General features: G+C 42.5%; 2 protein-coding genes and 2 pseudogenes across 2 annotated transcripts in view; 1 reads left to right on the top strand and 3 right to left on the bottom strand.

Annotated features, from left to right (window-relative positions):
- Positions 1–46,200: 46,200 nt before the first annotated feature.
- On the bottom strand, positions 46,201–104,536 carry LOC121193007 (protein NLRC3-like). Its single transcript, XM_041055098.1, has 18 exons — positions 104,507–104,536; positions 104,113–104,265; positions 101,031–101,183; positions 89,628–89,750; positions 86,815–88,608; positions 85,589–85,765; positions 79,603–79,776; positions 79,160–79,333; positions 78,714–78,890; positions 78,205–78,366; positions 76,650–76,758; positions 67,536–67,667; positions 66,567–67,348; positions 66,090–66,274; positions 65,503–65,834; positions 48,975–49,131; positions 46,545–46,730; positions 46,201–46,211 (listed from the first exon to the last, which is right to left on the bottom strand). The coding sequence occupies exons 2-18, from the start codon at positions 104,244–104,246 to the stop codon at positions 46,201–46,203; spliced, it is 4,962 nt and encodes a 1,653-aa protein (XP_040911032.1). The 5' UTR covers positions 104,247–104,265; positions 104,507–104,536.
- LOC121193849 lies at positions 61,331–61,454 on the bottom strand (annotated as a pseudogene).
- On the bottom strand, positions 62,146–62,281 carry LOC121193836 (annotated as a pseudogene).
- Positions 104,537–131,127: 26,591 nt separating the features above from the next.
- LOC121193309 (protein NLRC3-like) overlaps positions 131,128–144,179 on the top strand; it is a 15,730-nt gene continuing 2,678 nt past the window's right edge. The window contains exons 1-7 of the mRNA XM_041055549.1: positions 131,128–131,184; positions 131,294–131,418; positions 134,028–134,165; positions 134,251–134,329; positions 134,492–134,720; positions 134,886–136,689; positions 137,463–137,636. Of these exons, the coding sequence (XP_040911483.1) occupies positions 134,077–134,165; positions 134,251–134,329; positions 134,492–134,720; positions 134,886–136,689; positions 137,463–137,636 (2,375 nt within the window). The 5' untranslated portion in view covers positions 131,128–131,184; positions 131,294–131,418; positions 134,028–134,076. The remainder of the gene's footprint in view (positions 131,185–131,293; positions 131,419–134,027; positions 134,166–134,250; positions 134,330–134,491; positions 134,721–134,885; positions 136,690–137,462; positions 137,637–144,179) is intronic.

Raw genomic sequence — 144,179 nt, 5'->3', positions numbered from 1 at the left:
ATCTAGCAGGACAAGTATAGAGACGAGTCCATTATCTGATGCTATAAGAAGGTCGTTGGTAACTTTCACCAGTGCTGTCTCTGTGCTATGATGAACTCTAAATCCTGACTGAAAAACTTCAAACAAACCGTTCCTATGTAGATGGTCACACAACTGAGTTGCAACAGCCTTTTCAAGAATTTTAGAATTAAAGGGGAGATTGGATATAGGTCTATAGTTTGCCAAAATGTCAGAGTCCAGAGAAGGCTTTTTAAGTAAAGGTTTGATAACTGCAACCTTAAAAGCCTGTGGGACATATCCTGTAACCAACGAGAGATTTATCTGATCTAATATGTGAGTGCCAATCAAAGGCAACACATCTTTAAGAAGTCTGGTCGGGATAGGATCCAAAAGACATGTTGATGATTTAGATTTAGAAACTATTGAAGTCAATTCAGCTAGATCTATGGGAGAGAAACAGTCTAACGACAAATCAGGACTGGCAGACATTTCTAAAGATGCTGTTCTAGACATACCTACATCATTAACAGTTGTAGGCAGGATGAGATGGATTCTGTCTCTAATGTCTACTATTTTGTTGCTAAAGAAGCTCATAAAGTCATTACTAGTGAGAGCTAGAGGGATGGATGGTACAACAGAGCTATGGCTCTTTGTCAGCCTGGCTACAGTGCTGAAAAGAAACCTAGGGTTGTTCTTGTTTTCCTCTATTAATGATGAGTAATAGGCAGTTCTTGCCTTACGAAGGGCTTTTTTATATGTTATAAAGCTGTCTTTCCAGGCTAGGCGGAATTCCTCTAAATTAGTGGATAACCATTTCCTTTCCAGCTTTCGTGATATCTGCTTTAAAGTACGTATTTGTGAATTGTACCATGGAGCTAGCTTCCTCTGATGACTGACCTTCTTTTTCAAAGGGGCAACAGAGTCAAGGGTTGAACGCAATGAAGCAGCAGTATTATCAACTAGATAGTCTATATCTGCTGGAGTAACGTTTAGGCCATTGCCCTCTGTAAAACTGGCACATGGCAGCGGAGATAATAAAGATGGAATAGCTTCCTTATATTTGATAACAGCATTATCAGACAGAAATCTACAGTAGTTAATTTTTTTCTCAGATGCTGTGCAGTTCATTATTGTAAATTCAAATGTTACTAAAGAATGATCAGATAAAACAGGATTCTGAGGGAATACTGTCAAATATTCAGCTTCTATGCCATAGGTTAGTACAAGATCAAGGGTGTGATTAAAACAGTGAGTTGGTTTGTTAACATTTTGTAAAAAGCCAATTGAGTCTAATACTGAATAGAAAGCAGTCTTAAGGCTGTCATTGTGGGTATCGACATGAATATTAAAGTCACCCACTATAATTGCTCTATCCGTACTAAGCACTAAATCAGATAAAAATTCAGTGAATTCAGACAAAAACTCTGAGTAAGCAGCAGGTGGACGATACACCACAGCAAATAGTACTGGTTTTTCTGTCTTCCAATTTGGATGTGAGAGGCTGAGGATAAGGCTTTCAAATGTACTATATTTCAGCTTAGGTCTAGGATTAATTAATAAACTTGAGTGGTAGATTGCTGCCACTCCTCCTCCTCGGCCTGTGCCTCGAGGAATGTGATAATTAATATGACTAGCAGGGGTTGACTCATTTAGACTGACATACTCTTCCTCCTGCAGCCAGGTCTCAGTCAGACAGAATAAATCAATCTGCTGATCCATTATCAAATCATTCACTAACAGAGATTTAGACAAGAGAGATCTAATGCTTAATAGCCCACATCTGATTGTGGTGTTTTTAGGTTCAGATGCTTTTGTAGTATAAATTTTTTTGAGGTTTTTATGAGTAACACCTCTTGCATTTTTTAATTTATGCACTTTTTGTTGACGGGGAGCAGACACAGTCTCTATAGGGTAAAGGGAATCGTTAGAATGGTAGGAATAATAAGAATCATGAGAATCATGGGTGGGTGACAGCTCTAGATGTACAATGATGCCTCTTGTACATCGTCTTATTATCTTCTGGGAGACGCCTGTGTCATTTCCAATCAAGAAAACACTTGCTGGTTGAATAAAAGTAACTTTAAGTCAAAATTTTCCAGGGGTATGAATAATTTTGGGCTTGACTTTATATGGACACTTGGTATATATTTTCTCTGTCTACAACCAAGCATATGACTTTTATTGATACATACTCTGTAATACAGGTTGCCATTCTCATCCGCTTAACATTAATGGGAAACAACATATTTCTTTCATAAACCACATATGGTGAAACTCACTCATACTCTCACATACCAAAGACTGCCTGACTTAACTTTAACCTACCTTAACAATGCAGCCCTGAGAAAAAAAAAAAGTCACATTGTACATTGATGCTTTGTGCATAAAAATATGTGATTAAAAGAGTGTCTGCTCTGTCTACAAACATGTGGACGCACTCCTAACACAACTCAGCCAACCTATTGTCTATGCAGTTTGAATACTTGCCAGACAAAATACACATCTCTACATGTAAATTCACTCACACAAACACTTCATCTTTACACAAGATAACCACCTACCTGTAACTTTCACTTATTCAAATACATTCTCAACAGACCCTGACCTGACCCATTTCCTCTCACATTCTCTACTCTGACCAAACTCTGCATTTTCACACACTAAAAACAAACACCATGAAGGGGAGGAGCCACTCCATGTTTAAAATCAAATCATTCCATTATTTGATGATCTCTACCTGTTAAACCTCAAAAGCAGCTCTGCAGTGTTTCCATCTGGGTTCATGTTGCTGTTTGAGGGTTAAGACTTCGTTTCAGGGTTAGGGTAAGGGCTAGGGAATGCATTATGTCAGCAAGTATCCTCACAAAGACATAAGTACCAGTATGTGTGTGTGTGTGTGTGTGTGTGTGTGTGTGTGTGTGTGTGTGTGCACTTACCAACCCAGCTAAGTCCGGACTTCGGTGTCGTCACACATTCACCAACAGTGGACCTCAAAACTAACAGGGGACATTTTTTAGGTCCCCACTTGAACATGCCTTAAATCAGCCTAAAATCATGTCTAACATGCTCTGGTAAGGTTTATTAATTTTTTTCCAAGAGGTCCACTGTTGGTGTGTGAGTGTTTAAGTACCTACTCACGAGTGCCCCTACTGGTTTGAACAATGAATTTCACCCACCCATTACACACACGTCGCTTTTCACACTCCTCAAGCTCAGCTTCTTTTCACACTTCTCAAGCTCAGATTCAATGGTCTTAGATTTCACTGTAAAGGGTTACACTAAAGGGTTACCTAGAATGCAGAATATAAATTAATGTTTTAGAATCTAAAAAGGAGGGGGAAATAAAAATTTCAGCAGTAAGACACTGTTTTAGTTTAAATGAATCACAAAAAAGCAAACAACAAAAAAACAAAAACAGACTATGTTTAATTTTTTGTTCCCAAAATACTGGTTTGACTACATTTCACATTTCATCGCAGGTTTTTTTTTTTTTTTTTTTAACTTTGTGTGCTCAGTCTAGACTGAGATGGAATTCAAGGAGTTTAAAGACATTTTAAAATAGTCAAATTAACCAGGATACAAAGACATAAAATGAAAAATACAGTGTTAGTATTAGTTATTTTAAGTTCTTCCAATTTTTACTAGACCTAAAAAAATACTGTTTCAATCAATTTATTTATGTAATTCTATCCCCAATATTCTCAAAAAGGTCCACACTTGCACTGTACCGAATGACATTGGTCCCCTGTTATATGGCTCATGATGACACAAGTGCATCATGGAGCAACATTCAAACTCATGCATGAAAAAGGGGAAATTAACATTTCTTTTATATTCATATTCTTTTGAAAAACTAAACTGATAACAGACTATGCTTAATTTTTTGTTCCCAAAATACTGGTCTGACCACATTTCACAAATGCAGGATTTTTTTTTATCTTTGTGTGCTCAGTCTAAACTGAGATGGAATTCAAGGAGTTTAAAGACATTTTAAAATAGTCAAATTAACCAGGATACGACATAAAATGAAAAGACAGTGTTAAGATTAGTTATTTTAAGTTCATCCAATTTTTACTAGACCTAAAAAAAATAGTTTCAATCAATTTATTTATGTAATTGTATCCCCAAGGTTCTCAAAAAGGTCCACACTTGCACTGTACCGAATGACATTGGTCCCCTGTTATATGGCTCATGATGACACAAGTGCATCATGGAGCAACATTCAAACTCATGCATGAAAAAGAGGAAATGAATATTTCTTATATATTCATATTCTTTTCAAAACCTAAATGAAACAATTTTATATATTAGCTTTAATTTTATATATATTAGCTTTAATTTTATATAATAAATATATCACAGTGGGATTTATCCTATAAATCCCAAACTTTAGGAACACAAATCTGTACTTCTTACTCTACTGTTCTTTACTAATCATCTCCATTTTTGTCATGGATGAAAACATTTTTATAAATACTTGACCTATTAATACGACTACTACTTTATTGCTGGTTCTAATAATTTACAGCCGACCTGTCCTAGAGGATGCTGCTGGCTCTGGAAAGGTTACTACAAGCTAATATGACTTTGGCACTGTCTAAAAGTTAGAATTAGAATTAGTCACGGTCATGTTTTAATCCACCTCTATGTCCGTTTCTGCTGAGTTTCAGCAGAAATGTACATATTTGTGTCTTCTCAAATATGATGTCATACTACAGTGATACTTTTCATGACCATGCATGCTTAGGGGGCATCTGCGTCATGTCTTAGGACCATTCATTTTCATTTGGATAAGTTTGGCTACAGCAGTTGCAGAAAGGTTCAGGAGCACAAACCTGGGCTTATCCTATTCAATGCCTTTTTTCCTGAATACTTGACATATTACTACTACTTTATTGCTGGTTCAATTAAATTATTTTCTGAAAGATTTTTTAAAGAAAAGTTACAAAAGAAAAAGTCCTCTACACTGAAGTAGTGACATGACCAGACCCCATGTGCTTCACAGATCCCAACTCTGAGGTAACTCAAAGTGTTGTCTTTGAGAAGTGAGAGACTTGGAGTGGGTGAGGGGTGTAAATCAGATCCAGGCAATCTATGACAACCTGTGTCTGTCCCTGTCTGTCTGCAGAGTGGCGGATGGCTTCTAGTAAGCTGATGATGGTTGTTAGGCCACAATGGGCTTCAAGCTTGCTAAACAAGTTGCAAAGATGTTCAAGTGAAGGAAACTGTAATTTACCCTGGCTGAATGTTCATAGGAAAGTGCCTATTCCACACCAATAGCTTTAAGGACCATGTCTGACATGTTGACATAAATGTGGGGATATTGCTGCACATTGTAGCTTCAATGTCTCACTTTACACTACCTGTCTTTAGTCTCATGAAGTGAGTTGTATATTTGTGTCTCAAAAACCAGGACAATGGCTTGTGTTTAAATCTTTCATTTTGATTGCAGTCCTTTGGATTACAGCCACAGCCTGTCTCTGTGACATTCTTGCTGCTTCCAACCTTACAGGTGATTGGTATTGGCTCTGAATGCCTGCCATTTGTTGAAAAATATCAATCCATTTTGATAATGCTGCACCAACACAGAGAGAGAATTTTTGTATCAACATTAATAATGATCAGATGTCATTGGTATGGGTGTTTGCATGAAGAATAACACCATCCCTATATAAAAATCCATGCAGACGAAAGTAAAGAATTTACATCTGACCTGTCCTAGAGGATGCTGCTAGCTCTGGAAAGGGTACTACAAGCTATTATGACTTTGGCACTGTCTAAACGTTAGAATTAGTCACAGTCATGTTTTAATCCACCTCTATGTCCATTTCTGCTGAGTTTCAGCAGAAATGTACATATTTGTGTCTTCTCAAATATGATGTCATACTACAGTGATACTTTTCATGACCATGCATGCTTAGGGGGCATCTGTGTCATGTCTTAGGACCATTCATTTTCATTTGGATAAGTTTGGCTACAGCAGTTGCAGAAAGGTTCAGTTGCACAAACCTGGGCTTATCCTATTCAATGCCTTTTTTCCTGAATACTTGACATATTACTACTACTTTATTGCTGGTTCTATTAAATTATTTTCTGAAAGATTTTTTTAAAGAAAAGTTACAAAAGAAAAAGTCCTCTACACTGAAGTAGTGACATGACCACACCCCATGTGCTTCACAGATCCCAACTCTGAGGTAACTCAAAGTGTTGTCTTTGAGAAGTGAGAGACTTGGAGTGGGTGAGGGGTGTAAATCAGATCCAGGCAATCTATGACAACCTGTGTCTGTCCCTGTCTGTCTGCAGAGTGGGGGATGGTTTCCAGTAAGCTGACGATGGTCGTTAGGCCACAATGGGCTTCAAGCTTGCTAAACAAGTTGCAAAGATGTTCAAGTGAAGGAAACTGTAATTTACCCTGGCTGAATGTTCATAGGAAAGTGCCTATTCCACACCAATAGCTTTAAGGACCATGTCTGACATGTTGACATAAATGTGGGGATATTGCTGCACATTGTAGCTTCTATGTCTCACTTTGTACTACCTGTCTTTAGTCTCATGAAGTGAGTTGTATATTTGCGTCTCAAAAACCAGGACAATGGCTTGTGGTAAATCTTTCATTTTGATTGCAGTCCTTTGGATTACAGCCACAGCCTGTCTCTGTGACATTCTTGCTGCTTCCAACCTTACAGGTGATTGGTATTGGCTCTGAATGCCTGCCATTTGTTGAAAAATATCAATCCATTTTGATAATGCTGCACCAACAAAGAGAGAGAATTTTTGTATCAACATTAATAATGATCAGATGTCATTGGTGTGGGTGTTTGCATGAAGAATAACACCATCCCTATATAAAAATCCATGCAGACAAAAGTAAAGAATTTACATCTGACCTGTCCTAGAGGATGCTGCTAGCTCTGGAAAGGTTACTACAAGCTAATATGACTTTGGCACTGTCTAAAAGTTAGAATTAGAATTAGTCATGGTCATGTTTTAATCCACCTCTATGTACATTTCTGCTGAGTTTCAGCAGAAATGTACATATTTGTGTCTTCTCAAATATGATGTCATACTACAGTGATACTTTTCATGACCATGCATGCTTAGGGGGCATCTGTGTCATGTCTTAGGACCATTCATTTTCATTTGGATAAGTTTGGCTACAGCAGTTGCAGGAAGGTTCAGTTGCACAAACCTGGGCTTATCCTATTCAATGCCTTTTTTCTGAATACTTGACATACTACTACTACTTTATTGCTGGTTCAATTAAATTATTTTCTGAAAGATTTTTTTTTAAAGAAAAGTTACAAAAGAAAAAGTCCTCTACACTGAAGTAGTGACATGACCAGACCCCATGTGCTTCACAGATCCCGACTCTGAGGTAACTCAAAGTGTTGTCTTTGAGAAGTGAGAGACTTGGAGTGGGTGAGGGGTGTAAATCAGATCCAGGCAACCTATGACAACCTAAGTCTGTCCCTGTCTGTCTGCAGAGCGGGGGATGGTTTCCAGTAAGCTGACGATGGTCGTTAGGCCACAATGGGCTTCAAGCTTGCTAAACAAGTTGCAAAGATGTTCAAGTGAAGGAATCTGTAACACACTTGAAGACTGATAATGAACATGTCAATTTTGATAGATTCAGTGGTATGGGTGTTTGCATGAAGAATAACACAATTCCTATAAACTATAAGCCTATAATTTGGGCTTATCCTATTCAAAGCCAAGTGTACTTGTAATTCTACTTGCAAACAGTGGAATACTCTCTAAAGCCACTATAGTCTCTGCATAGACATAACAGGAGTCACTATCACTGCAAAAGCAAAACCAACCAAAAATTCACAATTCATACATTTCTGTGACAGTGACCACATCTTTTCCTGTCCAAATGTATACATACGTGCAGGAATGTGAGTGTCGTTTCACACCATTTAACTGGGGACCTGTATCATTTTGTTCTTTACAATACAAGTGGGGACTAACTTTTTTGTTCAGTTCCATAAAAATGTTTGACACACCTGAAGACTGATAACGAACATGTCCATTTTGACAGATTCGGTGGTATGGGTGTTTGCATGAAGAATAACACAATTCCTATATAAAAAAACATTCACTTTTCATTTGGATAATTTGGGCTTATCCTATTCAAAGCCAAGTGTACTTGTAATCCTACTTGCAAACAGTGGAGTACTCTCTAAAGCCACTATAGTCTCTGTATAGACATAACAGGAATCACTATCACTGCAAAACCAACCAAATATTCACAATTCACACATTTCTGTGACACCACGTCTTTTACTGTCCTAATGTATACATACATGCAGGAATGTGAGTGTCGTTTCACACCATTTATCTGGGGACCTGTATCATTTTGCTCTTTACAATGCAAGTGGGGACTAACTTTTTTGCTCAGTTCCATAAAAATGTTTGACACACCTGATGACTGATAATGAACATGTCCATTTTGATAGATTCCATTTTGATAGATATGGGTGTTTGCATGAAGAATAACACAATTCCTATAAACATTAATTTTTCATTTGGATAATTTGGGCTTATCCTATTCAAAGCCAGTTGTACTTGTATTTCTAGTTACAAACAATGGAATACTCTGTAAAGGTACTGTAGTCTCTGCAGAGACATAACAGGAACCACTATCACTGCAAAAGCAAAACCAACCAAACATTAACAATTGTTGCATTAGACACCACGTACAGTGAGCTCTCGCTCACTGTTATTGTTACTGTATGTCTCACGAAGCAAAGCGCTCTCTCTCTCTCTCTCTATAATCATTAAACTTAAAAATGTTTGACACACCTGAAGACTGATAATGGACATGTCCATTTTGACAGATTCGGTGGTATGGGTGTTTGCATGAAGAATAACACAATTCCTATATAAAAAAACATTCACTTTTCATTTGGATAATTTGGGCTTATCCTATTCAAAGCCAAGTGTACTTGTAATTCTACTTGCAAACAGTGGAATACTCTCTAAAGCCACTGTAGTCTCTGCATAGACATAACAGGAGTCACTATCACTGCAAAAGCAAAACCAACCAAAAATTCACAATTCACACATTTCTGTGACAGTGACCACGTCTTTTACTGTCCAAATGTATACATACATGCAGGAATGTGTCGTTTCACACCATTTAACTGGGGACCTGTATCATTTTGTTCTTTACAATACAAGTGGGGACTAACTTTTTTGTTCAGTTCCATAAAAATGTTTGACACACCTGAAGACTGATAATGAACATGTCCATTTTGACAGATTCGGTGGTATGGGTGTTTGCATGAAGAATAACACAATTCCTATATAAAAAAAACATTCACTTTTCATTTGGATAATTTGGGCTTATCCTATTCAAAGCCAAGTGTACTTGTAATTCTACTTGCAAACAGTGGAATACTCTCTAAAGCCACTGTAGTCTCTGCATAGACATAACAGGAATCACTATCACTGCAAAACCAACCAAAAATTCACAATTCACACATTTCTGTGACACCACGTCTTTTACTGTCCTAATGTATACATACATGCAGGAATGTGAGTGTCGTTTCACACCATTTATCTGGGGACCTGTATCATTTTGCTCTTTACAATGCAAGTGGGGACTAACTTTTTTGCTCAGTTCCATAAAAATGTTTGACACACCTGATGACTGATAATGAACATGTCCATTTTGATAGATTCCATTTTGATAGATATGGGTGTTTGCATGAAGAATAACACAATTCCTATAAACATTAATTTTTCATTTGGATAATTTGGGCTTATCCTATTCAAAGCCAGTTGTACTTGTATTTCTAGTTACAAACAATGGAATACTCTGTAAAGGTACTGTAGTCTCTGCAGAGACATAACAGGAACCACTATCACTGCAAAAGCAAAACCAACCAAACATTAACAATTGTTGCATTAGACACCACGTACAGTGAGCTCTCGCTCACTGTTATTGTTACTGTATGTCTCTCGAAGCAAAGCGCTCTCTCTCTCTCTCTCTATAATCATTAAACTTCTTTGTGTCACTATTTTGAAGCGTAAATTGCGAGTCAGACTCAGATTTAGAAGCTGTTACATTAAATAAACAAAGTGAGAACACACACAGGTAGATTATCAGAGTTTAGTCTGTGAATCCACCTGGATAGTCTCAGTTTCAGAGACATTTCAGGCTGTCTGTGGAGGTTTGACTGATCTTAGTGTCTGATTTGCATGACGTGGGGCTTTTTTCCCAGAACGCCTGATTCTGTGTGAATCCGTGCTTACTTTATATACTGACACTGAATAGGCCTTCATATCCGCAATGACATGGCTGTTGAAATGGCAGGTAGCAGTTCACATCTAACCCTCATTGCCGACATCATTCCTATGACCAAGTTGGACTCTACTATATTCACGAATAACTCACTGAACTCTGGGTAGCCCTTATTATACATACTGTGTTAAGCTTGAAAATGGTTAAAGCCTTTATATTTTGTTACTGTAATTTGTAGAGATGATTTATTTCAATGGAATATTATGAAATATATTGGATATATTGGAATAAATTTAGCTTATTTCTTGTTTTTATACATAGTGGAGTTTGAATGTCGCTCCATCCTATTCAAGAGGGAACTTGTGTGTCATTACATGAAGGGACTAGAAAATTCATTTATGTTGTTTTGAACTTTGTTCCGTAAAAACACAATTGCTGGTATATTTGCAAATCAAACTTGATCTTTAGAAAGTCAGTGTCTATTTTAAAATGTACATTTTGAAAGAAACAAAGAAAGTCTTTGCAGTAAGCCAACACTCATTAAGTGAATGAATAGATCAGTCACACTGTAGTCTATGGAGGTCCACTCTTTGATAGGTAGACATCGCCAAGTCCCCTCTTAGCTTTTTCTTTAAAAAAAATAAAAATTCACATTTGAAGTAATATTATGGTAAAAGACCTTAAAACTAAGTGTAGCATTTTAGTTTTGTATTTTTAAAATGACCAGAAACACCAATCACCATTTAGTAAGTGTTAAACGACAGATCCCTGTTCACCAGGTACGCATGTATGTGTGTGTGTGTGTGTGTGTGTGTGTTTGTCCTTTGATGCCTTTGATGTATCAACATTCTACAGTCTGATGTCACAGGCTGCAGTAAGTGGACACACAGCCAGAGACAAGTTCAGAAGTCAAACAGGAGCAGAAACAGTTGGACTGGACAGGACTTGCTCATGATTTAGGAAGAAAGAACCACTCAGATATTTCTGCACTATTATTGACAAGGAAGGGAGGAGCTACTGCTGTTACAAGGACAAGAGGAAACTACAGGAAAGTCCAGATCACCTCCAAGGTTTTCAGTAAGTCAAAACCTTTTTTAGTTGGTGTCAGTGTTTCAGTTCAGTGGGATGTGTTTGTTAAATTGACATGATGTCTAATCACACAAGAACTTCAGCCCAAAGCTTTCAGTACATGTTCAGTTTATTTAAGCTATGCTAACATGAGGCTTCAGCAGAAACAGGCATCCTCCAAGTCTTTTTTATCATTTATGTTGAAGATCAACCAGCAGTGCTTTGCATGTGTAACTGTGAGTTTCTGAAACACAACATCCAGAGACAGTTAAAATTTAGGCAGCACTGAAAGACAATACAGTAAATTGGATGAAATCAGTCTCAGGTGTTAAGATGCTCTTCATCTTAAAGATGGACATCTGTGCTCACTCATCTTTTATCTCTGCTCCTGCAGACGAGCCACAATAAAGCTGTCAGCTTCATAGCTGCTCCCTAATAGAGTGACTGAGGTTGGAGAGAGGCATTGTGGGACACAGAGGTCGTCCATATTAACTATAGAGGGATGAGAAATGGGAGGATATGAAACTGCTCAAATACAAACAAACACTGACAGACAGTGAAACACTATTGTTCATGATTCAGTTCCAGTTCCCAGAGGCCTGAGGGCTTTAATATGTTACTGTTTCAGCAACAAGCAGTGACTGATTTTCTATCAGTCACTTTACAGGAAACTTTGGATCCATAAACTTCAGTTATTGAAGCTGTATTCACATTGTGTAGCTGAGCTTTTATTGTTTGAAATGTCACATGTTCAAATCCTGTTGCTCCTTAAAGTGAAACGTGTGTGTGTGTGTGTGTGTGTGTGTGTGTGTGTGTGTGTGTGTCCTCTTACTGTCAGTGTCAGGAGAGGCTGCAGGACTGGATGTGGCCCACAGAGAGACACAGCAGGCAGGAGGCCATGAGAGATCAACACAACCCACTGCCAAGGTTACACACCAGCACAGCTACACACACTTACACAGGCAGAGACAGAGAGAGGGCCAAGGAGAAGCAGGGACAGATGTGCAGGTGATGTGTTTTCTTCAGCTCTTTGCAGTGATCTTACAGATAACCCTCGACTGTGTTGTGATCTCTGTCATCCATGTTGCTGTACTGGTCTGGCTTCCTGACTCGGTTTGTGTAGTTGCCCCAGTGACTTGCTGTGACTCAGCCTCCTCTCTGACTGACACACAGTGATGAAGCACATTTTTCTTTGACTCAATGCATCAAACATCACATCTTGTCATACATACATAAGTATCTCCTCTCAGTAAGTACAGACGTTTCCTCTTCAAAGCTTTCAGGAGCTTCACTCTGATTCAGTGGCTCCACTCTGACTAATTTCATGTTTCATCTCTATTTGGGACCAAACACAGAGAGAAAATGTGTGAACAGCTGATAATCAGCAGACAGTCTGTGAGTGTTTGGGTGGTACAAAGTGGGAGTAGGAGGAAAGCAGCGACACATCCTCTCCACTCATTAACATAGTGACAGCACTGACTGAAGCTCTGCACTGTGTTTTCAGCCTAATATGATTAATAGAATTATTCAGTCCATTCAGACTGAACATAAACAAACCAATTATCAAATAACCACAGTCCATTTGATTCTAATGTTAAATTCAGGTCTCATAACCCACAGCCTCTCTCTCTCTCAGGAACATCAATCAGAGATTTTTAAGATACACATAGTGTGAATGTAGATAATAATGATGTTGCTCAGTCTGTCTGTGCTGTGATCCAACACTTGGATGGATTTTACTGTCACTCCTTCCTGTGCAGGCTGAACAAACACAATAGTTCATCATGGAGAAAAAGCTGTTTGTAATTTATCAGTGAAGTTCTCTCATTGCTTCAGGATTATAAACCATTTTCAACCAACAAGATGGACAAAGGGGCTCAAAAGGTTTTTGCCTGTAGATGTGTGATGGTTTTATTATTGAAATATATTATGTCTTTAACTTTGTGACAGTGGGATTAGTCAGGATCAGGCTCTGTTCATGGTCCAAGAAGAAGAAATGCAGTCCTTTAGCTGTGATAATGTTTCCACACGTTCGTGATTTGCTTGACTCTGTCATTTCTCTTCCTCCATTGTGTCTCATCCTAAAGGTGTAACTGTTTTTCTGGCCCAGCAGGAAGTCATTTTTAAGTAACCAGTACTAACGACTGACCCTCCTCCTCCACTGTTGATTGAATGAAACACAGTGAGAGTGGGTGGTGTTGTACAGGAGTTTAACTCAGTGAACCATGAAGTGAGGAATTGGACAAAAACTTTAAATCCTGTTTATCTTTCTGCTTCGTATCACTGGAGACATTTTGGTTTGGATTGGTGTTATGGCTGAGGTGTTCTTGATGAGGGCAGTTGAACAGTTTTGTCACTGAGCCACTGTCAGGCCGTTTACTTAGAGATATAATGAAATGTAATGTAATGTTAAAGGCATAGAGTGATGTAGAAAGTGTGCTTCAGCTTTTGTTATGTACAGACTGCAGCACTCAGGCCACGTTAATGACCTTGTTACCAAAGATTCTTCTGCTTTACTTTCATCCTCCACTGGGCTCTCACCTTGGAAAACTGCCAACTTTTCAGTGTGATGAGAAATTCTCTAAACATGTTCAGGAAACATGCAGCTTTTTCTCTGCATGCTTTTCTCTTATTTTATAGTCTAATATAATCTGCATCATATGAAACCTGCTGTAAAACAAAAGTCTGTGTGCTTTTCTCTTTTTCAGTAGATTAGATCCATAATTAACTTCAACATAAACAGATCACATGAAATCATTTTCTCTGTGTCTGTGCATTGTACAGTGAACTTCTCCTCCATCAGTACGAGCCAGGGACACATATGTCCACAGTCACCTCTCACCCATCAATAGATCATGCTAATGTTTGTGTAGCTTTTTTAGCTGGAGTGACAGAAGACACTGCTGTGGAGAAAGAGTTTGAAGAAAGTATTTGTTCAGGGTTTTGGTTTAATGGACACTGTGAATTTGAATTAATTTCTCAGTTTGGTGCTCATGCTGATTCCCTGAAGGTTTGGCAGCCATTTGTTCTGCAGGCCTGGTACAGTTTATATTCATACATATGCAAGTTCTGTGCTATAGAAAACATTTTGAATTGTCTTATTATGGCAAAACAGAAGTTTCATTATTTAAATCAGATTTGTTGCCATAATTTATTGCTGTTGTTTAAAAGCTGCTGCATATTATATATTATTTTCTTGAAGCACGTGTGAGGTGAAGTTGATTCATCCATGTTGAGTCTGAGTCTATGTCTGACCACATGTTATAAAAGTGACTCTCTCTCTCTCTGCCTGTGTCCCTCAGTGACTCAGTCTTCAGTACTCAGTTCAGGAGAATCCACTCTCCAATGAAAACACACTGTTGTATTACTGTTCTGAAATGTAATGTAATGCAATGTTCCTCTATTGATCAGTTGATGAGTCAGTTCTTTGGCATGATTGAGTTCAGCCTCAGAAAGGTTTAAAAAATTCAGTTTAAAGTCTTCAGTGTGTTTCAGGTGTGGGTGACTGATACACAGCTGTAACAACCTGCAGACACAGTACACAAAGGCTCTGTATGGCTCTAATACTTTGTGATGAAATGCCTCCATCAGTCTAATGGCTCTGTCTGTGTCTGATGTCTGTGGAGTCTGAACTGTGAAATGAATACACGGCCTGTCAGTTTCTCTGTGCACTGGGCTAAAAATTGTCTGTAATAACTCGACTACCAGCCTGAGTTCAGAGATTCAACAATTTTCTTACTTGGCTGTCGTTTTATAAACATTATTGGAAATAAATTGTGTTCTCGTCCATTACTAAAGTCTTCCAGACTCAAAGATGAAGAAATAAGACAGTGGATTTTGTGGCCTATCATTTCCACAGAAATTGTTTAAAGAAGGGATCTCCTGGCAGCCAGTATGGACAGCAGGAAGAATTAGATCAAACACCAGTGCTTTGAATGTGGAAATGGGAATGTGAGTATATCTTTAAGTGATTTGAGTTTTTTATGCCTTTATTATGGACAGTAGAGAGATGACAGGAAATCAGGTGGAGGCAGAGGCATCAATGTTTCCAGTGGAAACTGAATTAGGGATGTTGTGGTAGATGTTCAGAAGCTTAAGGTTGTTACAGAGGTGCCCTGAAAAGTAGCATATTATGGGCTTTTTCCATTAGCGCATAAGCTGTGATGGCATGCATTTCCATTACAGCCTCACAGGAGTTAGCAGGGTAGCTGTGCCAAATTGCACTGTGTTGGTCCTGCTTGGTAGCAGAGCTGACCATTGCCAACCTATGACATTCTCCTCCCTTTAGCTGTGTCTTCAGTCACTACCCTCCTGTGTGTCTTTGCTGTAGACTAGAGAGAAAGCTCTGTTCTTAATTCTCTCTGCTTTCAGCTCTCAAGACTTTTGCAGCTTCTACCTGAACCTCTGTGATCTGGGGTTTACTTTCACTCCTCTGTTCCAGTTTGGACTTTCAGATATCAGCCTTATTTCACTGTTTACTGATCATTTTCAGCAACATCACAGCTGTTATGTTACTACTAATGCAAAGCAAACTTTTTGCTGTTTCTTTTAAACCAGTAAAAGGTTGTAAGAAAATGAAATGTGTTTCTCAGTGAGTTAGCATCACTTTATTAGTGGTTCAGATGAACAAATCAGTTTGCTGTGCAGTAAAGTGGAAGAAACACTTGCAGTGTTCCAGCACAGCTTTAGTGATAGTGGCTGTTCACAGCATGGCTTAATGTGAGTACACCTCCACAATGGAAAACACTATTTGTTAGAACGAGGAGTATATTGATTTGAGATGTCACATTTTCAGGCCACTCACCTTCCCAGTTTAGTATAAGGAAGCTGGCATATTTGTTTGGAAAGCTTGCACTGTGGTTTTGGAAGCCACGCCTCCTTGTCTCTTGTGGCCCCAGTCAAGTTCACTACATCCCAAACAATATGTTCCCTTTTGAAACCAGAATGAAAGTTTTGCGTTCATGGTGATATATACCTCTGATTCTTGGGAATTTGGATAAAACTGGTTTTAATTCTGAAAATACTGAAAATTCTTGAATATTCACTTTATACAAATTTTTAAACTGTTGTACATATACTCTTCTAAAAGACCTAACATCATACATCATCTACTTTAAGCAAATTAGGAAAAGTATTTTTTTTGTATTTTTGTATTAAAAGAGACGAGAACTTTAATAACTCAACAGCAATGAAGAAAAATTGTAAGCATATTCATTTAAAACAAATTAAAACTGCCTCTGACGGTGGTGACAGTGGCCTCATTACAACATACAATTCCAAAATTTATACCACTCAAGTCAATGACTTCTTGTTTAAGAACTTTTTTACTTATTTACTATTTACTCAAAAAAAAAAGGTGTAAGTGTCGCATGGGTAAAGTAAGATTTTATTGTGTGTGTTTTAACTCCCAGTGTGTTTTTTTTTATTTATATTCTTTGATTTTAGTGTGTGGTGTGTTTTATTGCATGTATTGCACACTGGGAGTATATTGTGCTTTTATTCTGAAAAGCCCATGCGGATGTCACTCCCCGACGGTGTAATCACCGGCACCTGTGGAGCTTAAGATTGGCGAGGGCAGATAAGTTTGGCAGGAAACCGGAAGACGGGACGCGGAGAGCACAGACGAGGCGGAGGAGACACAGGGAACAGGCCGCAGGACCACGCCGGAGCTGCCATTGACGAATTGTTTGCAGGCTCCATGAAGAAGCGGGCAGAGTGTTACTCTGCCCATCGGTGTGAGTAGCGATCTGTGGCGAAGCGTAACCTGTAGCGATACCCGTATGTGTTTAAAAGTGCAGTGACTGCTGTCCCCCTCTCCGGTTGGTTCGAGGTCGGCGTTCGAGGAAGACAAGGGCGCGGTGCAGCGGCGTGGTGGGATCGTGGTGCCGAACGGGTCGACGCTTCTGCGGCGACCGAGCCTTTTCGCCAGCTCCTGAGTGTGTGCGACAATCCCGGCCTCCACAGATAAGACTCTGGATTGCTCCATTGGACTCTCCCCCCATTCAGTTTTAGCCTCTCTCCTTTTAAAATACCTTTTTACCAACCCCGGTCTTATAGTCTTTTTAGTTTTTATTTGTGTTCTTATATTTTATCTTGTTTTATAAATAAACACCCGTGTTCCTGTTAAGATCTGTGGTTTTCTTGGTTTTAGCAACTGCTCTCTCGCCTGATTTTTTAAACTACATGCATTTTTATTATACTTTTATTAAATACAGCAGGACACTTACCATAACCCATCCACATAAGGTACATTTAGGCAATATCATTTTAACCCCACTCCCATAACATCAAATATCAAATCATCATAATAAAAAATAAAGTCATTAACACTATAAACTGTATATTGGACATGAAGAACAGATAAAACTACGTCTTACAGTCTCTTTTCCATAAACTGAAATATCTCAAAATACAGAAATCATTCTGTATAAATACCACAAAACACATCTGGCACAATAATAACAATAATTGAAATGTGAACTCCTGTGAGTATTCCCTGACTGTATTACATCACTCATTTAACTTTGTCAAGAAGTATAGTGTATATGTTTCTCCTCTATGAAGTCCATGACTTCAGCAGACAGACTGCATATCTCCCTTGTCCTGTTTGCATGACCTGGTGATGACAGTCCCACAGGTTTGACCAGAATATGGTCAAATGGTATGAAGCACATACTGTATCCTTTGCACCTCCTTTTGGATGGAATCGTGTGTTGGGCCCATGAGGGTGGAAAAATTCCACTTCCACATCTTGATGATGAGCGTCCACAGTGAGAGCCTTTGCTAACCACCAGTGCAGGTCATAAATGACCACAAGCCAAACTCCACACTGAACTACATCAGCAGATAGATCTGTCACAGTCCCGTCAGGACCACTCTTGGTCAGTGGCTTTTGCACCATTGGCTCTTGCTCACTTTCCTCCCATTCCATTTTCTCTTTGCTCACTTCCCTCCTGTTCCATTTCCTCCATCAACATTGCCAAAAGACCTTTCCTCTTTTGCATTGGTATAGGACCATCATCCGCAACCTGTGCTCTGGGTGTGTTGGCAGTCAACTGGAATATGGTTGGGCTGAAACACTCACACGTCTGTGGCTCACTGCAGAAACAGGACAGTGACCTGCAATGGATCTCAGAGTCGTTTCCTTGTTGCAGGTACAGATTTTAGTGGTAGAGAAAGGAGCGCATCATATGGCAGCATGTCAGCTTCAGCAATGATATAGAGCTTAGTGCTGGAGAGGCTTCTGCCAACCATATCATGGAAAATATTCCCATTCACAATGTCATTCCCCCGCAGAATAAGGCTGTCTGCAGTCCTTTTCACAGTACCTCCTATACCATCTGGTGCTCCCTTCCCATGTGACGTGGGGAAGAAGTTCCAGGTTGTTCTCTTGAAACCTAGAGTTGGAGGGACACTGCAGAGGAGAGAAAAGTTATTCTTGTTTTTGTATTGCTTGCTGGGACCATCTGACCAAAAGTGAATTGTAACAACTTTTGGAATCTTTCAACAAATATCTTTCATGACTGGTTCCATGTGAGTCCAAATGGCAGATGCATCTTGTAACTTGGATTCTGATACTGTGCAAAAGCCTGTCTTCTGTTCTTTTGTATAGTACATGCCAGTGTGCAGGTTGAGCTGTGGGAGGTTCTGACCAAAGTGGCATGACTGCACCTCAGAACTATACTTGCATCTTCACCCCTCAGAAAAGTCCACATGCACAATTACTGTGCTATCATTGCACTCCTCGATCATGCTCCTATACTCTCTGGTCTGGTTCTGAACTAAGCACACGTGTGTTGTTTCTGTCTTTAGTTTGTCTTCATATTGTTTTAGAAGCTCTCCCAGCATGCCACTGTGTATCACAAGTCTTGTGTTGAAGTGCATGGTTCACCTCTGTGATAGAACATGGATCGGGAGGAAACCTCAGACCACACAAGGACTGAACGACAGTGAGCTTCTCATTCAGTGGAGTCAAGTTAATTCATTATTTCTAATCAGCAGAAATGCACCTGCCCTTTGATTTATAACAGGTTAAATAGATTTGTATCAGGGAAACTAATGGACGGCATCATTATCTCTGAGAGGACACAATGTGGTGGGATAGAACAGGACTAAGTAAACTGATCAAATATTTGTTTACATCATTTGTTTACAACATTACATCAAATTAAACTGTGAAACAAATGTTAAAGTGTATTTGAAAGTTGCTACTGAAGTTAAAGGAAAAAGCAAAGGACGACAGGATGAGAGAATCCAGTTCATATGTCCTCCTGACAGAAATGGAGGTTTACAGTGATCAGCAGTGGGACACACACTGTTTATTGTCTTCACTAGTAGAATTTATGTGAAGTGTCAGACTCTGTGTCACAGACACAGGTGGAGGGAGAATTCAGCTTCTCCATTTAATCAACACTGAGCTTTATCCACCTGCACACATCAAACATTATCATTAACAGGAGTATTAACACTACTGTGAACTGACAACATGGTGTGGAGAGAAGAAGTGGTGTTAATACACTGCAGGCTGAGGGTGTGGCTGATGAGGTGATTGCAGACAGGTGAGCAGGAGCTCTGGAGGGAAACCCAAAGTAAGTCAACCACACCCAGGCCTACACACACACAGACAAGAACACAGACAAACAAGAAACACTAGGAAGGTTCTCCCAGAAACACGAGGAAGGAGGGAGAGACTGTCGGCTCCTAACATGACTTTGTACCACGCTCTCCACTAAAAGATGGTGAAGAGAGAAGTTTCTGTGCTGTATTTTTTCATCCTATTGTTAAGTGACGAAGGCAGATAAATTTCAAATAGATAATTAACCAAATGTGAATCAGGCCCATTTTCACTCTATACTGACTGATTAACAAAATGGTGATTTTATCTATTTAAAATTAAATCTACAACAGTGAAGTCTGTAAAAACTGAAGGGGTCTGAATACTTCCTGTAGCCACTGTATGTCACTCGCCTTAAGAGCAGTGTTTCATCTGCTGTTTCCTCTTCACATCCCACTGACTGAAGCTCAAAGCTGATTAATGTCAGTGTAACTGAATCACTTCATTTAACAAGTGGAGAGTTTGTCAGGCAGCTACACTGAACCAGACATAAAGTCTAGTTTACTGAGTCCTGTTCATGGCCAGAAATCTGATTTCCAGCTTCATGACCTAAGTATGTGTGATGTGTTTCTTTGGTGAATTACCATAGAAATAACTGTCACTGCTTATCAAGCTTTATTTAAGAGGCCAGAACAGAGAGAGGAGTGTGTGAGAGAGAACAACTAACTTTGGAAAGTGTCACTAAAATCTACAGTTTCTTATCTAAATGGATGAATACTTTTCTTCTTCTTTTTTCTGTTAAATGTTTGTCATTGTGTAGCTGTTGATTTAAAGTGCAGGTGTTTCACCTGCTTGGAAATTAAATTAAATTCCCTTTGATTCAATGTTGTACAACAACATAACATTGAATCAAAGGGAATTTGATTTAATTTATTGTCTTTTGACACTCGCAAACAGAAAAAAGTCCCTTTAATGAAAAAGTTAAACAGATCTCAATAATGTGATCTGAATTCATTATTAATATAAAACACAAAACATTCAGGACACATCTAAATCATCAGTGGTGAAGCCAGTTGGTTTGAAAAGTCACATAATTAGATAAATGGAGATCACCTGTGTGCAGCCAAGGGCTTTCAGGTGATTGTAGTATAAATACACCTGCATCTGGAGGATCCAGCTTTTGGTGAGTGAGCAGAGAAACTTTCCACCATGAAGACAGAACAACACTGAGTGTCTCTGAGAAAATGGGACTGAAAAGCAGAAATCAGTGGCTGGATACAAGAGAATTTCCAAGTCACTGAACTTCCCTTGAAGAACAGTTAAACCAATCACTATGAAATGGAAGGAGTTTGACATGGTGAATGATGTATGTCTGTCTGGAGCAGGCTGTTCTAAAAAACTGACATGTCAGAGAAGAAAACACGAGCAGCTCCAAACAGTTTGACACCATGTTTGTACTTTCACACTCTGATATTAGCTTTGGTTTTTCTCTCTCTGTCTCGTCCTTTTAACAACCTCCTGCAGCAGGAGTCACATTGAACCTGTCACATCTGATGACTCTTCACTTGTTCAGTTCTGAGCCTGATAAACTAAAAGGGTTGCATTTGATAATAAAGCCGTTCAATATCATTTGGAGGTTAAAGCATCGGAGGTTGAATGAGGTTTGGCACAAAAAAAAATATCAGAATCTCTCCTGACTGACAGCAGCAGGTCTGACATATGGAGGAGAGATGATCTCAGTCAGAGATTTTATTGATAAGGGAAATAAAAATGTGCACAGGTGCATTAACCAGAGGATCTCACAGTCTTCTCTGTGTATCAGATCATCTATGGTGTCATGTACTTCAGGAAATGATTTAGTGTTTCAGAGAGTTGTTCCTTTGGAAACATGGAGTCTAGAAAATCAGTTCTGAATCTGACCCTCTGAAGTACAGAGATGAATCTCTGTCAAGTGGAGTTAACCAAGCCTTCAACCCTTTGTCCTCAGGATGCTGACCACTGTCCTTATCTCCATTCTGTTCTGACTTTCTTACTTTATTCTTTCCTAAAATAAGATCCCGACCATCCAAAAACTATGAAAGTATAGTAAAGCTGATTCCAACAAAGCTCTTTAGATTCAAAAAGATCATCATTCCTGAAAAGATTTACAATATACTTCACACAACTATCAATGTTTGAACCATATATTGATTTCTTATGAGATTTATATTGTCAATAAAGACTTGTTTAATATACATTCATGACCCACAGCCAGCAAAGGCAGACACCTCATGTGTCTTATTCATCTAATAATGTGCTGTAATTGGTCGTTGTGGTCTTGATTTTGTTGAATGTCGCCTTACAACTGATATTTTTGTACCTTATGTGTTAATATTGAAAAAAAAAAAGCTGAATCAGCCCTTTGTTTTCCAGAGGAAGAGGACATTGTCTCCCTGAACACATTTGTTTGAGGCTGAGAGATTTCTTGACCTGCAGCTGAGTATCCTGCCCCTTGTGTTTATATTATATTGAGTGTCACGAGTACAGTATGTCACGACTGAGCAAAGACGGAACCCAAAAGCATGACTCCAGGGAGCAGAATCAAAAATAAAGTCTTTATTAAACAAAGTAGCAAATAATAATCACCCAAACAGGGAAAATGCAAGGAAATAAAATACCAAAACTAGGACATAAAATCACTCAAACGAGGAAACACAAAATCACTCTTACGATGAAAAACAACAAACTCAAACAAAGACAGGGCAGCAAGGCAAAGATCAAATAAACAAAGTACAAAAGAACACAAAACCTGACAAGAAGAGCACTGACGAGAATAACACACTGGTTCACTTGACGAGAGACAAGACGAACTGGCACAGAACAAAGGGAGACAGACAATATATAGACACAGGGTAATGGGAAACAGGTGGAAACTCGTGATGGGTAGATGAGGCATCATGAAGCGTTTCAACACATTGCAACACTGTATTGATCCTGTGTCAATACTATGTCACTGAATACTGACACCTGCTGGACCTTAAAAATCCCTACAGGCAACTTAGTTGACAGACTCAACTGACACTGATTTGATGAGCTAGTATATACAATAATGTGAACTTGTATCATAATGTGAAAATCTAAGTGAACGTGTTGTGAATGAGGACGTTTGTGGACTGGGACTTTAATTTCAAATTTTTGTAAAAAAAAAAAAGTTTTTCCAATGTTTTGAAATTGAGTCTGTTATGCTTTTTTGATACCACTTCTCCAGCTGTAGAAAACACCAGCTCACACGGCACAGATGAGGCTGGAGTGCAGAGAAATTGTAAGGAAAGCTGGAAGACGTTTGGATAGATTGTCTTTTGGTTGTCCCAGTATCTCATAGGATCCTGGGACCTGGCAATATCACCCCTCTGCCAGGTATCTCTGCACCTCCTGGATGGCATCAGCTGTGGCACTTTTGGTTTGCCTGCCCACTTCGATGCCGAGATGTTGCCAAAGGTTATCTAAAAAACAACAAATTGGCATTTTAGTACATGATTTCCAAACAACAACAAACAAATAATGCTGAATAACATGCCTGAAGTGGTTGCAGACAGCTGTTGTAAAGATGGTCCCGGCTGGGGCTTATTTGTGCGTCCGATTACAAATGCACATTCTGACCGCAGTCTACTGATGGACTCATTGCACTTGGAGGAACTGAGGAACCCGAGTGATTTAAATCTGGGGTCTTGAAGTGTTGCTAGGGTCAACACACTTAATGACTCCAGATTGGAAGCAGTGTCTGTGACTCGACTTGACGCTTCAGGTGTTCATGTAGGTGTATGGCTGTCTGTGTGTGCAAGGTGAAGCATTACGCTCTAGTGCAAGAGCATTTTCATCATCAGGATGACCTTTGACCCTGACACTCGCCTCTCTTCAGACAACTCCACTGTAGCTTGATGGAAAGGAGCAAGCACAAGAAGTGTTTCTCTTATGATGGTATACTCATCAGCTGTAAGTGGAGTCAAATCTGTTTTTAGAGAGGCCAGAGATACCCACACTGGTTCCCTCTCATCATGTAGCCTTGACAGCATTTCATATGTGCTGTTCCAGCGTGTTGGCACCTCATTGATATATTTTAGGATTGGTCATCCCAAAATAGGACAGGTAGAATTAGATGAGATTAACTCAGCTACTCTAAATTTTCCTTACTCACCTGTAGGGCTGAACGATTTTAGGAGAAGATCTAATTGCGATTTTTCTGGCAGATATTACGATTTTGATTTGATTCACTATTTTCTTCAAATCAAGCTTCAGTGCAATATTCACAGTGTACAGTAACATTTACAAACATGACAAAAAATGACATCATACAATTAAAACATTAAATGCCATTACTCGAATGCACTCTAATGAACTAAAAGAGCATCTTTGACTGTCTTAACTTAAAGTAGTGCAAAAAAATCCTTGTGTTAAGTTAAATAAAATACAAAACAATTCCAAAAAAAAAAAAAAAGTTAAATATATCATTTTAAGAAAAACAAAATTCAACAATTACCAAATGATCTTGCCCAACAGCCTTACACTCACGTAGGTATAGGTCAAGGTCAGTCTTTTATGGCTCAAGGGAGCTAGCTTATCAACATCTATAGCAGCAGTTAAAGTACTTTATTCAACCCTATATTAAGAAACCTGGACTATCTTTTTACAGTCAGTGAAATTGAAAAGGGATGGTAATGAAATAAGACTCTTACTAAAATAAAATGACCCTGTTTCTTCCCTTCTGAAAAATGTCAGACATTAAAATAGGTGAGTCATTCATTTATAGCTCAGCAGCACCCAAATCTTGCACGTCAATTCTGACCCCAGCTTGACAGACACTCTCTCAGTCCCGGGGCAATATTCTGTCCGGTGTGGTCAGTGGGGAAAGTATGCTGTCTGCAGGCAGTGACTTTTTAACTCAGAGTTGTCATTTACGAAATGCACAGTCAAACTAAGATATGGCTTGGTCGTTCTGCTTGACCACATATCAGTAGTTGTGGCATAATTCTCCACATTTTTCAGCTCTGTTAGCACTTTTTCTTTACACTCCACGTACAGCTGTGGGATGGCAACCTGGCTGAAGTAGGTGTGGAGGGACTTTTTCATCATGCACTCGTCATGCAAAAGCCTGTGTTGATTTTTTAAGTGCCAGTATAAATTGGTTGTGTTTACGCTAGATGTTGCAACTTTAGTGCGATAGCTTTTGCACAGTATCTGTTTCTGGTGCACGTCTGCAGCCTCAAACCCGAAATACTCCCAAATGGCCGACGTGCTGTTTTTCTTTGGGATTAAATCCTGTAACTCCGCTTCTGGTCCATTTCAGAAATTAAGGAGCAGGTTGTACTGATTGGCATGACCTGTGGAGGAGCAGCATGCTGCTTCTGATTGGTGAGCTTGGCAGGTAAGGAGACAGCTTGTATGTGTAAAATAGCAGATCCTGGGTCAGACAGGAGCACTGCAAAAAAACCACAGCTTTGATGATCACATGATTGCGTTGTCTGAAATCGCAATTCCGGTCAGAAAACATTAAATCTTTCAGCTCTACTCACCTGTAGATATACAGGATAAGCCATGTCCTATTAGTGTCAGCACTTTAGCTGCTAATGACAAGAAATTAAAACAGTCATGTGGACAAATGTTAATACTTTTAAAAATACTACCTTTTCTTTTGAGTCATATTGACAACGACTATGTCAAATTTATTCTCAAGTTAATTGAGATCAAATTGTTCAAATTGTCCTTGCTCCTGTTATTTCTTTGGAAACTGTATTACAGCTCAGACGCATGTTTGAGCAACATCTGGATCAGTTCAAACTTTTTCCTGAAGCCAATGTAAAACTCAAGCAGCATGACATGTTGCCTCTACCTAGCCAGATCATATCTCTTGGTCCTTTAATTAGAAGTATGTGTATGCCATTTGAAGCTAAGCACAGTTATTTTAAGCAGTGGGCTTCAATTTTAAAAATGTCTGTAAATCACTTGCAAACCATAATCAGTTCCTTGAATGCTGTCAAAATCAAACGGGTATTGAACATCCAATTTTTGGCAGTGAAAGAAAATCGGGGCCTGTCTCAGCTGTCAGAAATATTGATCATGTTAAGAGAAAAGTCAAAGATTTTTTCAGACATAGAGGTCATACAATCTGTTGTCTCAGTGAAATGGTACATCCTCAATGGCAATAAGTACATCAGTGGGAAATCTATGATTACTGTAGATGTAGATGGAGCTTTCCCAGTGTTTGGAACTGATATATCTTTATGATATATGATTCCTCTATTGTTGCTTTTGAGTACCAGCGTTATGAGACACTGAATTTGAGTCCAGACTTGCTGCATATGAGGTGGCCGGTCCCACTGTTGCTCAGGCTACAGAGTGTACATGAACTCATTAACTGTATTTCCTATTTTTTCAGTTAGTTTCAAAGAACATAGTCTTTGTGATATTATTGCCCACAGAAGTAGACATTAATATGGCTAATAAGTGATGCATTGATATGTTGGGTGATCAAGTTTGCGTGTTTCAGCCCTGTTAACAAACACTGCTCATCAAAAAATGCCATGGACTGTATGATGAGCTGTGGTTAAGGTTGTATCATTTCTTTCACATTATTTGAACATGCTTGAAGTCAGAGCAATAGTTTTGTTTGACTCTTGAATCAAGCAACTTAAGTTTGTTGCTGAATCTTAAAATAAGATTTATTTTGATGAGACTTTGGGTGAGAGATGTAATGGATCTTATTTTAACACTTATTTCCCTCTTTTTTTTTTTTTTTTTTTTTTTTTTTTTTTTTTTAGATTTCCTGCTTATTTGAGACAAAAAAGATCAGGTTGTGCTTGATTTAAGATTATAGTGTAAAGTTGAAAACTTCAAATAAAAAAATATCTCTTAAAACAAGTTAAATTATCTCACTCTTCTAAATCTATGGGTTTTTTTTTTTTATCTTGGTAAGAACCAAATCATTTGCAGTTCACCCGCTGTCCTGCTCTTAGTGTTACCTGTTTCTCTGTCTTTGTCACCTCCGGGATTTGTCCTCTGTTCCCTTTGGATTCACTTTTCATTTGTTCACCCCAAGTAAGAACTTCAAAGTTTGAAGTTTTGGACTTGAGCTTCTGAAGTTTTTCACCTTCTTGGACGATTTAGTTGTTTAAGTTTTGTTTCCTGGCCTTGGACTTTGATCCAGTGATTTTAATAAAGAGGACTTTAACTGACTCGTGCGTACGTCTTGGGGTTTCTATAGTAAGGGGGAGGGGCCCCCCTTAGTGTTCTTGGCCACAGCTGTGACTGTAACAGGTCCGTGCTGACCTCTCATTTCATGTTTTTACACTGTGTTTAAATATATGACACCTTGTGGACAAAATATCATCTGAAAGGATTTTAAGATAAGATACTTTATTGTCGTATATACAACAAAATTCAGGTGCACATCCAAAATATGATGCTCAGTAAGTTAAAAAAAAAAAAAAGAGATAAGTTGAGTCAATCAAGATTCTCAGTCATTCCAACATGTAAACAATCCTATCACGTATGTCAGCTAAAGTGCTGCAGTATGCTGGTCATAAAATGATTTCATATTTAAAATAAAGTGACTGGGGAAGAAAAGAATAAATTAACAATCATAAAATTATTGCAAACAATCAAATATTGCATGTGGATTGGTTACATGGGTTTTTTATTTCAGAGATGAGTTGAGTGTGGTTATGGCTTTGGGACAAATGCTGTTCAGCAGTCTTGTGGTTGGTGTTTTGATGGATCTGTACCATTTTCCTGAGGGGAGAAGCTGAAACAAAGTGTGGGCAGGGGGTGAGAGTCTTTTAAAATGCAGGATGCTTTCCTGAGGCAGTGGATTCCAACAGTGACAGGTTTTCAAACATGACAAAACAGGCAAGATTTCAGAATCAAAAGCTGACAGAGAAGACGGTGACATAAAGGATCGTCTGTAGGTTCACATACAACAAACATTCTGTCTACAGAATTATTTAGATTCTTGCTGCATTTATTTTAAACTCACAGAATCTTTATCAGAACCATGTTTAGTTCCTAAAAGTTCAAAATGACTTTACAGTATATTGTAGTGTTACTTATGATTTAATAAATGACTATATAAATATATTAGTTATAAGGTTATTGTGTTTGTCCTCATCCCAGTTGAATCTCATGACTGGATTTAAAATTTTATTTGGAAATTTACTGTTTTGATGTAAAATAACTTCAGTGTCTCACTATGAGAGACTCCCACTCACTCATTCACTCACTGTCACCACTGACACAGCAGATAGATACACTTTGAAGGAGTGAAGGTATTTGGAAAGTTACTTTGCTGCCCGTGTGTGTGTCTGTGTCTGCTTGATAGCTAATTAACTGAAGGAGGAAGAAATGGGACTGAGTAGAGGTGGGGGTCAAACTCTGGGGGTCTGCTGAGTGACAGACAGGAATGTTTGATATTGAGTTATGTCTTATTTAAGAGAGATGTGGGATAACTTTAAAATTAGCTTAGAAAGAAATGAAATTTAGTAATTGGGGGTGGGATACGGAACCTAGCCTGCTGGTTGGTAGGCGGGGGTCATAGCCATTAGGCGACAGGGGGAGTGAGAAATCATATTGTAAGAAAAAAAAAAAAAATGAAACAAGGGGGAAAGAGTCCTTTAGTTATTGTTGAGTCCTTTTGGTATTGTAGTGCCGAGTTTGTGGATCCAGATTTTTTCTGCTCTCTTTCTTTGTCTTATTGTCCATGCGTCGTTATTTTCCAGTCCAGAGATTATCAAATGGGAAGGCGGGTGTGATTGAAAATGTTGTACTAGGGGGGTGGTCAGTCGACCTTCCCCAATGTTATAAAGGTGTTGGGAAAGACGAGTATGGACGGAGTGTTTTGTTTCACCTATGTAATGTTTTTGGCAGAGTGTGCAAGTGATAATGTAGACTACGTTTGTGGTGGAGATGGAGAGATTACCTGTTGTGGGAAATGCAGTGTTTGCATGTGGGTTGTGGATGAATTTTCTATTCTTATAGTGGTGGCTATGTTGTAATGCAGGTGTAGGTCTATGGTCCGAATATTTGGAGCTAATGAGAAGGGAATGTAAGTTTTTATGTTTTCTGTATGCTGAGATAATTCTGTAGTTTTGAAAAGCTGGGTGTTGAGACTGTAGTGTGGTGAAGCTGTTTTTGACAAACCGGTGTATTCCTATGGTTCGTTGTGAGTAAGTGGAAACAAATGGTATGAGATGTGTGGTGTGTGTGAATGATGGGTCTGGTCCAGCCTGTAGATTAGGGGTGGGTTTAGGGATGAGAAGAGGCACATGGTTAGGGTTAGGGTCAAGGATAGGTTGAGGATTAAGGTTCAGATCAGATGGGGAGGGGGGGTTAGGGTTAGAGTAAGGGGGAGGATTTGGGTTTGCAAGTAGAGAGGGGGGAATCAGGTGCGGGTAAAAGAAGAGGGGAGTGGTTAAGGTTAGGGTAGGGGATAGGTTGAGGGTTAGGGTTAGAATAGGAGGGAATGGAGGGGTTAGGGTTAGGTTTGGAAAATTTAATTCTTAAGAAATCACACATTGTGAATTCAGTGCACTGGCACAGGTGCCTGCATAATGTCACGTCCCCCACTTCCATTTATGGTTTGTATTTTTCTTTTCTACTTTCTACTGAGAGGCTAAGTGAAATTTATATTGTTGTCGTTGTTCCCCCCTCCCTTTTCTCTTTTTTTCTTTTTTCTTTCTTTTTTTCTTTTTGTTATTTTTAGAGGACCAACTGGATTCCCCTTCATTTTGGATCTGGGGCGAAGAGTGCCACCTCCACCCTCTAAGAGGAACCTGGATCCATCTGCACGGGTGGATAGAGGTTATATAAATATATACAATAAATGACAAACAAGATAATAAATAACATTAAGATAAGTGCTTAGTAGATAAGTTAAAGTGCCATATATGTAAAAATCACAATAAATAGGAGAAAAAACATGCAACATTTTCAATAAAATTTCAGGGATCATGCACATAGGATCATATATGTAATATATAATATATATTACTACCCACACATCTACACACCATACAAGTATTCATAATCCTCATTGTTTTTATTATCCGCCCTATTTTATTTCATAGAATGCAGTGTTTCCAGGATTATATGTTTAGTTCCAGTTGGACATTTAGCTTGTCAGTTTTTCTTTTTCACATGATTGTCTTAGATTCATTGGACTCCTCTGTTACTTGTCAATCTATTATCCCCTAATTGGGGATCATTGGTTCCTTCAAAAGGCTTTAGGAGAGGGTTTAGTAAATGAATAGATTGGGGTATAGGGGATATAGAGGTTAAGGTTAGGGTTAAAATAGAGGGTGGAATGGTTAGGGTTAGGATGGGGAAGATTAAGGGGTCCGGTAATCAGATAGGAGGGAGAGGGGGAAGAGGGGTGGAAAGGTTAAGGTTAGGGGAGGTGTATGGATAGGGGGGTAATAAATGGTTAAGGTTAGGATTAATCAAGGTGAGAAGGTATTAAGGAAGGTAGAAAAGGTTAGGGTTAGGCAAGGGAGGGAGGGAGGGAAGGGGAGGGGGGACGGTTAGGTTTAGGAGTGAAGAAACGGGGGGGGGGGGGGGGAAGAGAAAAAGGAGGGGGAGACAATATCAATAGGTTTTGGAACAAGCATTGTCCACTGACCGGTGGATTATTCTCTGCTCGATTCCAGTCTGCCCGTTTTACTTCAGAGTACCCTCAAAATCGAGATTGTTCCCTCAGTAAGTGCCAATAAAGTTAATTGTTTTTTTTTTAAATTAAATGAGTCTCAATAAATACAACAAGACAATCAATGTGGAATAAGAAGGACAACAACAACAGCAATATTCCTACTCAGTAGAATATATTCAAACCATTATTAAGAGATATTAAGAGATCCTTTTTGAGTTTTTTTGTTTATTTCTATTTAATCGTTCAATTTAACGTGTATTTAGGCCCAGAGGAATTTTTGTTTTTAGTTTCTCAATCCACCACCTCTCCTGTCTTTTTCGTTGACCCTCCGTCCAGGTAGCACACGTCTGGACCCCAGTGATTCTCAGATGTTGTGTTGGATGGATCCTGAAGTGTTGCACCAGGGGAGTGGATAAATTGCCCTTTTTCAGAGTGTGTAAATGCTGCTGGAGTCGGGTGAGTAAAGTTTTACCCGTTTCTCCCACGTACATTTTCCCACAGGAGCCGCAAGTGATGCAATAAATTAAATTCTGGCTACGGAGGCTGAAATGACCAATGACTGGTTGTCCAGCACCCCAATGTGGATTGAATACAAATTTCTTTTGGTTAAAAGCCCAGTGTCTACCGCTATCTCCATCAGCCACACACTCGCCGAATTTGGCCCGGACCAACAAATCTCTCAAGTTTTTATTTTTTCGAAATGCAGAGATTGTTCTATGTTCACTGAATTTGTTGTGGTCCGCCAAAAATTTCTGGAAATTATTCTTCCATATGTTCTGCAGTTGCAGGTATGGTTCGGCGAAGGTTGTGACTAGTGGAATAAGCGATGATGTGGTTGCATCCCGGTTCCCAACCTGGGACCGCCGCTCGGCTATTGTAGAGGAGGGCACGGCGACGGGGCTCACGGGAGCGAGAGAGGCCAACGTCTGTTTTTTAATTTTCCTCAGAAATCTGCTGGCATATCCCCTCTGTCTGAGACTACGGAAAAGTATGGAAATGGCATTATTGAGGTCTGACTGTCGTGATGAGATCCTGTGGAACCGAATAATTTGAGATTTGACTATTCCTTTAAATGTATGTCTTGGGTGATAACTGGTCTTATGTAGTAATGCATGTGTGTCTGTTGACTTGAAGTAAACCTTGGTAAGTAATCGTTTATTATTTATATCGATTTTATCAAAGAATGTAGTTGTGTCCAGAAAATGTATTTCATTGGGGTGTATGTTATGCTTGACTTTTATAGAAGGGTGGTGGTTATTCAGAATGTTAATAAATTCATCAAAGCTGTCTTGTCCATGTTCCCATGTTCCTATTATGTCACCTAGGAAGCGCAGATAGAGGGTGGGTTTTAAACGACATTTGGCTAAAACCTCTTGCTCCCACTCGCTCATATAAATATTGGCATACGAGGGAGCATATCTATGCCCCATCGCCGTGCCCTCCACCTGTAGGTATTGACGGTTATTGAATTCAAAATCATTACATCTCAGGCATATTTCCAGTAGGTGTAGGATTTCAGCGTCCGGTCTCTTTGTGTCAGGGTACCGGTGAAAAACACGTTGGACAGCCTGGAGCCCCATCTCTGTATTGATATTCGTGTACAGACTGTCCACATCTATGGTGAACAGAAGTGTGTTGGCCGGGAATGTCATAGGACGAATTCTGTCAAGGAAGTGGTAGGTGTCTTTCAAATAGCTAGGGTGCCTGCAGGAGAGGGGGCCTAGAAAAGAATCTATATATAGTGCGACATTATATGTCGCACTGCCACAATCCGAGACGATAGGTCTTCCCGGAGGAACTGCGCAGGGAATAGTCCAAGTAGTAGGATCCTTGTGGATCTTGGGCAGGAGGTAAAATTTTCTATTACGCGGCGGACTGGGTCCAAAGAGGAAATTTCTCTGTTTGGCTGTTATGTATTTTTGGTAGTAGAGGTTTTGAACAATTTCCCGAATGCGTGTTTGTGTTTGATCCTGAATACTTTTGTCTATGATTTTATAGTATTTTATATTGTTTAATTGTCTGTGTGCTTCATAAGTATGTTGTTGTTTGTCCATAATTACTATTTTTGATCCTTTGTCCGCCGGTTTAATTATGATATTTGGGTTGTTTTGTAATTTTTTGATATCCAATCTGTCCTGCACTGCATTAGGGTGTATTTTTTTCAGTGGAGGAACATGATTATTTAAATGTTGCAGGTCGGAACGGATGAGCATCTTCACTCCGCCGCTAACTGAGTCCCAGGGGGGCTCCCAGTAGGACGGCAGCGTGAACGACGCCACATCCGGGTTCTCGTTTGAAAAATAATCAATTAATTTGATCCTCCTGTGATATTGATAAAGGTCCCTGCGCAGTTCCATCCGGTCAAAGGTTGTGGGTGGTGGAATAAAAGTCAGTCCCCTCTCCAGCAGGCGAACCTGGTTTGTATTGGGACGAAAGAGTGTGGATAAATTTAAAATGTTAGAAGGGGAATTCCAAGATAAATCGATGTCAATCGGCGGGCCGATTGACATCGATTTATCGATGGACGCGGCCGGAGGGGAGACCGGAGACCTGGACAGAAGGTAAGTGGGACTGGGATGGGTGAGGGAAGGGAGAGGGAAGGAGGGGAGGTGGGTTGCAGGGAGGGTTAAAGTAGGTAGGGGAGGGGGGGAGGGATAATCGGTTTGAAGTCTCCGGTCATCCGGCTCAGGTCGGGAGTCTCGGCCCGCCTGGTTCGGTAGCTCCTTCTTTCTGTCCTGATTAGGTTTTGAATAAATTATAAATTTATCTCTAATTCTGTGCCCCATAAGTGGAACAGGCGTTCGGCTGTTTCCGGGGTCCAGTGAATGTTGTCTGTTGCTGTGTGAAACTGGTCGGATGGCAGCGGTCCCAGGGAGGGAAGATGGCTGAAAATAAATTGGTTAATCGTGTTGAGGTTGTTTTGCTGTTCCTGTGGGAGAAAAGGTGAGTAGTTTATGATAGGGAAAAAAATACTGGCGTTAGGAAAAACAGCACGAGCCCTCCTGTATAGAAGGCGCAGTTGTTTAATGGACGTCTTTTGGGGATCTTGGTCCCTATTATTGATTCCTATAGAGATCACCAGCAGTTTCACCAGGGGATGTTGTGATGTTTTTTGTGATTCGTTTATGTGATGTCCCGAGTTAGAGGCAGCATCTATAGAGGGTCCCGTCGAGTTTTTTGTGGTGGTTTCAGACTGGGTCCCTCTGCCATGCAGGTTAGTATAAGTATACTTTTGTGGCCCTTTTGTCATGATGTTCACTCCCACCGTTTTTTCTCTCTTTGACGGGTTTAGCCCTCGTATAGTTTCAGTTTTTGTCTGCTGCTGCCTCGGCCCGGTAACACCACCTGCGGAGACATTAGGATGGACAATGTTTTCTCGATCGTCCTGGCAGATATTTTGTATTTGGGGGTTATCTTCTCTTACTGCCACGTTTGAATATGTAGTTCTGACTTCTTGATAGGGGTTTCCTATCCTCGTTTCTTTGGATTTCTGTTGAAGTTTTGTGGTTATTGTGTGGAGGTGGCCCTCACTCCTATTTTTCCTTTCATTACAGGAATTCTTGATTCTCTTGTTTGGGGTGAAGTCATCCTCCGATGAGGTTGACGGTGATCTGTGCTCCCTGCCCCGTCCGTCCCGTGAGGGATGTTGAGGGGCCTTTTTCCAGACGGCTGGGGGAGCTCGTATGGGTAGAGAATTTTGGAGTGTTTCTCCTGTAGGGAGACACACAATGGGTGAAAGAGCGAGTGGGGGAGGAGTATGTCCCAATTTCGTTGTTGGGATGATGTCCTCGATTATATCTCCCAGAGGTGTTGATTGGGAGTTTCTGACATCACTCCGTATTGATTTTTTAGATGGTATGTTTTTGCCTGGTTGTTGTGTTACCACTAGTGCTCCTCCATTTTCTACCTGCTCATCCATGCCGTCTGGCTGGAGCGAGAGCGGCCCCTGTGCTTCGGGTAACGGAGGAAATTCTTCTCTGTCTTCCAGGTCCGGACTGGATTGGGAATCTCCCGGAGATCCCATCAGAGACGGAGGCAAAGAGTCGTGGGAGGGCTCCGACTGGCTCTCTAATAGGGAGCGGGTAGCTTCGATTGTAGTTTGGGTCAATCTGGAATGCTACCTCGTTAAAAGGTAAGTGGTTGTATTCCATTATGACTTTAAAGTAGTGTTCCTGAAGAATGGAGAGATTATTGTCCATCCATTGTTGTGTATTTTCTCTGATGGCCGATCTAACCTGTTCAGTGGGGGAGGAGGGTTTAATGAACATCGTAAGTTTGTTCATGTGTCTCATCATCCCCTTAGGTGGAGCTTGGTTGGTGATGGCTCCATCAATAATATTCTTGTGATGTATGGCCTGAATTAATTTGAAGTAGTTTTTGGCCATTTGTCTGGTGAAACTGTCTGGTGCTATATAGGAACTCCGAAAATTATTTTCTATTTGTTCTCTTCCTCCATTATTTATTATGTCTCTGTTTCGTGTTTGTTGATTTCTGTCCCTATTTCTGTTTCTGTTTTGTGTTGTTATAGTCTCCCTTCTTAGGCTGGAGTGGGTCATCCTGGTCCTGTGAAAAGAGAAAATTTTAGTCAGCGGGGGCCTACCTGTGCGTTATGTATCTCCCAAGTCCGAAGTTAGGTCTTCACCCCGGCCGGGGTTCTCTGCTGGTTCCGGATTGCGTTGGGGAAGATAGGTTTCTGTGGATCAGTTCAGGTGTGTGCTCAAAAAAAGAAAAGTTAGAAGAAGAAAAGTCTTTTCCACTCCATCTTCTGTTAATTCTTTTCCTTTTGGTCGAGGCGGACCTATTGGGGCAGGCCCCCGACTGATTTTCGTTAAATTTAATCGTAGGAGGGAATGGAGAGGTTAGGGTTAGGGTGGGGGGGAAGGTTAGGGTTAGGAATAGGGGGGGCGGGAATCAGATAAGGAGGGAGAAAGATGCAAACCCTTGTTCGGGTAGGGGGAGGAAGGCTTTGAGGCTGGATCAGACCCAAGGACCTGGGGTGGGGAGAGGTGTTGAGGAAGCGGAGAGGGTGGGGAAGAGCGAGTGGGAGCGAGAGAGGCCAGTGTAGAATTTTTGATATATCGGAGGAATCTTTTAGAATAGCCCCTTGAACGTAAGCTATTGAAGAGGGTGGAAGTGGCTGTATGAAAGTCTTTGATATCTGAACAGATGCGAAAGAAACGAATGATTTGAGATTTGATGATGCCTTTAAAAGTGTGTTTTGGGTGGTAACTCGATTTGTGAAGGAGAGCATGTGTGTCTGTTGGTTTGAAGTAGATCTGTGTTAACAGTGTTTTATGTGTAGTGTTAGATGGGCCGAAAAAAAACTGTGGTGTCTAGAAAGTTTATATGTGTTGGATTTATTGTGTATTTAACTTTGATGCATGGATGATGGTTATTGAGGATGTGGATGAAGTCAGGAAACGTGGAGGGATGATGGGGTCAGATGCCAAAAATATCATCTAAAAACCTGAGGTAGAGTGTTGGTTGAAGGGGGCATTTTTTTAGGACTTCTCGCTCCCACTCGCTCACGTACAGGTTAGCGTAGGAGGGGGCGAATCTCTGGCCCATGGCTGTCCCATGTATCTGTAAATAAAATTGGTTATTGAATAGAAAATCATTATTGGTTAGGCATAAATGAATGAGGTCAAGTAGTTCAGAGTCGGGACGGTTTGGATCTGGGTTTCTGTTGAAAATGTTGCGTATTGTTTGTAAACCAAGTTCTGTGTCTATGTTTGTGTATAAGTTGTCAATGTCTATTGTGAACAGGAGAGATTGGGAGGGGACAGCCATGGGTCTGATTAGTTGAATGAAGTGGTAAGTATCTTTGATATAGCTGGGATGGTGGGTGGAGAGGGGACCTAAAAAGTGATCTATGTATTGAGAAATGTGGTATGTGGAACTATTGCAGTCTGAAACTATAGGTCTTCCGGGAGGAACCTCATTAGGAACGGTCCAGGTCTCAGGTTCTTTGTGTATTTTAGGTAGTAGATAAAAGTAGCAGGGACTTGGGTTATCTGGTCCGGAGAGAAAATCTTTTTGTTTGGCATTAATGAATTTTTTATTGTATAATGTGTGAATGATGTTCCTGAGTTGGTTTTGTGTATGTGGCTGAATGGTGTCCTCTAGTGGTTTATAGTAGGTGGGATTATTGAGTTGACGGTTGGCTTCTAATAGGTATTGTTGTCTGTCCATGATTATGACTTGGGATCCTTTATCTGCCGGTTTGAGAATAATATTAGGATTGGAGATGATTTCAGAAAGGGCCCTGCGTTCCAGCCCCGAGAAGTTATCGGGGATATCCCCCGGGGGCCGGAAACGTTGCAGGGCACTATTATTCTGTTGAATAGTTTGGTGAGTGAGTGGGTGGAGTTTGCTATGGTCTGGTTCCCAATGAGATGGATGTGTGAATAAGGAGGGTTGTCGATCAGGTTGGAGGTGGAAATAGTCTATGAGTTTAAGTCGTCTATGGAAGTTATGTAGATCCCTATGAAGTTCCTCCCGGTCGAGATGTATGGGTCTGGGTATGAAAGTTAGGCCCCTCTCCAAGAGTTGGCGTTGAGGTGTAGAGGGAGAAAAGAGGGTGGCTAGGTTGAGAATATTTGAAGTTCCACCGAGTTGTAAGTTTAACTGTGCCAGCCAATTTTGAAAGATGAGACTTGCTGTGGTGGGTGTCCAGTGGATATTGTCCTTTTCTGTTGTGAAAGTGTCATGAGGGATTTCAGTGAGGATGGGGAAGTAGGTGGCCATGACATTGTTTATAAGAGTGAGGTTATGTTTCTGGGTGGAGGTGAGGTTGGATGAGAAATTCATTATAGGAAAGTAAATGTCTGCATTGGGGAAGGTCGACTTACCTTGACGGAAGGGGGTCTTGAGTTGGTTAATGGAAGTTTGTTTGGGGTCCTGGTCTTTGTTGTTTATTCCAATAGAAAAGATGAGGATCTTGACATGGGGGTTGGGGGGGGGGGGGTTTCACAGATCTTGAGGAAGTGGTAGATGTTGGCTCCGGGGTAACTGTCTATCTGGATCTGTGGGTGGGTGTATCCTGGGATGCGGCTTACATTTGAATCACCAAGGATGAGGATGGGTTTCTTGGTCTTGAAGTGCCAGTCCTGGATTTTGCGGGTGGGGCGTGCAATAGGGTAGTTGGGGCGATGAAGGGTCTGGTCCGGCGGCATGGTGTAGCAAGGGGGGGTGGAGGGGGATAATAGTAGGGTGGGAGGTGGTTTGGAGGAGGGTTGAGCAGTTGGGATAGGAGAGGTGGGTGAGTGGGGTGGGGAAGAAGAGGAAGGGAGACTAGAGGTGAGCAGGGGGGAAGGGGATGAAGGAGGGGAAAGGTGAGGGTTTTCAGGTTGAGTAGTGAGAGAGAGAGGAGATGAGGTATGATGTGGTGGAGAAAGGTGGTTAGTAGGAGTAATGGTGTTGGGTGTATGGGGAGTGGTAGCTACCATATTGATCAAGGAGGTCCGATCGAGCAGCACGTCCCCCTCGGGTTGTGATGGAGAGGGCTCAGATGGGTCTTTGTTTCAATCAGTGGTGATCTTTGTTGATCCCTTCATCATTTTGCCCGACTCTCTTTGGTGTTTATTTTCTTTTGGGGGCGCATGCTGCTCAGGTCGGACCTCCCCGGTTTCTATCTGAGGGGAAGAAGTAAGAATCATGTCAGTCATATGAACCGAAACATTAGAGTGTGTACTGAGAGTGACTGTTTGGAGTTCTTCTGCGGTATGTGAGTGGTGGTTGGGGTGGTGAATCTGCGCTATTGTATGTATAGATGGTGAAGTGGATGAAATAGGGGGAAGAATGGGGGAGACAGGATTTTGGGGGGTGCTTGAATGTATTTCTGCCATCGTGGGTAAAGGTCACCTTTCGGATTTTTAATAGTTGAGGAGTAGAGGTTGTTGGAGCCGGTTGAGTAGTTTCTGAGTCCGGTCTTGGTGGTCGAGATGTTGTTGTTGTGGTGGGTGGGGACTTAATGGGTCCTCTGCGAGTGGGTTTGTAAACTGGGTGGGGAGAGGGGAGGAAGGAAGGAAGGAAGGAGGAAGTCTGTTGAGGTGGACTGGGCTTAGAGGGATAGAATTTTGGATTAAGTTCTTCCATGGTGGTTTGCCGTGTGCCTTGATAGACAGAGAGAGTGGTGGGGGCAGATGATTTGGGTAGGGGCGGATATTCTTCTTCCGGGATGGTTGATAAGATGTTGGTTCTTGTTTGCTGATGTGTGGAATGATGTTCTGGTTGTTGGGGGGGGCTGGTGGTCTTCAGAAGTCGATGAGTTTCTTGTAGTGTTGTCATGGACAGTCTTGATCCATAACGTTTCCTGGCCCAACCAGTGGCTATATCCAAGGCTATGGACATAGACACATGCCCAGGACAGTTGCCTGACAGAGGGCAAACGTTAGGAGTGAACGGCGGGTAATTTTCATGTTCCTGGAATTGGACCTCAATGCGGTAAGTACATCAGACACATGCCCAGGACAGTTGCCTGACAGAGGGCAAACGTTAGGAGCAAATGGCAGGTAAGTTTCATGTTCCTGGAATTGGACCTCCATGGGGTAAGTACCAAAGACATGCCCAGGACAGTTGCCTCCAGCATGGTACCTCTGGAAGTCATCTGTATTACAAGTTCCACAGGAGTTCCAGTGGCAGGATCTTCCATGGGTACTAAGTTCCACAGGAGTTCCAGGGGCACTAAGTTCCACAGGAGTACCAGGGGCACAAAGTTCCACAGGAGTACCAGGGGTACGAACTTCCACAGGAGTACCAGGGGCATGAACTTCCAGGGGCCTGGGATTAGGGGTATAGACCGTGGAGGGGTGCTTAAGTGTGGGTAACCAGGCACCAATGGAGAGGCAGGTTCTGGAGGGTCTTGGAAGTCAGGGAAGTTTGGCAGGATGTTATGCCCAGGATGAGGCACCCATCCCGGGTAAAGTCCCCAGCATGGTCCCCCTGGAATTGCAGGGTTCTTTGGCAAGATGTTATGCCCAGGATGAGGCACCCATCCCGGGTAAAGTCCCCAGCATGGTCCCCCTGGAATTGCAGGGTTCTTTGGCAAGATGTTATGCCCAGGATGAGGCACCCATCCCCAGGTAAAGTCCCCAGCATGGTCCCCCATAATCCTGGAGCTCCATGGAGACACTCTGTACATAAAAGGTTCCTGCATGATCCCTCTGGAAGTCCAGGGGCCTTTGGCATAATGTTAAGCCTCGGATCAGGCACCTATCCCTAGGTAAGGGGTTAAGGTTAGGGTACCTACCTCAGACACATGCCCAGGACAGTTGCTTTACTGAGGGGATAGAGGTTAGGAGTGAAGGGTGGGTAAGTTCAAGTTCCAGGAAATGGACTTCCATGCGGTAAGTACCTCAGATACATGCCCAGGACAGTTGCCTGACAGAGGGCAAAGTTTAGGAGCGAATAGCGGGTATGTTCATGTTCCTGGAATTGGACCTCCATGCGGTAAGTACCTCAGACACATGCCCAGGAGAGTTGCTTGACTGAGGGTTAGGTTTAGGAGCGAACGGCAGGTAAGTTTCAAGTTCCTCGAATTGGACCTTCATGCGGTAAGTACCTCAGACACATGGCCAGGACAGGTGCTTGACTGAGGGTTAGGTTTAGGAGTGAATGGTGTTACCCACCATTCACTTTTGTGGAAATATGGTCATAAATTATTGGCAGTGTTTTAGTAAGTTTTCGTCTTTTGATTGTTCTAAATAATGAACCATTAATATTAGAACAGTCTTTTATTAGAACAAAATATAATATGAAAACACAACAGTACATCAAAGGTAGCATGATTACAAAGAAAGAACAAAGAACATGATTACTTTCACAGAGACTCTTCCGTTTCTGAGTCGGGCACCTTATCATAATCAAACAAGCCATCGTCAGACCATGACTCCAGCGGGCTACACGATACCTCGCTGTGTGTGTCCTCTCCCTCTGAGGCCTCGCTGCTGGTGCCATCACCCCCTGATGCCTCACTACTGGCTGATGTGTCTGTCTTCCTTGAGGGGCCCGGGACCACCTCCATATCTCCCTCCTCATCCGAAGTCAATGTCAGTTGGTGTCTTATTTCCTCTGGATCTGCAGGCTGCCCCCCCCCCCCAGGTGTAACCTCAGCAGTATCCTCCACCCTCTTCCTCCTGGCCCTCCACCTCAGAGTCCCCCTGCTGGAAGTTTTCTTCCTGCTGCTGCTGCTGCTGCTGCTCCTCCTGCTCCTCCTCCCCTTCCTCCTCCTGACTCTCCGCAGGGGAGTCCTCAGGGTTAGGGTCTCCTCCTTCCTCCTCCTCCTCCTGCTCTTGGCTCTCCACTCCTGATGATTTTGAAAGAAAGTGAGTTAGGTTAGGTACATTTAGTTTAGGACTAGATAGCAAGAATATGCAATAGCTACAGAGCTATCATTACACACTCTATAAGACTGACCTTGTACTGTCACTGGCCGGTGGACAGCATCTATTAATGACCGCAGGATACTCAGTCTCACTGACCGTCCCTGCTGTGGTGTTGTTTCTGGGCTGACCACGTAAAATTTATGGACTGTTTTGGGGTCATGGCACATGCTCCTATTCACTCTCTCTGTCTCCTCAGAGGTCAGAGAGCTATCAACCTGTAGGAGAGTAGGTGAACATCATCACCACTTTCAAAGGCATATATATATATATATATATATATATATATATATATATCATGGGACACACATATGCTCATGTTATTGCTATGGAATAGGCGCTATTGTTAAAAGTAACACACCCATGTTGATATCGCCGTGCAAAGGTCTTGTAGAGTCGGGGCCCCTGGAAGACCAAAGTTTTTCCATGCTTTGGTGAAGTAGAGGCCCATTTTTTCCATTTCCTTACCAGATCTGGTAAAGAAAAAGGTTTTGGGACGTTTTCTGAAGCCAGGCAGGAGTGGCCTCACATTGCCAAAGGCCTTAAGGTGTCCCATCATGGCTTTAGTGACTGTGATCATTGCCGGGCCGAACGTCTCAACTCAACTCAAGTCTTGTGATCAGCCACCTGTGAAAGTAAGAAGTAGAAAAAAAGTTTATAAAAAAGCAACTTACATTTAGATGACAACTTTACAACAGTGTGTTATGCCCCAGAGAGTGGTTTGGCTGAGGGGAAAATGTATGGCTTGATGGTAAGTTGATGTTCCGTAAAAGGGACTTTAGATTCCTGAAATGCTACTTTATATGACCTCCATGCAGTAAGTACCAAAGAGACATGCCCAGGACAGCTGCTTGACCGAGGGGATAGAGGTAAGGAGTGAAGGGTGGGTGAGTTCAAGTTCCAGGAAATGGACCAGCATGCGGTAAGTACCAAAGAGACATGCCCAGGACAGCTGCTTGATCGAGGGGATAGAGGTAAGGAGTGAAGGGTGGGTGAGTTCAAGTTCCAGGAAATGGACCAGCGTGCGGTAAGTACCAAAGAGACATGCCCAGGACAGCTGCTTGACCGAGGGGATAGAGGTTAGGAGTGAAGGGTGGGTGAGTTCAATTTCCAGAAAAGGCACTATATGTTCCAAGTATTCTACGTCATAAAACTTACATCATTAATAAGTAAACAACTCACCCTGATTGCGAAGCTCTTTTTGTATACCTGGGCTTTGGACACATCGTCTGTGGTCAAGCCCAGGAAGACGCACTTTCTGTGGCCCGTTGTGGCAGCCATAACCCCCACCAACAGACCAACAGCTTGGGCCAGGTAGCGCATGTTGCTCGGGTCTGTCCTGAGGTCACGGATGGCAAGCTCAAGGCCGTTTTCTGCCAGCTTTATGAATGACAGAATGTCCTTGCTTGCCATCAGTTTAGCTGTAGAAAAACCAGGATAAGTTACAGTCACATCAGAGTTATAGAGAATAAACCATTTTAACTTCTTTGCATTGAAACAAACCTTTCTTTATTTTTTATATTCCAATCTCTGCAGGACGATTTGTGCCCCTAACCCCTTTTTCCACGCAGCCAACTTGTCCAAAATGTACGTGATGGTTTTAATTGTCACCCGTACTTTGGGTACATTAGCCAGCCTCACGAACTTCAGGAACACCTCAATGTCTATAAGGACATGTTTCTGGCTCGTGGGCTTCAGTGTGGAACTGAGTTGATTGAGGTACCTGATGACCAAATGATGGAATTGATGAGCATTGTAAACATGGTGATGATTGTTATGACTTGGATTTGGAGAAGACAAAGAAGAGCTACATACCCATTCAGTTTTACCATGTCGTTTAAAAACAACAGGGTCATATTTATGTCAGTGCCCCTTCCTGACATATAGAGGAGGAACTTTCTGACATAAGCTTTCCTTTGTTTAATGTTCCTCAATGCTTTTGGTGATGCTTTGGGCCCTAAGAGGGTTGCTTCAAATAAGTCCAACAGGTGGTCTAAAAGAAAATGGTACTGTCTTAATACAAGAATGGGATGTTCATAGTCTCCTTGTAAACAGCAGTAATACTCACCCAAGTTGGGCATGAGGCTCCCACGTCTAGTGGCCGGAGCAGCCACGGCACCCTCCCTGCGGGTGTGTGGAGCAGAGGACAGAGCAGCGGATGTACTTACCACAGGCTGTGGCATGGTTGAGGTAGGGCTAGAGCAGGGACTGCTGGCTGCGGAGGCAGAAGGTGTGGCAGGCTGTACAGCACAGAGTTGCTGTGTGACAGTCTGAAGGTGGTCCACCTCCTCCAACAGCTTTTTCAGTCTGTCTTTGATGGACTGCAAACCATTCACCACGTAGGTCAGGGTTGCTCCAGTCTGTGCAGGCAGTTGTGGTGGAGATGGAGATTGGGGTGCAGGGGTTGTTGCCCCCGGAGTCCCCAGGGGTTGTGTGGGTGGAGCTGGGGGTGGTGGTGGTGTTTGCGGTGGTGGTGGTGGTGGTGGTGGTCGGGTTAGGGCCCGGAGCCTTTCTTTTATGGCAGCTTTCTTGGCCTTCAGCATGAGAGTGGTCATGCACTTTCCCTGTGGGAAGAGAATGAAATGATTGAACGAAAACGGAAACAAGAATATGGTTTATGTTTTCCATGAATTTGTCGTGTAAAGTGTATCATACCGGGGTTCTCCCATGCACGGAGATGAGGTGCTTGTCCAGCCTGGCGTAGTCCTTGTTTGACCCGCACTCTTTTATGGGGCACCTCAGTTTCCCAGCATACTGCAGATTTTTTTTACTTATGATGAGACGCCTCTTTTGGACGTCTTTTATATCATGCTTGTCCTGCATATGGCGGGACAGGGAGGCATAACGTCCGCCGCACTTGGGGCACTTGGTTTTTGCCTAGGGTACAGGAAGGCATGGCAATGTAAAATGTTTGAAATTTTTATCAATGTCCACAAATGTTGATGAGCAACATTGATTTTCAGGTAAGTCTACATCCAGGAAGAGCACGTCTACATCCAGGATAATGACCTTATACATCTACAGGAAAGAACACGTCAGGTAAGTCAACATCCAGAAAAGAGCACGTCTACATCCAGGAAAATGACCTTAAACATCTACTTGAAAGAATATGTCAGAAATATTTATCTACAACAAGAGCACATCTACATCCTTGATAGTGACCTTAAAAAAAAAAAAAATCTACATGAAATAATTGGGTTCTTACCTTCATCTTCGCCAGGTTCTAAATGCAGGTGAAAATCGCTTGTATTTATATGGGGCTCAGGTTGGACACACCCACTTGGAACCAGGTGACACCAAGTTATTTTTCCGTAAAAATTACCGACCAATTCCAGGAATTCGACCTGATAACATGAAAGCTTTCGGAAACGGATGTCCATTGGTTAAGTGACACAGACACATGCCCGGGAGAGTTTCGTAACGGAGAGGGGGCGTTTTAGAGAGAACAGTGGGTAAGTTCAAGTTCCGGAAGTACCACCGGGCTGTATTGTGGAATTCCAACTTTTCGACTCGTGGTCTCGCCCAAAGGAATTTTTGGTGTGAAAATGATTACACGGTCTCTTGCTGCCATCTAGTGGACAAAACAAAGAAGTGCAAAAGTCCAGTTTTTTTAAAAAAGGTTTTATTAGTTGAAAAAGCCAAATATAACGACATCAAACGCTTTGATAATTACGCAGGAAGTGTGAAATATTTATTTTTGCCATTTTCAGACATCTAAACTGTATAATAGAAGTTATAAGGGTGTTAGTAAAATTCCATATAAGTGACGCACCGGCGCTAAGAATTCTACCGGATTTTTTACTAACCCCGAGCTAACGGATCATAATTAGGGTTGGGCTTTCAGTTATGATGGTTAAGGTTACGTCAGGTTATAGGTTAAGGGGCAAGGGAATGCATTATGTCAGCAAGTGTTCTCACAAAATATAAGTACCAGAATGTGTGTGTGTGTGTGTGTGTGTGTGTGTCATGTTTCTTTTAGATCTCGTTCAAGCTGATGGTGAAAGTTAAAGCTGACACTATATCATCATGTTCTGGGAGTAGAAACTGTAAAATAACCAGGCTGGAAGGAAGGAGGAAGCATTTTTTTCCTCCAACATTATTTCATCATTATTGTCAGTTACTGGTATTTTCTCAGTCTGGGTCCAGAAACAAAACTTTCTTTGTTTACGACCATGACTTTAAGGTGTTTCTTCATCTGTTTGTAAGTTTGTGTTTTAATTGTATTTCTTTTATTTCTCTCTCTTCTGTTGTGGGGCTCCTGTCTCCTGATCTCCTTCATCCTGGATCATCTTCTTCAGATCCTAAAACAATGACTTATTTTTATGCTGGTGTGAGAGTTTACATGCAAGTGTGTTTGTTTGCTGTGAATCACATTGTGGTTAAGTTTGTGTTTGGGAGATTTCCTCCATGTGTTTATGGATACAGTTGAAGGTATCAGGTCATTCCATTATTTGATGATCTCTACCTGTTAAACCATCCAAAGCAGCTCTGCAGTGTTTCCATCTGTGTTTATGTTGCTGTTTGAGGGTTAGGACTTGGTTTCAGGGTTAGGGTTAGAATTGGGTTTTGGTTAGGTTGGGGAAGATTAATTCTTAAATAATCACAAGTTGTGATTTTGGTGCACTGGCAACAGGTGCCTGCACAGTCACCACCCCCACTTCCGTTTGTGGTTTTCAACTTTTCCTTTTTCTGAGAGGTTGATACTAATTGATATTATTATTGTTGTTTCCTTTTGTTTTGTATCTTTCAGACCATCCTGCTGATCGCCCCTTTATTTAGGGTCTGGGATGGAAAGTACCATTTTTTCCTCTGAGTCTGGAGTCATCTGCGAAAGGCTAATATTGATACAAATATAATAAATACAATAAATATTGGACTACTGTAATAATAACATTAAAGGTAAGTGCTTGAAGAGAATGGTATAAGTGCAATACATGGAACTCACTATATATATAAAAAAAAATAGGAAAAAATGCAAAAATCTTTCATAAAAAAAGGGGGGGGGGTGGTCAAAATGTCATGCAAGGCATAAATAAGGTCAGTTCATATATATACACACACGTACACACACCATATAAGAATATTATAAACACCATTATTTTATTAACCCTGTTTCATTTCATAAGATTGCAGTGGCTCTGTAATTGAGGTTAGGTTCAATTCAAGTTGGCTGTTTAAAATGTTTCTTTCTTTCACATAATTGTTCTGAATTTTCTTAGGTTCATTCTGTTGCTTTCCAATGTTTTATCCTTTAATTATAGGATTATTTGATTTCTCAAAGAGGCACTGAGGGAGGATAAAATAGGTGGGGGAGATAAAGGTTATAAAAGGTCAACCAGGATTGTAAAATCTTCAGATAGGGTTATGGAGCTGGGGCGTAGGCAAGGTATAAAGGTTAGGGTTAGGATTAAATAGAGTGGGGAGTGGGATGGTTAAGGTTAGGATTAGGGAAGTTTAGGGGTTCAGGTGGGTGAGGATTGAACAAGTTATAATGTCGACATTGTGGAACGGATTTTCAATGACTGTGTATGTGGGCGCCAGATGTTTTTCGGCGGTTAGCCGATGCGCTACGCCACACTCCCATACATTCCAATGTAAAATTACTAGCAGCCACGGCACCTTCCCTGCGGGTGCGAGGAGCAGAGGACGGAGCAGGCACGGAACCCTCCCTGCGGGTGTGAGGAGCAGAGCAGCCACGGCACCCTCTCTGCAGGTTTGAGGAGCAGAGGACGTACTCGCCGCAGACTGTGGCAAGGTAGGGGTAGAGCAGGGACTGCTGGCCGTGGAGGTAGATGGTGTTGCAGGCTGTAGAGCACACAGTTGCTGTGTCACAGTCTGTAGATGCTCCACCTCCTCCAAGGGCTTTGTCAGCCTTTCTTTAATGGAGTGCAACCCATTAACCACGTAGGTCAGGGTTGCTCCAGTCTGTGCAGGCATTACTGGTGGAGGTGGAGATTGGGGTGCAGGGGTTGTCGACCCCGGAGTCCCCGGGGGTTGTGTCGGTGGAGCTGGCGGTGGTGGTGGTGGTGTTTGCGGTGTTGGTGTTGTTTGGGTTAGAGCCCGGAGCTTTTCCTTAATGGCGGCTTTCTTGGCCTTCATCATCATCATGTTTATCTTTGGTTTAGACTTAGATTTTGGTGAGTAGTCTTTTATTGTTTGTATTTATTTTATCAAAAAACCCGTTATGTCCAGGAAATTAATTTCATTCGGGTGTATGTTATATTTTATTTTCATTGAAGGGTAGTGATTGTTGGAAATGCTAATAAACTCATGAAAACTATCTGACCCATGTCCCCCCTCTCCTGTGATGTCATCAAGGAAGGTGGGTTTTAATTGACCTTTGGCTAACCTCTCTCGCTCCCGTTCGCTCATCTAAAAGCTAGCATAAGGAGGAGCATGCCTGTGTCCCCTCGCTGTGCTCTCCACCTGTGAGTATTGTTGGTTAGTTTATACAGAATCGTTACATTCCAGACTTATTTCGGACATTTATAGATCGGTCGAAAATGTCGGATGGAGAGCCCCCGGGCAGATCGCTCTCTATCGGCGGACCGAGACCTCTGCCTACGGCCGGAGAAGCAACAATAGACCTGGATGGGAGGTAAGTGGGGTTAGAGTTAGGAGGAGGAGGAGAGGAGGGGAACAGGTCAATTACGTGAGAGGGTAAGGTAGGGGGAGAAGGGGAGGGGTGGGTCCGAGGTCTCGGATCATTCGCCTCGGGCTGGGGGCCCCAGTCCACGGCTCCCGGAAGCCCTCCTCCAGCGTCCTGATTAAGCTTTGAATAAATCATAAATTTATTTGTGATTCTGTGCACCAGAGCCGGAATATGCATCCATCTGTCTCCGGGGTCCAGTGGATATTATCCACTGCTGTAAAAAACTGGTTTGACGGCAGTGGCCCCAGGAAAGGGAGATGAACTTGTTAATGACATTCAGGTTGTTCTGTTGTTCTTGCGGGAGGAGAGGTGAGTAATTAATGATGGGGAAAAGGATGTTTGCGTTAGGGAAAACCGATTGGGCTTTCCTGTACACGAGGCATAGTTGTTTAATAGAATCAGAATCAGAAAACTTTATTGCCAGGTATGTTACACATACAAGGAATTTGACGTGGTGTTGTTGGTGCAAAAAACAGACGAATTGGACTGACAAGTCCCATAACACACAACGTTGAACAAGAAAAAAAGTTTTAATACTAAAATAAGAGAAAGAAGAAAGAAACTTTAAAAAACTTTTAAAGTTCCAGTCCAGGATTTTTCTCCCCTTCCTGGCCTTGTGCTGGCACGGGAGATACACCGCCCCCAGCGAGTGGCCGGTGGCAAGTGCATCCGCTGCCCCAGTCAACGGCTCATCTGTGTGGTGCCCAGAGGTCGAGGCAGTGCTCACCGGGGGTCCCGCCGAGTTGTTTTGGGTGGGCTCAGACTGGGTCACTCTGCCATGCAGGTCACTATGATTATACTTTTGTGACCCTTGAGTCATCATGTTTACTCCCACCACTTTCGGACAGGTTTCGCCCCTGTGTGGGATTGGATGTTTAGTATCTGGGGGTTGTTCTCTCTTATTGCCACATTTGAGTAAGTGAATCTAGCCTCATGATAGGATTTTCCTTCTCTTGTGTGTTTTTGTTTAAATTTTGTTGTTGTTGTTTGGAGGCAGCCCTCACTCTTATTTCTCTTTTCTATAGAGGATCTCCTCATCCTGTTGACTGGCACAAAATCATCTTCAAATGAAGGTGACTGCAACCTTTGTTCCCTATCCTGTCCACGCCAGAGGGAATGCTGAGGGGCCGCCGGGCGGGAGGCTGGGGGAGCTCGTGTAGCTGGAGGATTTTGGATTATCTCCCCAGTAGGGAGACACACAATAGGCGAGAGGGTCAGTGGGGGAGGAGCATCTCTTAATCTCTCTGTAGAGATAATTTAATCTATTCTCTCCCCCACAGGTGTTGACTGGGAATTTCTCAAGCCAATCTGTTTCAGACTGTTTCTGTTACTAGGTGGTTCACCCTCACCTAATTGTTGTGCTTCTGTTGGCGTCTCCCCACCCCCTGTCTGCTCACCCATCACGTTGAGCTGAAATAGTGGCACTCCCTGTGGCTCAGGCAGGAGCGGGAACTCCTCCCTGTCCTCCAGACCCGGGTTGGATGGAGTGTCTCCCGGAGACTCCACAGAAGATGGAGGCAGCGAGTCCGAGATATGTGAGGGCTCAGAGTGGCACTCCAGAAAAGCACGAGCAGTTTCAATTGTTGACTGGGTCAATCTGGTTTTATAACGCTTTTTTGCCCAGCCGGTTGCGATTTGAAATGCTGTTTCGTTGAGGGGTAACTGATTGTATTCTATTTTTTGAGATAATGGTCTTGGAGGATGGAGAGGTTATTCTGCATCCACTGGTGTGTGCGTTTTCTTTCACCGCAGTCCTAACCTGCTCTGTGGGGGAAGAGGGTTTGATAAACATTGTGAGTCTATTCACATGTCTGAGCATACCCTTTGGTGGAGTTTGGGTGAAGATAGCCTTATCAAAGATAGTCTTGTGATGAATGGCTTGAATCCTCCCCGGATCCCAAGTTGATTGTTCTCCCCAGGATCCCCTTACCCTAACCCTATGGTTAGGGTAAGGGCTAGGGAATGCATTGTGTCAGCAAGTGTCCTCACAAAGATATAAGTACCAGTATGTGTGTGAGTGTGTGTGTGTTTGTTTGTCCTTTGATGCCTTTGATGTATCAACATTCTACAGTCTGATGTCACAGGCTGCAGTAAGTGGACACACAGCCAGAGACAAGTTCAGAAGTCAAACAGGAGCAGAAACAGTTGGACTGGACAGGACTTGCTCATGATTTAGGAAGAAAGAAGCACTCAGATATTTCTGCACAATTATTGACAAGGAAGGGAGGAGCTACTGCTGTTACAAGGACAAGAGGAAACTACAGGAAAGTCCAGATCACCTCCAAGGTTTTCAGTAAGTCAGTACATGTTAGTAGTTCATGTCAGTGTCTAGTTTAGAAGTTAATGTTTTGAAATGTTTTGTTCAAATGATATGTTCGTGAAATTGGGACAACAAGTAATCATACCCATAAGCCCAGTGGTTTGATTGTGTGCTTATCATTCATGGACAATGTTGAGTGTTTTTAATGCTAATCATGATTGTGAGATATTCTCATGGTTGCTCAACTTCTTAACTTTGTTTTGGTGTGATGCACTGTAGTTTGTGTTAAAGGAAAGGATTTCTAGGAAGTCTGTACTGTCTGCAACAAGATGCTTTCTAAAGAAATTCTAATGTAAATAATGGAGCATAAAATCCACAGTCCCTGTCCTGTGGAAAAGTTGACTTCCAGAGTTGAAAAGAAGCAAACATGAGGCTTCAACAGTCTGAGTAGATCAAGTTTCTATCTTCCAGGTATTTTTAGTCCAAAATTCCCCTCTTTGTGTTTCTACACCTAATGTTTCCTTGTAAGGCTGTGGTGGAGAGATGGAAACACAGAGAGGAAATTCTGCACTAAAAGACAAACATTTGAAGATACCCACTTGATTTTCTTGGTGGTGAATTTTGGAATTACTGTTTGCATAGAAATAGGACAGTGGATTTTGTGGATCTCCTGGCAGCCAGTATGGACAGCAGGAAGAATTCGATCAAACACCAGTGCTTTGAATGTGGAAATGGGAATGTGAGTATATCTTTAAGTGATTCGGGTTTTTTATGCCTTTATTATGGACAGTAGAGAGATGACAGGAAATCAGGTGGAGACAGAGGCATCAATGTTTCCAGTGGAAACTGAATTAGGGATGTTGTGGTAGATGTTCAGAAGCTTAAGGTTGTTACAGAGGTGCCCTGAAAAGTAGCATATTATGGGCTTTTTCCATTAGTACATAAGCTGTGATGGCATGCATTTCCATTACAGCCTCACAGGAGTTAGCAGGGTAGCTGTGCCAAATTGCACTGTGTTGGTCCTGCTTGGTAGCAGGGCTGACCATTGCCAACCTATGACATTCTCCTCCCTTTAGCTGTGTCTGCAGTCGCTACACTCCTGTGTGTCTGTGCTGTAGACTAGAGAGAAATCTCTATTCTTAATTCTCTGTTTTCAGCTCAAGACTTTTGCAGCTTCTCCCTGAACCTCTGTGATCTGGGGTTTACTTTCACTCCTCTGTTCCAGTTTGGACTTTCAGATTTCAGCCTTATTTCACTGTTTACTGATCATTTTCAGCCACATCACAGCTGTTATGTTACTACTAATGCAAAGCAAACTTTTTGCAGTTTCTTTTAAACTAGGAAAAGGTTGTAAGAAAATGAAATGTGTTTCTCAGTGAGTTAGCATCACTTTATTAGTGGTTCAGAGGAACAAATCAGTTTGCTGTGCAATAGTGGAAGAAGTGGAAGAAACACTTGCAGCTTTAGTGATAGTGGCTGTTCACAGCATGGCTTAATGTGAGTACACCTCCACAATGGAAAACACTATTTGTTAGAACGAGGAGTATATTGATTTGAGATGTCACATTTTCAGGCCACTCACCTTCCCAGTTTAGTATAAGGAAGCTGGCATATTTGTTTGGAAAGCTTGCATTGTGGTTTTGGAAGCCACGCCTCCTTGTCTCTTGTGGCCCCAGTCAAGTTCACTACATCCCAAACAATATGTTCCCTTTTGAAACCAGAATGAAAGTTTTGCGTTCATGGTGATATATACATTGAAAATTTTGAAGTTATTACCAATCATTGTAACTTATTTGGAAATTTTTCTGTATGTGGCAGTAGATGTGGAGATGCTGCAGGTGGCACCAAGTGTCTCAAGGGATCAGTAAATTCACTGAGAACATCTGGATCAAATGAATCAATCCATCCAATAGTTAACACAACATTTCACTCACAAACACAAACATCAGCCTCATGGTGGCACTGGAGGAAAAGCCTGTGGATCACCAAAGTCACTGGGAGTCATCACCCGAGGATCATAGAAGTCTGAACAAAAATTTCATGTCATCTCAGTACTTGTGAAGCCTCCAGTGTCGGCTATTACAGAGGTTCAATGGCCCATGAAAAAACTATAATGTAGAGAGGAAATGGAAGACAAAATGGACTTATCTGTATAATATTCCTGAAAAGTGATTTCACCCTCCTTCCATGTATCTGTTTTTGAATATATGTATCCTGTATTAAATAGCAGCGTATGAACCTCAGATAGTAACTGACAGTTGTTTTGACTCTCTGTGATCAAAATAACTGAAAACATGAGCTATTTCTCTGAACACTAAACTGGAAATGAGAAAAAAAGAGGAGAATCTGAAGAGTAAAAATCAATTGGTGGCACTTGTTAGAACACTGGAACCTTTTCAGTTACAAACAAAGAACCAGAGAACAACAAGAAATCAGGCCTCAGGTTTCAATAAAGATATTCAAACTGACTGCAAGTGTCAGTGAAGGAAGTCAGTAGCGACACTATAGGTAAATGAACTCGATACATAAACTTGGTTCATGTCTAAGCAGAATTTTAGGCCCTGTTTGAATTTGCTACCATGGATAGATGTCTGTTACCCTTCCTGTCTAATTTAGATGAAGTTTTGCTATTTGTCACTTTAACCATTAAGATTTATTTCATTTCTTTTTCAATCTATTTACACAAAATGATCTAATCACTCAAGGGGCCCTACACGTAGGCCAGTTGTGTGTGTGCCAACTTTGGCATTGAGGCAGGGCTCCAGTTCCTTAAAGATGGAGCATTATTTCTTACAGGGGTAAGGTTAGAGGATTGAGATTTGGTCCTTGCTTTGTGAAGTTTTCTTTTTCTCCTTTTTCTTTTCCTTTTTTTTGTGGGTTTTCTCCCATAGGGTTTCCCATAGACCTCATTGTTCAGCTGTCAGACTCAGGCCTGTTAAGAAGACACTGATACACATATAATCCATATTAAATACAGAGTCCAAACCTCACTGCATCACTAAACAATAACCTAAAGACAAACTTTTGTCCATGTGAAGGTGAGGCTGTGAGCTCATTACCTGAGTTTGAATTAAAGATGGAGAGAGGAGAAGCATCACCTCAGTGAAAAAGTCAAGAGTAGAATCCAGATAAGACACAGAGAGATGCAGCTCTTCTCCACCAGCTTCAACAGGGTGTGAAATTTATACACAGCACAAACACATCTCACTTCATTTCCATAGACAATCAGCAGTGGGTGACATCTTCTTATTTCCAATGTGTGAATCATTTTCATCATCTCTCTTCTTGCCCCAAAACAAAGAAGCACAGTTTAAGACTCAGGAGAAATAATCTCCCAGTCCAATGCAAACTAACCAGCACACACTGTTTCCACTTCTACAATCATCTACTTATTATTGTGCTTTAAAGTTTCAGCCTTCTTACATTTACCTATCACTGAGTCCACTTGTGTCTTATACTGAACACTAGGTTCAAATCTCCTTTTGGCTTTGAGCCTTGATTTTTAGTTCATTTCCAGTGCAATACAATTATGTCCTGTAGTAAATCTGCAGAATGAGTCGTAGGACTTAAAGCTGGATCAGCTGTTGCATGAAGCGTTTCAGGCTGTGTTCATGTTCACCCTCTTTGGTTAAGGGACAGTAAAACAATCAGTGATTTCCTCCCTGTGGAGGAAATTTAGGCTGCTGAGAATTCTTCCTGCCTTGAAAACCTTAGTCCTGAAACTGGAATCTAAAATATGTTGATGTGTTTGAGGTGGCATGTGATGCATTTGGATGAGTGTTCATTTGCTGTGTTTTGAGTGTAGGAGGAAAACTGTTGACTGTGAGGACAGAATAAGTTTGGAAGTTTAACTCTGCCACTTTAGACTCTCAGCTCTGATTCTTGTTTTCTGCTCCATGCAGCTCATCTACAGGACGGTATTAAGTCCTAGTTGTTGAAGGATCTTAATTATTAAGCAGTGAAACTATTTCATATGAGGAAATGGTACATTCAGTTTTTGAAATCTTTTCTTTCTTCTGTTTCCTTGTCTTTTGATGATGGTCACTAAGCTCCAAATCTTGTAGCTGTTCAGAATTCAGCCCCCTATATTTTCCATGATGGTGTGTGTGTGTGTGATGGGAAAAGAAGGATGAAGGAAAAGTTCTCATTGCAGCAGCTGTAGAATTATATTATTATAACCACAATTATACCACAAGAGGCAGTTTGACTTTGTCATTTACAGGCTCTGTGTTTCCAGTTCACCATTCACCACACAATGATGTACTTTATTTCTTCATGATGACTCTTGAAAGCTTTTGAAGAGAGAGGAGAAAATTTCTTCTTCTTTTTTTCTCACAAAACTCGTTTTAAAGATTTTAATGATTCAAAGAAAAACACATTTTCTTGGTGGTCGGAGAAAATGATGAACTGTTCCATCATTTATCCAGAAGTTTCTATAGTAATGTGATCATTATGCTGTGACTGTGACAGGAGTTGTTCAGTGAATTGATGTGACTCGTCTGTGCTCTTTCACTGCTCATTTTAATGAAGTATATATTCCCTCTCTGTATTATGATATTGGATTGTAACTCAGCTTTACCACAACACTGTCATTGTACACCTGTATGTTTTGTTCACCGTGTTGATCCATCTGTCTTCCTGTATTCATTCTCTCACTCCCTCGCTCACTACAACCACATACACTAAATACACTAAACTGTAGTAAATCCATTATGTGTGAAACATAATGTGGCTGGATGATGTTCAGAGCAAACAGATTTTCTGAATGAATGAGGTAATGAAGTTTATTAACAGCAGTGGAGGTGGGAGACTGGGGTTTGTATCCAGAGTCCACTCTGTGGTTAGGTTTGGTATTTACAGCTATTTAACAATACACACAAGCTAACTTGCATACGGCCTAATACAAATGTCACACACACACATTTCATCAGAGAGACCAGCTCTCAGAAATAAGTCCAGCAGTGGAGACAGTCCAACAGGCTCCACATGTTTCTGCACTACTCTACTACTGTGCTGAGAGGAGACTGTACTGAAGCTGTCAGCTGTACCATCAGCCTCTGAGGCTGCTCTGCTCTCTGTGTCACACACTGCTACTGTACATGAAGACTGCTGTCAGCTCGGCTCAGCTCCACTCATCACTAACTTCATTTAGAGCAAACAGAGCTCTGCTGCAACAGGAAGCAGCAGAAAGTCAGAGGAGCGCAGACCTCTCTGTCATGTCAGGTGTTTTCAGGAAGGGACGTCACTTCACATACCTTCACAACTCGAGTCAGCATCAGACGGACAGACGCACAATAAACATCCACGGTAGCTGGAATTTCCCTCTCAGCTCCGGTGTTTCCTAGTGGAAAACGATCCTTTGCCTTGAAATCCAAAGAGGAAAGCGACGGCGGGGATCCACACGGTGTGTATCCAGAAGTAAAGCATGTTGTCCTTTAATCAGCTGCAAAAGCTCCGCGCTCTTCCTCAGAGAGGAAGAGACTGTGTCTATGTGAGTCCTCTGTCCCTTAGCCAGCAGTTTGTCTCTGTGTTATTCTGTCTCTGCACCGTTAAACATTCATACTCAGGTGGACAGTCACAGTGGACACTGTCTAATGTCCAGAGAAAAAAAAGTTCTTTTATCACATATTAAAGCTGTGTGATGTTCACTGACACTGACCATGTGTAGTTTAAATACATGCGTGCAAGTTTATTTTCCTTAAGACAGAAGATGAGCTGATTAATGCAGGAAACAACATGAGTCAGACTCAAGTATCTGCCACTTAGTTCTGTTAGAGCCACTGAAGCTGTTTCTTTACTTTTTATTCTTCCCTCGAGCTGCAGTGAGAACATCTACAGAAGAAACATTATTATTATTATTTACTGTCCAACACAGTAAAGTGTAAATGATGGACATTTACTCAACACAACATTTTATTTACACTGTCACAGGATAGAAAGAACAAAGAACTTCACAGATACAAAAGTGCACATTTGTCCACCTGCTGTTTCCATAATGATAGGAAATATAGTTTGGTGTCAGAGTCAGAGAAGTACGGAGCCCCTAAAGGGACATGGGAAAAAAAAAAAAGAAACGTTTCACACCAGAAAGTATTGCATGTGCGCATTGTCTCTGGGAGATCATCCACTGCATTTCGGTTTGTGTTTCTGTGTGAAAATGACAGTACAAGAGTTATTTCAGCTATATTATAACCTGGGTCTTCATTATAAGGACATTGCTGCTTTACTTGCAAGTCGTCACAGTCATATTGTGTCTGAAATTTATTTAAGACGAATTTTGCAGTCTTGTAGTCTGTTTCAGCGCAAGGGATACATCACTTTGGATCACGTGGTTAATTTCATTCATGAACAGTTACAAACATCTGGCCAACTCTGTGGGTTGAGGTGGATGTACATAAAATGCAAGAATAATGGATTACATGTCAAGAAAGAAGAGGTACGATTAATTCTAAAAGAACTTGACCTGAGGGGAGTTTAACTTATTTTTATTTTAAAATCTGTAATACATGTTAGTCCCGATCCCACTTGACACCCCCCCGCCCCCTCCAGACTTCATCCTTAATCAATCATATTCAGTATGTACAGTATGTAATATAACAGAAATGTGGCAGAAGATAAGTGGCCTCTCATCTGTGGGTTCAAAGTCTGATGATGCATCAGAGAGAAGTATTACGTCTTTAGCCTTGGAGGTTGTGCTGGCTCACTGTGACTTCAGGGGATACTGCATTGTGACTGTAATCACGAATATCAAACTCGAAGTCTTCCACTGGCCCTTTGGATGAAAATCCATTTAGAAAAAACAAGCCCTTGCCCGTCTTCAGCAGTTCACCCATAGTTACTGATTTCTGGACTGACAGGTGACATGTTCCACCTACATTTCTTCTTTTGATCTGGTGATAAGTGCCGTTATCAAAGTGGAGCCATCCCATTTCAACCTGCCGGGTGGCTTTGACTGCATGTTTATTGCCAACAATACCAGAGCCTTGTGTGTCTCTGTTGGCAGGAGTTTTCCATTGTTCCCTGAGCCTGTCTCTAACTCTCTGCATGAGAGCAGACTTCACTGTCTCCACTTATCCTGACTTTTCATTTGTCACAGTTCTTTAAGGACAAAATGCTCTGACTGCAAGTGTGTCCCCATATCGTTTGATGTACTGTCCTAACTCCTCATCTGTCATAACACCTATGATGTTGATATTGATCTGTAATAAGCAAAGCACACGTCAAAAACGTTTGGAAAATTACATTAACATAGCAGGTAGAGAAAGCCAGCATCATTAGGCCAGACATGTATTGCTTTCTTTATGTCACTAAAGTTAACATTTATCTTTACCTTATCATCTTTTAGTTGGTTGATGACACTATCAGGTATATTTCGCGTTTTCAGCAAAGAGTAAAAGTCCACTTCTGCAGCCATTCTTTGAGGTTAATGATCTTAATGAGCCTAGAGGCAGACGCACAGGAAGCACAACTGCCTGTGCTTAACCTAAGGTTTCTCGTATGCACAAGATACTTTGTCGTGTGCACCAGAAAGTATTTCATGCTCACTAGAAACGTTTCATTTTTTTCCCCCATGTCACTCTAAGGGCTCTGTAGAGAAGTGAGACAGCTGATTCTCAGAGACAAGTCAGGTCTGTTTCATGTTGGTCAAACTGGTCAGGTGGAGGAAATGGAAATGATTTCTGTACTCACACTGAAATCTTTCATACATTATTACTGTCCACATGATACCAGATGTGTGTGTGTGTGTGTTGTGACACAATTATCGTTATATTTTAACAGTTATATCGTTATATTTGGTTTCTTCAAAGTCCAGACTTTAACCTGAGAAACCTCCTCTGTCAGAACATGTCCTCTGTATTGCATCTGCAGAGAAAAAATTCAGATTCATTTTACAGAGTTCAGTCCACTCATGTCTACTGCTGAGTTCAAAGCTCCTGACCTCTAAGAGCCTTGTTTCATAATTCATTTCCAGCCCACAGTGTTTCTGTCCTCCAGCAAACCTTTGGATGTCAGTGTGTCAAGCTGATGTTGGTGAATCTGAGCCTGTGTTGACTGAGAGAAGAAGCTGTGAGATCTTTTAGACCCTGAGGACTCACTCTGGACTGATTTGATAGATGCTCCACAAATAAAAGTGCTTCTCCACTCAACTAACTACTACTCCTCATAGGGACTGTCTGCAGGAACTGAAGCTGCTTTTGGTCAAAGAGATAATCATGTGTTCACTGTTCACTCAGGACCATTCAGCTGGGTTGGTGAATTCAGCACCAAGGACAGCAGCAGCTGTTACAGTGTGAAGTGCAGCAGCTTCAGAGTCCAGATATGTGCTCACACACTGACAAGCTGCACACACTGTTAAACACTGTCACAGCTCATTAGCATCATGTTCTACCTGCAATTCAAGATTAACGAGTTGGTTCAGGATGGTGCAAAACACGAGACAACAAACAATCAGACACCAGGCATGAACTGTATCATGTTAAAATCAGAGCAAAGCAGCAACGATTACAAAAAGACAGAAAGTCAAATATGTGAGAGCATGATCGAATGTGGAGGAAGAGACAGAGATGATGGTTCTACTTCAGTCCAGCTGCTGAAAACTGTTTCCACTGCAGTTCTACTCCAAGGTGAAAAAATACAGAATATTACCTGACACTTCTAACAGACAGGAGCTGAAAACTTCACACAGAAAATACAAGTGTCTCTGAATAATAAAGAGAGGAACGAGAGGAAGAGAAAGTGGGTGGACAAAGAGAAAAGAAGGAGCTGAGAGAGAGCAATGGAGGAGAGAAACTTTAAAGTCCAACAGTGATTCATCAAACTACCTGATACTTGTCCTGAGTGTTCAGTCAGTGAAAGAAACCATGAAAACAAAGCTGATTCTTCATTTTACATTTATCATGAATGACTAAGGGACTTTTTTTGGATCACTTGATTATTCATCTGAGAAAAGCAGTAAGTTCTTTGAGTTACTGAGTCACTGCAGTATGTTCAAAACAACTATACTTATAGAAATGAAGGCACTGATCACACAGTCTAAAACATAAGCTTCAGAAAAAAATGAATACATTTCATATGCTGAAGGAAATGTTAGGTTTGTGTCATGTCCGACAGTCGTCTAAAATCTAAGTCATTTAGCTTTGTAGCTCTGCACACATCCTTCTTCAAACACTGTGGTTTATGACACTGCCAGTTAAGTCTGGACTTCAAACCAGTTCAAACACAGTCATGCAGCATGTAGATGCAGAATGTAAATCATTTTCTCAAACAGCTGCACCAGCACTGAGGAATAAACATCAATGATAATTCATCATGATTTATGAAAAGAAAAAAAAGAGAAGTTTAATGTTTCTGTTGTTTTATTGTTTGAAAGAGGAGAAACATTTGTATATTTGAAGACTAAAATCAGCTGTGAAGAACATTTTCCTTTGTTTTCTTCTTTTCAGAGGTTTTTGAAAAACAGATAAAATGAATCAGTGGCTGTATCAGCGCGTGGAGAGAATCTGTTCATGTGACTCAAACCAGTAAATGTCTGGTTTCAGCTAATTTAACCTTTGGGCTGATGAATGAACGACTACCTGCTGCATAATCAGACTCATCACTACATTATTCACTGCACAAGCAGCTGCACACTGGTTCACACCTGAGAGAATAACGTCTGTCACTGTTCAGTTAGAAGAGCAAAGAAGAAGCAGGTGGTAGAAGAAAAACTGATGAGAGGAGGAAACGGAGGAGGGTGAGAAAAAGATGAGTAATTACTGAAGCTGCAACATCAACAGACGCCTGTCAGTGCCAAAGAAATGACTCTTATCAAGAAAGGCAGCGATTAAAGCAACTAGCCTCATCTTCATGTTCCAGATGCTCACACAGTTTTTGAAAAGTAAAGTAAACCAGATGAAAATAAATCATTCATGATTTGACTCAAGATGAAGAAAACATATCTCTTTACCAGGATGCATGAAATAAATGTAATAAATCAGTGAAGGTTCAGAATGGTTTCAGTAAAATATCACAGATCTTATTTAAAGCTCTGTTACTCTGTCACAGCAGACAGCAGGACAATGACAGTGAGAAGACTAAAGGAGACACGGAGCTTTGTCCTGGTTTGAAGGACAGAAGATGGAGGACAGTCTGTGTGTGGCTGCTCTGTCTGGGGAGACTGGTGGAGAAGAGACTGAGGTCCAAACTCTGACAGGACACAAGAGAGCAGCTCCAGCCCTCTGACAGAAGACAGGCTGGGAGGGAGGACAGCCGTCCAGCTGTGGATCAGCTACTGGACACTGACGGGACACACACCATCGCTCTGGCTGTCCCACAGAAAAAACCCTGACTTCATATCAGGTGAGGATGTGTCCTTCATTTAAACTGAGGACTACAGGAAAAGTATAAGCTTCATTTCTTCAGAAGCTGTTTCCAGTTATTGGAATTTTAAAATAAATAAAATCTCAGTTTGATCACAAACAAAACAGATTCTATAAATTCCCTTGACAGAAGTAAAAACCAATCTCATTTCTATTATCAGCTGAATAAATGTTCATTTTCTCAGCTCACCATCTGCTGGGCTACAGAGCTGATCAGCTCAGCAGACGTGTTGTGATCTAATAGGATCAGACAGGTGGAGACATGAAGGATGAAAACAGCTCTGCTCCAATGAAGGAAGCAGAACTAGAAACAGGCAGAGACACCTGCTGTACTGATTTCATCAACACTAACAGAGAAACAGAGATGGAGTGAACTTTCATTCATGCATATTAGTTTAATCTTTAAAGTTTATTCTGGACCATGGAAAATAAAAGCCCCAGAAAAAGCTAGTACTCCTGACATCAGGAATGAATTTTAAAATGACTCATGAGCTGATTTAAAAATCTCAAATGTTTTGATGTGCATTTAAAAATATAAAGTATGAGGGAAAACTGTTGAAAACTCACCACTTCAAGCTTCTCCTTCCTCCACCTGTTTCTCTCCCTCCTTTCATCTGTCTCTATGTAGACTCACTCCTTCCTGTACTGTCTCTCTGCATCTCCTTCATTTCACCTTCAGCTTTACTTTTCATGTCAGTATCATCCACATACAGAGACGATAGAAGCAAATGGGTCATTTAGCAAAGACGAACACATCAAAGATAAAACACAAACTTTCTACATGCTCCTAAAGTCAGAAACACACTCAAACACCAAAATTCTCTTGTTGTTTCTAAGGCAAACACATGCACACCCTCCTACAGACTGTCCACACTGCTGCTCTCTGTGTCTGTGAGATCACTCGTCACCACTTTGTTCCTCCAAATATAACAGTGATATTTGTGTCTGTGAAAGGACACATATACACACACTGTTACACATTCTCCACCTGCTTTGTGGTTGTGTGAGGAGTGTGTGAAGTGTGGAGGTGAGCGTCACAATGACTGACTTCTCCTCTCTGCTTGGTTCCACTCAGCTGTCACTGACTCTTCAGAGCAAAGTGTTGGAGGTTAAAATTCTATTTACTGAAGCTGGAGCTTTTAACAGGCCACATTCACATTCAAATTCGCAGGGGTCAGCACAGCCGGAGTGCAATGGCTGAGCCTCACCCTGGGTGAACCACCTTGTTGATCATGGTATCTCCCCTGCCAGGTAAGTATGAGCTGCAGTTGTATATGTCAGCTTTTGCAGTCTGTCCACAAAGCCACTAGTCAAGCTGTCTCTTGGGAAAGAAAGCAAAGGCCCATGTGGTACACTTTTCTTGTCTCAAAGACGCCAGCATCCCCACCAAAGCCTAAAAATTAAGTATACCAGCGAAATGACAACATCTAGCACACATTTCTTCTGCAAAGAAAGAGCAAAGTCGGACAAGGGAGCTCACACTTGTGGCGCTCTATAAAGATGTTTGACTTTTCACCAACTCAAAAGGCGCAGCCATACGGCCAAGACAGCCAAAAATAACTTCAACTCATTGGTGTTCCTCTCCATGGGTTATGAAGAGAAACAAGAGTCAGAACAGGCCTGTCTCATCGTCGCGGTACGCCTCCCTTGGCTTGCCACGTGCTAAATCCCAGCCTCCCCCACCCAGCCTGAAAGATCCAGGCCTGACTTTTACATGGAGACTACAAAGTCTGGGAAACCATCAGGCGTCTTCAGGGAGTCCGCGACCAATCATCGTAGCTGAAGTGCACTGTGTTTTTGAGCGGGGTTCCCTGGGTGATATCAGTAAATCAACTGACTGGTTGTGCACAATTCACTTGATAAAAACTTAGCCGCATTTTCCTTCAGCCACTGTAAAAGTTTGACTCCTAACTAAACGTGTGTCAGAGCTTGATTTTCTACAAAGCAAGAGAAAGGTGCACCGTTCCCGGCGGCACTGCAATGCCAGGTCGATGCGTGGAGTGAGCGGAGCAAGCTCCCTTTTCAGCTCCCTCTCCTAAAAATGGGTTTAACAAGTTGACATATAAGTCTAAATCAAGAAAGCCACGTCACAAGATGGAGATGAACCACCCTAGTTTAGGGATGATATTGTTTTGTTTATTCTGAATCAGAAATGGAGATAAAAGGCTTACAGCACCTAGTATTCCCAGGTGGTGTCCATCCAAGTTCTAACCAGGCCCTACTCTACTTATCTTTCGAGATCAGGCAAGATCGGGCGTGCCCAGGGTTGTACTTAAAAAGTCTCTTTATACATGCTAAAACGCCACTAACAAATCCAATGTTTAATAGAGACAATAATCATCTGGATTTCTCTACAAATCCAAGCACAAGAAGCAATCAAAAATCACCTTATCCACCTGACGAGAATTCTCTGACTATCCGTCATCTGATAAAGGCTGTTACTGAGTCTGATCACTTATAGGTCCATTCCTGTCCAACATTGAGTAAGATGTAAGATGTAAGATGGAAATATTTAAAACAGCTACTTTTTGTGTGTGTGCCCAAACACTTTTGGGCTGAACATCGTGATCTTGTGTGCTTAAATATCACATCAAGTTAACAAACAAATCATCTGAACAAAACATTTCACTAAATGAACTAAACACTGACATGAACTACTAACATATATTGACTTACTGAAAACCTTGGCGCTGATCTGTACTTTCCTGTAGTTTCCTCTTGTCCTTGTAACAGCAGTAGCTCCTCCCTTCCTTGTCAATAAATACCAAATGAATTACAACAATAAGCACTCAGGACCATTCAGCTGGGTTGGTGAATTCAGCACCAAGGACAGCAGCAGCTGAACTGTACACAACTAACATGTACTAACACACAGCAAATTCACAAAGTACTAAAATCTGGAGTCAGGCAAAATAAAAGTGTGAAAGAGTTACATTTCTGGAGTTTATTTTATAACTCTGACTACAGTTTGTGTTAAGGTGTACACCCAGGCCGAGTTGAATTTTGGAGTTTATTCCCTGGTGTTCAGGATCTGATTTTAACTCTGTCCCTGGAGTTCACGACGCATTTTATCGTGGCATGAGCAGCACAAGGAACGTCGTCACAAGGCTGGTAAGAGCATGATTTTTATCAAAAAGTACTTTAAATGCGTGATATTTTGTCATTGTTCTCACTTTATCTACTTACATTTAAAAATTCATATTTTGCTGCACTTATATTTTGAGAGATTTGTATCTTGACACAGACAAAAATATGTGATTGTGAGAAGTGGATGATAAGAATTCCAAAGTACAGTATTTAATCAGTTCATATTAAGCTGTATGTGTTGTCTGCATTTCAGACCTCCCATCTACTGAAGCATCTATGAACCTGGCTGATCGTTCAGACCTGACAGAATATGTGACCCTCACTACTTGTGGTAAGCAGAGTTATAGGTAATGGTAATGTTTTGTCTTGAGACAGGTAATATCCAGCCAGGTCTGTGATATAGTTTTAATGTGCTGGACTTTAGATTTTATTTGCCTTATACTTGTGTGTGTGTATATCTTCAGATCTAAGTGTCCTGCAGCAAGGGTGTGAAGGCTCCTCCTCTCCAAGTCTGACACATACACTGTCAGTCTCAAGCACTTTAAGCAGTGACACAAGTGGTTCTGGATGCCAGCCTTTGATGGACAGTGTCCTTGCAAAAAATGTAATTGTTTTACAACTTGTTTACAACAAGATTTTAATCCTTATTTGACATAATTCCTAAAAAATGCAAGTAATATGTACATGTATGAGATGAATGTATTTGCTTACAACATAGATCTAAGAGCAGTTGTAAATAGTTTATAATGTTTTCTTTTTTAGAAATTAGAGAAAATTCTTACTTCAAAACCAGCAGAGATGACTGTGAGTAAAGAGTATGAAGAGACTGGAAGTTTGAAAGATTCCACCACACGGTTACTCTTTCAGGAAACACTGAAACATGATATTCAAAGCAACAAAGACTTTCTTGAGTGGCGCATGAAGACAAATCCAAAAGCACCGCTTCATCCCAGAGTAGAGTGGAGCTAAAAGGAGGTCCCACATCATCCAGAACATATGATGATCAGCCAATCAGAGATGAATGCATGGAAGCCATATCTCTCCTTCACCACACAGTTGATCCTGACTTAGTGTTACAGAAGATGAGAGAAACCTTCCACTACCGTCAGCAGATTCTTCATGACCCACAGTCATCTCTTTTTATTTAGATTTTGCAAGACTTCTCACTGATGTTTGGAGCAGAGGTTGCTTCAAGGTTCCTTGAAAAATGGAACAGCAGTTTTAAAGATAAAGTTATCAAGGAGGCAGGAACCTGAAAGAGACGTCTCTCTTAAAACAACAACTGAAAGCTGCCCTGAATGAAGGATCTGACACTGCTGATGAAGCAGGTACAGTTATCATCAGAATAGTAATGCAGTTATGTGAGTCGTCCAACAGTCATCAGTTTATTGTGTTTTTATTGATTTATTTTACAAAAGCATCTCTGAGTCTAAATAGGCCACTGAAGTCTGCAGTTAAGATACAGTGTGAGGGCTGAACATTGCTTTGCTCTCCAGCACAGATTTATAATGACTGGGCCATTAATAGTTGTTATATGTGTAAATGTTTAAAACTCCATGCCCTGTACAGTCTTAACAACCCTAAACACCAACTTCAACTTTACAAAATGTACCACAAAAAGGGGGGTCCAAACAACTCCTTAGGCTCTGAAACGTGCTCCTAAACACTTTCTGGGGGATCACTTTTGGACTCTCACAGGCAAATTTTCAGGACAAGGTCCCATGTCTCTATCTTGCTCCCCTGAGAATCGGTCAAAACAGACCCTGGTTAAGATCATAGTAAAACCATTAGAACAATGCACAGAGTAATATCATAAACATACTACTTAATATATATAATGAGTGTAAAAGTGCTTTTCACTCAGCAGCAACATGGCTTCTCTTCTGGTGCTGCTTCATCTTCTCACTCCACAACCAGCTGGAAGAAAGCGTCCCACAAAGATCAGCGTCGGAGAGGCAACGGATCATCTGGTAAAATTTCAGAAGGTTTGTCAAAACTTCCAAATACTGTAGATGTTGCTGAGTAAGCACATTTTTGTAAACATATTTCTCTTGTTTCAGTCATCCCAAAGCCTTGAGGATGTAGGGAGTTGAGGAGCAGAACAGCTCTGCAAATTAAGGTTGTTCTTCTCCTCTGAGTCCTGCATGTTCTGTCCTCAGTGTCTGCTGCTCACACACTGTTCAGTGATCTAAGTGAAAGTCCAATGACTTTAGAGCAGACCTTGACTGTGCTTTGCAGATGGTTCCTTTTCTGAGGAGAGATGGAGTGCAACCAGCAGGTTATAGAGAATGTCATGACACTCTCTATGAAGGAGTGATAGAATGTCCTCAGAATGGTGCTGTTGACCCACGGCTTCCCGTGGATTGTGCTGACAGATGTTGTAGCCAGCTCCCTCTGCTTTCTAGAGAAGGTCACCACCATCTCCTTTGTCTTCTCCACGTTCAGCTCCACGCTGGAGTGCTGGGCCCAGGTGGTGAGAGCAGCCAGAGAGCAGGGACAGGAGAACTGTGTCATCAGCGTACTTAACCAGATGACACTCTGGGTGGGTGGACCTGCAGTCATCGGTGTATAGAATGAAAAGCAGAGGAGAGAGGACACAGCCCTGAGGGGAACCGGTGGAGGTGCAGATGAGGTCTGAGAGGGGGTTATTGACCAGCACTCTCTGTGATCTGTTGGTCAGGAAGTTTATGACCCAATGGATTAGTTGCTCCAGCAGGTGGAAACGATGGTGTAGTTTCTCTGCAAGGATGTGTGGCTGCAGGATGTTGAATGCAGAGGAGAAATCTGGAACAGCAGCTGCAGCACACCTCCCAGCTGCTCTGCACAGTGCCGTAAGACATGTCCACTGATATTGTCAGGACCAGGTGTTGTGGTTGTTTTGGTCCTCCTCAGAGCTCTTACCACCTCCACTGTGCTGAAGGATAATTCCACTTCAGCATTAGTGAGGGAGGAGATAAAGGTTTCTGTTTTGGAGGTGTTGTCTGTTTCAAATCTGGAGAAGAAGGAGTTGAGGTCGTTGGGAGGGATGCTGGGCTGCTGCCTTCCACCTGGGGTGTGTGTGTGGGGTGCCTTCCTGTGAGTGGTGTGTATTTACAGCAGCCATGTTCTTAATCCCCTGCCAAGCTGAGCGTAGATTTCCTTCAGTGAATTTTTTTTCCACCTTGGTCTTATACTATGTCTTGGCTTTTCTGATGGCAGCTTTCACCTCTCTGTTCACCTCCTTTTTTTCAGATTCAGTACCAGTGAAGAAGATTCTTTTCTTTTTGTTGAGGATTTCCTTGAACTCTTTGGTTATCCAGGATTTGTTGTTGGGGAAGATGGTGACGTGTTTGGAGGGAATGATATTGTCCACACAGAAAGAAATGTATGATGACTCAGCATCCACTTGCTCGCTGATGTCACTGGTGGATGCCAGGATGTTGTCCCAGGCTGTGGTTTCAAAGCATCCCTGCAGAGTGGCAATGCTGTCATTAGTCCATTGCTTGATGTTTTTGACAGTCCTCTCTATTCTCCTTATGACCGGGATGTAGGCTATTGCCAACAGGATGGTGTGGTGGTCTGCGGAGCCCAGAGGAGTAAGAGCAATAGATTTATAGGCATTGGGGATAGATCCATAACATTTATCCAGTGTTTTCTTTAGTTGGATCGTGCAGGTGACGTACTGCTGAAATCCTTTCAGTGATTTGTCAACTGTGCTGTGATTGAAGTCACCCAGTATGAATTTAGGAGAGTCTGGTGACATGAGTTCTAGTCTGTTTACAGTGTCCTTTATGTGTTCAGCAGCTGCAGTTGCATTTGCTCTGGGATGAATGTAAACCAGGATGAAGAAGAGTTGGGGGAACTCCCTTGGAAGATAGAAGGGGCGAAGAGAGACGGACAGAAGCTCAATGTCTGCATTGCACAGCTCCTCTCTGATGACGACCGTGGAGCACCAGCATGTGTTTACGTAGAAACACACGCCTCCACCATGTAGCTTCCCAGTGCGTTCTGTGTCCCGGTCGAGTCGGATCGGGGGGGCAAAGCCGTCTACGTGCAGCGTGTCATCACTGTCATTATTGCCAAGTTTCTGTGAAAGCGAGCACTGATGCAGTTCTATATCCGTGCATGTAGTTAACATTGGCCTGCAGCTCGTCCACCTTGTTGCTCAAAGAGCGCACATTCACCAGGATGACAGATGTGAGCGCACGATATCTGCATTTCTCCCTCTTCAGTCTAGCTCTAATTCCGCCCCTTTTCTTCTCCCTCCTGCTTACCTTCTTTTTCGTGTTGTTTGTGGAGTCAAAGTCCCGTCGGATTTCCTCAGGGAATGTGCCTTTGTCAGTGGGCTCAATGGAGGCAGTGCGAGCCGCAGCAGAAAGTCTCTGGAGTAGTGACTCGTTGTCCGGCTGGGAGATTGTGATGGCTGTGGTTTGCCATTATCATGTCCGCTGATAACCACAAAAATACAAAAGCAGAGTCCATAATAATCCACAGTTGTCCATGTTGCGATCCTTGGTTTGCTCAAAGTTCGTTGTAATCCGTGGGTACGGGCATTTTATTATGCAGTAATGTGTTGTTTACAGTGTTTTGTGCAACTTCACTAATGTTTTTCATTGGCATTATTTGCTGCCTGTTTGCTGTTAAATTTTACAGTTTTAAGACAGCAGTTATTTCAAAGTGTCATGTATTGAATTTTTCAATGTATTTTCACAAATCAAAGCAAAAAAAAAAAACACATTTTGAGTGTTAGGTGTCAACACTGGAGAAGAGTTTATATTGAAATTAACTAAATTTTAGAGTTACACTCAGTGAGGGATGAGTATTTTAACACCAGGAGAAGTTCAAGTTAACTCTGTTCCAGAGTTAAAAATTCAGCTCCAGGAACAGAGTTATTTTAACTCACAGAGTTTATTCCAGAGGCTAAAATTTGCTGTGTGTGCAGTATTTCCAGCTTTACACATGAACTTGTACAAAAATAAACACGTCTGTAGTGATGAAGAAAAGTGTCCATGTAACATTTAGGGCTTGACCATGGTTCCTGGCCCCTAAACAGAGGAGGAGCAGAGAAAATGTGGGCCAATAGGAGCTGTTTTAGGGTACTGAGTAAAGTTGATCATTTTGAATGTGATTTCCAGAAATGTCATCTCTATATTGTTTCCAAACCTCTTTGCACTCACCCCACCAGGGATGGCAGCTGAGATGTTCAGATAAACAGAAGTGAACCATGAAGCACGCGCTGGGTTAAACATCATCACTGGCTGACAGATGAAGTCCAGGGTAAGAAAGCTGAGAGCAGAAGAGGAACTAATTCAGAAAGTGGGATATCATAGAGAGCAGTGGTGGAGGAAGTACTGAAGCTCAGTACTAAAGTAAAAGCACAAATATAAAAGTATTTCTTAAAGTAAAAGTACTCACGCAATGGGTTGTCTCAGTGTTGGGGCTGTGCCATATATATATATATTTTAATTACTTTATTGATCTCTCCTGGGGAAATTACTCTCTGCATTTTACCAAGGGGGGAGTTGTAGGTTTCAGCAGTGAGGATCACTTCCTCGTTCAAAAAGCTGCAGTTCCTCGGCTGCCGCTGGGGGCTGGCTCCAGAAGTGAGCAGTTCTCTATCGACCCCCATGTTAAAATAACCAATTTACAGCCTGGTACATTTTTTGTTTTTTGTCTCTACTGGTCTCTAATATTGTTTATGTCATTCCGATAACATGTTATACTATAATGCAGTTTGTAGTATAATTGAATTATTATATCTGAAGAAAGGCTCCATTGTTTTTTCCAGTTTAAATGTTCTGCCTGCTTCAGGTTGTGAATTTGATCCTGTACATGTTCCAGTCATGTTCCCACATAAATTAAATGGCAAATCACAAAATTCACCAGCCTCAGCCAATCAGAAAATATGATTAAATGTTATCTGCAGTACCAGAGTGTGTTCAATAGGGGGAACTCTAGAGCACTGGCTGACACACACAGCTCTGTGTTTACTAATGTGGACATCTTCTGAAACATATGCAGATTGTTCATTAGGACTAAAGAAGAAGAAGACATATGGTGAATATTAATATATGTGTTGTGTACTTTGTACAGCAGACACATAATGATGCCTCAACTTACTGCATAACTCTGAACCTGCAAGATCTGCTCCATTACACCACATAATGGAGCTGATTAATCTGATTTATCACTTTGGGTTCAGCATCTGTGAATGAAGAAAAAAAGATCAAATAAAGTCCAGGTGGAGGGTGGAGGAGGTGGAGGAGTCTCAGTGTGTCTGCAGAGACTGTGTAGAAGGACAGAGCAGCAGAGCAGTCCAGATACACTGATGATTCTCTTTCAGATCCAGAGGAAAACACAGGGATGATGGTGGACTTGACAGTGGAGCTGTTCTCAGAGCAGTTCAGACTGCAGCACTGAGAGTCTTCTCCACTTCTTTTGGTTCCTCTGTCAGTCACTGCTGGATGAAGCTCTCCTCTCCACTCTACCTCCCAGTAACATGGACCAATCAGAGCCTCTCTACACACAAGCTGCTGCTGCTTCAACCTCTCTGGATCATCAGGACACAGCTCGTCCTCTCTCAACACACACACCGTCCTCTTCACTCTGTCCTTTAGAAAGATCACTAACTCCATCTGTTGAGAGAAGAAGACAGACAACAGAGGTGATAAATCAGTGTTTACAGAGACTCACTTCATCAGCTGTCAGTCACTGATGCAGCACATCCAGTATAAAGAGCAGCAGGGACTTCAGGCCTGTTCAGAGCAGAAGTGGAGCAGCTGTGTAGTGTAGCAGCTTCCTCTCAGCTCTCATGTTAACATATTGGAGTGAAGACACTGAGCTGGAAGCTCACACACCTGCAGAGACTTTTAGCATCAAGTCTGTTTACTCTGAACATTTCACTCAAGTCCACAGTGGAAATAAACTGCTGAGTCATGAAGCTTCATTACTGCACAAACAGTTTAGTGATGGATTCACTGCTGTTACATGTCAACTCATGTTCCATTTAAAGAAAGAGTCTCTGTGTGTTGGTAAACATCTGATCTGCTTCTGAAATATCAGCTGACAAATAAACATGGAGGCTGTCACTGAAAGTATCTGACAGATGGACACATATACAGATGTGATCACTGGACTTCAGCAGAGGTTCTGCTCTGTATCAGACCACATGCTTCCAAAATGTCATGATGCTTCTCTGAAATCAGAGCCAGTGATTTGCAGGCTGCAGTCAGACTGATCTCAGAGCTGTGACAAAGATCAAACTCATCAATTCTTTAGTGTTGAAATGAGAGAACAAACAGTTTCAGATTAGATGTGATGGTAGGACAGTTGGACCAATGAGGACAACTGTCTCTACACATCTTGTGAGGCTTTCAGCTGTGATCCAGCTTTATTTCCTGTTGACATGAACACAACAACAACAACAACAGATCACAATTAGCTTGTGGCTGCTGTGATTGGCTCACTGTCCTCTGCGTCTCTGTCTTTCTGTCCCATCCTGAGGCCTGTCCCCGTTCTCCTCTCACAGCTTCAATGAGGAAAGCAGCCACTGAGAAGGTTGGAGGTTTACAGGAGACACTGGATCTTTGCTTTGATACAAACTGTGTCTAGGACAATACTGATGAAAGCAGCATGGACTGACTCCAACCCTCTACTGACCTCAGAGTCTCCAGTCTACAGTCTGGACTCTGCACAAGATCAGACAGATCCTTCAGGTCTGAATCCTGCAGGTTGTTTCCTCTCAGGTCCAGGTGTCTCAGATGGGAGGGGTTGGACTTCAGAGCTGAGACCAAAGAAGCACAGCTGACCTCTGACAAACTGCAGTCACTCAACCTGAATAAAGAATAAAAGATGTGAGTTTAGGAGACAAAGTTCCTGCTTGAAAGCGTTGAGTGTTTCATCATCTGTTCAGAGCTGAAGAAGGTTGAGAATGTACAAGTTTGGAAAATGGAAACTCCAAACACCTGAACCAACAGGATGCAGCTTAAAAACAGTCAGATACTAAAAGTCAAACACAGCTCTCATTAATATTAATGACAACATGCTGCTGCTTCAATAAAGACATAGTGGGTATTGGGCAAAGCTGAAAATTGGACTCATTAGAGAAGATGACCTTACTCCAGTCCTCTATGGTCCAATCCTTATGATCTTTTGCAAACTTCAGCCTGGCTCTTCTTTGCTTCTCATTGATGAAGGTCTTATTTCTAGCTTTACACGACTTGAGCCCTGCCCCTAGAAGCTTGTTTCGAGCCGTTCTCACCGTGCACTTCACCCCAGCTGCCATTTCCCATTCTTTTTCTAGGTTACTTGATGTCATCCTACGGTTGCTGAGTGACATTGGAATGAGTTGACGGTCATCCTGGTCAGTGGAGAGTCGTTTTGCCTTCTGCCAGTCTGCCAGCTTTGTTGTCCCCAGTGTCTGCTGCTTGACCTTGTTCTTATGAACAGCCATCTTAGAAATTTAAAGGATGGAAGCAACCTGACACTCACTGTATCCCTCTGCCAGTAAAGCCAGAATTTTCCTCTTTTTTCTCTCTTTTCCTCAAACAAAACTTTTCTTTTCAACTGTTTTGGCATGGTCAATAGTTATTTTTTTGATTGCTATTACTTTTGAGGTACTACCAGCACTGTTTGTGCCATCCATCCAGTCCTATTGCAAGAGCATAGTGATGACTACAGCAGTGTTTTTTATACTTTTCCTCATTAAATAGGATTTGGTTCAGGTGATCACCTAATCAGTACCTCATTAAGTAGACTGAGGTGTGCTTGTGTTGGAATTCAACATACACAGGAATGGAATGGCTGTCATACCTGTAGAGATATTGATTTCAGAAGAATTTGCAGTGGTCTCTCAATTTTTTCCAGAGCTGTATCTGAGTCACTTTGACTTTAGTCTCATCACTTTCTAGTCGTGTTGGAAGAAGAAAATACTGAATATATATTTGTTGATGTGAGTGTGGAAAAAACTTGGATGTGATTTAAAGAGTGAAGCTTTTTTCTTGTTAAATGAAAATCTGTAGCTCAACGTTGCTCTGCCACAGTCAGTGGACTAAACCACAGAAGAAGAAAACAGACTTTACCATGAAGATCCTCAGTGTGGATCAGTATAATATCAGTGTGATGTCTGCACTTTACTGTCAGCACAACTTTCACATCATATTCATCTCAGCACACAAGTAAACAATGGAGTCTGACCTCAGAGTCTCCAGTCCACAGTCTGGACTCTGCAGAAAACCACACAGATCCTTCACTCCTGAATCCTGCAGGCTGTTTTTACTCTGGTCCAGGTCTCTCAGATGGGAGGGGTTGGATTTCAGAGCTGAGGCCAGAGAAGCACAGCTGATCTCTGACAAACTGCAGTATCTCAACCTGAATAAAGAATAAAAGATGTGAGTTTAGGAGACAAAGTTCCTGCTTTAAAGTGTTGAGTGTTTAATCATCTGTTCAGAGCTGAAGAAGGTTGAGAATGTACAAGTCCTTGTCTGTGAATGTTCTCATTCATCCAGGTCATAGTTCTCTCTTTGAAAATTGAATCGAAGGCAACTGGACATATGTTTGTCTGGGAAGACAAACAAACTCCAAACACCTGAACCAACAGGATGCAGCTTAAAAACAGTCAGATACTAAAAGTCAAACACAGCTCTCATTAATATTAATGACAACATGCTGCTGCTTCAATAAAGACATAGTGACTTCAGCTCTTAAACTCTTCCAGCTCCACCAGTGGCTCCATCTATACAAACTCATGTTGTTGACATTTGTTTCAGATTCTACTAAAGATCCTAAAGTTTTGACAGAGAACAAACATGTCAGGCTGAAGTTTGGAGGAAAGGCAACAAATGATTGAGACAAAATGGAAAAGATTTTCACTTCATGTAACGGTGACGACATTTAACAAACATGCTGAGTTTGCTCTGAATACAGCTCTAGAAAAAATTAAGAGACCACTGCAAAATGATCAGTTTCTCCATTGTTACTATTTATAGGTATGTGTTTGAGTAAAAAGAACATTTTTGTTTTATTCTATAAACTACTGACAACATTTCTCCCAGATTCCAAATAAAAATATTATCATTTAGAGCATTTATTTGCAGAAAATGACAAATGGTCAAAATAACAAAAAAGATGCAGTGTTCTCAAACCTCACATAATGCAAAGAAAACAAGTTCATATTCATTTTTAAACAACACAATACTAATGCTTTAAGTTAGGAAGAGTTCAGAAATCAATATTTGGTGGAATAATCCCGATTTTCAATCACATCTTTCAAGCATCTTGCCATGCTCTCCACCAGTCTTTCACGTTGCTGTTGTGTGACTTTATGCCACTCCTGATGCAAACATTCAAGCAGCTCAGGTATATTTGATGGCTTGTGACCATCCATCCTCCTTTTGATCACATTCCAGAGGTTTTCAATTGGGTTCAGGTCTGGAGATTGGGCTGGCCATGACAGGGTCTTGATTTGGCGGTCCTTCATCCACACCTTGATTGACCAAGCTGTGTGGCATGGAGCATTGTCCGGCTGGAAAAAACAGTCCTCAGAGTTGGGGAACATTGTCAGAGCAGAAGGAATAAAGTTTTCTTCTAAGATAACCTTGTACGTAGCTTGATTCATGCGTCCTTCGCAAAGACAAATCTGCCTGATTATAGCCTTGCTGAAGCACATCACCGATCCTCCACCAAATTTCACAGTGGGTGCGAGACACTGTGGCTTGTAGGCCTCTCCAGGTCTCCGTCTAACCATTAGATGACCAGGTACTGGGCAAAGCTGAAAACTGGACTCATCAGAGAAGATGACCTTACTCCAGTCCTCTATGGTCCAATCCTTATGATCTTTTGCAAACTTCAGCCTGGCTCTTCTTTGCTTCTCATTGATGAAGGGCTCATTTCTAGCTTTACACAACTTGAGCTCTTCCACTAGAAGCTTGTTTCGAGCCGTTCTCACCGTGCACTTCACCCCAGCTGCCATTTGCCATTCTTTTTGTAGGTTACTTGTTGTCATCCTACGGTTGCTGAGTGACATTGGAATAAGTTGACGGTCATCCTGGTCAGTGGAGAGTCGTTTCGCCCTATGCCAGCCTGTAGCTTTGCTGTCCCCAGTGTCTGCTGCTTGACCTTGTTCTTATGAACAGCCATCTTAGAAATTTAAAGGATGGAAGCAACCTGACGCTCACTGTATCCCTCTGCCAGTAAAGCCAGAATTTTCCTCTTTTTTCTCTCTTTTCCTCAAACAAAACTTTTCTTTTCAACTATTTTGGCATGGTCAATAGTTATTTTTTTGATTGCTATTACTTTTGAGGTACTACCAGCACTGTTTGTGCCATCCATCCAGTCCTATTGCAAGAGCATAGTGATGACCACAGCAGTGGTTTTTATACTTTTCCTCATTAAATAGGATTTGGTTCAGGTGATCACCTAATCAGTACCTCATTAAGTAGACTGAGGTGTGCTTGTGTTGGAATTCAACATACACAGGAATGGAATGGCTGTCATACCTGTAGAGATATTGATTTCAGAAGAATTTGCAGTGGTCTCTCAATTTTTTCCAGAGCTGTATCTGAGTCACTTTGACTTTAGTCTCATCACTTTCTAGTCGTGTTGGAAGAAGAAAATACTGAATATATATTTGTTGATGTGCTCTGCTCACACATTTGAATCTGCTGTTCCAGCATTGCATTCTGGGATTCCTGGCCCCACCTTCCTGGTGGCTGTCAGCTTAGGGGGGGGGTCTGTGTCCCACAGTTTGTGTCCCTGTGACAAAGACACAGTGGGACGTTGACACCCAGTGGGCTCAGTGATTGGTCGGCTGTGTGGAGCTGAGAAAGGAGCCAGGGTTTGAACTTCTCTCTCTGCTCTTTTCATTGGTTCCACAAATATTTGTGTCCCTGTTCAGCTCAGCAGCTGAGTGTAGCTCTATGAATGTCTTCAGGAGACACTGTGTGAAAATGTCCTCTGCGTATTTAAACCATGGTGACGTGTCCTCTCTGTGACAGCAGGCTTTTCACTGTGCCTGTGAGTGAGGCCATTGGGAGCAGCTATGAACACTTGTGCCTTCAGACCTGCTCACACGTGTTGTACAGATCAGTTCTTGTCAAACATCCTGATCTCAATGAGACTTTGTGAATAACACAAGCTCAACTCAGTCAAACTGCTGACACTGTCAATGTGGACTGTAAGAGTCAGAATCCAAATCATTTTCAAAGCTTTAAAAATCACTTTGAAAATCAGAGTCAGCACTTTCACAACTTCCTTTCAACCATTTCACACTTTGAATGTTATAAATTTTGAAGGAGATTTGACCTAATAAATACTGAATAAAGCACAACTTTCACATCATATTCATCTCAGCACACAAGTAAACAATGGAGTCTGACCTCAGAGTCTCCAGTCCCCAGTCTGGACTCTGCAGAAAACCACACAGATCCTTGTCTGTGAATGTTCTCATTCATCCAGGTCATAGTTCTCTCTTTGAAAATTGAATCGAAGGCAACTGGACATATGTTTGTCTGGGAAGACGTTTCGCCTCTTATCCAAGGGGCTTCATCAGTTCATACGCATCGGTCTATCAGGCTGAAGGAGGATTTTTAACAAACATCAAATTCCTGTATGTTTCAAACCCAGCAACACTCTCAGACAGAAACTGGTACACCCCAAAGACAAGATACCACACAATCATAAAAGCAACCTAATATATGCGGTCAAATGCAGTGAGGAATGCAAGGACCTATATATTGGAGAAACTAAACAACCGTTGAACAAACGCATGGCCCAACACAGAAGGGCTAACTCCTCGGGTCCAGTCTCAGCTGTCTACTCACATCTAAAGGAAAAAGCACACTCCTTTGAAGACAGCAATGTCAAAATCCTGGACAGGGAGGACAGATGGTTTGAGAGAGGAGTCAAAGAAGCCATCTATGTGAAAGTGGAAAAACCTTCACTAAACAGAGGAGGGGGTCTGCGACACCACCTACCCCCCATTTACAATGTAGCCCTTTCATGTGTACCCAGGAGAGTAAACAACTTAACCTCAGACGACTCTCAACGAGCGTCATCCACCAGGGACTCACCTGACCCTAACGACTGTCGTTCACATGAGACACAAACTAGGTCACATGAGCCTGACGACCGTCGTTCACTGGGGACCACAACAATGGTCAGGTGAAACCAGTACTTTCGTAGGTACTTTGGTGGTCCCACCCACAACAGGTTAAATACCTGGGTCCTACTCCACTTTCTTGGTCAGACTAGTGCGGACTAGATAGACCGATGCGTATGAACTGATGAAGCCCCTTGGATAAGAGGCGAAACGTCTTCCCAGACAAACATATGTCCAGTTGCCTTCGATTCAATTTTCAAAGAGAGACACACAGATCCTTCACTCCTGAATCCTGCAGGTCGTTTCCACTCAGGTCCAGGTCTCTCAGATGGGAGGGGTTGGACTTCAGAGCTGAGGCCAGAGAAGCACAGCTGATCTCTGACAACCAGCAGGAACTCAACCTGAATAAAGAATAAAAGATGTGAGTTTAGGAGACAAAGTTCCTGCTTGAAAGCGTTGAGTGTTTCATCATCTGTTCAGAGCTGAAGAAGGTTGAGAATGTACAAGTTTGGAAAATGGAAACTCCAAACACCTGAACCAACAGGATGCAGCTTAAAAACAGTCAGATACTAAAAGTCAAACACAGCTCTCATTAACTTCAGTCACTATAAACATCACAGATCATAAAGCAAAGAGTGAAGAAACATTTCTTTCTGTCTTAATGTGGAATATTTGCTTTGTATGTGAAGAAATATAAAAGTCAACTGAAGGTGAAGATGAAATTGTTCCAAAGTAAAGAATCAATTAGCAAGTGTTGGATTTTGAATCTTCATTCAATGAGTTTGAAATATGAAGCTGAACAAGATGCTCAGTGTGGATCAGCATCAAATCTCTGAGCTCAAATCTCCTTCAAAAAGTCCCACATTCACACTCAGGTTTAACAGTTTGGAAGAAAGTTTTCAAAGTGTTCACTAAGGTTTCAAATGAAATATTTCATATTGTGTGAAATAATAGTTTGAGCCTTTGATGTTTTGAGTGTGACTGAAGTTTGTGTTGAGAGTTTGAGAAGCTGCAGACATTCAGCACATGTGCAGTGTGTTGAATGAGACATTTCATCACATTCCAGTCATGTGTCTTTGGTCCAAAGCAAGTTCAGCTTCATCCAACACTCTCTGCTCACACATTTGAATCTGCTGTTCCAGCATTGCATTCTGGGATTCCTGTCCCCACATTCCTGGTGGGTGTCAGCTTAGGGGGGGTCTGTGTCCCACAGTTTGTGTCCCTGTGACAAAGACACAGTGGGACGTTGACACCCAGTGGGCTCAGTGATTGGTCGGCTGTGTGGAGCTGAGAAAGGAGCCAGGGTTTGAACTTCTCTCTCTGCTCTGTTTTCATTGGTTCCACAAATATTTGTGTCCCTGTTCAGCTCAGCAGCTGAGTGTAGCTCTATGAATGTCTTCAGGAGACACTGTGTGAAAATGTCCTCTCCGTATTTAAACCATGGTCACGTGTCCTCTCTGTGACAGCAGGCTTTTCACTGTGCCTGTGAGTGAGGCCATTGGGAGCAGCTATGAACACTTGTGCCTTCAGACCTGCTCACACGTGTTGTACAGATCAGTTCTTGTCAAACGTCCTGATCTCAATGAGACTTTGTGAATAACACAAGCTCAACTCAGTCAAACTGCTGACACTGTCAATGTGGACTGTAAGAGTCAGAATCAAAATCATTTTCAAAGCTTTAAAAATCACTTTGAAAATCAGAGTCAGCACTTTCACAACTTCCTTTCAACCATTTCACACTTTGAATGTTATAAATTCTGAAGGAGATTTGACCTAATAAATACTGAATAAAGCACAACTTTCACATCACATTCATCTCAGCACACAAGTAAACAATGGAGTCTGACCTCAGAGTCTCCAGTCCACAGTCTGGACTCTGCAGAAAACCACACAGATGATTCACTCCTGAATCCTGCAGGTCCCAGTTTTCACTCAGGTCCAGGTGTCTCAGATGGGAGGGGTTGGACTTCAGACCTGAGGCCAGAGAAGCACAGCTGATCTCTGACAACCTGCATGATGTGATGAGTTTGTTCTGAATATCTGAGTCACTTTGACTTTAGTCTCATCACTTTATAATCGTATAATCGAATATATATTTGTTGATGTGAGTGTGGAAGAAACTTGGATGTGATTTAAAGAGTGAAGCTTTTTTCTTGTTAAATGAAGCTTTGAAATCTGTAGCTCAACATTGCTCTGCCACAGTCAGTGGACTAAACCACAGAAGAAGAAAACAGACTTTACCATGAAGATCCTCAGTGTGGATCAGTATAATATCAGTGTGATGTCTGCACTTTACTGTCGGCACAACTTTCACATCATATTCATCTCAGCAAACAAGTAAACAATGGAGTCTGACCTCAGAGTCTCCAGTCCACAGTCTGGACTCTGCAGAAAACCACACAGATCCTTCACTCCTGAATCCTGCAGGTTCCAGTTTTTACTCAGGTCCAGCTCTCTCAGATGGGAGGGGTTGGATTTCAGAGCTGAGGCCAGAGAAGCACAGCTGATCTCTGACAAACTGCAGAAACTCAACCTGAATAAAGAATAAAAGATGTGAGTTTAGGAGACAAAGTTCCTGCTTGAAAGCGTTGAGAGCTTCATCATCTGTTCAGAGCTGAAGAAGGTTGAGAATGTACAAGTTTGGAAAATGGAAACTCCAAACACCTGAACCAACAGGATGCAGCTTGAAAACAGTCAGATACTAAAAGTCAAACACAGCTCTCATTAACTTCAGTCACTATAAACATCACAGATCATAAAGCAAAGAGTGAAGAAACATTTCTTTCTGTCTCTCAGTCTGACCTCAGAGTCTCCAGTCCACAGTCTGGACTCTGCAGAAAACCACACAGCAGCTTCACTCCTGAATCCTGCAGGTTGTTGGAGCTCAGGTCCAGGTGTCTCAGATGGGAGGGGTTGGACTTCAGAGCTGAGGCCAGAGAAGCACAGCTGATCTCTGACAACCTGCAGTAACTCAACCTGAATAAAGAATAAAAGATGTGAGTTTAGGAGACAAAGTTCCTGCTTGAAAGCGTTGAGTGTTTCATCATCTGTTCAGAGCTGAAGAAGGTTGAGAATGTACAAGTTTGGAAAATGGAAACTCCAAACACCTGAACCAACAGGATGCAGCTTAAAAACAGTCAGATACTAAAAGTCAAACACGGCTCTCATTAACTTCAGTCACTATAAACATCACAGATCATAAAGCAAAGAGTGAAGAAACATTTCTTTCTGTCTCTCAGTCTGACCTCAGAGTCTCCAGTCCACAGTCTGGACTCTGCAGAAAACCACACAGATCCTTCACTCCTGAATCCTGCAGCTTGCTGTCACTCAGGTCCAGGTGTCTCAGATGGGAGGGGTGGGACTTCAGAGCTGAGAACAGAGAAGCACAGCTGATCTCTGACAAACTGCAGCCCCTCAACCTGAATAAAGAATAAAAGATGAAGATGAAAATCATTGATCATCCAATCAGATGTGTCCTAATCAATGAGCTTCTCTCTAACATGAGCAGAGTGACTGTGTCCTTCTGTTGCTGTGGATTATCATCATGTCAGCCTTCTACACACATCATCCACATGTCACCACAACATTCACACACCTGTTCATGTCAACACACATTCATATGAGTCAGGTCTGTCATTAGAGGATCAATATATTTAGTAGCTCAGTAGGCTTGTGCAGTTAAAATGAGAAGTCCACATGTTCACAGCTGGATCTGAAAACAACAGTCAGATGTCAGATGCAGATTAAAGGAGTTGTTGGTGTCATCCTTCAACTCTCAGCTTCACAGCTGTGTTTGGAAACAGCTTCCAGCCTTTTTACAAACATCAGATTTGATGGTGTCGTTCATCATCATCACCTCTGTGACTTTAACCAGGTGTAAAACCTGTTTGTTGAAGAGCTCTGCACCTGTTGACAGGTAGAAATGAGCAGCTGTAGCAGAAGATCTGAGCTTTTGCTGCAGTTTGATCTTCATGGAGTGTGGTAAACATTTACTGACATGTATCTGTACACTGATGAATCACTGTTACACTGTCTTCTGTAATAAGTCCTGAGGGTGGTTCTGACCTTTGACCCCAGACGCTCCAGTCATGGAGACTGTAGTTTGTCAGTGTGTGAGATCTGCTCATTGGAAACTGCTCTTACTGGAATTAGTTGCTCAGAGAACAGACTCCCGCTGAGCTTGTCCTCACTGCAGTTTGGTATCATAGGCTGGTGGAGGAAGGAGCAGTTCAACACATTCTATCATGTCTCTTATGTGTAGAGTCTGTTTTCTGGATCCACAATGAAAACATTCATTCAACTCAACAGAGACTGAGACTGAGCACAAAGTGGTTTTCAGGCGAGGTCCACAGGCTCCTGAGGGCTCGGGACACAGCCTTCAGGGCTGGGGACGCTGCAGGGCTAGCAACAGCCAGGGCCAACCTGTCCCGTGGAATCAAAGTAGCAAAACAACAATACAGCAAGAAAATAACCAGCCACTTCAGTAACACCAGGGATACACAAAGCCTGTGGAGAGGCATCCGAACCCTCACTGACTACAACCCCCCCCACAAACCTGTGACAGTGACATCTCACTCTGTGCTGGGGAGCTCAAGGATGTCTTAACATCTCCCTGAGCCAAGCGGTCGTCCCCAAGTGTTTCAAGGCCACCACAATAATACCGGTACCAAAGAAACCACACCCGTCCAGCCACAATGACTACCGGCCCGTAGCACTGACACCCATCATAATGAAGTGCTTCGAGTGGCTGGTGATGCAGAACATCAAATCCTTCCCCCCCCCCACCCATGACCCGTTTCAGTTTGCATACAGGACCAACAGGTCTGCCGAGGATGCCATCGCAGCTGCACTCCACCCAGCCCTCACCCACCTTGACTCCAAAGACTCTTATGTGCGAATGCTGTTTCTAGATTTTAGCTCAACATTTAATACAATCATCCCCAGCAGCTAACACACAAATTGGGATGCCTGGGAGTCAAGACCTCTCTGTGTAACTGGGTGCTGGACTTTTTATCAGAGAGACCACAAAAGGTAAGGGCTGGCAGCAAAACCTCCAGGACCATCATGCTGAGCACAGGGGCTCCACAAGGTTGTGTACTCAGCCCGCTACTCTTCACCCTGCTGACTCACGACTGCGTACCCAGCCACAACACCAACCACATCATCAAGTTTGCGGACGACACGACTGTGGTGGGCCTCATCACCAACCAGGATGAGGCAAACTACAGGAGTGAGGTGAGCCAACTGCTCCAGTGGTGTAAGGATAATAACCTCTTCCTCAATGTGGGGAAGACCAAAGAGATGGTTATCGACTTCAGGAGAAGGCCTTCACAGCATCCCCCACTGACCATCGACGGCGCTGCAGTGGAGAGGGTGAACAGCACCAAGTGCCTGGGATTTCTGAGGACTTCTCAAAAACGCCTCTACTTCCTCCGCAAACTGAGAAGAGTCCATGTCCCACCTCCACCATTGAGAGCATCATCACTGGCTGCATCACTGTGTGGTACAGAGGCTGCACTGCCTCCTGCCAAAAGACACTGCAACGCATAGTGAATGCAGCCAGCAAGATCATCGGTGCCCCTCTGTTGCCCCTCACAGACATTTATAACACACGTCTCAACCGCAGAGCCATCAACATTGCGGAGGACAACTCACACCCCTCACACCCCCACTTCAGCCTCCTGCCTTCAGGGTAGGGGTGTGCGATATGACGATATTAGATCGTGAAGACGATCTTGATGTTGACGATCTACCAGATGAGAGAGATCGTATTATCGTCTATAGGGCACATTCTATTAATTGCAGCTCTATGCTTGCACACAGAAGCACGAGAAGTTTTTTTTTCCTTGGGCAACTAACAGCCTGCTTCACGTGACTAACCAACCAATCATGGCGAAGTACGAGCAGTGCTGATTTTTTTTTTTTTTACTAGCCTTGCCGTTTTAGTCAAAGTGTAGCGGGTAGCCATGGCCGACTCCAAAAGTGAACGCTTGGAGTCGGTCCCCAAAAAGTCCCCACTTCAGTCGTATGGACAGTGTTGGGGAGTAACGGAGTTCATGTAACGGCGTTACGTATTCAGAATACGTAACGTAACGCCGTTTCTGTCTTGGCCAACACATTTCTGTCCCGGCTCTGTTTTGCCGGCTGCGGCTCAAGCTCTCGCTCCTGCTGCTCCTCGTCCGACTCCATTCTGACCGACTGATCAGGTGAATAGCTCGTTTATTTCCATTTGTTTTCGTGGAGCTGGGGCTTCTGGGAAACGCATCGGGTTGCTTTCGTTCATTTAGAGAATAAATATAAACTCGTGAAACAGAGAAGTATCGTCACGTAATCCATTGATTTCAACAATGTAACTGTATTCTGAATACTATCTCTTTCAACTGTAACTGTAATGGAATACAGTTACTCATGATTTGTATTCTGAACGCCGTTACACGTATTCCGTTACTCCCCAACACTGTGTATGGAACTGGTTTGGGTTTTCTCCAAACGACAAAGCGCAAACACAACGAACCTCTTTAACCACCTGAAGAGGCATCATCCGGAACTATGAGCTGAGAGCCAAGCAGCGAGGCCAACCATGCATCAGCCAGTGGTAACAGCTAAAGACATTACACAGAAACAACCACAACACAAGCCTTTGATAAAAGCAGGACATATGAGAGAAGTAGCAAACGGTGGAAAGAGGTGACTTTTTTTGCCTTTATAACTAAGTTTTTACAAAGAAAATAGTTTGGTTCTAAATTAACTTCACTGTGAAAATGAACCGTGATAAAATCGTGATCGTGATTTTACCATATTTTTGCCATATCGCCCACCCCTACTTCAGGGAGACGGTTCCGATGCCTCCGGGCCCGCTCCACAAGACTGTCCAACAGCTTCATCCACCAGGCTGTCAGGATGCTGAACTCTGTACACTACCCGCCCCCTGCCCCCCGCCCCTGGACCCCAACTCTGCTGACCCCCCCCCCCCTCCCCCACTGCCACCTGGACTCTGTAACTAAGACAATCTTTTGGCCAACTTGCACATAACCATTTGCACTATTCAGCAATCTGCAATTTTCATATTTATATGTATATACAGTTGAGGACAAAATTATTAGCCCCCCTATGAAATTTAAAGTTTTCTCAAAATTTTCCCAAGTGCTTCTTTAACAATTCAATTCAATTCAATTTTATTTATATAGCGCCTTCCACAATCAAAATTGTCTCAAAGCGCTTTACAGAGACCCAGAGCCTGACCCCAGAGCAAGCACTTAAGGCGACAGTGGCAAGGAAAACTCCCTACAGAGCAAGGAATTTTCAACATAGCATTTCTAAACATACTAGTTTTCTTTAGAAAGCATAAATTATTTCTATTTGTATGCAATAACAGAACTAAAAAAAAAATTACTGGGGTCAGTATTGTAACCCCCTTTAAGAACTGACCTTTTTATTGACCTATAGGACAAGCAACTGTTGTGGAGTGATTTGCTTTAACTTGGTAATGCTCAAAGCTTGTAAAATCAAGTTAAAACTGAGGGTTATCTCCCAATTTACACACAGTATAAAAACCTCAGTACAGGAATGGACGGCGAGGTTGCAGACCAAGAAAAACTCCACTTCTGCAGAAGAGACACCTTCAAGCCAGGCTGAAGTATGCTAAGGACAACCTGGAGAAAGATTATGCATACTGGAAGCATGTCCTTTGGTCAGATGAGACGAAATTAGAGCTCTTTGGCCATAGAGATGTTGCTTATTTTTGGAGAAAAAAGGGAGAGGCATATAACCCAAAGAACACCATCCCCAAAGTGAAATATGGTGGTGGAAGTATTATGCTGTGGGGATGCTTCAGTGCGTCTGGAACTGGGAATCTCGTCAAGGTGGAAGGAATCATGAGGAAAGAAGGATATGTGAAGATTTTGAAAGAAAACCTTAAGCAGTCAGCAGCAAAACTGGGTCTGGATCGTCACTTTGTCTCCCAACATGACAACGACCCAAAACATACGGCACTCCTGGTGAAGAACTACCTTCAGAAGACCAAAGTGAACGTTATTGACTGGCCTGCACAAAGCCCTGACTTGAATCCCATTGAAAATTTGTGGGGTGAACTGAAGACCAAGGTCCATGCCAGAAGGCCATCAAATCTGGAGGAGCTTGAGAGATTTGCCAAAGAAGAATGGTCTGGGATTCCTCAGGAGAGGTGTCAGAGACTTGTTGAAAACTACAACAAACGACTGCAGGCTGTTATCCAGGAAAAAGGATACACAATTGACTATTAGCATCAGGGGGGCTAATAATTTTGACCCTGGTAGTTTTTCGTTTTTGTGAAATTATTTTGTTTCTGTATGCAAAGTAAAATAATGTAAGCATCCAAAATAAATCTAGGATGTTAGAAAAAGCTGTGTTAAAAATTCTTTGCTCTGTTTAACAGCACTTGGGAAATAGCTTTGAAAAAATGAAATTTTCATAGGGGGGCTAATAATTTTGTCCTCAAGTGTATATATATATATATATACTTGTTTTCCATATATTTCTTTACTATATATTTATATTGTAGTGAAAGTTTATTTAGCTGGTTTTGCTTAGATTGTTTATTTATATTGTAAAATGCACATTGCTGAGAAAGAGAAACAACATTTCGATTCCCCTGCATGTCTGACATATGGTGAATTGACAATAAAAAGCCTTTGAATCTTTGAATTCATAGCAGAGCTTTGAAAACTTTCCTAAACTCTGTCATCCAAAGATCTCTTCATTCACTCCATGTTTAATTTCTCAGAGATTCAACAGTCAGATGATTGTTAAATAAAGTGGGATTTGTTAGGGAACAGCAGCTTTTTCACATCTATATCCAGTGTGTACCTGCTCTAAATCCCAAACACTGTGACTGGTCTCAGCTGTCTTCTTTTTGTAGTCATTACAACAGAGAGTCCTTTCTGCTCTCCAGAAGCTCCAGAAGAATTCATGTCCCTCACACACTCTACAGCCTCACCTTCACTGACTGATGGACCACAACATCAACCTCTGGAAGCTGAAAAACTGTCCTGTCCAACATGTCCCCGTCATGACTCTGCTACTGTCGCCCTTTAAATAAACCCTGTTCAAGTCTTTGACTTTTATTTGGAGCCATAAGGAAAACCATTTGGAATAACTGAGAACTTCTCAACACACTGACCATTTAAAACTACAGTCAATGATACCAATGAAGAATCTACAGGAAACTCCAACAGCTCCAGTCAGTGGACTGACCTCAGGGTCTCCAGTCTACAGTTTGGACTCTCCAGTCCAGCAGACAACAGCTTCGCTCCTGAATCCTGCAGGTCTTTGTTTCCACTCAGGTCCAGCTCTGTGAGCTGGGAGGAGTTGGACATCAGAGCTGAGGCCATGACTTCACAGTGAGTCTCGGGGAGTCCACAGTCAGAAAGTCTGTAATGAGACATTAATGATAAAACTTGTTATTATGAAACAGGAAAGTTTCTATTTACTTTCTGCATTTGATGAGAAAAGACTTGGAGCTGTTTTGATGAATATTTGCTCTTCACATCACTGGTTCAGCAAATCTTATGTGTGTGACATGAAACATTGATTCTCATCACTATCTCTCAGACCCGCACAGTTTTCATTGTTTGACTTTAATGTTGCAGAAGAAGAGAGAGAACATGTGCTCACAGTAAGTCTTCCATAATGTCCACAGTCTGACAGTGTGATGTGATCTGATCTGATCTGTCTCCACTAAGTTATCATGAGGCCATGTCCATTAGAAAAAATTTTTACTGTCCAGGATTTTTCTCTGACTCCAGGATATTTTTCTCCAGTTGAGCTCAGTGAACAGTGACAGCTGCTAAAGATGATCTCTCTCTGTGAGCCCCCTGCTGCTGTTAAAACAGGAATTCATTCAAGGTTTCACAAATGAATGAATGAATTCATCCAGAAATAAACAGACTGAATTACTATGGATTTGATGAAATGACATTTAAATGGACAATGAAAGAATGAATTATTCAAAGAATTTACACATGAATATATTCACCCTTTCATAAATCTGTCACATTATTTAAAAATGGTTAAAATGATAAAATGCTGCTGTGATAAAACCTCGACCAGTTCTTCATTAGTTTAATCAGGTTTGAACATCGTCTCCATCACTCAAAGGAAGAAAAGTTCAAAAACTGTGCAACTGAACAATTATTAGAAACAAACAGAATAACTGTTTATTCACCTGACAACTAGAAACACAACCAACTGAAAAATCAATCAATAACAGCTTTGCTCTCACAGCATCTGAATCAGCTCAAGAACATCTGTGAAAAATAAAACTGACACATTGATTTAAATCAACCAGTGGAACACTGTGTTTAGAACAATAAGAACTTTATCATCTGTGTATCAGAAGAACTTAACCACTAATCTACAGAACGATTGATCATGTTATTGATCACGTTATTGATCACGCTATTGATCATGTCTGGACTCACCGAGCCTTTCTGCAGTTCCTCACAGCTGGGATCAGTCTCCGTCGTCCCTCCTTTGATGTCTTGTACTTGTTCAGGTCCAACTCATCCAGAACCTCCTCTGACACCTGCAGCATGTAGGCCAGAGCTGAACAGTGGATCTCAGACAGTTTCTCTGATCTGTTCCCTGACTTCAGGAACTCTTGGATCTCCTGATGTACTGAGAGGTCGTTCATCTCCATCAGACAGTGGAAGATGTTGATGCTTCTGTCAGGAGACATTTTTGTCTTGATGTCCTTCAGGTTGTTGATGGCTCTCTGGATGGTCTCTGGACTGGTCTCTGTCTGTCCCAGCAGGCTTCCTAAGTGTCTCTGGTTGGACTCCAGACAGAGGCCATGAAGGAAGCGAACAAACAGGTCCAGGTGGCCATTTTTACTGCTCAGAGATTTTTTTACTGTTTCCATCAGGAAGAGATCCAGGCTTGAATCAAGATGTTGTCTTCCAAGGAAGTCCTTCAGTACCGCTGTCTTCCTGTTGGTGGCACAGTGGAACATATAGACTGCAGCCAGAAACTCCTGAATGCTCAGATGAACAAAGCAGTAGACTGTTTTCTGGAAGATCACACTCTCTCTTTTGAAGATCTGTGTACAAACTCCTGAGTAAACCAAGGCCTCTGTGACATCAAGACCACACTGCTCCAGGTCTTCTTGATAGAACATGATGTCTCCTGTCCTCAGATGTTCAAACGCCAGCCTCCCCAGCTTCAGAAGAATGTCCCTGTCAGCCTCCGTCAGCTCCCGTGGACTCGTCTCATGTCCTCCATCATACTTGTGCTTCTTCCTGTTTGTCTGAACCAGCAGGAAGTGTGAGTACAGGTCAGTCAGGGTCTTGGGCAGCTCTCCTCTCTGCTCTGTGGTCAACATGTGCTCCAGAACTGTAGCAGAGATCCAGCAGAAGACTGGGATCTGACACATGATGTGGAGGCTCCTGGACGTCTTGATGTGTGAGATGATTCTTCTGGACAGCTCTTCATCACTGGATCTCCTCCTGAAGTACTCCTCCTTCTGGGCGTCGGTGAAGCCTCGTACTTCTGTTACCCTGTCCACACACGCAGGAGGGATCTGATTGGCTGCTGCAGGTCGGGAAGTTATCCAGACCAGAGCTGAGGGAAGCAGATTCCCCCGGATGAGGTTTGTCAGCAGCACGTTGACAGATAACTTCTGTGAGACATCATACACGACCTTCCTGTTGTTGAAATCCAGTGAAAGTCTGCTTTCATCCAGGCCATCAAAGATGAACAACACTTTACAGACAGCGAGCTTCTCTGCTGTGAGCTTCTTTAATGTTGGATGGAAAACATGGAGCAGCCTGAGAAGACTGTACTTCTTCTCTTTGATCAGGTTCAGCTCCCTGAACGAAAGCAGAACCAGCAGACTGACGTCTTGGTTTTCAGAGCCCTCTGCCCAGTCCAGAGTGAACTTCTGCACTGAGAAGGTTTTTCCAACGCCAGCGACGCCGTTCGTCAGAACGACTCTGATGCGTCTCTGTTGCTCAGGTAAGACTTTAAAGATGTCGTGGCACTTGATTGGAGTGTCATGGAGGGTCTCCATCTTGAAAGCTGTCTCCAGCTGCCTCACCTCATGTTGGGTATTAACCTCTTCACTCTGTCCCTCTGTGATGTAGAGCTCAGTGTAAATCCTGTTGAGGAGGGTTTCACTTCCTGTTCCATCAGTTCCTTCAGTCACACGTTCACATCTCCTCCTCAGACTGATCTTATGTTCATCTAAAACCTCCTGCAGACCACTATCTGCTGAAAATCTGCTGACACAGAAGAAACAATGTCAGAGTAAAGAAAGAATCTGAGAATCTGCTCATTTCTTTCATCAGCTGCATAAAAACTAAAGACATGCAAAGAAAAGCTTTTTCATTTTGTGGTATTTCTAATCATCTTAAATGTCAAAGCTGTACGATAGAACAAATGACTCTGTATCAAAGCACAGGTCCTGTTTTCAGAGATGATGACATGAGCAGACAGATGTACAGTCTTACTTTGTACAGTGCTGCTCTGACTGACTGTCTGCAGTCCAGCTCTTGTTCTGGATCTTTCTCTCAGATTTTATATCTTATACATTTTCCAACAAACATTTGAACTTACTGAGATACTCTTGGATGTTTTGGGTGGATTACTGTGAGATTGTTGGGATTCTTTCAGGCTCTGATAATGTATTTTATCTTGATGATGTATTGAGTCCTATCAGCTCATTGTCATTTTGGCCATTTAATTCATGAAGACCCTGTAGGGTCTTCATGAATTAGCGTTCCCTTTTTCAGTCTGATCAAATGTTTTTGGGAGCTACAATCCAGTGTGAGGACATTCTGCTCCTTTCCAACAGTCATTAAATCCCAGAAACCTGACAACTAATGATTTTAGCAGCAAGACCTGTGCTGAGACTAAATGTTTTGTTGACCTTTGTGAACAAATATCCAGATTTGGTTCACAATGTCTAGAAGCTGTTAAAGGCTCAGATGTGAAAATTGTTGTGTTGAAGTGTTTCCTCCAACATGGAGACACTGTGTTTCTTCCTTCTTTTCAATGACGGGTTCATGTTCATACACAAACTCTCACACTGGCTGAGACTGATAAAACAGTAACATGAGAAAGCTCTGCTTTATAAATCTGGTGAAAAGAGTGTGTGTGTGTGTGTGTGTGTGCATATTTCTGTCTTTGTGTGGACACAGTTTTATGGATCTGGCTCCTGGTGTGTCCCTGTTTCCTTCAAATATGTCTGAGAACTGAATCATCCTCAGGTCAGTTTATACTAGAAACAGCCTCTTACTTTGTGTCTGAGGGTCCAGGTTCATGACTCAAGTCTGGAGAATTAAACTCTTTGGACCAGTCACTCTTCAGAGACAGACAGCTGGATCCTGGAAACTCTGCTCTCAGCCTGTGGTCCTGACCTCTGAAAACACAAACACATTTTATTGATATTAAATCAAACACTGATAAATTCTCTGAGGAAAAAGCCATTCTGGGAACTCTCAGCTGACGTCCTGCATCAACATCACCAACTAGACTTTAGCAGTAACGTAATGTGTCACTTCCTGTTTCTTGCTTCGGCACTGTGGTGTACTGTACTGTAGTGTAGTGTAAGTTGTAACACAATTGTATCACAAACACAAAACTCCAAATTGTAACACAATTTTTTTTGTACACTGTGGTTAATTTCCTAATTATAACGTACCTATACTTCTTAGGTTGCCTATACTAATAGGTTGCAGTTATCAAACCTTTACTTAAAAAGCCTTCTCTGGACTCTGACATTTTGGCAAACTATAGACCTATATCCAATCTCCCCTTTAATTCTAAAATTCTTGAAAAGGCTGTTGCAACTCAGTTGTGTGACCATCTACATAGGAACGGTTTGTTTGAAGTTTTTCAGTCAGGATTTAGAGTTCATCATAGCACAGAGACAGCACTGGTGAAAGTTACCAACGACCTTCTCATAGCATCAGATAATGGACTCGTCTCTATACTTGTCCTGCTAGATCTTAGTGCTGCATTTGACACTATTGATCATAGTATCCTATTGGAAAGATTGGAACATGTTATTGGGATTGAAGGAAGAGCACTAAACTGGTTTAAATCATATCTATCAGATAGATACCAGTTTATTCATGTTAATGATGATCCCTCCATATATACCAGAGTCATGGAGTTCCACAGGGTTCTGTGCTTGGACCAATATTGTTCACCTTATACATGCTTCCCCTAGGCAATATTATCAGGAAGCATGGAATAAATTTCCATTGCTATGCGGATGATACCCAGCTATATTTATCTATGAAGCCAGACGAAACAGATCAGTTAGAATAGAATAGAATAGAATATACTTTATTAATCCCTTTGGGAGGTCCCTTGGAGAAATTTGGGTACCAGCAGCAGTACAACACCAAAAAACACAGTATAACAGTAGTACAAAGTAAAAAGTAACTAACTAAGTTAAGTTAGTTAATAAAGTCACTAACTAAGGTGCTGGTATAAAAATGGAATGTAAATGAAATAAAATATAAAGTAAAATAAACTCTTGAATAATCTTAGTACTAAAATAGAACAAGGGTGGATTCAAATAAAAATTAAACTATAAAGTATATACAAACATTACACTCTAAGAGGTGGAAAGAATAAATTACTGCACATGAGTTATTGCACATGGATAGTATTGTTATTGCCCATGGGTTATTGTACATGAATAGTAGTGTCCGGCAGGCTGTACTCCTTCCCTCTCCCTCTCCCCCTCCTGCCATATTCGGTGTTGTATAGTTTGATGGCTCTGGGGACAAAGGAGTCTCTGAGCCGGTTGGTCCGACTCTTGGGGAGGAGCAGCCTGTTACTGGTCAGGCTTCTCTGTGCACTGATGACAGTGTGCAGAGGGTGACTGGCATCGTCCATAATAGCCAGTAGTTTTTTTTAGTGATCTCCTCTCTGCCACTGTCACCAGGGAGTCCAGCTTCATGCCGACCACAGAGCCCGCCCGCCTGATGAGTTTGTCCAGTCTGTTAGCACACCTTTTTGGCATGCTGCCCCCCCAACAGACAACAGCATAAAAAAGTGTACTAGCCACCACAGACTGGTAAAACATCCACAGGAGTTTTCTACAGATGTTAAAGGACCCCAGTCTCCGCAGGAAGTACAGACGGCTCTGGCCCTTCTTGTACAGGTGATCTGTACAGTATGACCAGTCCAGCCTGTTGTCCAGCCACAGCCCGAGGTACTTGTAGTTGCCTACAATCTCCACCTCGTCGTCCTTGATGGTCACTGACCGTGGTTGTGGGCTGGACTTCCTGAAGTCAATGACCAGCTCCTTATTCTTGGAGGTGTTGAGCTGGAGATGGTTCATCTGACTCCAGGCAACAAAGTCACAGACTAGGTTCCTGTACTCCTCCTCTTCATCATCCCTGATACATCCCACGATGGCTGTGTCATCTGCAAACTTCTGGATGTGACACAACTCTGAGTTGTAGCAGAAGTCTGAGGTGTAGAGGGTGAAGAGGAGGGGGGCCAGCACCGTCCCTTGGGGTGCTCCTGTGCTGCTGATGACAGTGTCTGAAGTAGCGTCCTTTAGCCTGACAAACTGCGGTCTCTCCGTGAGGTAGTCAGCAATCCAGGACACCAAGTAGGGCTCTACTTGCATCCCCCTCAGTTTGTCCAGTAGCATCGGGGGCTGGATGGTGTTAAAGGCACTTGAGAAATCCAAAAAGAGGATCCTCACTGTGCTCCTCCCCTTGTCCAGATGTACTTGGACACGGTGTAGAACAGGGGTGGGCAAACTGTTCCACAAAGGGCCGGTGTGGCTGCAGGTTTTTGTTCAAACCAAGCAGCAGCACACCAGACTAGACTCATTTAATCAACTGATCTCAGTCTTCAGACAGTTGATTGGTCAAACTGTGTGCTCTTCATTGGTTGGAACAAAAACCTGCAGCCACACCGGCCCTTTGTGGAACAGTTTGCCCACCCCTGGTGTAGAAGGTAGAGAATGGCGTCCTCCACTCCCACACCTGCCCTATAGGCAAACTGAAGAGGGTCCTGAGCCTGATGCACTTGGGGCTTGAGGAGACTGAGGATGAGCCGCTCCATAGTCTTCATCAGCTGGGATGTGAGTGCCACTGGTCTGTAGTCGTTCAGCTCACCTGGGCGGTTTTTCTTTGGTACTGGGACGATACAGAATGTTTTCCACAGGGTAGGCACTCTCCCCAGCTGTAGACTGTTGTTGAAGACCTGCTGGAGTGGTTCACCCAGTTCAGCAGCGCAGGTCATAAGCAGACGGGAAGGCACTCTGTCAGGGCCAGCTGCTTTCCTCGGGTGAAGTTTCCTCAGTTCTCCCCTCACCTGGTCTGCTGTTATGCGTGGAGGGTGTTGGGGTTGGGGAAGGGGTAAGAGGTGGGGGGAGGGCTGCACAGGGGATGGAGTCAGGGAGGTTGTGTGCTGCAGTGGGGGAGGGGGGGGGGGCGTGGGTTGGTCAATGCGGTTGAAGAAGCTGTTCAACTTGTTTGCGTCCTCCATTGTCCCCCCTGCTGTTGTGGCCTTTGTCCTAAAGCCTGTGATGGTGTTGACACCATCCCAGACCTCCTTCAGGCGTCTCTCACTCAGCTTCTTCTCCACCTTCCTCCTGTAGGTGTCCTTTGCCTCTTTCAGGCATTGCTTCACCTCCCGCTGTGCTGATTGAATTGCCTCTCTGTCTTTGTTCATGAAAGCCGCCTTCTTCCTGTTGAGAGCAGCTTTAACATCTTGTGTTACCCAAGGTTTGTTATTTGGATAGCACCGTACAGACTTGTTGGGGGAGACTGCATCCAAACAGTAGTTTAAGTAGTCAGTCAGACAGTGAGCCTGCTGCTCAATGTCCTCTCCATGATGGTTCAGCAGTACATCCCAGTCAGTGGTGTCAAAGCAGTCTCTCAGAGCATCCTCTGCCTCAGGTGTCCACTTCCTGATTGAGCGTGTGGTTCTAGACACCCTCTTGACCAGGGGGGTGTACTGTGGCTGTAGGTGAACCAGATTGTGGTCAGACTTTCCGGGAGGGGGGAGGCTCTGTAAGCGTCCTTCACATTGGCATACAGCAGGTCTATTGTTCTGTTATGCCTCGTGGGACAGCCTACAGCCTGGTAGAAGGAGGCCAAGGTAGAGTCCAGGGTAGCGTGGTTAAAGTCCCCAGATATGACCATAAACGCATCAGGGTGCCTAGTCTGTAGTCTCGCAGTCACTGTGTGTATCTTCTCACAGGCAGCTGATGCATCTGCGCTCGGCGGAATGTAAACACAGAGTACGATCACGTGACTAAGCTCCCTCGGCAAGTAATATGGCCGCAGGCTAACGGCTAGCAGCTCCAAGTCCTTACAACACAGTACCTTTTTCACTGAGACATGTCCCGGGCAACACCAACGTTTGTTCACATAGATGATAACCCCTCCACCTCTGCTCTTCCCGCAAGCGTTCGTGTCTCTGTCGGCTCTCACAGTAGTAAAACCCGGTAGATCCACGTTAGCGTCCGGTATCACATCGGTGAGCCACGTCTCTGTGAAGATGTATAAGCTGCACTCACAGTAACTCCGTTGGTTGCTCAGTGCAAGCAGCTCATCCATCTTGTTCGGTAATGAGTTGACGTTCCCCATTAAAATAGAGGGGATCGCTGGCTTGAAGCGTCTTTGTGTAGCCTTTAGCTTCGCTCCTGCCTTGCAGCCTCTGAACTTCCTCCTCAACTCTGCCGGCACGTTGTGCTGCATTCCGACGTTGGTCTTTAGTGCAAAAAGTTCCTCTCTTGAATAGACGAGATGGCTGTTGCATGGCAGTGTCATGTTAGAATGCAAAATATCCATAGGATACGTAAGAAAAAGTAACATAAAAATAACGATAAAACAGTTAAATAGAAGAAAAAACGCTCAGGTGTGTAGGAGATGCTGGTAAAGGCAGCCGTCTCCTACAGCGCCGGAAGTTACATTTTACAGAGCCATACTTCAGGCATGTCTTAAAGACATAAAGGCCTGGATGACCTGTAACTTTCTTCTTCTGAATTCAGACAAAACTGAGGTTATTTTGTTTGGTCCCAAACACCTTAGAAACAGTTTATCTAATCATATAGTTACTCTGGATGGCATTAATTTAGCCTCCAGTACGACTGTGAGGAACCTTGGAGTTATTTTTGATCAGGGTTTGTCCTTTAACTCACATATAAAACAAGTCTCTAGGACCACCTTCTTTCACCTGCGCAATATCAGTAAGATTAGGAACATTCTGTCGCAGAGTGATGCTGAAAAATTAGTCAGGATGTCCAGTTAACTCTCTAAAAAGCCTCCAGCTGATCCAAAATGCTGCAGCGAGAGTACTGACTGGAATTAGCAAGAGAGATCATATTACTCCTACTAACTTCACTTCATTGGCTTCCTGTAAAATCCAGAACTGATTTTAAAATCCTTCTCCTTACATATAAGGCTATCAATGGCCAGGCTCCTTCATATCTTAAAGAGCTGATTGTACCATATTATCCCAACAGATTGCTTCGTTCCCAGAATGCAGGTTTGCTTATGGTTCCCAAAATCTCTAAAAGTAGAATGGGAGGCCAAGCCTTTAGCTATCAGGCCCCTCTTCTGTGGAACCAACTGCCAGTTTGGGTTCGGGAAGCAGACACCCTCTCTAATTTTAAAGAGGGTGTTGTCAAAACCTTTTTGTTTATAATTAGCTTATAATTAGTTGTAGTTACAGTTTTAGTTATTATGACTAAACCTATAGTTAGTCACAATTATTACTATAGACTACTACTATAGTTACAGTTAAGCCTCAGGTTGTGTTAATTTCTTCATCATCATCATCATCATTATCTTCTGCTTATCTGGGGCCGGGTCGCGGGGGCAGCAGTCTAAGCAGGGACGCCCAGACTTCCCTCTCCCTGGACACTTCTTCCAGCTCTTCCGGGGGAACCCCGAGGCATTCCCAGGCCAGCCGAGAGACATAGTCCCTCCAGCGTGTCCTAGGTCTTCCCCGGGGCCTCCTCCCGGTGAGACATGCCCGGAACACATCCCTAGGGAGGCGTCCATGGGGCATCCTGAATAGATGCCCGAGCCACCTCAACTGGCCCCTCTCGATGTGGAGAAGCAGCAGCTGTACTCCAAGCTCCTCCCGGATGACCGGGCTCCTCACCCTATCTCTAAGGGAGTGCCCAGCCACCCTGCGGAGGAAACTCATTTCGGCCGCTTATATCCAAGATCTTGTCCTTTTGGTTCCAAACTGTCCCCAACCCAAAGCTCAGGTCCATAGGTGAGAGTAGGAACATAGATCGACCGGTAAATTGAGAGCGTCGCCTTTCGGCTCAGCTCCTTCTTCACCACGACGGACCGGTACATCGACCGCATTACTGCGGAAGCTGCACCAATCCGCCTGTCAATCTCACGCTCCATCCTTTCCCCACTCGTGAACAAGACCCCAAGATACTTAAACTCCTCCACTTGAGGAAGGAACTCTCCTCCAACCCGGAGAGGGCAAGCCACCCTTTTCCGGTTGAGAACCATGGCCTCGGACTTGGAGGTGCTGATTCTCATCCCAGCTGCTTCACACTCGGCTGCAAACCGCAGCACATGCTGAAGGTCTTGGCTTGACGGAGCCAACAGGACAGCATCATGCGCAAAAAGCAGGGATGAAACCGGACTCCCTCCGGCCCCTGGCTGCGCCTAGAAATCCTGTCCATAAAAATTATGAACAGAACCAGTGACAAAGGGCAGCCCTGCCGGAGTCCAACATGCACTGGAAACAGGTCTGACTTACTGCCAGCAATGCGAACCAAGCTCCTGCTCCGGTCGTACAGAGACCTGACAGCCCTTAGCAGAGGGCCCTGGACTCCATACTCCGAGAGCACCCTCCACAGGACGCCACGAGGTACACAGTCTAACACTTTCTCCAGATCCACAAAACACATGTGGACTGGTTGGGCGAACTCCCATGAACCCTCGAGCACCCTATAGAAAGTATAGAGCTGATCCAGTGTTCCACGACCAGGACGAAAACCGCATTGTTCCTCCTGGATCCGAGGTTCGACTATCAGCCGAATCCTCCTCTCCAGCACCCTGGCATAGACTTTCCCAGGGAGCCTGAGGAGTGTGATCCCCCTATAGTTGGAGCACACTCTCCGGTCAACCTTCTTGAAAAGAGGGACCACCACCCCTGTCTGCCACTCCAGGGATACTGTCCCCAACTGCCACGCGATGTTACAGAGGCGTGTCAGCCCTGCAATATCCAGAGCTATTTGACCACCTCAGTGACTTCAGCTTGGGTGATGGATGAGTCCGCCCCCGAATCTCCATCCCCTGTTTCCTCAACAGGAATCGTAACAGCGGGATTGAGGAGATCTTCAAAGTATTCTTTCCACCGTCCAATAATGTCCCCAGTCAAGGTCAACAGCTCTCCGCTTCCACTATAAACAGTGTTGGTAGAGCACTGCTTCCCTCTCCTGAGGTGCCGGACGGTTTGTCAGAATCTCTTTGAGGCCGACCGATAGTCCTCCTCTATGGCCTCACCGAACCTCTCCCAGATCCGAGTTTTTGCCTTTACAACAGCCCGGGCTGTGGCCCTTTTGGCCTGTCGGTACCTGTCAGCTGCCTCGGGAGCCCCACAAGCCAACCAGGCCAGATAGGACTCCTTCTTCAGCTTGACGGCATCCCTTACTTCTGATGTCCACCACCAGGTTCGGGGATTACCGCCACGACAGGCACCGGAGACCTTATGACCACAGCTCCGGACGGCCACATCAACAATAGAGGCAAAAAACATGGTCCATTCAGACTCAATGTCCCCAGCCTCTCTCGGTATCTGGTTGAAGCTCTTGAAGACCCCCCTGACAGAGGGCTCAGCCAGATGTTCCCAACAGACCCTCACAATACGTTTGGGCCTGCCGAGCCTGTTAGGCCTCCTCCCCTGCCAGCGGATCCAACTCACCACCAGGTGGTGATCAATTGACAGCTCAGCCCCTCTCTTTACCCGAGTGTCCAAGACATACGGCCGAAGGTCAAATGACACAACCACGAAGTCAATCATTGACCTTCGGCCTAGGGTGTCCTGGTGCCATGTGCACTGATGGACACCCTTATGCCTGAACATGGTGTTCACTATGGACAAACTGTGACTAGCACAGAAGTCCAACAACAGAACACCATTCGGGTTCTGATCGGGGAGGCCGTTCCTCCCAATCACGCCCCTCCAGCTGTCACTGTCACTGCCCACATGGGCGTTGAAGTCCCCCAGCAGAATGAGTTCCCGGTCGGAGCACCGTCCAGTACCCCTCCCAGGGACTCCAAGAAGGTCTGGTACTCTACACTGCTGTTCGGCCCATAGGCCTAGACAACACTCTCCCCAACCCAAAGGCGCACGGAGGCGACCCTCTCATTCATCAGGGAAAACTCCAACACATGGCGGCTGAGCTGGGGAGCTATAAGCAAGCCCACACCAGCCTGCCGCCTCTCACCACGGGCAACTCCAGAATAGAAGAGAGTCCAGCCTCTCTCAAGATTTGGGTTCCAGAGCCCAGACTGTGCGTGGAGGTGAGCCCGACTATTTCTAGTCGGTACCTCTCAACCTCCCGCACAAACTCAGGCTCCATCCCCCCCAGTGAGGTGACATTCCATGTCCCGAGCGCCAGTTTCTGTGCCCTGAGATCGGGTCGCAGAGGCCCCTGCCTTCGACCACCGCTCAATTCACACTGCACCGGCCCCCTACGTTTCCTCCTGCAGGTGGTGGGTCCACGGGAGGACTGCCCCACGTCGTTCCTTCAGGCATTGCCTGGCCAGGCCCCATAGGGAGAGGTCCGGCCACCAGGCGCTCGCGTGCCTCAACCCCAGGCCTGGCTCTAGGGTGAGGCCCCAGCTGCGCCATACCGGGTGACGTAGCTGGCTTTGTTTTAAATATAGTCATAGGAGGCTTCTGTTAATTTCTTGTTAAACATTTTTGTGTTCCAGGTCAAAAATTACTGTTCCATTAAGATTCATCATAAACTGTAAAAATTTAAAATTCTTCAATTTAAATTCTTGTGAACATTACAAGTCTTGAACTTCTATTTGTTATTTATGGCCTGTCTACCTCACTGATCTGAGCTTATACATCTTGAATTTGAGTTCTTAAAAACATAAATGTATTTATTTATTTTGAATATTGTTGTTCCACTTTCTGACTGACTGATGATTGATTGATGAAATTATCTGAAAGTGACCTATCTCTGTGGCCTTCCAGAAATCTTCCGACACAGAAAACCTGCAAAAGTGATGATTCGCAATTTTCAAATTTGGTATGTTATTTTGTTGGATGCCCTTCCTGACACAACCCTCTACACAGGGAAAACATACAAACTCCACACAGGAGCACCTATACTGGGGCTGGAACCCAGAACCCTCTTGCCACGAAGCAACAGTTCCAACCACTACACCACCGCACCACCCCTTTCTGGATTATTTTGAATGTAAGAAATAATGAGATGAAACATAGTATACTGTTTATTACATACTTTGGGTCAAAGTGAGCTCTAATCCATCCCCACTGTCAGTTTCCTGGCCTCTCTCCTCCTCACCAGTGTGGTGATCAAATATATAGTCAAGAGCCTCACTTACTGTATATGCAGCTGCCATGGTACTGCCATACAATGAACTGTGAGCTAGGCCTCAAAAAAATATTATATACCAAAGTATACCAAAAGTTCAATATTATTGAAACTATGTTGCGGCACGGTGGTGCAGTGGTTAGCTCTGTTGCCTCACAGCAAAAGGGTTCCAGGTTCAAACCTCTGTGTGGAGCTTTCCCTGCGTCTGCGTGGGCTTTCTCCATTTACTCCGTCCTCCTCTCACAATCCCAAAAACATGCCCATTAGGTTAACTGGCTACTCTAAATTGCCCCAAGGTGTGCGTGAGTGGTTGTCTATCTTTGTGTGAGAGTGCGTGTCCGTGTGAGAGTGTGTGTCCGTCTGACAAATGAGGATGTACCTGAGCTCTATTTTTTACACTAATTGTAGTCTCACCCATTCATTTCTAATCTCTCTGTCTCTCTGTTCTCTGTCTGTGGTCCTGGCTCCACCCACCTGCTGCTGTTTATTGTCTACAATGATCCATTTCTAACACGTTTAATGTTCCACTCTGCTACAGATACATTTTTGATTAATATTCTATGCAGACTGTAATGTAAATAATTACCAATCATGACAGCTTTTTGCTTCTTTTCTCTGTCTCCTATCATAACTGTAATCTGCTGAGCACATAGTATCCACTAACTGTTCTGTAATCTGAATGCTGGCTTTCTGTCTTCGTCCACTGCCAACCCTGTTTGTATCATGTTTTATATGCTGCATGTCCTTCTCCCCCTCTCCTCCATTCCTAGCTGTCCTATCTTCCTCCTTTTCCTCCTTTCACCCAGCCCAGCCATCAGCAGGATGGTCCCCCATATGAGCCAGCTTCTGCTCAAGGTTTCTTCCTGTTAAAAGGGAGTTTTTTCTTGCCACTATCGCCTGAAGTGCTTGCTCTGGGGTCAGGCTCTGGGTCTCTGTAAAGCACCTTGAGACAATTTTGACTGTGGAAGGAGCTTTATAAATAAAATTGAATTGAATTGAATCTAGCACTGCACATTCTACAGAAGGATGGAGGCAACACACTAGCATCCATAAACAACACTGTTGGTTCAGTTAATTATTAAATGTTCATACTGAATTTGAAAATCGATATAAATACTATTTTTTAAAAAGGCTCAGTAATTTGCTGAGACACCTGTTGTCTGTAGTTTTTAACAGATAAACAGGAGGAAAATTCACATTTCTTACAGACTATTTTGATCGGCAGCTTGATCCAGCTTGAAACATTTGGTGCTATATGATGTGCCAACAGAAGCAGGAAGAACTTACTTTCTGCCGACTCTACAGCAGTTACTTCAACTATCAGCTCCTAAGGGGACTGTTTTGGATGGCCTTGACAGGCCTTGAACTCTTTTGGACTTTTGGTTAAACTCTTTATAACCCCTTGAACTCTTAATGACTTTTTTCATGTCACTTTGGTTCTGGTCTCTTGAGTTTTGGTTTTGGCTTTTCCTGTTTTATTTTGAAACCCTGGTCCCTGTTCATAATTTACTTCCTGTCTTTATCTGCTTTCTCTCAGTTGTCGATTGGCTTCCCTTCCTGACTTGTGTCACCTATTGTAAATGACCTCCTGTGTATTTAAGTCTTGTTGCTCCCCCTGTTCCTTTGTCAGTTAGTCTGTGTCTCAGCTCATATTTGCACCTGTGGTTCACCTCCTGGAGTCTCTGTTCTCGTCCTGGAGCCTTCTGTTAGTTGTCTTATCTGTTTCCCTACCTGTGCACTGTCCTGGATTTGCCTCCTGTTTCCACTTTCTTCTGTTATTTTGTTCTGTTACCAGTGAGGACTTTTGACTTTTGGATTAGAGTTTCTGTTTCTGAAGGTTTTTCTCCATTTTGGATGATTTTTAGTTGTTGAACTTTTGTTTCTTGCCCCTAGACTTTTTCCAGAGAGTTTGAGTTAAATAAAAGAACTTTTAATTTACTCATTTGGCCGTCCTGGGGTTTCTGCATTTGGGTCCTCTTCCTCATGTTTGTGACTACACAGCAGCGTCACACAACAGTTACAGACAGTGACGACGACTGCAGGACCTCAACACAGTAAACGCTGTTATAGCCCACAGTTTGGAGGTTCACAGGTTTGTAGCAGTTCTCTTACTTTGTGTCTGAGGGTCCAGGTTCATGACTGAAGTCTGGAAGATCTTTCTGTTTGGACCAGTCACTCTTCATAGGCAGACAGCTGGATCCTGGAGACTCTGCTCTGTCCTCCTTTTCCTCCACACAAACACTTGTTTTCTGGATTTTAGGCGGTCTGAGAAGGAAACCAGTAAAACAGACTGTGAGCTCAGACACACGAAAAATCAGGACAGACAAGTCTGATCAAGAGTCACATGCAAAAACAGGAATAGCACACACAGTCTAACAGAGTACACAGTAGAATCAAAGCAGGCAGCTCTCCACCTGGCCAGTTCTCTTTAACTCTGTGCTTGTTTTCTTGGGTTAGTTGTCTTTAATGTGCATCATTCAGATCGTCCCAACTTTGTGTCAAACTGTTCATTCTGACTGAGAGAACATGAAGAACTACATTTGATATTCTTTCCTCCTTTTCTGTCTCTTCATCCTGACTCTTCTTCCCTACAGTCCACAGAAACAAAACTGACCAAGAGACAGTAAAGTAATTGTAACTGTCAAAGAGAAATGTTTAATAAATATTGTAATGTCAGAAGTTCATTAATATCTAAGTTCATGCGGCTTAAAAGGTTGATTAAAAAAGGCTAGCAAATAATATGTTAAAAAGATATTAGAGTAAAAAAATTAAAATGTATAAGGTTAAGCCCACTTCTACCTTAATGTTGCGACACTCTCCAAGCAACTCTCCAAGCAACTCTACAAGCAACTCTCCAAGCAACCCTCCAAGCAACTCCCATTTCTCCGTTCAATCGATTCAGGATTATGAGGTGCTTGGGGAGCTACTCAAGCTGGATCCTCACAAATCAGCTGGATTGGATACTCTAGACCCCTTCTTCCTGAAGGTAGCAGCACGCACTATTGCAGCACCTGTCACTCATCTGTTTAACCTCTCCTTGCAAACCTGTGAACTCCCCCAAGACTGGAAGTCTGCAGCTGTCACCCCTTTCTTTAAGGGAGGTGACAATCTAGACCCCATCTAGGCCTGTTACCAGTCTGACCCCCTGCCTCTATCCATGGGTGTCCCTCAGGGGTCTATATTAGGTCCAACCCTATTCAAAATCTATATAAATGACATTGTTCATGCTGCTGGCGACTCTCTTATCCATTTATATGCTGATGACACCATCTTGTACACATCCAGTCCAACCCTGAACACTGCCCTGACCTCTTTGCAACATAGTTTTAATAGTCTCCAACACACCTTTTCCAACCTTCACCTTCTTTTAAACACAAACAAAACCAAACTCATGATCTTCAACTGTCATTTACCCCAGACCCCCTGTCACCTTAATATCTTCTCCTTGGACGGTACAGTATTACAATTGGTCAGTTCTTACAAGTATTTAGGTATCTGGCTTGACAGTTCACTTTCCTTCAACATTCACATCACCACATTGCTCTCTAATGTCAAATCAAGAATCAGCTTTCTTTACTGTAATAAATCATCCTTCACTCACTCAGCAAAGCACACCCCGGTCAGAATGACAATCCTCCCTATTCTAGATTACGGCGACAGAATCTACAGATCCGCCTCCAAAAATCTTCTCAATAAACTGGATGTCATCTATCATTCTGCAATCCGCTTTGTCACCGGTGCCCCTTTTAACACCCATCATTGTGATCTATACTCTCTCATTAACTGGCCATCGCTCCACTCCCACAGGTTGTTGCATTGGTATCAGTTCATCTACAAAACTATCATCGGCAAAACCCCTCCATACCTTCATCACTAATCAACATCTCCAACAACACCCACAATCTACGCTCAAGTAACTTCATCACCTTGATCACTCCAAAAGTACAAACTTCCTTCAGTTGTTCCTCACTCCATTTTGCTGCCCCTAGTGACTGGAATTAGTTACAAAAAACAAACTCTGTACCTTCATCCCATTATCTACTTTCAATAACTCATTACAATCCTATCAGTGCACCTGCTTCTAATTTGCTTGTGAGCTCCTTGTTGTATGTATTGTATGTTGTTGTATGTATATATTTGTGAGAAGGACTTCATGTTTTTATTTGTTTATGGGTGTTCAAGATTGCAATTATTGTTTATTGTGTAACATGCCTCTTGCTGCTGGCTCTTGGCCAGGTTGTTGTTGAAAATGAGAACTGGTTCTCAACTGACTTACCTGGTTAAATAAATAAAACATAAAAATAAAAAGAAGCGTTTGTGATCCATGACTCAACTTTACTGACAGACAGTGGACAAGTACAGTTTTACAGAGTTACATGTGCACAAATATCAGTGATGGTGAAGATAATCTTGTGTCTAATTAAAGGATAATTCTGGTATTATTCTACATTGTGGTTCTTTACTACAAACTCATGAAAAGACCAAAACCAATAGTGTTAGTTCATCTCTCAGCACTGTCTGACTGTGAACAAATGTCATTGGAGCTTAGCCGATTTGTTCAAAATTTAAAAAAAAAAAAAAAGCCCTCACAAATATACGGTTTATTCTTCAAAAAGGTTCACTGATTTCCTAAAACAGCTGCTCTCTGTAGTTTTCATCAAGCAAACAGGAGGAATCAGCGCATTTGTTGGGTACTATTTTGATCAGTGGATTGATCCACATTTGGTGCTGTAGTGAGTATTTAAGGCAGCAGGACGGTGTGTGTGGGACTGAGTCAGAATAAACTGCAGTGTGTGTGTGTTCATGCACATGAAGGAACATGTCACCCAGTGTAATAGTGTGGTTCACTGAGTTTTAATATTTTCTGGCTCAGAGGAATCAGATCTATCAGGCTGTGATACACATTCTGTGTGGGTTTGACTCTGCACATGGGATTTATTGGTAATAAGAAAAATATGGAAAATCAGTTAAAGTAAAAATGTTCTTTAGTCAGAAACAAAGAAAACAAAAAAACAAGCAACCTCAGCAGTCAGTATTAATACACTGATGAGCCAGAAGAACCAGGAAGAACTGATTTTCTGTTGACACTATGGCAGCTGTTACAGGTAGAGACGACAACTGCAGGACCTCAACACACTAAACACTGTTATAGCCCAAAGTTTGGAGGTTCACAGGTTTGTAGCAGTTCTCTTACTGTGTGTCTGAGGGTCCAGGTTCATTACTGAAGTATGGAGGATCTCTCTGTTTGGATATTTTTCTCTTCATAGACAGACAGCTGGATCCTGGACACTCTGCTCTGTCCTCTTCTTCTTCCACACAAACACTCATCTTCTGGACTTCAGTCAGTCTGAGAAGGAAACCAGTAAAACAGACTGTGAGCTCAGACACACAAAGAATCAGGACACACAAGTCTGATCAGAGAGAACAGGTAATAAGACACACACACACACACACACATACACATGCACACACACACACACACACACACACACACAGACTGAGTACACAGTGAAGTAAAAACAGGCAGCTCTCCACCTGGTCAGTTCTCTTTGACAGTAAAATAATAATAATGTTGTATTAACACTCACCCTGCCTCAGCCTTCAGTTTTCCTCCTCCTGCTCTGTTTAGTTCAAATGGCGTCTGAACTGACTGAACACTTTCAGTTTCACCTGCTCCTCCCCTCTGCATTTACAGGAAGTCACATGGTCTGTCTATATGTGTGTGTGTTGATGATTGTGCTTTTAACTAAATCAGATTTTACAGACTTACTATAAAATAAACAATATAAATGATGTTTATTATCATTATTATAGGAGAGAAGATTCCTGCTGATCCAGTGGATCTGGATCTGTCTGTGGAACAGGTGACAGTGGATTAAGGTGAACAACCTTTCATCTCAGCCTCTGACCCTCAGCACATTATTGTTGCTAGTTTTTGTTTGTAACTTTATAGGTGTCAAACCTGAGATCACCATTACTGTTAACCCTGTATACATGGTCAATACAGCCTAGTTAAAATGTTGGTAGTTGAACCTGCGACATGTTGAATCTTATGTATAATGTTAGACACAATGAATAATATGTAGCTTAATAATGACAAACTGTGTGTGAAGCTGTTATAGCTGATGTGATGCAGCTATCAGGGTTTAAGGTTGTGAGCAGACATATTTGTAGTCTTTACTTCCTCAAATTTTCCATCTTCATTTAACAAAACGAGAATATTTTTGACTCATGAGTCAAAGTTTAGAATTCATATCATTCAGACTGAAATTTGTTCATATCAAACTTATTTGATTCAAAGATTAAAACAAACCATTGCTGCCACATCTCATCATCTGCTCCAGTTTAGTGGAATCATGTTGACAAATTACTCCTATAAATGTTAATCATGGTCTATGTAGTGTTTTGTGTATCTGCTGTTTTGTTCCTTGTGTCAGGAAGCTCCCAATCACCCAGCTCCTCCTGTACAACCAGCAGCACATGATCCACCTACAAAAGGTCCTTCCTCCTCCTCCTCCTCTATCTTGTTTAGTACCAGTGTCAAAGAAAGCCAACCCATCTGACCCCAATGACTATAGACCTGTTGGCCTCATGTCTGGCACATCTAGGACCACAGGTGAAACCCAGTCTGGACCCTCTTCAATTTGCCTTCCAGCCTCAGGTGGATATAGATGATGCTGACACATGTATGTTGCAGTGAATTCACTTCACTTCAGTGGTAGTGAAGGCACTGTGAGGATAATGTTCTTTGATTTCTCCAGCCCCTTTCATAACATCCAACCACTTCTTCTGAGTGGGAAGCTGCTAAGGATGGGTGTCAGCACATCTACGGTCTCCTGGATCTCCAACTATCTGTCAGACAAGCCTCAGTTTCTGTGACTGACTCCCTGTCTGATGTGGTAGTGAGCAACACAGGAGCACCACAGGGGACTGCCCTGTCTCCATTCCTGTTCACTCTGTACACCTCTGATTTTCAGTACAATACTCAGTCATGCCACCTGCAGAAGTTTTAGGATGACTTTGTAGTGGTAGGATGTATTAGGGATGGACAGGAGTCGGAGTACAGACACCTGGTGGATGACTTTGTGGAGCAGGAATCATCTGCTTCTGAATGTGAAGAAGACCAAGGAGATGGTGGTCGACATTGGGAGGAGAAGAACTGAGACCAAGCCCGTAATTATCATGGGGAGGAGGTCGAGACTGTTGACAACTACAAGTACTTCGGTGCCCACTTAAGTAGCAGACTGGACTGGAGGACCCACATCGATGCGTACAAGAATGTGTGTACAAGAATGGAATGAGCAGACTTTATCTTCTGAGGAAGCTCAGATCTTTTGGTATATGTAGCAAAACAGCACGTTCTCCAACAAACTCATTCAGCTCCACTGTCATAATAAATAAATAAATAAATAAATTTTAGGAAATCATTCCTTCCCTTCTGCACAGCCCTGTACAACAGCTCACCTCTGTGTGACAGATGAAGTTTTAATTTAATTCTAATTTTAATCCCTTATTGTCCTTCAAGTTGTTCACAACTGGGGGAAATTTCTCACTTGGTGTGAGTAAAATGCAGAGAGCATGCAGATGCACTAGAGACACTGGGGCAGATGGCTACCTACTAGGGCACCCAGGGAGCTGGGGTGGATCGGTGTTTTGATACCGGCGACCCAGCGATTTCAGGCTGGTCCAAAGTCCAAAGCTGCACTCTTCACTTGCTGATCTATCTATCTATAATAATAATAATAATAATAATAATAATAATAATAATAATAATAATAATGCATTTTATTTACAGGCGCCTTTCTTGACACTCAAGGTCACCTTACATTATAAAAACATACACAATAAAAAACAGTAAAAAACAAAAGAGACAGTACAGTTTAAGATAGACAATGCAGTTGTGGTCAGGGAGAGTAAGCTAATCTGAACAGATGACTTTTGAGTTTAGATTTGAAATGTGGAAGTGAGTCAGTATTACGGAGGTCAGGTGGGAGAGAGTTCCAGAGCTGGGGGGCAGAGCGACTGAATGCTCTGCTCCCCATGGTAACAAGGCGGGCAGAGGGGACAGTGAGATGGATAGAGGAAGAGGATCTGAGGGTGCGGACAGGTGTGGCTGCATGGAGGAGATCTGAGAGATATGGAGGGGCGAGGTTGTGGATGGCTTTAAAAGTGAGGAGAAGTATTTATCACACATTATACTTCATATAATCTCAACAGTAGAATATTATAAATGTTATGTTATTACTGTTATGATCAGCACCCGGGGTGGGTGTTTTGAAATCTGTTTTGGACCTTGTTGGATTTTTGTTGGGCTCCTTTGGACTATCTGGAGCTTTTGTTTAAAAACTGTTTTGGACTGTTTTTGGTCATTTGGACTCTTTGGTATGATCAGCCCCTGGGTCAGTTTTTGGATTCTTTTAGGATTTTGTTAAACTCTTTATGGACTGTTTGTGGACTCTTCTTTGGTTCTGTACTTTCTGTTTTATTTTGCAGTCCTGCTACTGGTCCTTGTTCCTGATTCTATTTTGCATTTCTTGTTTTATGTTGAGCTCCCGTTCCTTGTGTATCTGTTCCTTGACTACTTCCTCTATCTGTCTGGTTTCCCACCTTGTTGATTGTCTGCCCGCCCACCAGGAGTCTGGTGAAGGACTTTGTTGTCTGGTGCCAAAGGAACCACCTGTCGCTCAATACTTCATAGACTAAGGAGCTGGTCATAGACTTTGGGAAGTCAAAACCATGTCCGCCACCACTTCCTGAGGAGGCTGCGATCGTTCAATGTCTTGATGTGGATTTTTCAGGCCAGGCGATAGACCCAGTCAAGGGCCAGTTGAAGCTGGGTCCAGGTCCGGCTGAGTCCCCACACCTTAATCTTATCTCTCTTAAGTTTTTTGTCTTCTTGAAAAATTCTAAGTGTTCAAATCTTCTTCAGAGAAAAATGCACAGAGTCAATCAGGTGCCGGAGATCAGAGAGGTTGAGTCCAGAAAGCTTTATTCTACAAACACAGAGTCTACAAGCATGAGAAGTCCTGCAGGAGCATCTGAAAATCTAAAAAGATACATCATATTATATACCTGGGGTTGTACCCATCCCAAGGACACTACTGGGCATGAATTGGCATGTCTTTTTTCATTTTCCCTTTGTCTGGTTGGTGCACTTTTAGCCAGCGTCAACTGCTACGTCAAATCTGTCTTTTTTCCTAGAATTTGGCTGGCTTCGTCTCTCTTGGGATCATTGCTTATCTCGTGTATCATTGCTTGTCCATTTTAAATACGCTTCACACGCATTTTATTTTCATTGGGACCTGAATTTCTGTCATTTGCTTTCTTAAAAACTTTTGAGACTACCTCAAAATTAGCAACAGGTATGACAGGAGTGAGTATGACATAAGTACAGCACATTCACAGGAGCATACACAGATGAGTAAAAAATTGGGGAGTCACAAGGGGAGCAACAGGAGAATGGTCATCTGTATATGGGGAACAATGGGGAATAATGTACGGGACAGAGGGACTTATACCTTTGAGGTTTAGTGTGGTGCCAAGGACAACCACAGTTGCAAATGGGCTGTGCTCTGACAGAGAGCTTCCTGAGAGACAGAGTAAGGGAGCGTGCGTGTGTGTATGTGGGAGAGCAGCATGGGGAACGATGCAGGAGTGTGCATGTGGCAGAGTAGAGGTGTGTGTGTAGGAGATAGTGGAGCTGTGTGTGTGTGTGAGGGATAGAGTTGGGAGGGGGTGAGTGAGATACAGAAGCAAACAGAGAATCAGGTCTATGATAAGCAGAACATACACTTAGAAAAAATATACAAACATATTGCACAAAATCTGACACTACATTTCCCCCCTTTCGTGATGTCTTACATTACGAAATTGGTGTGGTGTCAGCCATTGGTTCATAATACATGTAAGGCACAATCACCTCCATGGATCCAATGCTTACTAGCTTGAGCAGCATGTTAAGACGTGGAAAAAAAGAAAATTTTGTCAAAGATTAAATGACAACCTTAAGCAGATCTTCGTCTTTGGTCAACAACTATATAAAGATTAAGCAGCAACAAAACACTTCAAATAGATCTAATAAACTGAATCAATTAATTAAAATAAAATCTATATATACATCCAGTGTACCTAGTTAATTCACCTAGTAAATAACTCTAAAGCACATGGTGAAACTATGAATGTAACATTTATGTGACAAAAATGATTCATGCATGAGTAAATATATGATGAAAATCACATTGCACAATATGTGAGCAGTGTACATGATTTGAGATACATTGTGAGCTCATGAATATATGTTGATACGTGAGTCCATTGATGAAACAGTTCTTGATTGGAGAAACTGTTCAATCCTGGGAAGCTTGATATATGAGTCTGAATCAAACACACTTGAGATCTTCCAGCCGGAGAGCTCGTTAAGGGGCAGAGCACGTCTTACACCCCTGTTGTTACTGTGGAATAGTGCGGTTTCTCAGATGAATTGAGTAGCGGGTTTCCGCAAGAGCATGAGCCGCCCGTTCTACGCGGGTTTCATGCGTATCCCTCTTTCTTCTCAACTCATTACGACGAAATTTCAGACCTCGGCGAATCACCTGAAGGAGGGCTCTCTTATCTGGTGGGAGATTGTTGCGAAGCAGGAGGTACTCAGCTTTGGTCAGGGTTCCCACCTCGCGAAAAGTGAGACTTTGGCGATTCCCTAGAAAGGGAGTCAGAAATGGGAGTTGAGGTGCCTCAATGACGCTGTTGGTTGTACCATAAGTAATTAATCCACCTGCTATTTCGTGCTATATACTGTGAATTAAACACAGATCCCATTACAGGAATCCATCCCAATCCTTGGCCTGATTTAATCCAACTTTCAGAAATGGCTAGATGGTCACCAGGAACTCCTACTGGTTCCTGATTCCAGGATATGTATATTTTATCATTTTTTGACCACTGTTCGCTTATATCCCTCTTGGTTCGGCTTATACTCTGTGGGGACGGGGCAACAAGCACCATCACTTGTCCCGTTATCATGACTGGTGCACATAGTCCTGTCCAATTTTGTGGTAAAACTGCTTTTATCTGTTGGTCATCATCACAGAGCCAAAATACATCTGCCAATGGTCTTGTGTGGGTTAGTTTAGGCAAGCTCATTTTCCGAATAAAGGTCTCATTTCGCCATATATACAAATATTTTCCATTTACAACAACCTGTTCACATTGAATTTTTGATTGTTCTGTGGTTGTTAGAATCATAAGACCTTTTGGTTGTGCAGAGCGCCGCCTTTTTCTAGATTGATTCGTAATGATTGAAGATGTGAGGTTACTTGGTTGTAGAATGCGTGGTTTTTTCACAAAATTTGTAGTGACTGAACTGCTAAGTAGTTTATAGCGCAGTGTTTGTGGCCCATTTGGTAAGATGATAAACTTACTTTTAAGTCGTTTATCACGCATTCCTCCGGCGTCATTGTCATCGTCTCCATCATGTCCATTAAGTATGCAAAACGGATGTACTGTGTTTTCTGCAATTTGTGTGAAAAAACTAGAGTCTGTAAGTTTGCCGTACAGCCGCATTCGAGGTGCGTTCACGGACAGTTCGGAAATTACATTCAGGTACAACCGCTAACAGTACGAATACAACTATTTGTAAATGGGCTTTCTAACAGGTATGTCTCCCTTTAAATGTGTGTTTGGATATCAACCTCCTGTTTTCTCTGAGGCAGAGAAAGAGATCACCGTCCCGTCGGCTCACGCCATGGTACGGCGTTGCCACCGCATCTGGGCAGCTGCCCGTAAGATCCTCCTGCGCAGTGTGGACCGCATGAAGAAAGGAGCTGACCGGAAGCGCCGACCTGCTCCCGAGTACCAGCCTGGCCAGAAGGTCTGGCTCTCAACTAAGGACTTACCCCTTCATGTTGTTTCTAGGAAACTGTCTCCTAAGTTCGTGGGTCCATTCCCCATTTCCAAAGTTATTGGTCCCTCCTCCATTCGCTTGCGGCTGCCCCGGTCACTGAGAGTCCACCCTACCTTCTACGTTAGCCGGGTTAAACCGGCTAAAGAGAGCCCTATGGTTCCCCCATCCAAACCCCCCCCCCCCCCCCCCCCCCCCCGTATGGTTAATGGGGGTCCGGTCTGCACAGTCAAGTCTCTTCTGGCAGTCCGCAACAAAGGTAGGGGCCAGCAGTTCCTGGTAGATTGGGAAGACTACGGTCCTGAGGAACGCTCCTGGGTCCCTGCCAGTTTTATCATGGACTGTAACCTCATTACAGACTTTTACAGACATCACCCAGACTTGCCTGGTCTGTCAGGAGCCGTCCCTTGAGGAGGGGGTACTGTCATAGTCTGTAAATTTATGTCAAGTTATGTTTTTGTCTGGTGTCTATATTGTCTTGTGGCTTCTTGTTTTATTTTGAAATCGCTGCCCTAATGTATCTTGTCTAGTTTTACTTCCTGTCTTTGTCTTGTTTCCCGCCGTTGTAATTGTTTCCCCGCTCTAATTGTTTCCACCTGTGTCCCCTTACCTGTTGTGTGTATATATCATCTGCGTCTCCCCTTGTCCTGTGCCAGTTCGTCTTGTCATGTTGTCAGACAACCAGCCTTTGTTCATGTTTCCCTTGCCAAGTCAGGTCGTGTATTTCTGTTGTTACTTTATCCTAGTCATAACCTCTGTTCTTGTTGTTAGATTTTCTTTGTTACTTCGTTTAGCACATTTGCCTTTTCTCCTCAAATTAGTGATTTTCAGTTGTTACTTTGTGAATAAAATCGTGTTCTTTGTACTTTTGTCATCGAGTCGTGCATTTGGGTTCAAGTCCTAGTTCAGTCATAACAATTACTGACAAGTCCATTTTTATCCAACACTGGCTCAGACACACATGAGAGAATAAGGGTACACCCTTATGTCAAAAAGGGTGATTTATGACCACCCCCAACCCCAACCACGTGGCATAAGCCCCGCCCACACGTGACATCACTTCCTAACCCCCGCCCACCGAACCCCCCACCCCTGTATGGCATCACTTCCTAGACCCTCCCACTGTATTCCGCCAACCCTTTTCTGACATCGATTTGGCATTTGTTGATTCGAGCGTGTCACAAAGATGAGAAATCTCCTTCCTCCGTTTGCTACAACTCGCTTCCACCCCCCCAATTTGCTTCCGATGCTCCTATTCCTGGGAAAACCCCTACCCGCATCATCACACCTCTCCAGCAATTTTTTGCAGGACGATATAAATATCTAAATAAAATTGTTTATAAAAGTTCTGAAAAACTTTCAAAGTTGCAAAATAAAATAAAACAAAACTGAGGAGCAACAAAAGTTCTTTTCCCGTTCTTCCATGGTCCTTACTCTCTGCAGAATGTCTGAAGGTCTGGATCTGCAGAAAGTTTCACACAGAGTTTCATATCAAAGGGTCAATATGCAATGTTGTAGACTCTAAGGCGTCTCATGACAAAGCATTTGTTGTTTAGGGTGCATCAAAGAAAAATAAAAACAGAGAAAGATATAAATGTGCAAGTGAGAAAGTAACGTCAGTACATAGGGATCGGACTACACCGGCAAGATGACTCGTGGTAGGAATACGAATTTATCAGCTCGATCCTACAGCTTTTAAAAAGTATAAAAAAGCAAATAATACATTTTGTATTTTTCTTAGAGGTTACCGTTTGCGCTGAAATACACTCTCCTCCGTGTGAAAACTTTTTACCGGTAAGTCTCCTCAGAACAGCTATTCATTTAAACGTCTTATTTTTTAAATTATTTAACGAGGGTTTCTCTTGTTAAAAGTGACTCCAGAGGAGTTGGAGGGCCTCAACTTAATGCAGTCAGACTACGGTCAGAGAGTATCTGAATCAGAAAAAACAGCTGTTGACAACAAAGAGTACGCAGGTCACTCACTATAAATACTTACAGATTTAGTAGAGCTCGCTGAGCGGTGTTTTGGGAGATCGGATACGTCTGTCGGAGTGTGCGGACGAGACAGCGGGGACGAGGATTTTGTGCTGACCGTCCGTCCGTCTAAAAAGCGTCTGAGTCTCTGCCGTTTTAAGTGTCAACATCAGCCCGATCTCGGATCGGAACGGGACTCCAAAAATATCCAGCCTGAAGTTCCGGAAAAACAGGATGCTCCTGCTGTAACGGGTAAGTCTTTGGTTTGATTTTTTAAATTTATTTTTCCAAAACCAAAAGAAATGCTGCTCCTTGTTTCTACCGCGCTCAAAGTTGCGAGGGGGCGTGCCAGTTGGAATCTTCCAGTAATGTTTAGAGAGCAGCACCGCCCTAGAGGCCGGCGGAGTACTGTGTAACTTAATGAGAATACATTTAACCCTGTGAGACCTGAACTATGAAAGAATGGTCAGAAAATTCTAATTTTTCAAATATGAACTCTTTATTTGTCCCTTTGACAAAATGTAAAAAAAAAATAATTAAAAAAATAAATTCTAATTATATTTTTTGTTTGTATCACACATGTCAAAACATTTGGAAAAGTGAGGGGGGTCCACCAGGAGTCAGTATACGAGCATAAGAGTTCATCTAAAAGGGTTAAATGCAAAGTTTATGCTTGATGGTGATGCAATGAGTCCCAGAAATGTGGGTATCATATATGATACGTACGGGCTCACAGGGTTAAAGAGTAATTCCCACGTATATATTTTTAAAAGTAAATGAATTCAAATAATGATTCAATTATTTTTGTGTGCATGCATGTCCACAAAATTTCAACATCCCCTCTTAAGGATTAACCTCTTGAAAACATCCCATCTGTGAGTTTAAAATAATATTATTATCTGTGCGTATGTTTACAGAGCCTCAACCTGCCAGTCCAGTCAATCAGCAGCCTGAAGTTGATACATCAGACAAACGGCTGAAGATCTGGGAGCCCGTGCAATTTAGAAGAGGATTTCAGTCTCACGGCTCCACTTCTGATTCTGGCTCCGGTTCCCGCTCCCACCATTCTCAACATCGGAGGGATCATAGAGCACCTCCCACAGTGGTGAATATCATCATCAGTAACGCAACATTCCACTTCCTGTCAGGGTTCGCCCAGGCAGCCTGGGCGGTCTTATTTTGTTTATTTGGTATTTCCTGTTTTATTTTGGTAAAGTTTCAGTTTCTGGTTGTTCACTGTTTTTCCTCTCGTTCCAGGTGTCTTGACTTCCCTCTCCCTGTGTGCTCCTTCCATCTCCTGATTACCCTTCCTCCCGTAATGTGTTTCACCTGTGTGTGATTGTCTTCCCTCCCTCTGATGGATTTAGTCCCCATCCTCCCTGCACTCGTCGTCAGATTGTCTTTTTGATTTTGTCTTTTTGCCAAGCTTTCCTTATCGTTTCGAGTTTGAGTGTGTTCTGAGTGTTTGTGTATGACCCCTGCCTGGACTACTGGATTTCGAGTTAGCCTTCTCCCCGTGGTACCTCTGCTTCTTGGACTGTTGCACCGTGTAACGAACTTGGACTGATTAAACCGTTTTCTGATACTCTGACTCTGCGCCTGTGTCCTCTTCACTACTCCCACGTTCCTGACACTTCCACTCTTGGTTTAAAAAAAAAAAAAAAAAAAAAGAAAGAAATGGATAAAGAGTTCATAGTTATTCCCAAAGAGTTAGAGGAAATTGTAGAAGAACTGAATAACCTTCGACCTGTTTATGAAATGAATGTTCAAAATGCTGGTGCAGAGAATTACTTTCAACTCTTAGAAAATGCTCTCCAGCATCTTTTGCTTTTGTCAGCGCCAGCAAACCCTCCAAACCCTGAACATTATTTCCAGCCCTTAGAAAATGCTCTTCAAAGCCTTACCTCCCCCAGCTCACCCGTCAGCAATGCCCATGCAGCTTCCCCGGTACCCTCATCATCAGTGACAGACTCTGTTCCAGAACATCGAGGGGGAAATTTTTGAATCCCCGCCGATTCCTTCCCCTCCACCCACTTCCATAACGATGACCCGCGACCGATTTAACAATGTAGAAATAAGACGTGCCTTCGCCGTCCCTCCCCCCGAAAACGTACCCGATCTTGCACAATTTTACATAGACATTATGAGCATCCTCGTTATGAGCATCCTCCGAGATCTGTCTGAAGAGGCAAAATCAAATGCTAGGCGAAATGATGTGATCCAGTTAGAGTTCAAAGGAGAAAACGTACATCAACATGCCATCCTTCCCCAGCGGGGGTGTCAAACGAAAACTTCACAAAACTTTAGACTGTGAAATCATCCGAAAGAAGAAACGTCATCTGTATGTGGCATACAATAGTGATGATCGTCTCTGCTTCGCCATCTGCCTAGCTTACCTCACAAACCCCGGGGGCACTGTCAACGAGGCTGTCGAACGAGGGAGAGAGTTGCAGCATCTCGCAGGTCTGAGCGAACAAACTTCTGTGACCTTTAGCGATGTTGGAAAATTTGAAAATATTCTCAGACGTAAAATTGTGATCTTTCACAGGACTACAGACGAGCGTCCTCTCATTTTGAGACTGACTTTTCAGATCATTCAAATCCTCTGTTTTTATTTTTATTTCAAAATCATTACTACGGCATACTTAATCTGAAAGGGTTTCTGGGTGCTAGACATGTTTGTCAGTATTGTTGCAAGACCTTTGAAAACTCTCACACGCACAGCTGCTCAGGCTACTGCCCCATCTGCTGAGCAGAGGGGTGAAAAGCAAATGAGTACTTGCAATATGATTAAAAGATGTAGGGATTGCAAAAATCTGTACACTGTTCCTGTCAGTAAAAGAGCAAAGTCTCACAACTGTCCTGTAAAGATGTGTCACATCTGTGGCCCTCAACAGCCTGAGCACGGAGCAGCACCAATGCTACATCCAGCCTCTCCTGCCGGTGACAGAGCACAGTGAGAAATTGATTTTTTATGATTTTGAAACGTTTGTTGACAAGGAAGGGGTGCACGTCCCTTACTTGGTGTGCACCAAAACATGGAAGGGTGAAGAGTGGGCCTCTTACGGTTTAGACTGTGTGAGAGACTTTCTCCTGCATTTCAGGAGACCTCTTTACCAGGGAGCCACGTTTATAGCTCACAATGTACAAGGTTTTGATAGCTACCTGATCCTCAACTGCATGATAGAACTGGGTTACAAACCTCATGTCATCATGCACGGCAGTAAAGTTCTGAGTTTCACAGACCCTGATTTCCGTGTAAAATTCATTGACTCCTTGTGTTTTCTCACCATGTCTCTAAACGCTATGCCCAAAGCCTTAGGTTTTAGCGACCAGAGCAAGGGATACTTCCCTCACAGGTTCAGCTCAAAGGAGCACCTGAGATATGTCGGACCCTACCCTCCTCCCGACGATTATGGTGTAGAACGCATGACAGCGCATCAGCGAACAGAGTTTAACAGTTGGTATGAAACAGCTTCTCAGGGCATCTTTCACTTTGAAAAGGAAGCCCTGCAGTACTGTAAAAATGATGTTGCTATCCTGTTAGAGGGATGTGCCAGATTCAGGAACCAGTTTCTCAAATATACTGGGGTGGACCCTTTCAGCAGCGTGACTATCGCCTCTGTCTGCATGAAAGTGTTTCTCACCAATTTCCTGCCCCCTAAATCCTTAGCCGTACCTTCACCTGTCACATTCTGCTCTGCCCCTCTCCTGCCCTGCTGCTCAGCCACACCCCTCATCAGCCCAACTGCTTCCACCTGCTGCTGTTACCTGCTCACCATCTCCAATCAAGCCAGTATATATGTAGCTTCACTCCTCTCACTCATTGCCAGATCACCCGATAACTACAGGTGTTAGTGTAATAACTATTCAAGCGCCTCCATCCAGTGGTTAGAGTGGGTAGCACGTACAGAAAACAGATTTATCCAACATGCGTTGAACAGAGGTGAAAAAAAAAAAGAATCGGCCCTTACTTTGTAGATGGTTATGCCGAAATTGATGGTGTAAAGTACGCATGGGAGTTTCTAGGATGCTTTTATCATGGTTGCCCTACCTGCTTTCAACTTCATGAGACATGCCCTTTGACAGGAGCCCCTTATGAGAGAGCATGATTGGTCAGAGATGAAGCATTTTCATCCTGGGGTGAAAGCATCTCTCGAACGATTTCGAGCCCCTGAACTTCTCTCCCCATGTCAAGCTCTTTATGGAGGCAGGACCTGCGCCGTGAAGTTGAGACACACGGCTGCCTCTGACGAAACCGTGCGGTATGTGGACGTGACGTCTCTGTACCCCTACGTTAACTGTAGCTTTCCGTACCCACAAGGCCACCCTACCATCATATCCAAAGACTTTGATGACCCACGAAACTACTTTGGGCTCATCAGCGCCATCTACCCTCCTCGTGGTCTCTTTTTCCCCCGTACTGCCTTACAAAACATCTCAAGGTAAATTGGTGCTCAACCTCTGCTGCATGTGTGCTGAAACAAACAATCAGACATCCTCTTGTAAACACAATGATGAGGCTAGAGCATTGACCTGGGTGTGGGTCAGCATTGAATTCAACAAAGCTCTGGATCGGGGTTACAGTCGCTGAGATTAACAAGGTGTGGCACTTTGACAGACATAGCGATTCCATCTTTGTCAACTACATACATACTTTTCTGAAAGGAAAGCAGGAGGCTTCGGGGTACCCCCCAGAGGCGTGTGATGAGGAAAGCTGGGAAAAGTACATCAGAGACTACCGGCTCCATCAAGGCATTCAATTAGACGCTAGCAAAATAGAATCAAACCTCGCCAGGAGACAGGTGTCTAAGCTCTGCCACTACCACTAACGATGCGAGAACCGGGATACTCCCCGGTCAGTGGCTGACGGTTTACATTCCAAAACCCAGATAAATTCCTCCTCCTCGCCATATCGACCCTTATAAAAAGGAACGGTCCCTTACTCAAAGCTCTGTACCTGGCTACACCTCAGCAATATCGAGATATTCTAGCTCACTCCTTGCCGGACTTTCTCAATGCCTTGTGTGAGATCGCAGTCAATCTTTTGAAAGGCAACATTCCCCTCTCATCTCAGCAATAAACAAAACTAAAGAGACAAGAAAAAAAATTATCAGACTGCTGGTGGACAGAAAAGTGGGATTGAAACACAAAAAGCAAGTGTTGAAGAAGCAGACAGTCGGATTTCTTTTGCCCCTACTTTCAGCCACTATACCTATCATCGGAAACCTTGTAGGAGGACTTATTAGAAAATGTCTCTGAAGACAACCCAAAAAATGTTTCTCCTCTCACCCCAGCAGTTGAGCTGCCTGACCCGCCCCGAATCTTCTACTTCTATCAGACAGCCGAAGATGATTTGGATGTTCAAATGAGGGAGATTTTAAGCGAAAGCGGATTGAGTTCTTATGAAAAAATATGCACGTGAACAGTGTCGTCGTCTCAAAACGGACGACATGCCTGGCCTTTGGCAGGGGGAAGACCAAGTAGAGAAGAAAAGTCAACCTATCGCCACGATGGATTAGACCACTGGAAGAGGGAGAGGATAAAAAGACAGGAAAAACCTAATGCATGGATCAATTTTTCCCCATAAATGTAACAAATGACTCATACTCTGTCCTTTTCTTAATAAAATCTTTATTCATCACTGTTCACAAGTCTACGGTATTTTTTTATTATGCATTCTATAAGGAAAAAATGGGGGAAGAAAATAAATCAATAAATAGGATCATATGTATCAATCTTTAAACATTTGTAAAAAGCAAGTCAGGTGGGTAAAAGTCACTGGGTGTAGACTTTCAGATACAGTGTTTGTATTTTTTCACAAAGTCAGAGACAGTCATCATTTTTGGATGCATCCTGGTGGTACAAAGACAGTACACGTCGAAACAATAATCCGCAGGCACACTGGCAGAGAAGATAAATGCAGTTTTGGCCACAGGTGGTGGACGGGGGGTGTTGAAGCTGTCGATTGGTTGAAGCTGTGGGTATAATATCTCAGTAGATCGGTCTTCCAAAAACTGCAATATACTTGAAGGGTAATGAGCAAAGTCAAGGGGCAGACCGTAAGAGTCAAAAAAGGTGGTTATGCCATTTTCTTCCAGAGTTAAAGCCAGCCAGTGTTCACCAAGCATGTGAGACGGGTGTGTGTTGATGACAAAGTACGCGGGGGTTCTGAACGACAAAGTCAGCGAGGGGAGCTGGTCCGAGGCCCACACGCTGCAAAATACATCACCCAGCAGATGATGCAAAAGATTTTCCAGCTAATGATTATCCATTTTTTTAGTTAATAATAATCCACCAGCACCTGTCATTTAGAGTTGATCTCCAAAATGGAATCTTAACAAGCGTACACAAACAGAGTGGTAGTGTGGGTGCAGGGGAACTCTGAATCTCATCTCCAGTCTTAGATTTCCATTGGAAATGGGGGACAAAGCGTCGTTGTCTTCTCCCGAGTTGAGATTGAATACAAACAAAGAGTAACCTTTGTTAAATTCTTGACGGTTGATGCTCAGAGGTAAAGCTTTGAGATGCCTCCCAGTGGCCACAAACATGTTGTAAAATTCTCCCTATTTCTTTATATTTATTTCATCTCATGTCGTCTTGGGTGGGTAGGGGTGTAGGAAGTGACATCGGAGAAGGGGCATGAATGTAGGGGGTGGGGTGGAGGAAGTGATGTCAGAAAAGGGACGGGGATCAAGTGGGAGGCACATAAGTGACATCATAAACAGGGCGGGGCTCAGGCCATGTGGTCAGACCACATGGTCAGGTTGGTCGGGGGTTGGGGGAAGATTATCAATCATTTTGACAGAGGAGTGTACTCTTACTCTCTTATGAGAAACTTTGGTTAATGCACCCGTGCACATTTTTATCTCCCTTATCAATAAAATCTCTGCCTGAGATCATCTCTTCCTCCATATGTCAGACCTGCTGCTGTCAGTCAGGAGAGATTCAGATATTTTTTTGTGCCAAACCTCATTCAACCTGATATTTTCTCTTTTTCTTTGAAGATGACATCTCAAATAAAATGTATTCTTTTTTTTTTTATCACTACATTTTAAAACACATCATGTGCTTTAACCTCCAAATGATATTGAACTGCTTTAGTCTGGAACGCAACCCTTTTAGTTTATCAGGCTCAGCACTGAACCACAAAGCTCTTTTTTTTTTTTTTTTTTTTGGTTTCTATAAACAAGTGAAGGGTCATCAGATGTGACAAATTCAATGTGACTCCTGCTGCAGGAGGTTGTTAAAAGGACGAGACAGAGAGAAAAACCAAAGCTAAAAGAGTGTGAAAGTACAAAGATGGTGTGAAACTGTTTGGAGCTGCTCATGTTTTCTTCTCTGACATGTCAGTTTTTTAGAACAGCCTGCTCCAGGTGATTGGTTTAACTTTTCTTCAAGGGAAGTTCAGTGACTTGGAAATTCTCTTGTATCCAGCCACTGATTTCTGCTTTTCAGTCCCATTTTCTCAGAGACACTCAGTGTTGTTCTGTCTTCATGGTGGAGAGTTTCTCTGCTCACTCACCAAAAGCTGGATCCTCCAGATGCAGGTGTATTTATACTGCAATCACCTGGAAGCCCTTGGCTGCACACAGGTGATCTCCATTTATCTAATTATGTGACTTTTCAAACCAACTGGCTTCACCACTGATGATTTAGATGTGTCCTGAGTGTTTGTGTTTTACATTAATAATGAATTCAGATCACATTATTGAGATCTGTTTAACTTTGTCATCACAGGGACTTTTTCTGTTTGCGAGTGTTAAAAGAAATTAAATTAAATTAAATTCCCTTTGATTCAATGTTATGTTGTTGTACAACACTGAATCCAAGGGAATTTAATTTAATTTCCAAGCAGGTGAAACGCCTGCACTTTAAATCAACAGCTACACAATGACATAAACATTTAACAGAAAAAAAAAAGAAGAAAAGTATTAATTCATTTAGATAAGAAATTATAGATTTTAGTGACACTTTTCAAAGTAAGTGAGTTGTTCTCTCTCACACATTCCTCTTTCTGATCTGGCCTCTTAAATAAAGCTTGATAAGCAGTGGCAGTTATTTCTATGGTAATTCACCAAAGAAACACATCACACATACTTAGATCATGAAGCCTGAAATCAGATTTCTGGCCATGAACAGGGCTCAGTAAACTAGACTTTATGTCTGGTTCAGTGTAGCTGCCTGACAAACTCTCCACTTGTTAAATGAAGTGATTCAGTTACACTGATATTAAACAGCTGTGAGCTTCAGCCAGTGGGATGTGAAGAGGAAGCAGCAGATGAAACACTGCTCTTAGGGCGAGTGACATACAATGGCTACAGGAAGTATTCAGACCCCTTCAGTTTTTGCAGACTTCACTGTTGTAGATTTAATTTTAAATAGATCAAATCAGCATTTTGTTAATCAGTCAGTATAGATTGAAAATGGGCCTGATTCACATTTGGTTAATTATCTATTTGAAATTTATTTGCTTTTGTCACTTAACAATAGGATGAAAAAATACAGCACAGAAACTTCTCTCTTCACCATCTTTTAGTGGAGAGCATGGTACAAAGTCATGTTAGGAGCCGACAGTCTCTCCCTCCTTCCTCGTGTTTCTGGGAGAACCTCCCAAGTGTTTCTTGTTTGTCCCCTGTTTGTCTGTGTTCTTGTCTGTGTGTGTGTAGGCCTGGGTGTGGCTGACTTACTTTGGGTTTCCTGCCAGAGCTCCTGCTCACCTGTCTGCAATCACCTCATCAGCCACACCCTCAGCCTGCAGTGTATTAACACCACTTCTTCTCTCCACACCATGTCAGTTCACAGTAGTGTTAATACTCCTGTTAATGATCATGTTTGATGTGTGCAGGTGGATAAAGCTCAGTGTTGATTAAATGGAGAAGCTGAATTCTCCCTCCACCTGTGTCTGTGACACAGAGTCTGACACTTCACATAAATTCTACTAGTGAAGACAATAAACAGTGTGTGTCCCACTGCTGATCACTGTAAACCTCCATTTCTGTCAGGAGGACATATGAACTGGATTCTCTCATCCTGTCGTCCTTTGCTTTTTCTTTTACCTTCAGTAGAAACTTTCAAATACACTTTAACATTTGTTTCACAGTTTAATTTGATGTAATGTTGTAAACAAATGATGTAAACAAATATTTGATCAGTTTACTTAGTCCTGTTCTATCCCACCACATTGTGTCCTCTCAGAGATAATGATGCCATCCATTAGTTTCCCTGATACAAATATATTTAACCTGTTATAAATCAAAGGGGAGGATCTCAGGGTCGCCTTGGTGTCAGTCACACGTTATAGTGAATGAAGACTGTGGGATGTTTGATCCCTTTCTGCTGGTGGAGAGAGGGATCCTGCTCCTGAATCTTGTTGTCTTGTGAATTTTAAAGAAAATCACTCACAGAAACAAAATCCCACATGATACAAACACAGTCTATAGTTTGATTCCTCCTGTCTGAAGAGTCAGGAGTTGTCTGATGTCTATTCATTTCTAAAAAATCCACTCTGCTTGTTAACCACTGCAGTCCAGTGGGTTGTGTTGAAGCTGTAGATCAGTGCATAAAGTTTGCTCTTTTTGAAAATGTGAAGCTGATCAATCACACTTCAGCTGCACCTGCTGTTGAAATGTGGTCTTCATCTGCATGTTCTCCTGCATTATGATAAACCCAGTCATGCTCCTACATTTACAGCCAGAACTTTCCTGTTCACACGTCAACTAGATCAGATTTTTTTGTGATAAAAACTGATAAGAAAATAGGTTTAATGATTAACACACACAGTTACACGTCTCATGTTAAAATCCAACACACACTGCTCCCTGTATTTTCTGTCACTCTGTTGTTGATCGACACAAATGATCTGTGACCCAATGTGTGTAAAAGCAAACCCACACACACTCAAATCCAATTTAAATCTGGTTTGTTGACGTGTGAGTCCGACAACAACAACAGCCTCCTACACAGTTCAACACACTCACAAAATGTGTCGCTCCACTGAGACACCAAATGGATGTGATTTGATTTCATGGTGCAGATCTCAAGGTTATTGACAGAGAGAGAGAGAGTGAGAGTGAGAGTGAGAGAGTGAGAGTGAGAGTGAGAGAGAGAGAGTGTGTGTGTGTGTTAATGTTGATGTAAAGTTGACAAAAATATGCTGTGGTGAGAAATTCAGTGATTCCAGCAGCTGAATATTGAGCTCAGAGACGCACAGTGAAAACGTCATTTTTAGGTGAGTAACGGTCGTGAGTCATGGTACTGATGGATTCTTCAGAGCTGTAGGGATGTAGGGGACTTGATGAGTGTTTGTTTGCTCGCTGCTGGTAGAAATGATTGTTCCCCTCAGTCCACAATGAGACATTTCCCTCACTAAAACCTCCAAATACAAGTTCTTCAAGAACAGATATTAATGTGGAACTTCACAGAATAATGACACTATTACTGCAGCATCCCCAGATTTATATGTAGAGTTCCAGGCTGTCAGCAGAGAGCAAACGTTTTTGTGTTTGTGGTTGGCTCGCCTCTTGATGGTTTTGACCAGTGTCACATCATCTATACATTTATTAATGCAGTCAGTGACAGACACAGTATATTCCTGGAGGTCAGAATCATTGTCATATGTTGCTGCCTCTTTGAAAATGTCCCACTGACTGGTCTCAAAGCAGTGGTCTCACTCTAACCTCTCTAACCTCTGGCTTGACCTGTTTCACTCTGGGTTTGTAAGCTGGTGTGAGTATAACAGCTGGATGGTCAGAGTTACCAACATGGGGGAGGACAGCAGCTCTGTAAGAGTCCCTGTTGTTTGTAGACATTAGGTCTAGTGTGTCCTCTCCCCTGGTTGCAATGTCCAAAAAATTGTTTCCTTGTATTGAGTGAGACAGGTATTGATTGAGCTGCATTAACTAACTGTCATTGATAGTGGTGCTGAATTATGTTAGAATTAAAGAACTTTCCAGCAGGTTGTCAGATTAATTATTGGATTTATTATTAGTGTTAGGAAACAGCCTTTAAACCATTCAATTCAATACACACACAGGAAACAATACAGAAAATCAGAGGTTCATTAAAACTCTGGGACACACTGCTGCATTTAAATAACACATCACAGAGAGTTCAGACCTGTTAGATACATGAGTTATATGGTTTAAAAAATCCAGATAATCAGAAAATGGAAGTTACAGAAAAAAAAACAAAAATTGTCTAAAGGAAGCTTGACCTCATGACCTCAGCATTTCTAAAGTCCTGACTACAGCCTTAATGAGAAGAGAAAATCTTCTGTTCAGCTCCTGAAGGTGAAACCCCAAATACACAGTCACAGTATTTCAGGAGTGGTACTTGTAGTGTTTCATGTAGTACTGAGAATGGGTGTAATAGATTTAGAACATTTTAAATAACTGTATTAATGAGACAGCGTAAAAGTAGATGTTAATAGTCTTTAAGTGCCTCTAGTATAATATTTACATTTCTCATGAAGTATAAGATCAATAGGAATTAGGATTGGTGTGTTATTCGTAGTGTAGTAGTTCGTAGTGATTGTAGTGGTTGTTGTAGCAGTAATAATATCTATACTACTTGCAGTAGTGGTGAAAGCAATTGCATCATAATAACTGATAGTGATTTAGCTTTGTTTACTGTTTATGTCATTCTAATAACATGTTATACTATAATGCAGTTTGTAGTATAATTGAATTATAATGGAATGTTCTGCCTGCCCCAGTTTCTGAATTTGTTCCTGTACAACAGGGATGTCAAAGTCAAATACACAGAGGGCCAAAAAAACAAATTTGCTATGTTTATTAAAACATATTGAAATGATTACACATAGCCTATTGAACCAATACCTAACAAGGTGTATACTATTTAGGCTAATGTTTAAATGAATAATCCAGTATTTTTTATGGCTCTGTCAGTAATTTCCAGTTAAAACATTTTCAACACGCACATAGACAAAAACTTCCTTTAAAGAGAAATCACATGTCCTGTACATTAAATGAATAAAGCAATATTGTCTTATGGCTCCGTTAGTAATTTCAAGGGAAACATTTTCAACAGGCAAACAGCAAAAAAGTAAATGTCCGTTAAAAACAAAATATGTTCCTTAATATCAAGAAGAGGTGCCTTCTTAGATTATATTCTTTCAGTACAGTCACGCTTTCTCCACACAGAAGACACACAGGTTTGCCTTTTACCTCCGTGAACATGTACTTTGCCTTTTACCTCCGTGAACATGTACTTTGCCTCCCACCTGGCTTGAAACCCCCTGTTCTCGGCGTCCACCTTCCATTTAGCCATTTTTTAGGGAGGGGGGTAGCTGAAAGTCGACATCTGCTCTGACTGCTGATGGATAATTAAAACGATGTCCGCTTGCTGCACTGCAATAGCGCGAAGGCTAGCACTGCAGTGAGTGTGTTCGCTACCGTTGCATTCTGGGTAATGTGGTATTGGCGCGCGCAAAACGGCAGCGGGCTGCTACGGCCAGCGGGCCGGTTCTAATACTAATCTTTGACATATAGGCTGTACAAGCTCCAGTCATGTTCTCACATGAATTAAATGGCCAATCACAAAATTCACCAGCCTCAGCCAATCAGAAAACTGGATTGCTATCTGCAGTACTAGAGTGTGTTCAATAGGGGGAACATTAGGACACATACAGCTCTGTGTTTACTAATGTGGACATCTTCTGAAACATATACAGATCATGCATTAGGACTAAAGAAGAAGAAGTATGGTGAATAATAATATATGTCTTGTGTACTTTGTACAGCAGACACATAATGATGCCTCAACTTACTGCATAACTCTGAACCTCCAAGATCTGCAAGACAGAAAAATAATGTGGAAATTAGCTGTAATTCTCCATCACACCACATGATGGAGCTGATTAGTCTGATTTATCACTTTGGGTTCAGCATCTGTGAATGAATAAAAAAAGACAAAGTCCAGGTGGAGGGTGGAGGAGGTGGAGGAGTCTCAGTGTGTCTGCAGAGACTGTGTAGAAGGACAGAGCAGTCCAGATACACTGATGATTCTCTTTCAGATCCAGAGGAACACACAGGGATGATGGTGGACTTGACAGTGGAGCTGTTCTCAGAGCAGTTCAGACTGCAGCACTGAGAGTCTTCTCCACTTCTTCTGGTTCCTCTGTCAGTCACTGCTGGATGAAGCTCTCCTCTCCACTCTACCTCCCAGTAACATGGACCAATCAGAGCCTCTCTACACACAAGCTGCTGCTGCTTCAACCTCTCTGGATCATCAGGACACAGCTCGTCCTCTCTCAACACACACACACCGTCCTCTTCACTCTCTCCTTTAGAAAGATCAGTAACTCCAGCTGTTGAGAGAAGAAGACAGACAACAGAGGTGATAAATCAGTGTTTACAGAGACTCACTTCATCAGCTGTCAGTCACTGATGCAGCACATCCAGTATAAAGAGCAGCAGGGACTTCAGTCCTGTTCAGAGCAGAAGTGGAGCAGCTGAGTAGTGTAGCAGCTTCCTCTCAGCTCTCATGTTAACGTATTGGAGTGAAGACACTGAGCTGGAAGCTCACACACCTGCAGAGACTTTTAGCATCAAGTCTGTTTACTCTGAACATTTCACTCAAGTCCACAGTAGAAATAAACTGCTGAGTCATGAAGCTTCATTACTGCACAGTTTAGTGATGGATTCACTGCTGTTACATGTCAACTCATGTTCCATTTAAAGAAAGAGTCTCTGAGTGTTGATGAACATCTGATCTGCTTCTGAAATATCAGCTGACAAATAAACATGGAGGCTGTCACTGAAAGTATCTGACAGATGGACAGATATACAGATGTGATCACTGGACTTCAGCAGAGGTTCTGCTCTGTATCAGACCACATGCTTCCAAAATGTCATGATGCTTCTCTGAAATCAGAGCCAGTGATTTGCAGGCTGCAGTCAGACTGATCTCAGAGCTGTGACAAAGATCAAACTCATCAATTCTTTAGTGTTGAAATGAGAGAACAAACAGTTTCAGATCAGATTTGATGCTACGACACTTTGATGAATGAGGACCACTGTCTCCACACATCTTGTGAGGCTGTCAGCTGTAATCCAGCTCTACTTCCTGTAGACATGAACACAACAAGAGCAGTCTTCACATCACCTGAAACACACAATCAAAATCAGGCTTGTGGCTGATCTGATTGGCTGACTGCTGTCTGTCTCTCTGTTTTTCTGTCCAATCCTGAAGCCTGTCACCATTCTCCTCTCACAGCTTCAATGAGCAAAGCAGCCACTGAGAAGGCTGAAGGTTTACAGGAGACACTGGATCTTTGCTTTGATACGAACTGGGTTTAGGACAATACTGATGAAAGCAGCATGGACTGACTCCAACCCTCTACTGACCTCAGAGTCTGCAGTCTACATCCTGGACTCTTCACAAGATCAGACAGATCCTTCAGGTCTGAATCCTGCAGCTTGTTTCCCCACAGGTCCAGGTCTCTCAGATAGGAGGGGTTGGACTTCAGAGCTGAGACCAGAGAAGCACAGCTGATCTCTGACAAACTGCAGGAGATCAGTCTGAATAAAGAATAAATCATGTGGATAAAAATCATTTCTAATCCAATCAGATATGTCCTAATCAATGAGCTTTCACTAACATGAGTAGAGGGACTTTGTCCTTCTCTTACTGTGGATCATCATAATGTCAGCCTTCTACACACATCATCCAAATGTCACTACAACATTCATACAACTATTCATGTCAACACAGATTAATAACATGCTGCTGACCTCAGAGACCCAGAGCCTGACCCCAGAGCAAGCACTTGAGGCGACAGTGGCAAGGAAAAACTCCCTTTTAACAGGAAGAAACCTTGAGCAGAACCTGGCTCATATGGGGGACCCTCCTGCTGATGGCTGGACTGGGTGAAAGGAGGAAAAGGAGGAAGGTAGGACAGCTGGGAATGGAGGAGAGAAGGAGAAGAACATGCAGCATAATACAAACAGGGTTGGCAATAGACAATGTTAGAGGGCCAGCATTTAGATTACAGTTAGTGAACAGTTAGTGGATACTGTGTACTCAGCAGATTACAGTTAGGAAACAGAGCACAGAGGCAAAAAGCTGTCATCATTGGTAATTATTTACATTACAGTCTGCATAGAAAATTAATCAAAAATGTATCTGTAGCAGAGTGGAACATTAAACATGTTAGAAATGGATCATTGTAGACAATAAACAGCAGCAGGTGGGTGGAGCCAGGACCACAGACAGAGAATATTCAGCTCCGGAGCCAGAGATACCTGCAGAAAGGTACAGAGAAAGAGAGACCAGAGAGAAACAAGCACAGGACTACGGGAGAGAGAGGACACAGAGTTAATGACATGGAATAAAGGCTAATTCATCAGAGTGGGTCTAGTGGGTCTAGCCTACTGCTGTTCCTTTAATCCCAATAACGTGTTCCAATCTTTCCAATAGGATACTATGATCAATAATGTCAAATGTAGCACAAAGATCTAGCAGGACAAGTATAGAGACGAGTCCATTATCTGATGCTATGAGAAGGTCGTTGGTAACTTTCACCAGTGCTGTTTCTGTGCTATGATGAACTCTAAATCCTGACTGAAAAACTTCAAACAAACCGTTCCTATGTAGATGGTCACACAACTGAGTTGCAACAGCGTTTTCAAGAATTTTAGAATTAAAGGGGAGATTGGATATAGGTCTATAGTTTGCCAAAATGCCAGAGTCCAGAGAAGGCTTTTTAAGTAAAGGTTTGATAACTGCAACCTTAAAAGTCTGTGGAACATATCCTGTTACCAAAGAGAGATTTATCTGATCTAATATGTTAGTGCCAATCAAAGGCAAAACATCTTTAAGAAGTCTGGTTGGGATAGGATCCAAAAGACATGTTGATGATTTAGATTTAGAAACTATTGAAGTCAATTCAGCGAGATCTATGGGAGAGAAACAGTCTAATGACAAATCAGGACTGGCAGACATTTCTAAAGATGCTGTTCGTGACACACCCACATCATTAACAGATGTAGGCAGGATAAGATGGATTCTGTCTCTAATGTCAACTATTTTGTTGGTAAATAAACTATAGTCACTAGTGAGAGCTAGAGGGATGCATGGTTCGACAGAGCTATGACTCTGTCAGCCTGGCTACAATGCTGAAAATAAACCTAGGGTTGTTCTTGTTTTCCTCTATTAATGATGAATAATAGGCAGTTCTTGCCTTACGAAGGGCTTTTTTATACGTTATAAAGCTGTCTTTCCAGGCTAGGCAGAATTCCTCTAAATTAGTGGATAACCACTTCCTTTCCAGCTTTCGTGATATCTGCTTTAAAGTACGTATTTGTGAATCATACCATGGAGCTGGATTCCTCTCATTTATGGGGAAAATCTGTTTGAAACGTGAAGCGGTTGATGATGAACCACGGGCCGTTGTTTCAGGCTATGTTTCCTTCAGACTGCCGGGGAACGGCTAACAGGAGCTAAAATAGGACAGCTAGCAGATGCTACTCTAGGCTGGTCCGCACCAGCTACAGGGGACTGACTAGCTAGCACAGCTACAGGGTGGTTTTCTATGGTGCGGAGCCTCACCTCCAATGCTACAAAAATGCTACATTTATTACACATACCATTATTGCCATACCATAGGTAGAGGAGTAGGCTAACTAAACATCTCACACACACCATGCAAGAGAGAGAGAGAAGCCAATGCTAACAGCTAAGCTAGCGGATCAGAGATAGAACGATGTGCACAACAGATGTTTAACTAAAGCAATATATGTGTGCCAGAATTCAGAGATTGGCAACAGACCACGGCAAAGTTAATGTTGATTGATAAGCTAGGATAACTCCAAACACTCGTAACACCACAGAGGCAGCAAACAGGAAGTGACACAATACGTTACCACCACATCAGTGATGATCCAGATGAGTCATGTGGACTTCAATGTAAAACTCTGAACAGCACTGTTAACATGAAATAAGTGATGAAATATAATGATTGGAGTAAAAATACTCATCAAAGTCAAAGACAGATGTTGACTTTCAGATGTGTGTAAGGGGTGTATGTGTTTGCTTTAGGCTGTGATCAGGTGATCCTCAGGTGAAATCAGCTGTTTATTGCAACCCTTGACTTTGGTTTTTATTGTGGTTTGTTGAGGGTTCGGTGAAGAACTGATCAGTTCTACTCTGCAGTGTGTGTTATCTGAGAAAAACAAAGGACAGAGGAGGAATGCATATACACATAATAACCAGTCTCACTGCATGCCCCTTGAGTGATTCTTTGTTTTGAATCTTTGTTCTGTCCTTTAGTCTGCCCCGCCCTGATGTGTTTCACTTGTTACACAATTCCCTTGTGTATTTAAGTCTCTGTGTTTCTTCATGCTTCTACTTAGTTCCTGTTTTACTGGCAACAGGAATTGTCATGTTTTATACTTTGATATACTCCTCCTAGCAGGTTGACCAGATCAATTTAACACTAGACAGAAAAGCACCTTGATTATTCTACACTGGGAAGCTTGTCTGAAGTCACAAGGACAGGGGGCCCAGCCCCATTATGGTCTATTGGCACACATATCTGCCTTCATTCAGGATACAAATACAAAACTGGTGGACACAATAAGTGATAGAGCACCAATGGGTGGCACAAAAGGTGTCAAGGAATCAGTCTGATAAGTAGGACTTAAACCAGCTTAGCGAGGTTCCATTGATGCCAGTTAAAAGTTCCAGTCTCTGTAATAGGATGTGATGGTCAGTGGTGTCAAATGCAAGTACAGAGGCAAGTTCTTTGTCTGATGTACTTCAGTTCAATTCTGTTTTATTTATATAGCTCCTTCCACAATTGTCTCAAATTGACCAAAATTGTCTCAAAGCACTTTACAGAGACCCAGAGCCTGACTTGCAAGGTCCTGTGTGAACTCAGAGCTATTTTTGATCAAGACTTGTCCTGACAGGAACAAGGAAAAGAGTGTCAGTGTGCTGTGCTCAGAGTTGTAGTTACTGACAGTGACCACTGGAGGACAGTGATTATGGTAGTTTCTCTGTGAACGGTCCAGTTCCATCCACATTAATGTGAAGCCTGAATGTTTGTGTTGAACACATCACTGTTGAAATGGAGAATTTAGTTCCATTGGAGCTCAGCTGATTCAACTGATCAATAATCAATAATAATGAAAACATCAAACAGCAGCAGAGTGTGTGTGTGTGTGTTCACACTGGGAGTCATGAGGAGGTTTCATGTCTTAATAACACTTCAGCATGTGAACTTCAGTCTGACTGAGACTCAGTCCAACCAGTCACACTGCATATTTGGATAATGAAGAGACCACACACACACACACCTCTCTGGGCAAAGCCTTGGAGTTTACTTTCATTTTGACCAAACTTTGTGGCGCAGATGATTTTCTCCATCTGAAGGTAAACGTCAGCAAATTTAATATTTTATTCTTCAACACGCCCTGTTGTTACCTGGAATTTCTGATGTTTGACTTATGGTGTTTTTTTTTCACGTTTTTTTGGGTGTCAGTTAAAGTTCACACACACACTCACACAAGAAGCTGAGGAAAAAGAAGCTTTAACTGAAGAACTTAGTCCCTTTCCTACACTGACAGGAGAGAGCTGCAGAGGGATGAAGTTCATGGGAAAAAATCAGTAAGTGGAGCTCTTGATTAGTTTGATTTGTCTTCATTAAAGGGACATGGTTTTCTCTAGTTGTTCTCTAGTAGTTGGATGGAGATTGTTTAAATCAGGAGGAGGTTTGAAACATTCGTCATCTCAAACTGAAATATCAGCTTGGAAACTTTAGACGTTTGTTTATTTATTTATGTATTTATTTAAGCTTTATTTAACCGGGTAAGTCGGTTGCAAACCAGTTCTCATTTCCAACGACGACCTGGCCAAGAGGCAGAAGCATGAGGCATGTTATACAATAATTCAGTAAACATGATAAACAATAATCGCAAAGTTAAGTTTATTAATTTTTCTCGATCAGCAGTTGCAATGACCCAAAATAATAATACAAAAACGAAATAAAATAAAATATTTTACAAAATAAATATGCAAAATAAAGTAATTCATGACCAGTAAGTAATAACAGGAAGTAACAACAGGAAGAACAAAAAGAAAGGAAAATGACACAAACAAAAGAAGGAAAACCAGTGCGACCGAGAAGGAGCAGTGGGAAGCTCAATGCTTATTCAAACTGCCCCTTTGTACCATTACCTCTGTAGAGCAGAGCTACAGTCTACAACACCATGAACTCAACAGCAACAATTATACAGTAGGATATCCCATGTTATATGCCCCTGTGCACATACATACCACATAATAAACTCTCATGTAAACAATTAAAAACATGAAGTCCACTCTCACAAATATATACAATACATACAACAAGGAGATCCCACGAGCAGTTAGAAGCAGGTGCACTGATTGGAAATAACAGATTGTAATGATTTTTGTAACTCATTCCAGTTGCTAGAGGCAACAAAATCAAATAAGGCAGCGGTCCCCAACCTTTTTTGCGCCACGGACCGGTTTAATGTCAGACAATATTTTCACGCACAAATACAATACAACAAAATAAAATGATACGACCAGCAAAAAAACTGGTATTTTCTAAATATAATAATAAACGAATGCTTGGTCTCCAAGTGGCAAAGTAGTTTTGAAGGCTTCATTGGCTCATTAGAGAACCGGTCGCCGCATATTATGCAGAGCGGGTGCGTGAGAAAAACCTGTGGCAATAAATCCATAATTCAAGTAGGACTCCTGGAATTGTCTGTTAAATGCAGCTTTCTTTTTCTTTGAAGTCTCTTCTTCTGTCTCCTCACTGGCTCTTTTACCCTGCGCAAAGAAACTTTCCAAAAATTTGTTTTTTGCTAGCTTGGGGGTTTCAATTTAGCGGTAATGTATCATGTGTTACCGGCTGGAGCAGCCCCTTTAAGAAGGTAGCGGATGTAGGTAAGACATGTGACCGAGGCAAGCATCTTGACGTGCATCAAGATGGAGTCATAGACAGATGTGGCGGAGAGAATCTGGTAATTTTCCAAAATAAAACATTGTTCATAATCAGATAATAAATAAAACGGAAATAATGTCCCCGGCCTGGGGGTTGGGGACCACTGGAATAAGGAAAGACCCAAGGTGTCATGTGAGTGTTTGTGCGTGTGCATGTGTGTGTGTGTGTGTGTGTGTGTGTAGTGTGGTATGTGTGTGAGCCAGAAAAGAAACTGTTACGAGTCTAAAAGGCAGATCAGTGAAAATGTTAAATTCCTGATGAGCTTTACAGACAATATTGAACCATGGTGAAATTACAAGATATGGTCTGTAACAGACATTGTCATGAATGTATTATGTATTTTTATTAGTAGTAAGGTTAAGGGATATTGTTTGTTTTTTGTTTATTAGGATATTGTTTATATGATCATGTTGACTGGGGGATATGGTTATGGCCGTGTATATTAGTTGATATCACCTGTTGGTCTTTTTTTTTGTTTGAGAGAGAGAGAGAGAGCGGGTGCGACGCCATATTTTTTGTTGACCTCTAATTTCCTTTGATCACTGAGATTACTTTGGTTATATTTTAGAGGACGTTATCATGAGTTGAATATCTTTTGTTTGTTAATAAACTGTTAAATTAAGGTTGAAAGTCTCAGTGAATTTTTTGTAGCACATCAGACAATAGGGTCCATATCCTGTCTCTCAGCAACTCTTAGGACTGTGAAGTCGCTACAGACATGAACACATGGACTCATGGGCCTCCCTCTCAGAGCAGGAGGAGCAGCTGATAATTCTACAGAAGAAATAATGGAGATGTTGATTCATGTAAAACATTTTAAATTAAGGTTTTAGTTAAGTTTTATTTTTTTATTTTTTTAGTTAAACCTGAAGTTACCGTGCCAAACCCAAATCCTGCTTCGTAGCACAGGCCTCAGGCCTCTGGTCCTCCTCCAACAGGAACTAGGTCAGATAAAACCAGTGGATCTCAGTCTGTCAGTGAATGGAAATGCTCGTCCCTGGATCCTGTGTGCTGCTCTGCAGCTTCATGACCCCATCTAGGGGACTGACAGTGGAAGTACAGCAGCTGATGGCAGCTCCCTCTGCCTCACACTGCTGACTGACTGCATTCAGCTGACACTGATATGAAAGAGGAAAGAAGAGCCAATCAGTAGAGGAGCAGCTGATATTTCTACAGGACAAATGATGGAGAGGATGATTTCAGTTGATGTGCAGATGAATGATTTGTGTTTTCTCTCCAGATGAAGGTAGAAAGTGTGTGTGAGCTGATGTGAATGTGAATTCAGCATCATGAATCAGTGTGAGGACAGAGAGGAGGGAGCCCTTCCCCCTAAAACCAGTCTGTGTGAGGACCATGAGATCCAGACCAAAGCTCAGAGGTGAGATGAGGATCTCTAACTGTCCATGACTCTTCTCCATGTCAGAAAACATAATGTGAGCTAATTGTTCATGATTCCTCCACAGAGTGGACCAGGAGAGCTCAGAGGTTCCCAGTGCTCAGTCTGCCCAGCAGCATCAAACACACCTGGACTCCATATTTATGGTCTGTACATGGACAACAACTACTTTGACATCTGTTGTGTTGACAATAATCTCCATGCTGCACTTTTTAGAGCAGTGGATTGTCAGTGTGTCCAACATGGATCTGATGTTTGGCTCCATGGTTTTACTTTGATTGTGTCATTCATATAGTTTTCTGTTGCAGCTGCTGGAGGAGAACATTGTCACTTTTGTGAAGAAGGAGCTGAAGAAGATCCACAAGGTTGTGAATCCAGATTACCCAGAATGCTCAGAGAATCAGATGGAGGATGAGGAGGTGTTGGACGGTGAGGATGAAGAGCAGAGGAGGAGCAGCAGAGAGGCTTTTGTGAATATCACAGTGAACTTCCTGAGGAGAATGAAGCAGGAGGAGCTGGCTGACTGTCTGCACAGCAGTAAGAGGATTTCTCTAAACATTCAATATTATGGATAAATGGGACATTTACTAACGTCTCAAGACATGGAGGGAAATATGTTCATGTGTGTTCTTTAGGGGGATGAACATGTCATGTTTTCTTTATGAATCAGTCATTGATGTTGTTTCTTGTTTGTTCATTCAGGACATTTTGCTCCTGTTTGTCAACGTAAACTTAAATCTGCTATGAAGAAGAAGTTCCAGTGTGTGTTTGAGGGGATCTCTAAAGCAGGAAACCCAACCCTTCTGAATCAGATCTACACAGAGCTCTACATCACAGAGGGAGGGACTGGAGAGGTCAATGATGAACATGAGGTCAGACAGATTGAAACAGCATCCAGGAAACCAGCCAGACCAGAAACACGCATCAGACAAGAAGACATCTTTAAAGCTTCACCTGGAAGAGATGGACCAATCAGAACAGTGATGACAAAGGGAGTGGCTGGCATTGGGAAAACAGTCTTAACACAGAATTTGACTCTGGACTGGGCTGAAGACAAAGCCAACCAGGACATACACTTCACATTTCCATTCACGTTCAGAGAGCTGAATGTGCTGAAAGAGAAAAAGTTCAGCTTGGTGGAACTTGTTGATCAGTTCTTTACTGAAACCAAAGAAGCAGGACTCTGCAGGTTTGAAGAGGTCCAGGTTCTGTTCATCTTTGACGGTCTGGATGAGTGTCGACTTCCTCTGGACTTCCACAACACTGAGATCCTGACTGATGTTACAGAGTCCACCTCAGTGGATGTCCTGCTGACAAACCTCATCAGGGGGAAACTGCTTCCCTCTGCTCGCCTCTGGATAACCACACGACCTGCAGCAGCCAATCAGATCCCTCCTGAGTGTGTTGACATGGTGACAGAGGTCAGAGGGTTCACTGACCCACAGAAGGAGGAGTACTTCAGGAAGAGGTTCAGAGAGGAGGAGCAGACCAGAAGGATCATCTCCTACATCAAGACTTCACGAAGCCTCCACATCATGTGCCGCATCCCGGTCTTCTGCTGGATCACTGCTACAGTTCTGGAGGATGTGTTGAAAACCAGAGAGGGAGGAGGGCTGCCCAAGACCCTGACTGAGATGTACATCCACTTCCTGGTGGTCCAGTCCAAACTGAAGAATGTTAAGTATGATGGAGGAGCTGAGACAGATCCACACTGGAGTCCAGAGACCAGGAAGATGATTGAGTCTCTGGGAAAACTGGCTTTTGAGCAGCTGCAGAAAGGAAACCTGATCTTCTATGAATCAGACCTGACAGAGTGTGGCATCGATATCAGAGCAGCCTCAGTGTACTCAGGAGTGTTCACACAGGTCTTTAAAGAGGAGAGAGGACTGTACCAGGACAAGGTGTTCTGCTTCGTCCATCTGAGTCTCCAGGAGTTTCTGGCTGCTCTTCATGTCCATCTGACCTTCATCAACTCTGGAGTCAATCTACTGTCACAAGAACAATCAACCTCCCTGTGGTCTAAACTGTTCAGAGACAAACCTGATCCAACACAGCTCTACCAGAGGGCTGTGGACAAGGCCTTACAGAGTCCAAATGGACACCTGGACTTGTTCCTCCGCTTCCTCCTGGGTCTTTCACTTCAGTCCAATCAGACTCTCCTACAAGGTCTGCTGACACAGACAGGAAGTGGCTCACAGACCAATCAGGAAACAGTCCAGTACATCAAGAAGAAGATTGAAGAGACTCCCTCTGCAGAGCAAAGCATCAACCTGTTCCACTGTCTGAATGAACTGAATGATCGTTCTCTATTGGAGCAGATCCAACAATCCCTGAGTTCAGGACGTCTCTCCACAGGTGAACTGTCTCCTGCTCAATGGTCAGCTCTGGTCTTCATCTTACTGTCATCAGAAAAAGATCTGGACGTGTTTGACCTGAAGAAATACTCTGCTTCAGAGGAGGCTCTTCTGAAGCTGCTGCCAGTTGTCAAAGCCTCTAACAAAGCTCTGTAAGTGTATAGATAGTTGGATTTATTCATCATTACATAAAGACTATTTTACGGAGCCCCTCTGGTAACATTGGATAAAAAAAAAAATAATGCGTGGCCACGAGATAGTGACGCGAGGCCACGAGATAGTAACGCGTGGCCACGAGATATTTAATGCGTGGCCACGAGATCATAATGCGTGGCCACGAGATAGTAACGCGTGGCCACGAGATATTTAATGCGTGGCCACGAGATCATAATGCGTGGCCACGAGATAGCGTTATTATCTCGTGGCCACGCATTACTATCTCGTGGCCTCGCGTTATGATCTCGTGGCCACGCATTAAATATCTCGTGGCCACGCGTTACTATCTCGTGGCCTCGCGTTACGATCTCGTGGCCTCGCGTTATTATCTCGTGGCCACGCATTATTTTTTTTTTATCCAATGTCACCAGAGGGGCTCCGTACTATTTTATTCAGCAGGAGGGAAAATAAATTCCTCTCTTCTTTAATTCCTTATCATCAAATCTGAGCTCTGAGCTTCATCACGTTGAATCTGAATTAAAATAATGGATCCTACATTAAAGAGCCAAGTCTCAGCTTTAATTCGAGCAGGATAAAGAGCTGATATTTCTGCTTCACTCAACAAATCTGTGTTTGATGTTTGGCCCACTTTTCAAATGCAGGTCTGTTAGTTTGCTGTGAGCTGCAGAGCAAACTGAGAGTTTTGTTCCTTTGATTGTCCTTTCAACACAAATGTTATTTGACTTTTTCTTCATTGTTTCCTCTTCAGACTGAGCAGCTGTAACCTCTCAGAGAGAAGCTGTGAAGCTCTGTCCTCAGTTCTCAGCTCCCAGTCCTCTAGTCTGAGACACCTGGACCTGAGTAACAACAAGCTGCAGGATTCAGGGGTGAAGCTTCATTCTGCTGGACTGAAGAGTCCACACTGTACCCTGGAGACTCTCAGGTCAGATCATGTTCCAGTTTGTTTGAAATAACTGCAGGTATTTCTTGACTCCATCAGTGCTGACTTTAGTGGACCTGAGTGGAGTTGTGATAGTGTATAACACTTCTCCGTTGGGGAGCAGCCACAACAAAACCAAGAGAAAATTTGTTTAAAAAACAACCTAAAACACACACACGCACACACACACATAGTTGATAGCTTAAAAGAAAAAAAATAGGACATCTGTCAGGTTGGTCAGCTACCTATCAGTCTTTGTTTGTGTATATGTGTCCCAGAAAACAAATCAATAAATCTTGTGTGGGGCAATTACAAATAAAAGTATACACACACACACACACACACACACACACATATATATATATATATATATATATATATATATATATATATATATATATATATATAGATATATAGATAGATAGATAGATAGATAGATAGATAGATAAAGAAACACCACAAACTCAAGAGTCCAACACAATGCAACTCAAAAAAATTGAGCAACTAATCTGTTGAAAGTAAATCCACTACAAACAAAATAGAGCCCAATCCACAAAGATTACTGAACTTGCTTGAGAATAAAGACTGAATGTGGGATGCCCAAATTTGTCCAAAGATATCAGAAGAACAAAGAAACAAAAGAAAACAAAATACATTTCCACAGCAAATAACAGCGTCACTAAATGATGTCTTGTTCCATGTGTTCAAATCAATTTGAGAGGGACTGAAGTCAGTGCAGGAGTCCTCTGTTATATTGAGGCATTACACTGAGTTAAGTACTGATGGAATCACTTCCTTAAATTTAGCCACAGCATCATCAGATAGACATCTAGGAAAGACATTTTTGTCTAATGGTGTGTAGTTCAATAATACAGATTCAAATGCCACTAAACAGTGATTATGCCCCCCCTTACAAAGAAGAACTCCCCCGCGCCCCACTATTTGAGAAGCGTTGGGTTAAGACAATGAGCTGGTATATTTACACTTTGAGAGAAGTCACCTGAGTCTAATAATGAGATAAACACAGAGCTAAGGCATCATAGTTATCCACATGAATATTGAAATCACCTACAATAATGACTTTACCTGTACTGAGAACTAAACTTGATAAAAACTCAGACAGGAACTCAGAGTATGGCCTTGGAGGGAGGTACACTACAACAAACTGAACTGGCTGTAATGTTTACCAGGTTGGATGAGAAAACCTAAGAACAAGGCTTTCAAATGACTTATAATTGAGTTAAGGTTTAGGGTTGATTAAGAGACTAGAGTTGAAAATGGCTGCCACTCCACCTCCTCAGCCAAAGCCTCGAGGAACATGAGCATTTAAGTCACTGGGAGGAGTGGATTCATTTAGACCAGGGATGTCAAAGTCAAATACACAGAGGGCCAAAAAAAGAAATTTGCTACAAGCCAAGGGCCGGGCTGATTCAGTGTTTATTAAAACATATTGAAATGATTACACATAGCCTATTGAACCAATACCTAACAAGGTATATACTGTTTAGGCTAATGTTTAAATGAATAATCCAGTATTTTTTATGGCTCTGTCAGTAATTTCCAGTGAAAACATTTTCAACAGGCACATAGACAAAAACAAACTTCCTTTAAAGAGAAATCACATGTCCTGTACATTAAATGAATAAAGCAATATTGTCTTATGGCTCTGTTAGTAATTTCAAGCGTCCACCTTCCGTTTAGCCATTTTTTAGGGAGGGGGGTAGCTGAAAGTCAACATCTGCTCTGACTGCTGATGGATAATTAAAACGATGCCCACTTGCTGCACTGCAATAGCGCGAAGAGTTTTGGTAGTCATGACAACCAGGCTAGCACTGCAGTGAGTCTGTTCGCTACCGTTGCATTGTGGGTAATGTGGTATTGGCGCACGCAAAACGGCAGCGGGCGGCTTTGGCCAGCGGGCCGGTTCTAATACTAATCAAATATCATCCTGGGGGCCATAGAAAATTCTTTTGCGGGCCGGATGTGGCCCGCGGGCCTTGACTTTGACATATGGGATTTAGACTAACATAGGCCTAATCATCTTGACATAGCCAAGATGAAATTAAATCATTTACTAAAACAGATCTGGATGACAGAGATCTAATGATAAGTCAAAGTCAACTTTATTGTCAAAACCATATGTACAGGTCATACACAGGTTTTGAAATTGCCGTGCTCCCTAGGCCCACAGTGTTACAGTAAAAGATAAATAATTAAAGACAGTATAAACATAAATAAACATAAACAGTATAAACACACAGTTCCATCAACTATACACAACAGTATAAACAGTATAAGTGTGTGTGTGTGTGCGTGTGTGTGGGAATGAGTCCATAGTTCCGGGGGGGTTCAGAGGGGGGATGTGGGTGAGGGTCTAGGGTTTGTGTGTGCGGGGGTCCTCAGGGGGAGGGACGGCAAGGCAGGGAGAGAGTTCAACATCCTGACAGCTTGGTGGACAAAACTGTCTCTCAGTCTGCTGGTTCTGGCCCGGAGACTCTTCAGTCTCCTTCCGGATGGCAGCAGACTGAAGTAGCTGTTGGACGGGTGGGTGGGATCACCTGCAATGCAGAGGGCTTTGCGGATGAGACGAGTGTGGTAGATGTCCTGAAGGGAGGGGAGAGAGACACCCATGACCCTCTCAGCTGCTCTCACTACGCGATGTAGCTTTTTGCAGCAGGACACGGTGCAGGTGCCATACCACACAGTGATGCAGCTGGTCAGGATGCTCTCTATGGTGCCCCTGTAGAAACTGCACATGATGGGGGCTGGGGCTCTGGCTCTCCTCAGTTTATGGAGGAAGTAGAGTCGCTGTTTGCTGGTCAGTGATGCAGTGTTTTTTGACCAGGAGAGGTCTTCTGAGATGTGCACACCCAGGAACTTGGTGCTGCTCACTCTCTCCACAACAGCACCATTGATGGCTAGTGGGGTGTGCTGGGCGTGCGCTCTCCTGAAGTCTATGATGATCTCCTTTGTCTTCTCCACGTTCAGGGAGAGGTTGTTGACACTGCACCACTCGGCCAGGCGGCTCACCTCACTCCTGTAGTATGTCTCATCGTCGTTGTTGATGTGACCTACCAGATAATAACCAAATAGTCCACATCTAATTCTCCAGTTGTCGTTTACTTTAGCAGAGGTGGTCTTAATTTTTATTAGGTATTTATGAGTAACTCCTCTTCAGTTTACTTTTGATTTAAAAAAAATCAGGTGGTCGGGGGGCAGAAACAGTCTCTATAGGGTTTTGGGTGGGTGACTGTTCTAATGGAAGCACAGAGAAGTGTGTGAGACTGCAACTCTGCCTCCTGATCTCAACTCTAGGTTGTCTTGGTTTTGGACTACTAATAAACTTTGTAGATATGAGAGCTGTTTTGTCCAAAGTGGGATGGATGCCACCTCTCCTAATCAGACCAGGTCTCAGTACCAGGTCTCCCAGAAAGTCTGACAATTATCTACAAAGCCCACATTGTTTGCTGGACACCGCCTCGGCAGCCAGCTATTGAATGATGACATGCCGCTAAACATTGCTGGTCAGATTCGGCAGGGGCCCAGAGAAAACTACGGAGTCTGACCTCATCTTTGCATATACACAAACCAACTCCACATTAATTTTAGTGACCTGGAGTGGTTGGGTGTCATTACCACCGACATGAATAACAATTCTTCTATATTTACGATTATCCTTAGCCAGCAGTTTTAAATAGGATTCAGCGTTGCCTGCTCAGTCCCCAGGAATGTATTTCACTATGGTCGCCAGTGTGGCTAATTTCATGTTTCTCAAAATAGAGCTGCCAATAACCAGAGTTGGTTTCTCAGCGAGTGTGTCGCTGAGGGGGAAAACCTGTTTGAAACGCAAACAGGTTGGTGGTGAACCATGGGTTTCTGTTTAAGGCTAAGCTTCCTACCTAGGACAGTCACCCAGCCGCCCTGGCCTATCCTCCCTCCCCCAGCAGCTCCAAAGCAGCAGGGGGAGGGAGGATAAGGGCTACAGTGGGAGTACTACTAGGGGCTGGCTAACTACCGCAGCTAACAACTGGTTTTCCGTGGTGCAGAGCTGTGCTTCCAATTCACTAAGATTCGCCTCCATTGCTGCAATTAAACTACACATATTACATTTACCATTATCACAAACGGAGCCAGAGGAATAACTGAACGGCACAATGAGCAGGAGAGAGCAGGAGAGTGAGAGAGAGAAGCCATCGCTAGCTGATCAGCTAAAGTAACAAGCAGAAGTGAAAAGCGTGAACACAGTTGTTTTTTTGTGAGAAAGTCGCTAAGAAGAGAGGGAGTTTTAAGTGCCTGAGCACCACTGGTGAATGAATTAATGAACAGTGGATAATTAGTCGCTGAAGAGAAGAAAGTAGAACAAGTGACTGAGAGGAGACAGATGTGGCGACACGAGAGTGGTGTAGTGAATTTATTAAGACTCCAACGCCACCATGGGAATTTCACCCAGGGAATGTTAATATAAATGAAAAATGTGTTCACAAACTAAAACAAAGGACAGCAGTACACACCACCAGCAGCAGAGATCAGGTTAGTAGAGCAAACAACCCCAAAGACGCACGCTGACAATCTGTGAAGCAGCCACTGGCAAAGAAGCAGTGTTCCCTTACTTAACTTTATTGTCCAGGCAAACTGCGTGCCCAGATCGGCAGGCGTCTTCCTGTAGGAGAGGAGGAGTGAGGAGGACCGGGATTAGCCACCAACGCAGACCAAGCAATAAACAGGCACCAGGACATAAACATAGCCAGAACAAAGAGCGATCGCGCCATTTGCCACCAGGGACTGGTAAAAGAATAGTGGATTAGTGGCTTAGTAATAAAGTTACTTAAAATTGAATAAAAATAAGCATACACCTGCGGTATCATACATCTACCTGAACTCAGACACGAGAGGATATGCAGCACCCAGGAAGTGAGTGGGACTCGAGTCAATAGAGAAAGACCACAGGAGACGACAAACATCTTTATATGTCTCCGCCCCCTACTCTGAGGCCTGGCAGCTACCACATAATAGACTCACCTGCATTACACAGCAACGGTATAGCAAGCTGTCACACGTAGCAGAACAACACACCACCACTTGCTAGCAACAGGAAATGACGTAATACGTTACCACGTTGCCCTGACAGGAGTGTTGATGATGATGACTATGTCAGAAATGAGGATGACTGAATTCATTTAAATTGTGTTCACCTGTCTCCTTTGTTGCACTTCTTCCTCTGTCAGACCAAGAACAGCCAAACCTGGGCTGGAGCAGTCCATTTGGTTAAATAGGGGGATTCACAGGGGAACAAACCAAGTGTGGTGCAATGGGAGGAGTGTTTTGTCTTTTGTGGTGAAATGACCTGTATAAGTATAATAAAATGTGTTTTTAAAGTAAGTTTAACTGAACTTCTATTTAACATAAAATATGTTATTTGATATTGGGATTATTGTAAGTGTGCTGGAAGAGATAAGTGATTTTGATTTCTTGAGGTGCAGTCCACCAGTATTAAAGTGAGGAGCCTGTGGTGGTCGGGGGCTAGAGGAGAGAAGCACAGGTCCAGAACACAGCTCCAGATTGTAGCTCCTGCCTTGGGCCCAAACTCCAGAGGCATAGCCAGAAGGGCAGTTTAGAGTGAATTCTTTTGTTGTGTATTATTTAGATTTTTTTGAGAAGTGTCTTATCCCCCCCCCCAATTTCTTTTGCTTAGTTTTCTTTCTTTATGGCCCAGTGTGCACTTTTTTCTGTAAAGTTTTTGAAGACTTTAATTGGAATTGATCCGGACTGCCAGAACTCATTGTTGGGTACTGGGTTTCTCGACCACCCTCACAATGACTGTGTCAGAAAAATTCACTGACAACCTTTTATTTCACTATGAAACCAAGATTTCAACTTAATAATAAATAATAAATAATAAACTATAAGAGAATATATTACGTTTATCAACTAATAAAAACTAAATGAAAGTATGAAAGACAGGTGAATGGACACGTTAACTAATTAACAGTTAACCTGATATGACCTGAGTTAATAATACTAATAATGTCTCATTCATCCAGGTCATAGTTCGTATCGGTCTATCTAGTCCGCACTAGTCAGACTAGTGCGGACTAGATAGACCGATACGTACGAACTGATGAAGCCCCTTGGATAAGAGGCGAAACGTCTTCCCAGACAAACATATGTCCAGTTGCCTTCGATTCAATTTTTTAAGAAAAAATACTAATAATGTAACATAAGGTCACACTAAAGGATTAATGAGGACAGTCAAACATCTAGATCTTCATCTAGATGTTCACTAATGAAATATCACTACGTTATCCCACGTTTTAGCTTCTCCTCTCAAGATAAACCCAGACACTGAAGAGGATTTTAGTCAGTCACCTTCTGAATGATCAGCTGCTCTGCAGTGGAGATGACAGGTAACTGTGCTAATGCTAATGCTAGGTGAGGGTTTAAGAGTTTCTAATAAGAAGTGGATTTACTGAGGAGAGTCAGTCTGTTATTTAACTGGAGAGCAAAGTCACATGGTCAGTGTGTGAGTCAACAAGTAAACAGCTGTAG

This window comes from Toxotes jaculatrix, chromosome 14 (assembly GCF_017976425.1).
Source record: "Toxotes jaculatrix isolate fToxJac2 chromosome 14, fToxJac2.pri, whole genome shotgun sequence".
NCBI classification, from domain to species: domain Eukaryota; kingdom Metazoa; phylum Chordata; class Actinopteri; family Toxotidae; genus Toxotes; species Toxotes jaculatrix.
Note: the sequence above shows the minus strand (reverse complement) of the source record. Positions and strands in the feature narration are given on the sequence as shown.

Excerpts from the sequence above, each read along its gene's own strand:
- LOC121193007 (XM_041055098.1), bottom strand. The coding sequence starts at position 104,246 with ATGAGTGTTTGTGTGGAAGAAGAAGAGGACAGAGCAGAGTGTCCAGGA. Across the intron at positions 79,777-85,588 it reads TGTAGACTGGAGACCCTGAG|GTTGAGGGGCTGCAGTTTGT; the intron begins GTCAGTCCACTG and ends TTCTTTATTCAG. Across the intron at positions 65,835-66,089 it reads CTGTGCAGAGCAGCTGGGAG|GTCCACCCACCCAGAGTGTC; the intron begins GTGTGCTGCAGC and ends CGATGACTGCAG.